The 144,179-nt window shown below is 38.5% G+C and overlaps 1 protein-coding gene across 1 annotated transcript; it reads left to right on the top strand.

Moving 5' to 3' along the window:
• Window positions 1-15,567: 15,567 nt before the first annotated feature.
• On the top strand, window positions 15,568-19,562 carry LOC140517812 (homeobox protein SIX1). Its single transcript, XM_072629388.1, has 2 exons — window positions 15,568-16,483; window positions 18,668-19,562. Exons 1-2 carry the CDS (start codon window positions 15,924-15,926, stop codon window positions 18,960-18,962), a joined length of 855 nt encoding a protein of 284 aa, XP_072485489.1. The 5' UTR covers window positions 15,568-15,923; the 3' UTR covers window positions 18,963-19,562.
• Window positions 19,563-144,179: the final 124,617 nt, after the last annotated feature.

Below are 144,179 nucleotides of genomic sequence, written 5' to 3'. Positions count from 1 at the left end.
TATTTACTTTTCCTATAGTGAACTCCAGCCGCCTACTAGGCAGTGGGCAAACAGTAGAACAGCCTAAAATGGAAACTTGAGAAGGCAGTTTAGCTAGTACAGTTTACTCTTAACTTTCTATTTGACCTACAAGTAATTAGAAGATCCCCTCACAGTTCTTCTCACTCTCTATCTGACTTGTACAGTATCATGTATTTCATCTGCCTTTCTACCTCGAGGAATAGTGACTTGGGCTCCCCATCCATGTCTGGGCCTTCTTATTTTAGAATCTGAGAAATATAAGGACCAGAAATCATCTAGTCTACTCCCTTGCTTCAAGAAAGCCTAATTAGATAAGTGTGGAGTTTATATTTTTAAACTTTGAAATATTGAGTGGTGGGGGATGAAAGAGAATAATGATAAAGTATATAGAGTTGTAAGGTTCACAGGGTACTTTTCTTGTAACAACTGTATGTGGTATGTGGTGACATTAAATGGACTTGCCCAGGGTCATAGAAGCAACAGGTGCTAGGGCCAGGATCCAAAACCAAGTCCTTTCACTCCAGATCATAGTATTTTTTAATTTATGGAATAAAACAAGCATTTCCATATCATAGCATAATAAAAAAAAAGATGATTGCACATGAAACTGCGAATCTATTATGTACAAATTGGTATTCTTTTCAAATATCTAATAAAGTTATGAAGTAAATTTCTTTTTTCTTTCCTCTTCCCTTCCACCCTACAGATGGCTACCATTAGACACAAATAGGTCTCTCTCTCTCTCTCGTATGTATATGTATGTATATATGTGTAAAATGTATGTATATATGTATATATGTGTAAAATTTTTCTATATATAATTCCATTTATCAGTTCTTTGTCTAAATGCAGATAGCATCTTTCTTCATTTGTCCTTTATAGTTAATCTGGATACATATACTAGACAAAATGACTTATTCACTCAAAGTCATTCTAAAAACAATACTGCCATTACCATAAACAATGTTCTCTTGATTCTACTCATTTTGGTCTTCATTATTTCATGCAAGTCTTTTTATGTTTTTCTAAGATTATTGAGTTCATCATTTCTTACAGAACAATAGTATTTCATCACAATCACATATCACAACTTGTTTAACCATTCCCAATGGATTGGCATCCCTACAATTGCACAGCATTTTAAAAACAGACCCCAACAGTAATCTTTTCTGGAATTCAACTACCTGTACAATCAAGAGGTTTTTTTTTATTCTTCTGTGCTATGGAGAAGTAGAAAATAGTTGGTTTTATCCTTATGACACTCATTGGTATTTAAAAAAAAAAAGTATTAATTCCTTTCCCTTCCCAGTCTAAATCCCATTTTCTATCCCTTAAATCATCTTGTTGCTCATCTGTCATTTCACAAATAATAAGCTTAATCTAAATTACATAATAAATCAAAAGAGGTCTAACCATTGGCAGGAGCAGGTAGGTAGCACAATAGATAAAGCACTGGGCTTGGAATCAGAAAGATTCATCTTCATGAGTTTAAATCCAACCTCACACACTTACAAGTTATGTGACCTTGGGCAAGTCACTTAACCCTCTTTGCCTTAGATTTTGCATTGGTAAAATGAGCTGGAGAAGGAAATGGCAAACCATTCCAGAATCACTGCCAAGAAAACCCCCAACGAGATCATGAAGAATCAGACGTGGCTGAACAACAATAAAAATTAATTGGCAAGTACAGTACAACGATGAATTTCTGCACATCCAGCAGTCAATGTCTTCTCTTCTTCTGCCTTTTCATGAATCATATCCAATCTGATCCATGGGATTTGCTTAATTCTTATAAGTGGTGTTCAAGTTCTCACCAACAATTTTTTTAAGTCTTGCTGCCACGAACATCTACATCTATGCACTTTGTTTAATCGGTAAAATCAGTTCAGATGCAATGATATTTTCATTAAATAAGATAATTTGTTGCTCACCTAATTTCTTCCTAGTTGAAAAATCCTGGATTCCCAGAGTTGTGCAGAAGTTCAGAGACTCTTTCCTACTTAAGAAACAAATATTAAAAGCATTTTCTTGAAAGTAATTGGAACAAAGGTAAATAATTTCAGAAATTAAACTTTATAATGAATACTATAATAAACTCTTCTTTTTTATGTGTCTGCCTAATAGATACAAACTCTAATGAGTATTCTCTTTTGTCACAACATACTACAAATATGGTATTTTGAAATCTTTCTTCTTGTTCCTTTGTTTCCTTATTCCTTTCCCTTCCTCCTTCTAATATTTTCTAAAGCGAAGAAGATTTTGAGCACATTCAGAAAGTTCACTGTACCTGAAAACTTGCATCATTATATTGTAATCATATTTATTAGAAGCTAATAGTTTCCTTATAGGGGAATTAAGCCATAATAATTACCCTGCAGCATTATGATCTGTAGCTTTCCCCCCCTCATGATGCTGTCTACCATCTGAACTATGGCTTGTTACTACACAGAATGGAGACTACACAAATACAGTACTAGATGAATTTATACCACACCATTTTACTCTCTCTGTTCCTTGATGATTTAAATACTAATAGCTCACATTTACATATGAGTTATCTCAACAGATGTTCCCAGCAACCTTTGAAAGCATGTCATGCAAAGGTTATTGTACCAGTTTTATAGATGAGAAAATTAAGGCTCAGAGAGAGGTTGATCAATTTGTCCAGTGTCATGCATTTAGAAAATTCTGGAACTTAGCTCACAGTCTAATGTACCCCTAAATCCGGGGCTCTTTCCACTATACCTTGGCAGCCTTTAAAGACATTTTTTGTGGTGTCACACATCTTCAATTTGAATTATAAATCGTGCCTAACTCAGAAAGGATGAGAAATTTATAAGGATTCACTAAATGCAAATGATTTTCCCCAAAGAACCCTATGTAAACAATTGATTTCTACTGTTTACAACAATTGCAAAGCAGTCAGGACTTCTAAGACCTCTACCCACCCTCTTGCTTCTACTGTTTATTTCCACAGGCAAACCACTATATAACTTGACTATGTATTTGTTATGAGGACAATACTACTTGCTACTTTAGTACTTTGCAGATGGATGAGTTCATGCCTATAAAAGTTCAAAGTTCATCTTTAAAGGTTGTTATAAGAAGAGCAAATTATTAGTATTCCTTTTATGAGTGCTTAATTAGTTACCAGGTTGTCAGTGATGAATTCAGTTTTCCCGAAATGCTATTTGTTCTTGCAGACTTATTTGTATGACTCTCCTTCTGGGCTGAGTCTTCTTTTAATCTGTTTGGAAATTTTAAAAAAGATTCAAAAGCTTTTTGTGTTTGTGAACTGTTTTTTTTTTTAATCATCAGCACCACTTCTTTCCCTTTTTTTTTCTATACCAGCTCATACATCTCAAGACTACAGAATCCATCCTTATTTAGTAAGATTCCTACCTATTAAACCTACTGGACATACTCTCCATTTGGATCATCAAAGTGTCAAGTACTTTGTGATGCCTGTAGTCCCACAAAGTCCACTAGCTCATTAGCAGCCAGTCTTAATGTAGGAAAAGTGTTTGAATATGAATTATTTAGGTAATGTCATCCTTGGTGGTGGAATCATTGTAGTCTGTCCCACTGGCCATTACACGCAGATGGCTCAGTTTGGTAGGCGTTGAATAAATGCTTAATGAATGGAATTAAATTAAAATATAGGATTCTGAAATTCTTGCTTGAAATGAAGGAAAAATGGACACTATCTAAAAACCACCTGCCACATGATAAATTTTTAAAAAACATATCTTGTTGGTTCAAGATGTGTTAGAAGACTATTATAATACTGAATCACTTATCATTAGTTTTAAATAAAAGAAAACAAATATTTTTCCATACCGTCTTTCCCACTTGATATTGTGTTTGTATATAATTTGACAGAATCTTATCTCATTTCTAAAGGTAAGCATCTTTTAAAAATTTTTTTGTATATAGGAAAATATGAATGAAATATATCCCTTTTTTGTAAAAGTAGTTAACAGTGAATAAAAATCAAAATTCGTATTATAACTAAAATAGATAAGTAGATTGATAGATATGAAGAAAATTACAGGAGGAAAGTATGAAATGCCTTAGCTGAAGCTACCCCTCTAGGACCCCCTATAAGGAGAAAAGCCCTCTATAACAAATGTGTGAGTAGCAAAAATTCAGTTTATGTGACCCTTTTTCTTGGGGTGTTTTAATTGAAATGTTTATTTTTTTGAATACAGAGTTCATAATAAAATATTTTTAAAAGAAACAATCCTCTAAAATTTAATAACTGACAATCAATGGTGAAAACTTTATTTTGGAGTTACATGAAAAAAATTATATTTATTAAGTTCCTAAGTGACTGTAAAGGAACCCAGAAATAATGTAGTTGCTTGGGCTTTGGTATGTTTTATTTCTTCAAAAACTTTGAAGACTAGGTATTCAAAATGTTCTTAATATTTCTAAGCAAGAAAGTACTTTATTAAACTAAAGAAAAAAGTATCTTTATGACCATCACATCTGTCAGTAATCCTCAACATTATACAATAGTAAACGTATTCTGATTTGGAGGTTTGTTCCACATGGAGAAAATAAGTTGTGAAATTTCAATAACCAGCATGAAATTCTGAGCACTGTCCAGGAAGTTTCAGACACAAGAACCTTTATTAAGCATGGAAGTATTAAGGTTTTGAAGGGCCAGTAAATGATGTAGTGTACAACAGTGAGGTCTAATTTACCCACTCAGAATGGAAACCCTATATCCTGCATGTCTGGTTCATGTATGCAGATAGACGGATAGACTTAATTTCTCCTGGGAAGCTGAGTTATAAAAAGGTATCATTCAGAACAGACAGTTTTATGATTGCATAAGAGGAAAAAAGATGATAAGAGTTGCTGGGGGTGGCGGTGGTAAGGATTGTCCCTTTCAGTGTTAGAATTTATCATTGAAGATAAATTCAAGAGGTGAAGTGCGCTAAGAAGCAAAAGCATTGCAAACTAAATGAAGAATAAAAGTTGTGCAGCAGTTCGAAGCATATGGACACCCACACAGTTTGCAACAAGAGCACTGGGAACCCCCAGACTTCAGCTTATTAAAGATGACCTTTACCCTCTCTAAAATTTCAAAGCTGACGTTTCAAGGGCTGAACAGACTGTGCGCCATATGTAACATGACCTCAGCTCCACTCTGCCAAAGCACTGATGGCATCACTAATGAGAGGTGAAAGGTCCTTTTCTTGCAGCTTTTTCAGAAACCCACCAACTCTGTGTAGTAAGGATCCTCCCCCCTTCACACACATACTTCTTTTTTTTCTAGGCTAATTGCATTTAATACACAGCTTCAAAACACTTTTATTACAGGTCATTTTCCTTATTGCTTCAGTCAAATGGCAGGATGTACAATCAAATGATAGAGGAGAACAAACTTATTCTAATTCAAAAGGCAAAAGGGATTAGCAGAATATTATATTAAACTTGTCTTTCATTTATGTCTGAAAGGAAGTTCTGCAGAGGCTCCATTCAACTTATTTCTTCCTGGTTTATAAAATATATCAAAGACTGAGTCAACCAGGTGTGTATTTCTTTCTGAAAGGGATAAAAAAAAAAAGCTTCATTTGGATAGAAAAGTGATCATGACAAAGCAATTCCTGGTAGTTTCAATACCTTTTACCTAACAGCTTGCAGTAGGACATGTGCTGGGGAAATATAATAAACGTCCTTTAAAGCAAATTCCTTGTTTCTTTTCATGTGTTTGAAATGGTATTCAGATAACTTTTGCAGTTATCTTCATAGCATGCACAATTTTCTTCCTAAAGAAATATTTAGAGTGATCCTTAAGAAATTAGAAAATTAGGTGAATTGAAACAGACTTTCTCACAAGAGAGTCTTTGTAAAAAAAGCCAGAGGGGCGGTCCTTGCAGCCAGAGCTGCAGAACACATTCCCTTCAAGGTGGAAGTGAGGGTCTTTACTGGAGAAAGTACTGAGGAATCAAGTTTTCAGGAAATGCAAATTTTAAAATGTGTGGGTAGCATGCACTAGTAGTAGTTATTGAGTATGGAGATATTCTGAGTTACTACTTACTATAAGTAATAAATCTTGAACTTTCTATTTATAGATCAAGTTGGATCACTCCAGAATTAAAGAAATAGGCACTTCGGTTTTTTTTTCTTCCTTTTGTTTTGATGAAATAGGGAATATTCTACTTTTGGGGGCGAAGAGGTCACGAGACGAGCTCATTTAATATGGGGAATAGTTTTCCCTATTTAAAACCAATCCTTTTAGGGGAAGGGATTAACGGGAAACATTATTTGCATGATACTAGGGTGTGTCTGTATGTACTTGTGTATGACTGAATCCGTGACCTTATACAAGTGTCTAAAAACCTTAACAATTCTTCCTGGGTGAGGCAATAACCAAACCAGATGAAGCTATTTCTTCTTCTAAGTCTTTCTGATGTGGATACACTGGGTGTGTTCAGGAGCTGTATAAATACGAGGCAGAAATTGCTTGCCTTTGCACCCCAGTGAACCTAGGAGGGTGCTGGGTGCCCTGCTTCTAAGTAGGGCAGTAAAAACAGGTGTTATGGGGACCCGCCTTTCACTCACCCCTCAGCTGCCACCTCCCCTCACCCTCGCCGGGGCAGATCACCAACAAGCAGAAATTTATGCTCCACATTCCTTTCTCCGAATTACATCCAAAAGTCTTCGCTTCTTACATGGAGGGAAACAGTACAGGAGAAGCAGAGTGGAGGACAGGGGGTGGGAGTGAAGGAGAAAGAGACTGTAGGGGGAGTTGAAAGGAAGAGAGGATCCTTCCCTATATCTTCTCGGCTGCAGGAGCCGGTGGTGAGTCGAGCTTCTGGGGTTCAAGGAGTGGGATCCTGTAGGCAGAAAATCTCTGGATCTTCAGCCTGTCAGATTTCCGGAGGCTGGAGGACAGTGAGTCCTAGCCGCATCCGCACCTCTCCCCTCCCCGCCACCACCTCCTTCTCTTCCCACCTCCCCACCCGCATTTGTGATCCAGGGCAAGATTTTCCAAGTTTTGATCTGACTGGCCTGACCTGGTTCTTTCTGCCAGTAAGAGAGCGCCCTCTCCCTCTCTCTCCTCTTCCCGCTTAGTTGTTCAGATTGCTGGCTTCTCTCGCACAGCTCCCTCTCCCCAGACCCGGCCCCCTCCTTCTCCCCGTATTACCTTCCAGCTTCTCAACCTCGTAGGATGGCCTACCTCCTCCACCTCCACTCCCCCTACCCCACCCTTGGATCCTGTTTCTGTCCCTCTGCCCCGTTGCTAACCATTCTTCTTACTTCGTAACCCAGACCAATCTCCCCAAAGGGGTAAGCAAGAAGTCCCTTCTCCTTTCCCACTTCCATCCCAGGTCTAGCTCCCGGCAGAGCCAACGGCCTCGTAGAGGCCAGGATGAGTATATAAAGCAATAACCCGGGAGGGACTGGAGAGATTGGGGCCACTGGCCATTAGCCCCTAAGATCAAGTTGGGGTCCTAGGTTTGCTCAGTGGTGAGGCCTCTTTCTAGGAGGCTGGAATTGGAGATCCCAGGCCTGAGCTGAGATTTTAAAAGGTCAGAGAGGAGCGACGGAGTGAACCGCTTTGCAAGGCGAAGGGGGCTGGAGTTTACATGGAGGATGGGGATGTTTTCCTCTACCAAATGGGAAGATAACTCTTGATGGCTGCCAATGATGTTTTCATTAGGCGAAGGGAAACTCTTTGCTACAGAACTCTGTAAATTATAGTCTGAGGTTCCGAGGCTGCTCTTTGTTAGTTCGCATTTAAAGGAGTCTCAAATCTTGTTTCAAACTCTACAGAGTCAACTGGGTGAAAGTGGATAGCAGTGGAGTGAGTGGGAGGAGTACCCCACCCCAACCTTTTCTCATCTAGGACCCAAGAAGTACCTGGTTGTAGACGTGGCCGTGCATTTTGCTGGGGATTTCCCGCAGATACCACGAGGGTGCATGAAACCCTGAAGCCAAAGCAAAGGGCCGCTGAAAATCCAATGTATTTGGAGTATGTTCAAATATTACACCTTTGGAGTGTAGAAAAGGTTCCAAATAAGGGGAAGGAATATGTATGACACACGTAGAAAACACTCGAGGTGTACTCACCACTCTCTCCAAACCCAGCCTCTCCCCAACCACCAAGGTTTCTATCTGCTTTAGCTGATACCACTCGATAGTGAAGGCCGGTCTCTCAAATGCACTAATTGAGTCACATAACGCTGAGAGCCCTCTATTTCAGCAACCCAGAGTCTGATTCGTCTGCAGCACTTTCTTCCGCAATTCAGTTACATTATCTCATTTGAAAAGTATTGAGGCAGAGACGCTGCCATTATCATTGTCTCCGGTTACGCTAAATGGCATTATGCTGAGAAATGAAAGAATACAAATGTTTTGAACGTGCTGATCTTCTTACTTGCTTGGCCTGGCCTGCATGCTGGGTACAGAAGCAGGCAGGCAGTGGATGCTCTCTCTGAGAGGAGGTTGAATCTGACACAGGATCCAGCCGCTAGCTGGGGAAACTCAGGAGAGCAGGCTCTTTCGGAGCCGAGGTTTTTTGGTCTTTGTTCCTGGCATTGAATCAGGGGTTCATAATGTGGTGTTCCATGAAAATATATATATATATATATATATATATATACACATATATACACACACACACATAGATAACAGTTTCAATATATTTTGTTTCTTTTTTAACCTATGTGGTTTTTTTAATGCATTTAAAAGCATTATTTTGAGAAGGGGTCTATAGAGAAGAATTCGCCAGAGGTGTCTCTGACACACAAAATAGTTAAGAATCTTTGCACGAAAGGTTTTGAAAGAAAAGTCAGTGGTCAGTGATATTTCATAGCCACGGGATTTCTGGGAAGGCATATCACATCCTCAGGTGAAATCTTCTCTTCTCTGGGATACTATTCGGGCGTTTTGATTTTTGGTTGAAGTGAAAGAAGAGAATGAAAATTACATCTTTAATTTGTGTATACCTACCTAGGAAAGTATAGTAAGGGTAGGTAGGGAAGAGAGATCACCATAGAAGTGTGTGTGTGTGTGGGGGGGGGGTAGTTCCCATCATTCTGGAGCTTTAAGCATGCCCTGTGGAAAAGGTTCTTTAAAGTGGATAGAAGAAAAGAAGTTCTATTTGCAAATAGAAGTACCTGACTTGCCAAAACTATAGATGTCCACCTATTGTTGCTTATGGGTCAACAGAAGCATCTTCGGAGGGTGAAATCAGACTGAGAAAATGCAATCCTGTCGAAGAGAAAAGGAGTGGGAATGGAAGAGAGGGATGGAGAAAGAAGGAAGAGAGAAAAAGAAAAAAAAAAGTTGTTAAAAGATGTCAGGGCCACAGTGTTTAAATGGCTACCTATTCTAGTCAATTTCTGATTGTACAGTGGCCGGCACGCAGTACTTATGCGCGTGTCTCTCTCCTTTTGCTCAAACTAGACCCCCACATCTTGAAGTAATCAGCAGCCGAGAAGGGACTCGTCCCCCTGGCATCTCAGGTTAAAGAAGGAGGTCCAGGAAAATGTGGTAGAGCCATTACAAGAAACCTGAGATGCATTCATCAGGGACTCCAATTGCCATCGCATTAGGATTGATTAGAGACCAGCAGTACCGTAATGACCCGGAAAGAGGGGCAGCCAGGGATTATTAATATCAGAACGTTGGGGGTTGGGGGAAGAGAAGTTTTATGTTACTAGGATTTATATATGAGTGCAGGTTTACCTAAGGAAACTGGATAGTCAGTGAATCACGCAAACAATAAATCTAATTGCATCTAAAATTTCATGAAGCCTTATTTAAAGGGAAAAAAGTGGGAGGGGTGGAGAGAATAAAAATTTAACTGTGATTAAAATACAGGTTACAAGGAAATCCAGCCCAGTATTTATCTCAGACTTTATAACCAAAGTTTGCTGTGGATAAAGATCGTAGAAAGTAAGGAAGAGACGGAGTGAATGACTGAATAATTTGGTTTCCCAGCGTTTAGGACCCAAAGAAGAATTTTCCCCTCAGTCACTACATTTTCACTTTAGGGTTCACTTTTCTAACTTTTTTTTCTTTACACTGTGCCTTAGGGGTAACAGGGTGTGAATTTTGGGGGTAGGCAGGGGCACTGAACATTCTGAAATCTAATTTTTATGGAAGAAGTGATACCCTGGTTAGAGCTTTTTTTTTTTTTTTTGGGCATCCTATAAAAAAAAGACATTAAAGATTGGGATCCCAAAGAGACGTGGAGGAGAGAGTGGTTCGTCTCCTTCCTCGGACTATGAGCCAAAACAAATCAGCCCCTGATGGTCTAGGTTTAAATGCAGCTCACTGGATAATTAACTCCATCTTTCCAGCCCAACTTAACTGTTTATTTAGTGTCACCCTGTATTATCATCACTAGCACTTTCCTCTGAGAAGGAGGAGCTGCAGGCTTTCACCTCCAAAAAGGAAATTCTTCTTAGCTTAGACAGATTCAGCGTGCAGGATGTATATTAGTTTAACTTTTTTTTTTTTATTGGAAACTGTGGAAGATAAAGACACGTGAAAAGTTTCATTTGGCAAACTTGCCAACCTGGGACTCGGCAGGAGCTGGGGGTGGGGGGAGAGGACTCGGGGAGGGAGAGAAGTGGAATAAAGTCCCACCCATAGTGTCCCTAATCCTTGGGAAATAATTCCGGTAAACTACCCAGAGAAAGGGTCCTTTGTATTTAAATGTGTAGAATGGTCAACCAGGTCAAAATCTAGCATTGGTTTTGGGTAGAATGGGTAAGACTATTTACTAATCTCCGTTAAACTTCATCCTTTCCTTCTCTTCACTTTCTTTCCCAGTTGGAGAACTTCAGTGAAACTCCACCTCTTTGCTTCCCTAGGCGGCGTAGTATAGTGGAAAGAGATCTGGCGATTTGGAGTCAAAGAGTGAAATCCCAGTTTGGTCACTAACTACCTGTATGACCTTGGGCGAGTCACATGACTTCTCTGGGCCTCAGTTTTCTCAGGACAGAGTCCCACACCTATGGGCTTTGGCACTGGGGTTATATTCACGATGAGAGGATTGAACTACGTGACCTCTAAGGTCCTTTCTCGCTCCAAATCTTTGATCCTATAGATCTTCCATCTCTAAAAAAGCCCATCCTACCTAATTGGAAGCAACATTCCCCAACTAGAATCCAATGCCAAAGCAACAGCCTTCATTTCAAACCTAGGAACTCAAACCTAGTACCACCATCCCCTGACTCCGCAGCGAAACACTTAGACACACGCACACATACACTTGGCCCATATATGGAAGACAGCAACCTAACATCAAAAAGGAAAGAAGACTTTTAAAAGCCAAGTTTAAAAAACCACCCGCACACAGACACCCTAAAGCCCCTTTATCTTCCAACTCTTAGAAATCTGTCTTTCCTTCAACTTCTTCTCTTCCCTGTTAAGTTTGTTTTTTCTGGTGCCTCGAAGTACATCCAAGACAAAGGGTAGAGACCATATTTTCAGAAGACAAGCCTAGCAGATTTAAAGAATCTCTCCGCCCCTCCTAGATGCTTCTCAAACCAGCTTTGTTTTCACAGGTGTGGGGGGAAAAGAAGGGGGAGCAATTCTTATGAGGAATTAAATGTCTCCAGGGGTCTTGGTTCCCGGAGGCTGTTTATTTGCACCTAGGAAGTAGGCTTGCTCCAGTCCCCCTTCCGGTTCCACGAGGTGGGGGAACTGGGTTATTTTAGAAGAAAATACAAATACAAATCCTTATTGTTTAGAAATAAACCGAGGAAGCTGGCCGGCTCCCCTATGCCCTGCAGTGGGAGGGAGAGAGCTGAGCAGATCCGGTGTCACGTTGCAGATTCCCACTAAAGATAACGAAATGTGATCTATTTTTTCAGAACAGCAAGTGGATGGGAAAGAACCTTTACAACACAAAACTCATTTACTAATGGACTGGTTTTGGGTTTCCCCACTCACTGTAAAAAAAAAAAAATCGCCTTGACTGAGGGTTTATCTTATTCATACCTCTGAGAGCTCCTTTCCAGAGAGAAGAAACTAAGTTTTGGACCTAACTTGTCTGTGGCAGTTTTGTCATGAGGGTTACTGCAGTTTTGGGTAGTGGTTTTATTCTAGGATGAAAGAATTGAGGAGACCCTGTATAGCTACACAAAGCAGACTAGAAAAGAAGCCTCTGACTTGGCTGCCTCTAACCTCACAATAATTTCATACGTAGGGTGCCTCCCTGAGGATCTCCAGCATGAAGTAGTTAGCCTGGATGGCGGAGACACGAAGAACCTAGTCCTTCAAAACCATATCAACATCTCTCCGTAGAGGAGATTCCAATTATTTAGTGCATAGTGAAAGGTTTTTATGTCAACATTTCAAAAATTTGTCGACATTTCCTTCCATTCCCGTGTCCCAGTATTCGTTTTTCACCTCTGCAAATAGTAAAGGACATGAGCAATTACCTGCATAGATGAGCTGAAACTGGAGTTAATGCACGATAACCGTATTAATCCATTTTGCTTGCGCCTCCCAGAAAATCTTTGCAGCGATAGAGGAGGAAGGGAGTCGGAAAGAAACAGTTTTTTTCCTTCTTTAAATGTAAAAACAAAAACCCAACCCAAAAAGTATCTATGTGTGATTTGCATTGACAGGAAAGGTTTTGTGTTACCAGAACAGAGAAAACCTTTCTCTGTGTGAGTTAAAATGGATAATTTGGTTTGCGTGGTTGGTAAATTCATGACATTTTACCTCTTTTAGTGGTTTAAAGTGAAAGGTTCCATTTTGGGAAACCTTATATATCCGGACCAATAATGAACATTGCTATAACAATTGGTTCCCTTTTCCGGGATCGAAATAGCAGGTATCCTTTCTGTTACAAAGCAAAACCATTTTTTTCTTTTCCATTTATGCAATTTTGTGTATTATACAGCAGAATAACAATTAGTTGGGACTGGGGCTTTGAAATGTTTAGGGATGAATACTAGATCTTTCTGGTAAGATTCGACGTCAATGGCATCAATCAATGCTGTCTTCTTTCTTCTAGACCACCTTCGGTATGCTCCACTTTGAAGAGATGGGAGTCGGAGGTGGAACGAGAAGCAGGGAGAAGGAATAAGAAACATGAGAAAAAGGTGGTAGCATTAATCTAAATGCTCACTTCCCTCTTAATCTGTATCTGCTTCTATGTATCACAGCTCTTCCTCATCTCCTCAAGTAAACTAGTTAGTTAACAAGCCTTCACAGTAAATGAGTATTCCAACACAAACATTCTTTTTAAGAGACCCTCCCCAGCGACTGAGACCCACTTTCTGTACCTCTAACCCCTATATTATAATTATGCGCACTTGCTCCAGACTTTAGGGTATTAGTTGATTTTTAGACCTGGGTTTAAGACTCCGTTCCGGTCCCCACACAGCTGCCTTGTCAATAAGGATCTGTTCCAAGTAGAGACATTCCTTCTGGCAGGACATTGCAGCTCTTTAAGACTTCATCTGAAACATCATAAGTACTAAAATAAAATGGCTAGGGAAAATTACCAGACACATGGTCATGAGATGCAAAAGTGCCAGGCATCCAGTTTAGAAAATAAGTCATTGTACAGACTATGCGGCAATGGCTTATTTTAAATAGCACATATTCATTAAAATACATTTTTAAAACCTAAAGGTAAGAAAATCTTAACATCTGTTCCCAGGATTTAATTGCATGTGTAAATGATACAGTGGAGTCTCAGGGATGCAAAATGGAGAGAGAGCTAGACTAGAAATTCCCAGAGAACTGAGAGATGCAACCATTTTTTACAAGCTGGATGATAATTCTTAGAGTATCTGAGATAGTAATTAGTGTGTTTATTGTTAGCTTATAAAGAAAATAAGAGAAATCCACACACATACAATTCCTCCTCAGTGGCTGTTATTTAAATTTAAACATTTAAACAGTTTAGTTCTGGTAGGTCATTTGCCTGAATGAAGACATATTTAATAAAGACAAACAGGTCCTAATGAACCTTGGGATCTCCTAAGAATGGACTAAGAGGCTTCACTTAAATCAAAAGCATTTTTGAAGTGTACTTAAAATTCTGTTTTGAACTTATCTAATCAAAGATAAGCATAGTCATAAAGTCGCTCCCATTCCACCATTCCGTTTCCCTTATCTCAACTTATTGTTCTTATCATTGGCCCTGTCCCAACTACTGACAATAGATTATCTTTGTTTAGGGAGGCTAATTGTTTTCAAAATCTTTTTAATAATTGCTTTAGCTCAAGGTGTGCAAATGAGGATTAAGATAATTATAGTTTCGTTTGGGCAATTTGTCCAAACATTCCCCACACCTACAAGAAAAAGCAAAGGATGGGACTTTAAATTGCAGAACGCCTTTCATTCCACTAGCAGTAAAACAAGCTTGCATTACAGTCTACAGACACACACACATACATACACCACTCCATATTTAATCTTCTTGGAGCCGCTACCGTTCTAGTTTTGAGAATAGTGTCCTTTGCATAGCTAGGCTAGGATTATATTACAACCGGTCGGTTATTGGAGATGGGTACAGTTTTATTTAATTTACACCCCTCTAGTGCCTTTCATCTGAGGTCGCCAAAGCATTTTTGTTAACATCAATTAAAGAAATTTCTCATCATTCCTTGGTAGGAAGGTATTATTAGTAAGACTAAATGAGCAAAAAGGGACATTGAGTCCCTAAGGGTCAACCTAAGCTACCTAGGGATAAGCCTAGTCAGAAATTAACCCCGGCTGCCCCACCCCCCATCTTGGACTAATTAACTCTTCTTCTCTGAACATAACATTTACCTATTCCAAAATTAAATTGCTTCTACCCTCTAAAGCAGAAGAGCTTCATGGCTGAAGTCTCTAGTGTTAGTAGTGGGGTTAGAGGGACAGGCTTAGCGCAGCGCATAGATGAAGGCCCAAGAGCGAAGCTGAGGCACCATCAGCAGCATGGACTTATGGTTCTCCTCTTGTATTATTTATCGCTCTCCATAAGCTATTCATCAAACCATTATTTATTCATCCCAGCGTTAAGGTAATTAAATATGAGCTCACCGGGAAAGAGCAGGTCTGGAAGGGACAGGGGAGATGGGGGGGATAGGCGGGGAGGGGGGGGAGGAGTTAAAAGGCCTGTAATAATTGATTTGTACAGAGATGAGCCTGGTTCCCCTTAGCTGACACTTGAGAAGGGGCTCAAGTTACAGGGTCCTGAAGTGTCTCCCCAATCCAGACCCCTGGGTCAGCGAGGCAGTCTCATTCTCGCGTCCCCCCTTCCCGTCTCTCTCTCCTAACCCTCCCTCTCCCTCCTCTCTCTTCTTTCTTCCCCCCTCTCTTCTTTTCTTCTTTCCCCTCTCTTCCTCCTCTTCCCTCCTCCTTCTTGTTCTCTACTTCCTCCTCCTCCCCCTCTTCTCTTTCCTACCCCCCACTCCCGGCCTCTCTCTCCCTGCAGAGGAGGCTCGGCCTCCCAGCACCCCTGCCTTGCCTGGCCGAGCTCTGAGGCTGGCTAGATTGGGATAGGCGCCACAGGCAGCCAATCAGCGCGCCCTGTCCGCTCCGCGCTTTAAGGCTGGTTGCAGGGAGAACAGAAAGCAAGTTCCCCAGCAACAATCAGCATCCACCCGGAGAGAGCCCGGGGAGGCTGCTCCGCGCCGGAGGCTTAGTGCCCGGCGCTCCCACCCATCCACCCCACCTTCTCTCCCTCCTCCTCCTTTTCCTTCTCCTTGCCCATCCTTCTTTCTATCCGCTCAAAACTCCTCAGCTGAGCTCCCCCTACACCCCATCGTCTGCAACTGAGAAAGAGAGAGGACTTCTAGAAGAGGGAGGGGGTCGGAAGCCTCCCCTCCACCCCCTGTCTCTAGCTCTGGTTGCCCCCCCCTCCCCCGTTTTCCGTCTCGCTCTCCACTGTGCCCCAGGTTGCTAACTCGGGCCAAGCGCCAGCCATGTCTATGCTGCCGTCTTTTGGTTTCACCCAGGAGCAAGTGGCCTGCGTTTGCGAGGTTCTCCAGCAAGGGGGGAACCTGGAGCGATTGGGGAGGTTTCTCTGGTCCCTTCCTGCCTGCGACCATCTGCACAAGAACGAGAGCGTCCTCAAGGCCAAGGCCGTGGTCGCCTTCCACCGGGGCAATTTCCGTGAGCTCTACAAAATTTTGGAGAGCCACCAGTTTTCGCCCCACAACCACCCGAAGTTGCAGCAGCTGTGGCTGAAGGCTCACTACGTGGAAGCGGAGAAGCTGCGGGGCCGACCCCTCGGGGCAGTGGGGAAGTACCGGGTCCGCCGAAAATTCCCTTTGCCGAGGACCATCTGGGACGGGGAAGAGACGAGCTACTGCTTCAAAGAAAAGTCTCGAGGTGTGCTGCGGGAGTGGTACGCACACAACCCTTATCCTTCACCCCGGGAGAAGCGCGAGCTTGCTGAGGCTACTGGGCTGACCACCACCCAGGTCAGCAACTGGTTTAAAAACCGGAGGCAAAGGGACAGAGCAGCGGAAGCCAAGGAAAGGTACACAGGGCGTTTCTCTTTGCTCTCTTAACCCTTCTGCCCTCTGTAACCCCCCACCCCCATCCCACCCCAGCCTACCCTTACACCTTTATCTCCTTTTGTCAGAGCATTGCTGTCAGGAACCTCATTCTCCAAGCTGAGATAGAAAAAATAAAGTTCATGAACTTGGATTTAGCCTGCTGGGCAGTCAAGAAGGAGAGAGACTAATTTTACTTGTTTTTCCTCTGCAACATTGTGTTCAGTGGGTGTGAGTCTCAGAAATTATTTGCGACCAGTTTGTTTCTCTCACCCCTGACCCACTCTCCTCTCACCCCTTTGCGAATGAGTGGCTGGAGTATGTCTGAGAGAGGAGGAAGACTCGAGAAGGGAAAGGACGGGAAATGAAAGGAAGGAACGGGACGAGAGGAGAAAGAAATGGGAGTATAGTGTATTTTTTTTTTTCAGTATCAGTAATAAGGAGAGAGCGCCAGAGATTCGGGAGGAGGGGGTGTCTTACTGAGTGGCAGAGATCTCTGGTACCACCTTTTCCTCTTTCCTTCCTTGATGAGTGGGGCTGACTTTTTGGGTCCCTATGTCTTCACTTTCACACAAACCCATTAAGACTATCCTCTTCAGTCTCCAGTAAGTTCTTTGGGGGAAAGGTCGGGCGGTTTCACATCACACTTGTAAATTTCTAGCTGTAGGAGGGTGGAGTTTTAAAACAAAGTCCAGAGAGAACTATGTGGAAAGACGGAGACGACTTTATGGACTTAATCGCAACCCCTGAAACAAAGCTGCATCCTTCCTTGCGCACTTCCCCAGCCAGGGAAGCTGTGTATCTGTCAGCACCGCCAGTCGGAGACTACGAGCTCAACAGCCTCACTCATTGCTTGCCCCAGAGATCAGAAACGCGTTTTTTATGGTTAATCCCCAACTGCCCCCCCGCAAATACCCCACACATCCTGACCTCCTTCCCCCACCCATTCTTTTTGCAGTTTCGAGCTGAGACTCAGAACTGGGAGGCGGCCGGAATAACTGCGATCAAAAGCAGAGTTTAGTGAATCGTCAGGAGTTTTTTAGGAAACCAGAACACTCCGGCTGGTTTTCTTTTGTTCACTTCCCTGTCTTGGTACCAACACTCTACCTATTTATTTTGGTCCGAGATAAAAGTGTCTAGGCAATATAAGTTCAGTTGAAAGAAGTCAGCAGGGCGAGAAGAGGGAGGAAAGGAAGGAACGAGAAAGGGAGGAAATAAAGTGGGGAGGGGGTACTTCAGGAAAGCGGAAGTAAGAGGAAGCAGTGAAATAGTGAACTTAAACAGGACTTAGGACAGGTCCACTCATCGCACTCCGAAGTCACGCAGGTCTTGATTCTTAGTGAGGACGTCTTGACATGACCTCTTTGGCTTTTATGAGGGATGAGGGAGGAGGAGGGATTGGGATTTCGAGTGGGGCGTGAGGGAGATGGCATGGGAACAAAAACTCTGCGATTCCAGTTAGGCTGAAGTTACAAAATCCTCCAAGTCAGGCCTCAAGGCCCACTCCCTGATGAAATCAGCAGTACTGGCTTGGGTCCCTGTGTTTACTCAGGTCACTGCACTGCCTTGGGCACTGCTTCCCCATGACCTGTCCCTTTTAATGACAATCGTCAGACAGAAATACTAAAAGTAGTTATTTAGTCATATACATCTCCCTTCTGCACTATGGAAAAGAGGTATCTGATTTGACCAACAAATCTTTCTTGGGTTATAGATTTTCTATTTTGTTTCTTTCTTTCCCTTCTAACTTTGAAGGGCTAGAATTTGTTTAGGTTAAGCATTATTTAAATGTGATACCTCAGAGTATTTATTTCAGAAGATCACTCTGTGATAGAATTTTTTTAAAGTTTTTTTTTAAAATCTCCATAAATATTTTCCTTCTGAAATCTGCAAGATTTGGGAAGCAAGGTCTATAGGGCCTTGTAGGGAACTCAAACTCTTCTTACATCTCTGATTCCACTATGTTCTTCCTCTTGTTTCTTTCATGACTTCTGCTAAGGGGTGGGTGAAGGAAGACTCCCTTTGTGCAATTATTCTTTTTCTTTTTCATATTCTCTTTCTGCATTCCCTTCCCTTCCCTTTTCTTGTTCCTTTCCTCCTTCCTTTTTCATTCTTTTCCTTTCTCCATCTTTCAATCTAACCGTATGCTCTTGTTTTCTATTTCTCAGGGAGAACACTGAAAACAATAACACATCCTCAAACAAGCAGAATCAGCTCTCTCCTCTGGATGGGGGTAAGCCACTCATGTCCAGCTCAGAAGAGGAATTCTCACCTCCCCAAAGTCCAGATCAGAACTCAGTCCTCCTACTCCAAGGCAATCTGAGCCATGCCAGAAGCTCAAACTATTCGTTGACCGGCTTAACTGCCTCTCAGACAGCCCACAGCCTCCAGGGGCACCAACATCAGCTCCAGGACTCCCTGCTCGGACCCCTCACCTCTAGCCTGGTGGATTTAGGCTCCTAAAGCAAAAGTACTTCTGGCCCATGGAGAACTAGTTGAAGCATCCACTGATCAGCAACTAGAGACGTTTGTAAATATAGAACAGGAACAATTTTGCAGCGCATATCTGGGGAACTTTATGCATCAAGGAAACATGGACTTTCACAAATACACTTTTTAAAAAGGGTAACAGAAACAACACTGCTCTCAAGAAATGATCTCTCCTCCCCAACTCTTATTACTTTTACCTTTACGCCCTTGTTCCTAAGTGTCGGTGCAAACCCCCAAACTAACAAAACTTCAATGACCTACCAGTTTATGCTACTGATTCCATCACCTTAAATGAAGTTTAAAAAACCCCACCAACACAGGAATTACAAACTAGTTGGATTTCAATTCTTTAATTTATTTATGATCCATTTTTAAAGGAGAGAGGAAAAAGAGAAATCTGATGCAAACAAGAGTCTCTACCATTGGGGGAATTTGGTTGAATTCTTAAGCTGAATAGAGGAAAAATGCTCAAAATCTTTTTTTTTTTGAGGGAGGAAATTAAGTTTACATTTTTCATATCTAGTGTTAAATGATTTCCATTTAGTTTAAAATAAAAAAGTATTAGAAAATCAAGTGCCTAAATGTCTTAATGCACATACATAAGGCAGTTAGAAATAGAAAGTGACCATTGCATTTTTGTTGGACTTTTAGGGATTTTTGGGCGGAGGTTGTTGATTTTCTTTCTTTCTTTCTTTCTTTCTTTCTTTTTTTTTTTGATGGACTTTTGAAATGCATCAATGTGAAGTGTCACAGTTTCCTGGATGTTTCTTCTTATGCCCTCAATGCTTTCATATCCTCTAGTATACTCTCGCTAAGTGTTTCTCCTATTCCTAGTTTTTAGCTTGCAAAAGTATTCCCATAAATCTGGTGACCTGGTATTTGTTACCCAAAATGGCATGTGTTTTTCAGGGTTCTTTTCTATTGTACCTAAAGCAGCCTAAATTAAAACATAGCAGAGCATCAGGAGTATGGTTCTCTTTTTCAAAGGTGAGTTTCTGTGTTGCTGTCATCCTAATTTTAAACATACAGTTTTTGACTTTTTTCACTCCTGATTGTTTGGAATGTAGAGCACTTTGAAGGTCATTATCTGAAGCAGTTGTAGGATCTGGTTTTGTCATATGAGAGAAAAAGGGTAAAAACATAGCTTTTTAGATAGTCTTTTAAAAACTATTTGGAAATAATGCTTTCTAGAGTGTCCTTCTCAAGACTATTGATACGTTAATGCACCCACTCTTTGTCAACAGAGCTGCTGACAAGACTGAAAGTAACAAAATTTATCAGGCAAAATTAGGAAATCAATCAGTATGAATAACATCATGAATCTATCTTTTAGGAACCGTATACAAGCTGACTGAATAGAAACCTCAGTGCACTTGCTTAAACTATGCCTTGAAAAATACCAGTAATTACTCTTGATTATTTTTATTTGGGGGAAAAGTGACACAGCCTTTATTTGAACCTGTAAATTTTAGTGAGTGGCATTATTTATTAAAATTATTGTCAAGATTACTGGATTGGCTGGTTCTTGATTTGTAAAATATTGTTCCCCAAGGACAGCCTATTGGTCTCTGACCTGAGTTTCATAATCTTGATTTTCCCCTTTTCCATAAGCAGCACCATTTACATATTCATTTAGTATGCTTTCTTCCCTGCCTTTGAGGGCAATCCAAGGGAGTAGCAGCATGGTGAATGGAAGGAGTGCTGGATTTGTAGTCAGAGAACCTGGGTTCAACTCCAGGCTCTACGTTTCTCTTATCTGTATTATTTGGGGCACTTGGCTTGACCTCCCTCAGGTCTTTCATCTCTAAAATGAAGGGATGCAAGTAGATGAACTTTAAGATTCCATTCAGCTCTAAATCTATAATCCTATGAATGTGGGGAAATGGAAAATGAAAGCTTCCTATGCTAACTAGTTCTTTGGAAGCTGAAAATGAATTATTTGTTGTTGAGGAAAAAGTCTTAATTGTTTCATGTTATCATCATAACATTTATATATGAAATCATTTCTCTATCACAGATCCATTATTTCTTCAGAGAGGTTCATTTGGGTTGGAAGCTCCTGGTCCCAATGTCCCTTATTAGCGTTTTGGATCATTAAGTTGCTGTTTATTTAAGTCACTAGGGTGTTTATTCTCCAGGTTTTGGGCCACGGAGAAATGCCACCCTCTGCAGGAGGGACTCTCACAAGGGAATCTCGGTACATTCTTTATATTCACCTTCCTCCCATCCCCCCTCCGCCTCAAACAAATAGCACAAAGATAGTTTTAAATGACCCAGACCAACTTCAAAGGACACCGCGGAAATCTCCCCCGAAAATAAGGAAGGGCTAATTACTTTAATTTTGTACATGCCCTTTCCTCCCCCTCTCTTCTCCCACTTCCTCCACTTTCTTCCAGCTTAGTTCGGTATAATTTTAGTAGCGGGGATGCTCCTTGTGACTTCTTGACAAACGGAGCTAAACGCTCGTCTTCTGCTCCCTCAGTTGGTGACTCTTGGAAATGCCAGGCAATTTGCAGAGCAGTCGAGCTGCCCTGGTACTGTAAAAAGGCCCCGTGATTACTGCTTGTAAAGTCGTTAAAAAGGCAATTTTCTGTCACAGTCATAAACTCTTTGTAAAAATCCTTGGCTTTCGGGTGCAGCGCAAGCATATTCCAGATGTTTAAAAAGAAATTGCACAGTCCCTCTCTCCTCCGCCTGGTGACAGGATGAGACGGAAGGTGAGAATTCTGGAGATGGCTTTTGTTTTTTCCTCAATCATTTTCAAAACCTCAGTCCCATTAGACAAAGTGTTTTTTTTCTTCAAGGGAAAAATCGGAGGGGAACCCTTAAAGACTTCGAGGAGTGATTCCATTCTCTCTTTCTTTGGGCCTGCTGCTTCAACTTATTTTCAAATTTCCTTTAGGTTCCATTTACAGACTTAATGATGATGGTGAAATTAATGAACAAAGCCTCATCATTAATAAAATATTCTTAGGGGGACAGTACCTTAGAGGCTCTGCTAAGTGAAATGAGAAACAAGGGAGAAGAGAGGGAAAACTTGGCCTTTTCCTGAAAGTTTTAAATAGTATCTAGTTCTCTGAACTCTCTGGCTTTAACCTTTGATTTAGAACTAAGGTTTCTGATGTTTGGGACATTTTCTCAATTTCCAGTGGATGTGTTTGAGATAACGTGGGTCCAGTCACAGCATCCCTACACAGGGTGGGGAGAATTCTGAGGGGCTGAGCACCACTGGCCTTGAGAGTAGTCTCCTCAAAGGGATCATTTCAGTTCATTTTTAAATTTCGAGTCGGAAGAAAACACACCTAGTGGCTGTAATGAGATGTTTGGGTATGAGGAGTCCTATGAAAAAAAAAATCCATGGCTAGACCCTTTCCCAAGGCTCCAGAAATTCGAGAGAGGAGCTGATAAGCTATAAGAGGCAGGCGAGCAAGCGCTTGATTGAATCCGATGCGCCCTGGGACTGGAGTGAAAGCGGCCGATCGCGACGACCTTGTCAAACTCTATGCGGCGGAGTTCGAGTTCGCTCCTACTAAGTTTTACTTCCCGGCTATGGGATCTTCGGTGCTGCCTGTGGCCTCCGACCAGAGGTTGGGGTTTCGGATGTATACCATCATTTTTAAGGATGTCAGGCCGGCAGGTCTTTGTACTTCCCCGACTCCTTCAAAGACGCAGCGCCTTAAGGAGGCCCTGGACTAGGTGAGGCGGCTGAACAAGTCGACTACTACCTGCCTTAAGCCCCTCTAACCCAACTCAGTCTCGGCTTCGGAATAGCGGCCTCCCTGGCGGGGAGAGGAGTTGGGGGAAATCCGGAGCACCATGGCTCCCCAGCTCCTGACTCCTGGTTTTCCCTGTCCCTGGTCCCTTGATGTCCCCAGCAGGCTTTCTGAAGTTAGGAGTCGAGGCAGGCTTCGACACATCAAAAACAACCAAATTCACTGAAAGAGCCTTGGAAATCATTGTCTAGGCTGGGGAACTGTGACTAGAGCCATTTTGTGTCGGTGGTTCTCCTACTCAGGTGATCAGCCTGGTGACAGTGTGGAGGTGTGGTTGGGTTCTTCCAGATGCCTTCAGCATCCATGATTTAGGGCCAGAAAGCCTCTTGATCTCTCCGTTATGGCAGGTGCTGGAAGACTGTGGCCGGGTGAGAGATGTATAGCGATTACACCTTCTGACCCGGCGGACAAGAAGGCTTCCCCGCTGGAACCCGCTCCCCCGGGGTGCCATCCCTGTTCCACTGGGTTTACAGGAGGCCAGCTGGGGCAACAGAGATCTGGGTGAGAGCAGGAGAGAGATAAGTTTTCTTTGTGAGAGCCTCTGTATTTAGTCCCCTGCCACCCACCTTCAGTAGTTCAGATAACTTCTTAGACTCGGAACCAAATTGCTGACAGGGGGGAAAGAGCTGCGAGGTGATTGAACTGTGTGGCCTTTGGCGCTTGACAAAGGGTCGTAGAAGGTTCACTTAAAGGGAACAGAGTTTATGTGGCCTGATCCGGCACCAAGGGCGCCCTCGGCAGCCTGAAGAAGACCCAGGAAAAGTCACTCTGGGCTCGGGAATGGCTACTTTCTCTAGGCCTGTCTGGGACCAGAGGCTTCAGCCCTTAAACTGAGGCCCGAAGGGGAGATTGGGATCTCTGGGATGGTAGTATTGAGCCTGGCCACTGCTGAATTCAGGGTATCAGAACCCAGAACAAAAGGTCGGCACCTCCCTGTTCACATCCTAACAAAACAAGCTGCTTTGCATCTTTGCTGTCCGTAGTTGACCTGGTTGTACTGGGGTTGTTGTCTGTGTGTGTGTGCGTGTGTGTGTGTGTACGCATGGGAAACCGCCAGCATTTTCTCACTAGTCTACTTGATCTTTTCCAAAACCGCGGCAAACTAGAGTGGCAATTGACCCACTACACAGTCTGTCACATGGGATAAAGAATCTTTACTTTTTTTTTATAATAATACAAAAGCAAAAACTGAAGCTACTAGGAGCTGGGGTCACTTCTTGGAGCAGATGACGGCTTCTTGTTGGTTCCCCTTGGATTCCCAACCCCTAGATTCACAGCTGCTCAAAATCCTTACTCAGGCCCCTCAAGGGCTCAACATAAAATCCTCGGGGTTCTGATGGGGATCGAGGATCTTGACTAGTATTGAAAGCAAAGAGTGGCCTCAATGTAGAAATATTTGCTAGTGTAAGCAGTTGTCCAGGTGGGAGGGAAAGTCATCTAGGAGCAAAACAAAGCCACTATCAGGAATAATTGCAGAACAAATTTTTATCCAGAAAAGTGCTGCTCTGAAAAGGCTAGTTTTATTCCTAATATTTTAAAACTGAGCACACATACTTGAGTACAGCTGATGAAATAAGAAACCTGTTCCCCTACTGAGGATGACATTCAGTGTTTTCGAGGCGCTGGTCCTTCCAAACAGCGAGAAACAACACTGCAGTAGCATTTAAAAACAAAGGAAACTAGACACAGAGAGGGGAGTGAACTGCCCTTCGCATCAGGGTTTTAACTTCCCTCTTTTTAACTTGTTAACGGAAAACTGAGAAGAGAGTTCCCAGTAGGTAGATTAGAACTACCTGAAGATTTGTTCTGTATTTTGGTTTTGCTACTTGAGTGTTTCTGATGATTTTCTCTCCCCTGAAATTGTTCAGTGCTGAAGTTTTTTACCTTTACTGAAAAGTTTAGACATTGTCAGAAGGTGTGCTCTTTTGTATCATTAATTAGATTATTGGGGTGGGGGAAGACCCCCTCCACAACCGAATTCTATTCTGAGAAAGGATAAGTTTAGATTTAAATATTGAAATGTATTTGAATTAGCTACTGAGTTGCTCTAGATTAAATTAAATGGTACTAGCTTTTCTCCCCCCCCCCAAGTAATGTCTTCATTAAAAAAAATTAAATTACCCACCTATTTTCCAACTATAAATAGGGAAGTAAAAATGAAGTATTTTTTTCCCTCACTGGTTGGCACCACCCCAACCTTAACAATATACAAAATATATTTTTACCTTCTTGAAACAGGCATATCTAAAATGAAGCACAAGTGATTTAGAAAGTTGGATTTTAATTTGCAGATTAAAATATTTTAATCCAGGGTTTTAAAATTAATTACTGCTTTAAAACCTCCATGGTCTCTTCTTATCTGAAGATATTTTGCTCAAGGAATTTGCAAGAATTTGGGGTTATGTATGGATCCCCTTAAAATAAAATAATTAAAAATTGTCCTAGACTACAATTTCTTATGATAATTAATTTCTACTGAGCCTAGTAAACAAAGACATCTTAAAATTCTTGGGGAAGGTCTGAAAGAAGAACATCACTAGGGGAGAGTGCTCTTTGTGCCAGTCTGTTACAACCTTAACTACCCATTTCTTTATATCCTCTGTTGTGTTTCTACTTTGCCTTTCCTTTCACTTTTTTAAGGTAGCCACATATTATAATAGCTACTTTGAAGAGGCTCTGCTCTAAGTAGGATTGACAATTGTGGACAATAAATTGATGGGGGTGCGGGGAAGAAAATAGTTTTCAGCCAACAATGCACTTTTGGTCATACTCATCCAAAAATTATATATATATGGTTTTTTTTTTTGCTGTAAATGTCTGTATGTCCTAATTTCCTCCCTTAACTGTTGGAGCTTATAAAAGGGAGAAACTTTCAGTGTTATCAGAATACAAACTTTCAGTCTGAGCCTAACGAAATCCATTTACAATCCAGAGAAAAACTTATGTGTCTGTGAACCATGGAAGTAGTACACTGAAGACAGCATTAAGATTGTATTCACATAGAATACACAGGACAGCACACAGATAGGAAATGGATGACAAGCAGGTCGAATGAAAATTAAGTTGTTTAGAAAAGTCAATATGCTTTAGTATTTATGTAATGAAAGGAACATTTAAACAAGGGAGCTCTTGTCTCTGTCTACAGATATATTCCATGAATACTTTCTATGCATTACAGATGCTATATAAACATAATATACTTCCTCCCAAAGTCAAGTTCTTGATTTTAATTGAAGAATAATATTGCTTAGGGCTCTACCTCTAAGTAAAAATAGTTTGTTTAAAAAAAATCCATTGTGGGAATCTGTAACCAGTGACTATTTTCAAAATAAACAGATGGATTTTTCATAAAGAAATCAAGGAAGATTACATATAGAATCTCTTGATTTCTGCTCACAAGAAAACCTTTATGGAAAAATCAAAATGCAAAGAATGACAATAAAGGTCCCTCTTCTCTTCATTCTTTAAAAAACAAACAAACAAACAAAACAATACAGAATGATTTGATTCCAGAGTTGTTGTGGTTAACTGTTTGTTTCCCAATATCATTCATACAAACTAATGTCAGTCATTTGCTTCCCTTCCTGACATTCTTTTTTTCTTTCTTTTTAATTGCAAGATCCAATAAATTATAAACAAAGCCCAGTTTTTAATAAGTTTTATAGAGTTTCACAAGGATTATCTAAGGAACCTTGAACAAATATACAAAACTCATTTATAGAACTTTCACTGTTTTCAGAAAAAAAAATCACCGGAGTTAATTTTGAATTGGAACATTAAAACAGATTTCATAATGTTTCTAATTCCCTTGACCAAACCTCAATGCCACTAAAGAGGGCTCTTCTGATCCCAAGCCCTTGATTTCAACTATTATTATCTCACTGGCTAAACCTCTGCATGCATACCTAGAAAACAGAGTGTTAGAATGTGTCTCATCTCTGGGATCTTGTCTCATCTAGATCAGGAGACCCTAATTGGTGACCCATTGCAGTGCTTCTAGTCCCTAGGCTGAAAAGTAAAATTCAACAAGGATAATAGAACCATAGCTATGAAGCTGGAGGGGTCCTTAGAAGTCATCTTGTCCAATTATTTTATAGATGAAGAAACTGAGGTTGGGGGAGAAATGGTTACGCAGATAAAAAATGCCAAAGGTGAGATTTGAACCCAGGTCCTCTGACTCAGAATCTAGAGCTTTTAACACTGTTCTTCCCTACTTTGCTTGGATAATATTATCTGTAAGGGATATAGGGTTTTAAGTTTAATTTTAAAAAATTTTGGGGAGAAGGGAGAAAGGGTTCAATTTTGATTTTAGTTCTTCTCTGAGGAAAGAAAGAGTTAATTTGTTTTCTGACAGGTTTCAGGCTCTGTGCAGGTCAGCCAAAAAAGGAGAGGAACAGGAGAACAACCCCATGATTAATTCTACCTGTTTTTCCCATGAGCGATCACCTGCTCCAGGGGTCATGAATAGCAGGTAGCTCTCCCCTCCCGAGCTCTGAGAGGTTCGTTTGTTTGGTGACAGCTGAGTGACAAGGCCTGAAACCAGAGCCCGCCGCCCGGCCTGATGTGGGGATAAAAACCCTGGATGTTCCCTCAAACATTTCAGGAAATGAAAGTTGTAATGTGATCCCTCCTGCGCCCACATCTCCCCCGGCCAACACAAAAGCTCAAAGGAGCCTTCTCGCATTGAATTCAGCCTGAAGTTAGTTGATGGAGGGAAAGCGGAGCCCAACCCAGAGGGAGAGGGAGGGAGGGAGGGAGGGAGGGAGGGAGGGACAGCAGACTGGCAGAGTCTGGGGCTGGCAGATGGAAGCAGGAGAAAAGGGCTGGTTCTCTCTGTCCCTCCCCACAAAGCTGTCTCTGCCTCCCCACCCCGCTACCCAGTCCCTCCTGAGAGCCCTAGTTCACCGCAGACGGCGTGGGCTGCTGGTGCCACCTCATTTCGTACTGTTTTGAGGGTCAGCCTGGGCTGCAATAAAGAAGCACCAACTCAGTCGACCCCTCTGCCAGTTTTGTAGCCCCAGATTAACTGCAGCTGGGTGCAGGTGCCCAGTGATTCGAATTGCTTCCCAGTGCTAGGAGAGGGAGGCCTCTATTTTGGTTGGAGTAACACAGTCAGGAATAGGGGCTTTTGGGAGGGGGGAGAAGGAAGAGTGTCTCTCAGTGGGATTAATGCAGTGACCTTGACCCTGGGTAGAAAGCAGAACTGGCTGCTATACTCTGTCCAGGCCTTTTGATTGGAGGGCTAGAGTACCCCAGCCAAGGTCTGTGGGTTGGGTGGATTTACTGTTCTGTCACCATCTTACACTCTCGCTGTTCCCTGTCCTTATGACCTTTTTCCAGTTTTGAGGATTCACCATCCATTGCTACACACAGAATAAGTATTGTGAGACAGAGCTGCAACTGTCAAGGGAGTTCTGGGGGGTAGGCCTGTCACACAGGTGAAGGAGCGAAGTCCTGAGGGCTGATGCCAGCAGGAACTCCCATTCAATCTCTGGTCTTTGGTCATTCTAAGATTCAGGATATTAGCTAGAGGGAGGGGGAAAGGGTACTGGAATTGTTGAAGTTTCTCCCAGGCTGTCATTATTCCTAGTTTATGGGTAGTCTGGACTCATTTTCAACAACAGAGAAGAAGGAAGGAAGAGGTCAAGGTCATCCTTGACCCCTCTTTCCTACCTAGCCACTCATTTCCTACATCATGTATTCTTTTTCTACTGTGATTTTCCTAAACAGCTCCCATTCACTCAGCCATTGCTCTAGACCCTCATCAGCTCTCATTAGGACTTTTTCAATAGCCTTCTAATTGGATTCCCTGCCTCAAGGCTCCCCACTCCAATCCATTCTCCACACTGTTGCCAAAGTGACTTTCCTCAAGTGAAGGTTGAATGTATCACTCCCTTACTTAGTGAAGTCTAATGGCTCCCTGACAACCCTACGTCTGAATCTAAGCTCTTCTGTTAAGCCTATAAAGCTCTTTACAACTTGACCCCTTCCCGTCTTTCTGGGTCTTTAAGACTCTGTTCCCCTCCTTGATCTCTATGGTCCAGCCATACTAGCCTATTTGCTGTTCCTCAAACAAGATACCCCATCTCCCAAATCCATGTATTTTCACTGGCTATCTTCCACACCTAGAATGATCTCTCTCCTCACCTCTGTCTTTTAGAATCCCTGACTTTCCTTTGAGACTCAGATCACGAGGCATTTCCTATAGGAAGCTGTTCCCTACTCAGCTGCTGGTACCTTTCATTTATCTTTTATGTATTGATTTGTGTACATGTTGTCTCCCTCATTAGAATACAAGTTCCCTGAGGACAGGGACCATTTCAGCTTTTTCTTTGTATCCCCAGAGCTTAGCGCAGTTCCTGGCACATAGTAAGCTGAAAGATTTTGTCCTTAATCAAGTTATTGTCCAGTACAGTTAAGGAGTAGAGGTGACTGAGTTTCTGAAGACGGAAATGCAGTGCAAAGTCACTATAGTTAAATATACACATGTTCAGCACCACTAGGATGGCCAGCAGGTAATGAATTCTTTGTCCTTGGAGCCCTAGGTAACTACAAATAGCATTACGTTACTCAGTTCTTAGAGAGACTCCCTTCCTCATTTTTTTCTTTCCCATGAGTTCATAAAGTTATTACAGACATTATTAAAACACTTCTCCCTGGTGAATAGGGAGCTTGAGAAGTAGTCATCCTGAGTTACACAGGAAAGACACCTCAGAGAGACAACTAAGCCTTACCTTGATGGGAGTTGGAAGATGTCTTGAGAAGTAGATTGAGAAAAGTCCCATTAATTTTCAAGTGTGTCAGGTTATGATCAACTCTTCAACTCTTTCCCTTACCCCCTGGAAAAGTGCAAAAGTGCAGGTTATTCCATAGGTACCTGATAAAGGTCTGATTATCCTCTGGGGATAGTCAACCCTGAAAAAGATTTAGTTGCAGATCTGGGACTATAATCCACAATGTTATAACTCTAGGGATTTAATTCTGAAATGGTGGATAAACTCAACATGCTCATTTTGCAATCTCCTGTCTTCAAGCTATTTTGGATACATCTTCCTTACCTGACATATGTTAGAAATATATATGTATGTATGTATATATGTACACATAGATACATATAAACACATTCTACAATATATGCTGTATGAATGGACTTAAAGGCAGAATAGTATAACAGAACATTCGACCACAAATCAGAAGTCTAGAGTTGGAGCTTTGACCTTGGTACTTACTAGCCTGGTAGTGCAGTGGCTAGAACACTGAGTTTGGAGATAAGAAACCTAGGTTTAAATCCTGACTTTATTACATGTGTGAATACCTTGGCTAAGTAACTTTATCTTTTTGGGTCTGAGTTTCCTTATATGTAAAAAACAGGGAGGGAGAAGAGGTTGGACTAGATGATTTCTAAGGTCCCTTCTAGCTCTCTCTCCATATATCTTTGATCCTACTTACCTGATATGATCAAGTCAATTAACCATGAATTATTTCCTTTGCAAAGTGGGTCTAATAGTAATACTATCCATTCACCTATTTCACAGGTTTGTTGTGAGGAAACTATATGAGTTACTTTACTGTTCAAAGGAAGACACTTATTTAAAAGGAACTTGAATCTGCTGGCTGGACAGTGTTTTTAGGACTGGTTTCAATAATCATAATCAGGAGGAACATTTAACATCTCAAAAATTAGAAACTGCTTTGAAGACTGGTGACTCACTAATATCAGGACAGCATCTTTTAGCTAGTGGGCACTCAATAAGTACTTATTAGTAGTGGATGAATAAATGGTCAGTTAAAACTATAGGAAGTTATTCAGGTAGAATGTAATTAGAAGAGGTGGAATTTAAATGAGGTCTCTTGGTTAACACCTCCGGTCTGGTGAAAATCCTTAATGACCTCCAGGGACAAATATCTCATTTAGATATGTTCCCACGTCTTCACTTATTTCAAGGGCATTTAAATTTGGGTTTAGTGTATGGGGAATTTGCTTGAGGCAATACAGTAGAGCTGAATTTCCATCTCCTTCCAAAAAGATCAAAGCAGTACTTGGAGTTATGTTGGGAAGTTTATTCAAGATTGATTCAGAAATAGAGGTGGAGTCAGACTACAGGAATTTAGAAGGTCCTCTTTAAGGGTAAATACAGGACCAGAGGAGTAGAATAGGATATGCTTGTGGTAGCAGCCGTTATAAATGAGTCAACATGGTGTATATCCCCTTCGTGGAGCTAAAAGGGAGAAGGGTTGATAGAAAAACTAAACAAAAGAAAACTAGACTGGGGGTTCAGAGACCAAGGCTCTAGCCTAAGTTCTGCCACTTGGTGAGTGACTTTGGGTGAGTCATTTAAATTTTCTGGTTTGTAGTGTCTTCCCAATGTGGAATGGAAGTGTCAGACTTAGGGGTTCTTAATATTTTTGTGTAATGGATCTCTGTGGCAGTTTATGGATCTCATTTCAGAATAATGTTTTTAAATGAATAAAATAAAACATACAGGGTTATAAAGGAAGCCAATTATATTGAAATATAGATATTAAAATATATGTGTGTGCTTCTATACACATATACATATACACACATATATGTTCATATAATATATATTCAATATATACATAAAATATATTATATATATTGAAGCAAAGTCATAATCTCACGTTAAGAATTCCTGTCTCATTTGTAAGGTCTGTCTCAGCCTTAATATTTGTTTAAAATACTGTGGACAGGATGGGGTTGTCTACATTCCAAAGAGCATTAAATATTCCATTTTTAACTCCACCGCTCCACCTTCAGCCCTGCCCCTCCCTCAGCATCTTCATTTCAATTCTGTTGAAAAATAGAAGATTTTAATCAATCACTGTGCAAGCACAGTCAAGACTCAAAACTATTACATATTAAACATCTTTTTCCATAAATAAATGATTTCTCTGCAAGTGCGCATGTACACACACAAACACATGCACAAACACACATGCACACATATACACACACATCATTGATTTCTAATATTGTTAGGAAGTGGTGGGATGTTTATTAAGATGTAACAGTTCTAGAGATGTACCAGAATTAAAAATAGGCTATCATATATGCACTGTTAAGACTGACAATTTGCTCATATTGAAAGTGTTCTTCTGTGTACTTTTTGTGAGTGTTCAGTTTTATTTCTTTTATTTAGGAAGACAAAAAGATTATTTTATATTTGGAACCAAAGTTCAATTCAGTTCAATACAATTCAACTCAATTCAAACAGATAAAAAGAAAAAAAGGACAGTAAAGACAGTGGGAAGGAGGTGGTTTGACTTTGGACTCACAGGTTTTATAAAAAGTCTCTTATTAGTCAGGGACCAGATGGGAAAATTTTGTAGGAGCTGCGACAGTATTGTTGTTTAATAATTTGCATATTCTTCATTGATTTGCATGCAACCAGGGCCAAGAAGTTCCAAAGCTGTTTCCCCTTTCCTTACTTTCATGACTTGAATAAAGAAATAGCACTTTTCCTTCTTGGTTATTCCATATGTGTATTAAAAAAATAAGAAGAAAGAAAAATAAGAAAGAGTTCTCTATTCATAGGAATAGTTTAATTTAAATTAGATGAAACTTTGTAGGTCTTTCAAGGTTTGGAGGTAGACCCCAAGATGTAGCATATCAGTTAGGATATGAAGTTTTAAGGGCATTCAAAGTACTCTCAATCACCTTTCCATTAATTTCAAATGAAAATTATATGCCTGGATCTGTGGATTTATGATGCTGTTATTAGTTCTAACATGCTTAGAAACCTGTTGGAGGGAGCATTGGTTTTGAAATCAGAAGACCTGGATTCAAATTCTGACTCTACCTCTTGGTACCAGTATCACCTTCATCTGTTTGAGACTCAGTATCCAAATAAGAAAAAAAAAGAGAGTTGGACTCTATGACCTCTAAAGTCCTTCTAGCTCTAAATCTATGATCCTGTGATCTATGTCTCTTAGCTTTAGGGATTTTATCAGAGAGGTCTAGTACTCAACAGTTGAGTTATGGACTTTAGCTAATTAATTCTACATCTATAAAACTTATATAACCAATTCCATATTCATGAGCCCAGAAACACACTAACTCACTTTCCTTGGAAAATTAGCTAAATACAAATACTTGGGAGATAAGGTTCTATATAGAGTAGAAATGATGACATTTTAATTGGAAGAATATTTCAGATGACTGGTAAGACAATTGCAAAACTTTTTTTTTTACTTGATAAAGCCAAAGCATAGTGCTGCAATAAAGTTTTGTTTTTAGAGGATTTTGGTTTTTCTAATACTATTGTATATTTTGCTAATTAAATTAATTCAATATGAGATAAAATGAAATATAATGAACTCCATCCTCACAAGGTCTTGTCTTCAGGATTGCAATCACATGCAAATTCTCTAAAAGTTATACTTGATGCATTTACACCACTTTAGCCCTAATTTTGACCTTACAAGTCTTTACGATAATGTAGGATTTGACTTGACTGTCATCTTCCATCCTGTTCATGTTCTGAGTGTTTGGCACTATAAACATGAAAAAAAATAGTTAAGGAACTTCCAGTCATTTTATTTTGTAGTATTGTTATATTCAAATAGACATTTTTGCTCATGTTTGAATTCTCATTTTCTGGTGCTTTCAGTAACATTTCTTCAGAGAACTAAAGAATTGGTACAGTCTGACATACACTCACAACATTGGGTGAACAAATTTCAAAGGGTTCAGAGAAAGAATAAATAGAATCACTAGCCTAGTTTATGGATGAATCTGAAATTTTATGACTGAAATTTCTATAGGAGAAGTCAGCCCAAAAAACCCTCCAAAATGAGATTCTGAAGACACAAAGAAACAATTTCAAGTTAAAGGGAAAGGAAGAGTTATCCACAGAGATGCCCAAGGGACTCATCAACTTAGATTTTAAAAAATATATATACACAGAAGATGACTGCAAGTGCAGAGGAAAACTATGAAAACTTGAGACGGTAGTATAAGAAGAGTTATGGTGGTTGTGGTGGGGGCTTGCAATATGGTAGTGAGAATGAGGAGAGTTGAACCCTCTTTCCCAGTGAATGAACTATGCATAGGATTATTTGCAAAGGTAGAGGCAAAATACTCATAAAAATCATATTTCAACTTGGATTTATCTGAAGTTATGTGGTACAAATCCAATGGTTTTATGCTGTTTCCCTGCTTTGGCTCTAGAGTTTGGCCAGAGTTTGTGGAAAAGAAGACAGGCTCATAAGATTAAGAGCTGTCATTGATAAAGCTCTTTAAGGTTTGCAAAGCACCTGAAAAATATTATCTCATTTTATCTTCAAAATAAATCTAGGAGGTAGGTCTTCTTATTATTCCAATTTTATGGATGAGGAAACTGAGGCAAGTAGAAACTGAGACTTGCCCAGTATCATATAGTCAATTCATTTCTGAGGCAGGGTTTGAACTCAGGTTTTCCTGATTTTAGACTCTTTATATCACTTTACATCTGAGACATTTTTTTCCTTTGCAGGAAGCCTCTATGGCCAGGGCTCTATCCACTGTACCACTGAGATAGAAGGGACCTTAGACACCATCTAGTCCAGTCCATCATTGTATGGATAAGGAAACAGGATCAGAGAGCACATGACTGACCCAAAGTAACAGGGTGGTGATAAATGGCAGAATTTTAATCTAGGTTCTTTGACTTCAAGTCTAACGTTCTTTCCATTGAATTATATAGATATCACATATGAATAAATCCTACCGGACTTACTAAGTGTCCATTTTTTTGAGTAATTGCTTATGCTACTGGGGAAGGTGGAAAGACCAGACAACTACAACACCTAGATAGGTAGGTTCCCTGTTCCCAGTTGCCTCCAGGATAAAATGCAAACTCCTCTGTTTAATATTTGAAACCATTCCTAATCTGGCTCCAATGTATTTTTGCATACTGAAGTCACATTACTCCTCCCTTGCAATCTACAGTTGAGACTAACCTGGCTTCCTTTGATGTTCCCATTATTATCATGTTCCATTTTCCAGTTCCCTGCCTTTGCACAGGTGGCCTGTCCCTTACTCCTGGGATGGTCTCCCTCCTCATCTTTGCCTCTTTTAATTCAATGATTCAACAAGTATTTATTAAACACCTTCTTTGTGCCAGGCACAGGGCTAGGTGCTGGGGTTACAAAAACAAAAATGAAAATTCCTGTGCCCAAAGACTTTATATCTTCCTTTCGGAATTCCTCATTCCCTTCAAACCTTGACTAAGGTGTGACCTCATACAAGATGATTTGAGTATTCCCTTCAAAATCCCTAGCATTTACTTTACGTGTATTTTGCATTGACTTAACTTGGGTTCAAGTTGTTTCCTCATTGATCCTGGAAGGCAGTGGTCATTTTTCAAAGTCTTTGCATCTCTAGCACCTAGTATAGTTCCTTTTGATTAGTAGGTGTCTAATAAGTGCTTGCTGCATTGAATTGAATGGAATTGAATTTCTCTCTACCCCACCTCTCTCCCTGTATCTATTTAGAAGGGTGGAATTGATACAGATTCACATTTGCAATTCCTGTCCAGACACAACCCCACTTTCAGCAAAGCAGTTTACTGGTTTCCTTATCAGGAACATAATGTTCCAAGATGCCTTATTTCTCAGCTAAGAAGTAAAATTGACATTCTGACTGCTCAGTTCACTTTGAGATTCTTTTGTCCTGTTGGATATGGTGTCAACAGCCCTGGTGCTCTGGCTGAAATCCAGTTCAAGTACCTCATAGGCAAACAGCACGTACACATTCTTGCCATAATTAAATGGAGTGTTTCTTTGCTTCCTGTCCTAGGCTGTGGTATGGGATTCCTACAGGCATTACTAAACTGATGAGTCAATCTCACCCAAGTTGGTTATATTTTAACAGTCAAAGAAATGGATCTAATCTTTCAGGGGATGCTCTGAAGGACTCTCAGTTATGTTCAGTTTTAAGTGATTTAAGATTTTGGAGTCAAATGAACTAACAGGAAGATTGAATTGTAAAACAAAATATAACAAAACAAAACCCTATGTTTGAATTTTGACTTTTCTTAATAACAATAGCCAAGCATTTATATAATGTTAGGTTTTCTTATTTGAATCTCATAATAACTGTGTGAGATAGGTGCTGTTTTTATTACACATTCATTCCCCCCTTTCCCCTTTCCAGATGAGGAAACTGAACTTGAGGAGGTCAAGTGACTCCAAAAGACAACTAACGAACTCACGGGACTTATTAGGCTTCATCAGCAATAAGAAATCTCTGGCCCATAGATACTGCTTTGGTTTTCTAATATTTTCTAATTTAGAAAATAATTTTCTAATATTTAGAAGGGCTAAGTAACAATAACATTTGAGTACCTTATAGAACACATTTTTGTTTATGATATTCAAAATGCTTAGCAATTTAAATCAATTTGTATGAAATATTTTTTTGCATTTTAAACACCTGTTTTCTCTTTTGTATTCTATTATGTGAGAAATTTGGGATACTAAAACTAAATGGTTCCTGATCTTATAAAAAGTTATATATCTAAAGTTATAAGAAGAAAGTGATATGATTTTATGTTGCAATATTTGATATGCAAATCTCATCTTCTGTATGCACAGCTATTCCCCTAAGAATAAGGACAATGGGGGAACCAAAACTCAGGAACTGCATAGGGTTGTGTGCAAAAAGTGATTACTAGCACTGTCTTGTATCTCTAATGCCTAAGAGAAATGACTGATGCAGGGAACTTTAGAATATAGCACATCATTTTGACATCTACAAGAGAGGGAGCTGAAATGGTATAGAGGGTACAAATAACAAATGCAGACAGACCAATTTTACTTTTGGGTCATCAGAACATGGATAGCTAGTATCTGAGGCAGGATTTGAACTCACATCTTCTGGACTTCAAATCCTGCTCTTTATTCTCTTCACTATTTACTTGCCTCAAAAGTATCATTTTATCACTCTGACCCTCAGTCTGTAAACAGGATAGAACTAGATGATTCCCCGAGATGTTTTCTAGCTTGAAATTCCAGGAATATATACATATAGGAGTGTGTGTGTGTGTGTGTGTGTGTGTGTATATATGTATATATATATATATATATATAATATATATATATATATATGTGTGTGTGTGTGTGTGTGTGTGTGTGTATGTGTATACATGTATATACATATATATTTGCCAGGCATATGTATTAGGACATGAGATTTCATAGGTATGGGGAACTCTAACATAAGCCTTTTCATTGATCACTCATGAATATCACAAGGCCATATATTCAGTGACAGAAGACATCTTAGAGGTCACCTAAGATCACCTAAGGCCAGATGGCCTCAAACACTAGCTGTATGACCATGAGCAAGTCACTTAACCCCATTTGCCTCAGTTTCTTCATCTGTAAAATGAACTAGAGAAGGAAATGGCAAACCCCTCCAGTATCTCTATCAAGAAAACCCCCAAATGGAGTCATGAGGAGTCAAACATGACTGAAAATGACTGAACAATCATGGGATCATAGATCTGAGGCCCAGAGAGATTAATTAACCTTTCCAATTTCATACTGGTAGTAAGCAACAAAGATAGGATTGACTACTATCTCATATCAGCAGCTCTAATTTATCATCTTGGAAAGGTGCCTGGGGACTGGGGATAGCAAGAGACTTACCCAAGGTCACACGAAATATTTTTTTTTACTTGAGACAATGTTTTAATTTTAGATGAATTCTTGAGACAATGGTAATAATAATGGTTTAGAAGCAGGCTGTTTCTCTATAGGACTACCTGATTTACTAGTCAATTTAATCAAACAACCTTTCAATTTGGTGGGGGGAAAGTCAATCTCGTTTCACATTTGACAGTGAACTGTAGCTGTAGAAATCTTACTTGGCTCTCACCTTGACTTCAAAGAAAGGTCTCAGCTTAGATCAGCCTTTTTTTTTTCTTTGAGACAGGAAACAAGACTGGCAGCGACACCCTAATGTCTGAGGTATTCAGTTACATAGTGTCAGTGAGTGATATCAGTGTAAACGGTATATCTGTCAGCATTTTGACAGACCTAGTTATTATCTTTCATGAAGTCACTGTTATATCTCCCTCTTTTCTACACCTATCCTCTCAGTCATTTTGGATAGATTCAAGGAAAACAAAGTTTCCTGCCCTTACAAATGGAAATTAAATACAAGGTCTATTTATTGATTGGTTCATAATGCCTATTTGTAATTAGCATTAAAAGGAGAAGAGCAGGAATTTATACAGGAGGATGCTATTTATTTCCTCTCTTGCTACCATAAAACTGTGCGTATAAGAAGACAAACATTTGAATGAAACTTGAAACATTCAACCAGCTTTTTGTAAATTTGGCACCACAGAAATTTAGAGTTGGAAGGGACCCCATTCAGGAATTTCCTCTCTACTATCCCTGGCAGGTGGTCTATATCAGAGAATTAAAGAGCTTGAAGGGGGTGAATGATTGATTTAGCTTTTCAGTTTTCATCTATGTATTTGGGTTTTTGGTTGGTGTTGTATGACCGCTATAGTTATTCACAGCAAGGAAGTGTCAGAGAGCCAGGGGTCATGACAGAGCAGCACAATAGCTTCCTCATAGACCTCCATGCATCATCATATGGTTCTACTCAGGAAATCATTGAATCTTATAGCTGGAAGGATTTTCAGGAGTCTTCTAGTTTCCTACCTGAAGAATGAATCTCTTTTACATCTTGGGTGGGTAGCCCTCCAGCCCTGAAGACCTACAGCGAGGGGGAATTCACTGCCCACTAAAATGGCCAATTTTTGATGGCTAACTATTGACCAATTTTTTCTTATGTTGAGCCAAAATCTTTTTTCTTGTAACTTCCTCTGTTCCTAGTTTTGCCCTCTGGGGTTAAGCAGAATAAGTTTTATTCTCACTGTTACATGTTATTGTTCAGTCGTTTTTCAGTCATGTCCAACTCTTTATGACCCCATTTTGGTTTCTTTTTGGCAAAGATTCTTGAGTGGTTTGCCATTTTCTTCTCCAACTAAGTTTACTGATGAGGGAACTAAGGCAAACAGGCTTGTGACTTGCCCAGGGTCACATAGCTAGGAAGTATCTGAGGTGAGATTTGAACTCAGATCCTCCTGAGTCCAGGCCTAGTGCTCTATCCACTGTGCCACCTAGCTGCACACTTTTATGTGACAAGTTGTTAAGTGTTGACGACATAGATATCATATCGCTACTAACTCCTTTATTCTTTAGATTATCTCTAGCTCTTTCACCTACTCCACATCTGCCATCACTCTGAGTTCCCTGGCCATCCTAATAGTCCTCCTCTGGCCTCAGTTTAGCTTTCCAGTTTCCCTACTAAAATGTACTGCCTAGAACTGAACACAATTCTCCCATTGTGTTCTAACACAGTAGGATTGAGGCAGATAGGTGTTGAAGTAGACACAGTGCAGGACCTATAGTCAGGAAGACTCATTTTCCAAAATTCAAAACTGGTCTCAAAGACTTACTAGCTGTGTGACCCTGGCCAAGTCACTTAATCCTGTTTGCCTGAGTTTCCTCATCTGTCAAATGAGCTGGAAAAGGCTTTGCTCCCCAACCCAAACTAAAATAACCCCTTCAAAAACACCCAAATAGGGTCACAGGGAGTTGAACATGACTGAAAAATGACCATATAGTGGGATTATCACTTTCCTTGCTCTGCACAATATATTTTTATTAAAGCAGCCTCGGATTACATTAGGTTTTATTTTTGAGTGTCTCATCATACTGTTGAGTACTTTGTAACAAAAGTGCAATCAATTCTCTGCAAAGATGGTATTTGTGGCTAAGCATCAAGCAATCATATTCAGTGGGTGGGCTTAAATCAGTAAACATCTGATAAAGTTTCAGACCCAATTTCTTTCTTCTGGGATTTTGTATCTTTGTTGCTGGGTCCAAGGGATGGGCTGGGAAAAATGTAGCCTTAGCTAGTAGAGGGCAAAAGGTGATTAGAGACTTCCTGCCCACCCCACTCCACCCCATCTGAAAATGTTGCCAGTAGGAAAGAAACCACCTTTATTAAAGGCTTTTCACCTTCCAGTAGCATGATTTAGAGTAGCTATCTCGTTAAGAATCTGCACAGGATTGCTTTGTTAAATCCACAGAGCTGAGGTCACGATTACTTTTAAGAGCTGACTAGTTACCTATAAAGAAAGCTCTGTCTCCATAACAATCACTGGAGAATTATAGTTTAAAATATTTTTCATAAACAATCTACAAAATGGTTCTTGGGTCAAACGCAGTCTTACCAGTGGGGGGCTGGCCATGGCCCACATTTGCCGCAGTACATAGGCTGTAGTCTTATCTTGCTACACAATCTCCCTGGATAAAATTGTGTTCATTGGAAACTAAAAACTGCTTTGATAGCTGAATGACTGCCCTAGAGACTGTCCTGGAGGAAAAAGAAATGTGGCTCCATGGAAAAGCACTGCAAGAATTTCAGAATCTTTATGAAATGCCATATTATCTCCCTCCTGCTCCTGTATTAGAGAAAATTCGGAGAAAACAAGGAGTAAATGAAATCTGTTATTCTGTTTCTACCCTTGGATTAGGATTGTGAGAGGCAAGGCAGATTTTTCCATTTTATAGATAGAGACACTGAAGCATTACTGAAATTAGACTCGAACTGAATAGGATTTAGTAACGAAATACAGTGCATTCACACTGGAGATTGATATGTTTCTCTTATGCAGATAAAAAAGGCATTTAGATTTTTAGAACATGATGTTTACTCAAAACCACCACACCAAATAATGTTAGAGCAACCCAGGAAGATGTCACCAACAAAGATATATGAAGTAACAAGTAAAAAAAATTTTTCTCAACAGATTCACTTCACTCACTTGTATTTGTGTATTAAGCCAGAGGGAAAAATCCAGTTATCAGTAGCTTTGCATTTGAAACAAGCTCTGATATGTTAGATAACAAGTATAAACTAGATTAAGCTTTGTTATTAAACCAGCTTCTTCCTTATGCCCAAGGCCATGTTTCTAGTTGCCAAAATTGCTAGTCCATTCAATCAAAAAACAATTAAACTCATTATTTGTCATCAAGTAGACCAAACCTTTGGGAGTGGATGTATCCACTTTTTAACCAGTTCTCTTAACACTGTTAATAGTTTCATTCATTCCTGAAAGGAAGCAAAGAGCCCTTGGAGGTAACTGATTGGTCTACTTATCTAAATAATAATAATGATAATAATAGTCGTCATTTAGGAACCCAAATCCAATTTTCTGAAAATAAGAGTGTGGCTTCATAGCACCCAATTTAATTCAAGAGTAATTTATTTACAGGGGAAAGTGTGGTTCATTTTACTTGCCAATATCTGAAGTTTTGACAGCCATGTTAAAACTAGAGAGTAGCCCATTAAAAATAAGTGACATTTAGATTTCTTTTTATTTAGATAACTAATAAGAATTATTACTTAGTTTGATCTTTAATTTGCAGTTTTCTCATTACAAACATTCTAGAGCTGCTTAATACAATATTATCACCATATATTCTTTGAGAAGAATATCGCACATTCATTATTTTATTTTATTTTATTTACATGTTACTTCTACATGGTTTTCTTTTGCTCTTCCCAAATCCCTTCTGGTTGTAAATTGTCCAAGTTAACTGACAAAATGATAAGAAGTGACTGGTTCAGTGGAGAAGTGGTCTAAGAGGTGAACAAAAGATTGGGTTCAACACACAAGGCAGCTAGAAGCTCTGTTTAGAGTAGAGCAAGATCTCATAGGTTCTCCACTCTTACAATGGAGTGGGATCAGGCAGAACTGGGTGAGGACTTGGCATATAAAAATGGTATTCTAGCTTTTTTCTTTCTTCTTGCCTTATGGTTAAAGGCTTTCATTGGCGATGGCCAATAAATAATCTGGAGATAACATTCCCTCTGAATATGTAACAAATGGCTCTCCATGGGTCTCAGAGTGTAAATTGTCGTAACAATAGAATCTACCTACTTTAGACCCTGTAATTCACCAATGGAAATTTCCCTATGGGGGAGGCACAGGGAAAATTTGTCCCTCTTTTTCTCTTTATTGTTCCTCTCTTTATTGTTTCCACACTTGTATGTTACTCACTAGCTGAACCAAATTTTCCATTTTTTCCCCATTCCCTTCCCAAAGAAAGTTTTTTTTTGGGGGGGGGGGGAGGGAAATAGAAGGGAAGGGGAGAGACAGCTAAGATACTGTGTGACAGTGAACAACCTTTCTCTTTTTCCTGTAAGGTTACCACAAAGGGATCAGGGAACAAACAGGCTTCTGTTGTAGCAGGAGAGATTTAGATTAACTACTGAGAATGACTTTCTGGCTATAAGATTTTTTGGACACTGAAATTCCTTACTAATAGGTATTGGGAAATCTTTTTCAGAAAAGGATAGATACATATTCATTTTTTAAAAAAGATACTTTATAATTTCAAATGAAATTCACACACAAAGAACTCTGGGTTCTGTAGTCAGGAAGACCAGAGTTCAATTTTTTCTTCAGATTTGTACTAGCTGTGTCACCCTGGGCAAGTCACTTTATCACTGTGTGCTTTAGGTTCCTCAGCTGTAAAGTAAAGATAATAATCGCACCTCCCTCAAAACGTTGTTATGAGGATCAAAGGAAATAACTTTTGCAACATGCTTGGTACATAGTAGGTGTTTAATAAATATTTGTTCCCCTGCCCTCTTCCTCCCCTTATAGATAGGTACATTTAATGCTGTGTTTGAAAAATGCCCAAATATCCATTGATCCTTTGGATGACAGAAATTTGGTTTGACTGAATTGACTCCATGTTGTACTTACTCGAGAAGCAACATGTTATAGTAGACAGAAACCTCCTACAAAACCAAGAGTTGGGTTCAGTTCTTGCCTTTAGCACATACTGGCTGTGCTACCCTGGGCATACCACCTCTGAGTGGTCTAGGCTTGTAGAGGGAATTTCCTCATCCAAACAAGCAAAGAAACAAAAAACCCACTGGACTAGTCTCTAACCAATTTGTATAAGCACCCTAAATCAATTAATTTTGCATGTGATATTTATTTGTGAAATTATCCCTTTTTCATATCTCTCTTTTGAGAAAATAAAGAAAAAAGGATTTCTTAAACAATTATCTTCTCCTCACCCTCACTTTTTTTTTCTTCCTGATTTCAAACAGAAAAGACTGTGATCAATCAGTTTCACAGCTGGAGGCAATGGCGATTTAGATAAGAGTACCAGATTGAGGTTGGAAGGAAGGCAGTAGAGAATAAATGCTGGGAGATCTAGAGGCATATTGCTTTTCAATTGATTGATATATAACATTTTGTATATCCCTGTTCTTTGTAAGTAGAGGTAATCTTATAAAGATTAATAGCTATTGCTTGAATGAAGGCAGTCCAGGAAGTTGGCAGGCAGATGCTTCTTTTGAATGTCTCCCTCCTGTTCCTACTTGCATGGGGGTGGGGGGGAATAGGGGTTGAGAATCAGAGGAAAAAAAAGAGGAGGAATCATAGGAATAAATGCAATCTGAGTATCTTGTTTCTATGCTAAGACTGATAGACAGGCAAGACAGGTGTTCCCATTTTATGGATGAAAACAATAAGGCATTAGAGAAATTAGGCTGTTGAATTGAATCAAATTCCGTATCCAAATATATATGCATATCCAAATATATCCAACCAGATAGCTAGGGGCCAAAATGGTACCAGAATTCAGGCTCCTCCAGAGACTGGCTGTCTTTTTGTTTGGATCTCATTGCCTTTCTGCAGCAGAATCAGACATAACACGACTGGTTGGACAATGGGGCACTGCACCCCCTGGAGTCAGAAAGCAACTAATTTAATTGAAACCAATTTCACATTATCCTGAAAAATCAGGAGTGGGTCTCCAGTGTATTATATTGATATTACTTTCTCCTAAACAAGACACGTCTAAATTCCAAGTCACTTAGGAGGTCTGCCACAGGCTCTGACAACTGAGTAGATTGACCTGGATAAAAAAACAAAACCCCAAAAACCTCTGCCCATGTTGCATCAGGCATATTTAAGTAACTGTTCTGACCTTGCCCCAGCAAGATTGATTATGTGAGGCACTACCATCACCTATAATATTTAAACTTTCAATATAGATTACTTCAAACCACATTAAAATACATTATTTAGGTAGGGACAAAGAACTGTATACAGTGGTAACACCAATTTAGCACATAGTGTGCTTGGTTATTCAGATTTTTACTAGTTCAGAGATCTCATTAAACTCATGATGCTTACCCATGGAAAGAGGAAGGGGAATGAGGCAATTTTGTACCTGTGAAGATGTGATATTTTGATCAAGTAAATGGGTGCTTAGATTTGATCTTAAAGATAATAGAAAATGCCTGTTCATCCTTGAGCAGGCTATAACAGTAGCCTACACTTACAGTTTATAAGCACTTTCCATATATTATCTCACTTGAGTGGAGATGTTGAATTAGGAAGATAACTTAATCTGGAGTTGGGAAAGTAGGTTCCAGTTTGAGGGCTCCTAGTCACTCCCTTAGTGCTTTAGGCTTGTCTTTTCCTTGGACATGTTTCCTCATCTACAAAATGAGTGAGTTGGACAGGATGGGCATTAAGGCCTATTTAGCTCTAAATCCTAGGATCCTATGAGAGATCATCTATGTCTAAAGGATGGGTGGTCATTTGACTTTATTAGTATATGTGTTGGGAACTGGGGGTGGGCTGTAGAGAATCTATAGTAGAGAGTCGCTTTTGATCATAATTTTATCACCCCTGTTTGACCCTTCCCACATAACCGCTAGATTTGTTCTATGGAACCTTGGTTTATCGTCTCTTTTTCTTTATCTTTTCTCTGATGGCATGGTCTTCTTCAGCAACGAAAGACGACCACACACACACACACATACATATAGTATAGGAGTTGAAATTCTTCCTCACCATTAAAGTTGATACATTCTTATTCAATCAATCAATGAATCAACAAACATTTATGAAGTACCTACTGTATATTAGACCCTTTACTAGGTGCTGGGGATACAAGTACAAAGAATGAAACAATCCCTATTCATAAAGAGCTTATGATCTGATGGGGAAGGCCACAAATACATATGTAAATAGGTACATCAAAAATATAAAGTGAATAAATACAAACATATACAAGGTAGTTAAATGCAAGGGATTTTGGGAGGGAAGACACTAGCAGTTGACCTGATTAGGTAAGACTTCAAGCAGAAGACAGTGTTTAAGGATGCTTGCAAGAGAGAAAATGTGAGCAGAGGTAAAGAGAGAATGCATTCCAGGTATGAGGGAGATCCAGTTTAAAGGTGTGGAGATGGAAGATAACAGGGACTTGTGGGACCCGTCAAGAGTTGAGGAGATCCGATTGTTAAGATTTCAGTGTGAGCATTTACATCTGGGAAATCAGTAAATGCTACAAATCAAGGGGTAGCTAAGTGGAACAGTGGATGGAGTGCCAGACCTTGAGTCAGGAAGACTCACCTCCCAAAGTTCAAGTCTTGCCTCAAACACTTCCTAGCTGTGTGACCCTGGGCAAGTCACTTAATCCTGTTTCTCTCAGTTTTTTCAATCTGTTAAATGAACTGCAGAAGGAAATGATAAACTCCTCCAGTATCTTTGCCAAGAAAATCCAAATAGGGTCATGAAGAGTTGGACATGACTGAAATACAAATAAATCAAGGCTTGATTTACTGTTTTGCTCATTATCTAGACTTAAGAAAGTAATGGAGAAAATGTTAATAATGCAGATTAAACTTGTGGGAACATTTCCCACTCCCTCCCTGAGCCACTTGTTAAATATTTTCATACACTTCTGAGAGATGGAGTACCATGTTGAGAAATTTATATTTCATCCTAGAGGCAATAGGGAACCCACTGGAATTGATTGAGTGGGGGAGCCATATGGTCTGATTTGAGTTTAATGAACATTAATTTGACTGCAGGTTGTAAGATGCTTTGGAGTGGTGAGATACTTGAGTTAGGGAGACTAATTAGGAAGTTGCTGCAACAATCAAGATAAGAAATCACAAAGGCCTAAACTAGGGTGGTAGCTGGTAATTCAATCCAATTGTACTTGAGTTTATTTCTGACAAATGGGATAATAATTCTTTTTTTGTTTGTTTTTTAAGGAGGAAGGGGGCTGGAGCTGTTTCTACAAAGTCATTCAACACTTCAAGGATCTATAAATTCATTGGTGTGGGAGGGCCCTCCACTGACACAAGTTTCAATCCCCTTTTGCTTAATAGATGGTTGGTTCCTTGTCAACTGCTGTAGCTGACACAAACTGTTGGGGAGGAGCCAAGTTTCTGATCCTGATCCTCTCTAAGCTTAGTTAGGCTGATTCTAAGATGGCAGATAGTCATTGATGGGTCCATACTCAGAGTCTTTCCGTCTTCATAGGAGCCTACCTAGCTTGAACTCTGTTGGAATAGTCTTTGGAAACCCTGGGGCACTTCCATTCTGATATAGCATCTGAGGAGGACTTCAGTGGAGGATTAATGTAGATAAACTATAGTAATTTAGAAATATGAAATACGGTATAGAAATACTTAGCATGTATTTTTACTTACCCTTTCCCTTTGTGCTGCAATTGAAGGGCCTCTGTGGACCATGGAGCAATAGCTGTAACTTCTATTGTCATCTTAGGTTGTTCCAATAGATTTTCAGCATGTTTTTTTAAATTTCCTGAATCTCTTCTTCATTTAAAAAACCCAGTTTTGTCTTATTTTAGATTTTCTTTTGCCCTGTCCAGTCTCTTGTTATCCAAAATAGACTTTGATTATCTTTTGCGTTCAAAAGATGTGTGTGTACTTGGGCCCATTAGATAATGTTGCAAGCAGTAAGGAGTTCTGTAAGTGTTCTCTTCAAGGGATTTTTTCTGCATGGTGCTTTCCAATCCTGGATTATTTTCTGCAGAATGACATAAACCGACTGCTTGCACCCCATTTAGAAGCCCCATTTCAGTAGGAACCACGAATGGAATTCACAGATTTTTTTTTCTCTGCTAAGTAAGGCATCTGTCCATTATTTGCTTAAGCGTATTGAATCAATTTTTTGTGAACAAATTTTCCCATGCTTGTGATAGTCTGCAACCTTGAGTGAGAGTGCCACCTGCTGGCTAACCTTTCTATTGTTTTTTTTTAAAAATATGTAGTTTATTTTTAATTTCCAACATTCACTTTTATAAGATTTTGAGTTCTAAATTTGCTCCTCCTCCCTCCCCTTCTTCCCAAGGTCGTATGCAAGCTGATGAGTAGCCTTTCTATTATTTAATTATTTTCCATTTTGCACACCCAAGGCTTCAGTTAGTAATTAGAGTGGACAGCTTGAAGTTCTTACAGGGGGCAAATACTCATGCATCTTTTAATTTCAGGCTATAAGCAAGAGTTTCCTGTTTGATTGTAGCATGATCTTTGTGAAAGTGCTCAAATGTAGGAGAAAAACATTCAGTATGATAAATCAAACTTGTGTTATTGTTTACAAAGCTTAGCAGGTTCAAGAATACAATAAATAGTCCTATGTTTATAGCGTTCACATATAAGTGGTTTGTACATAAGATGTGTAGGTAACTACACTAGGGCCTTGTATTTTATATCATATAAAGGGAGATAGTAGAAAACGAAATAAAGTTGTAGCAAAATGAAAGCAGAGCTCACAGGTTCTAATTGAAAAGGCAAATAAAGGAATTGGTTTTATTGTTGGTCCAAAAGTTACAAGAAACATCATTTCATGGAATATTTGGCCATCTAGCATTGCAATATTCATGATAAGGATTCATGATAAGTATGGAAATAACTGTACTTATGTGTCAACATCTTTTATAAAGGATGATATTGTAGGATGATATAAAGGATGAAATGCTATAGAGGGCACAAGACCTTCCAAATTAAGTCAGCTCATACTTTGACACTTGGTAGACTTTGATGCATATCTGAGAATAAGTGAAAATAGTGAAAAGTGTTAGAAAATATGGGTCAGTAACAAATGAGGATTAAAATTACATAGAAAACTCCTGTTTTAACATGAGGAACATCTTTGAGAAAAGAATCAGAAGCCTCTGGATGAGGTGAACACAAATAATAGTACAAAATTTGAAACTTAATGGAGAGAAAATGAATCATATGAGACTCATTCTAAATCAGTTATATGCATATGATCAGACAACAAACTTCTTGGAAAAGATAAAAAATTATTTTTTTCTTAGAAAAGATAAAAATGAACACAAGGATAGAGTTAAGAAAGAATAAAGCTGAGAGAAAATATATCATTAAAACTTGACTTTTAAAAATGAATTATTGACACTGAAGAATGGGAAGTGGATGGAGAAAAGGATGTTGATACTGATCATAGTAATTTCATATGGAAGTTCAAGTGATAAAAATAAATTGCCAACATTAAGAGACCAAAGAACCTAAAAATTTCCTTAGTGAACAAAAACTTGCTGGGCAGAGAGGTATAGAAACCAAGGACAATGCAGATTTAGAAGAAAAGTTTGTTTGTAAAACCTTACTAAGAAGGCTGGTGGAATATTATGAGTAGAATTGCTTCATAAATCAGTGAATAGCAGTGGAGGAGAAAATAGGTTTAAAGAAAGCTTGATGAGAGGTCCAACTTAATGAAATCATCCAAAAGGTATTTAAAGATAGACATGGAAGGAGAATGATGAAGAGATGAAAGACAGAAAAGATCTGCAAAGATTTTTTTTTAATAACAAACTGTTTTTTGACATCAAGGAGAGTGTAATCACCACATTTAGATTCTAAAATCATAGTCCCAAATATGTTCATAGAGGAAGCAGAAATGTTACTGAGAAAACAAAAATGGGAGAAGTACCAAGATTAAATCAACTATATCCAGAGGATGCCCTTTTGGAACTAAACTAGTTTTGAAGGAATTGAAGAATTGATTCTTAAAGTATATGAGGTCTAGTGAGTTTAAGTGCCTAAGGTCGTATAGGTAGTATGTATTATGAAGGAGGTCCAGTACAGAGTCCAACTTGAGAAGGGTTTCACTTTAGATAGGGAAGTACTCCATACATTTCAATTTATGGGTAATATTGTGTTGATTTCTTCTGGAACATAATACAATCTCAAGGATGAGTTCTTTAATTACTCCACACAGCAAAAACCAAGGGGGTGAAAAATGTCTATTGTTTTGACTATATTTAGTTGGATGAGAAGCCTATAAAAATCATCCCTCAATGTATGTATCTTGGAAAGACACTGCAAAGGGAGAGTGAGTTTGGCTTAGAATTTATCAGAAGGAGGAAAGCAGACAGGATTGTCTTGGGGAAATTGCAAAATTCTTTCAATTTCTTCAGGTTTCTCCCTGAAACAGAGGCCCACTTTTCAAATAATATTCTTTCAGAGCTGTAATTATTTAGAACTTTGGAATGCTAAAGTTTCTGAAGACTTAAAATTGAGACTTTTTCAAAGGTTAATGGAGATGTACATGGTAGGTATGAGTAAGCTGCATACATTATGGATCAGGAATTATGAACAACTATTCTAAATGCTGACATAAAAAATAACAAAACATTATGGGGTTGTGATATGGTGAGAGCCAATAGATGACTCATATGCTCTGTTTGTCACTTTTGTAGTGTCAAGAGAAGGCTCCCGTCATATTGGTCTATGGGAGTAGATAGACAACCGTAAAGTAAAATGGGTGGGCATGGATGGGTTTTGACCTGCATCGCTGGAGGTACAACTACCCTCACTGATGAGATCAGAGATCTATTTGGGTACTGAATATTGGAGAGGAAAAGGAAGTCCTGTATGGTTCCCTTGTGACTGAGGTCAGCAGTGGATGTATCTTGGCTCTGTACTTTGGTTCAGGATTTTAAATATATCTTCTAGACCTTGAATTTGGGTTTGGTATGAAACTTTTCCAAGGTGGTTTTTGGCTTGGGTCTGAATGATAGGACAGACGATTAATTCTTTGCTTCTGTTTAGTCACTAGGGCTTTATTTTACCAGTGGCACTGGAAAAAGCCTTCGACTGAGCGGATTGAGACTTACAGGGGACAGCAGTCATCTCTTTGTTTATAAGAAGTGAATGGAATGTAGCAAAAACTTCATAGCCATGAATAGTGAATGCAGTCTTCTAGCCAAGATAGCCTAACCTAAACAGAGATATCCCACCTAGCTCCCACATACGTACTTCAGCAAAATCTTAAAATTCATACCAAAATAAATAATGATCAAGAAATCCAATGAGAAGCTTTAATAAGGGGCATTCTCCACACCAGAAGTGTTCAGAATAAAAAGATGAAATTAATTAAAAATAGTAAATTTATATGGGATTTGATCCAATAATAGTTACAGAAAGTCTATACCATTTTAAAGTTTATGATAAATGGCTCTTGGAAATGATAAGAAAACAGATAAAGATTCTGCAGCATAATTCATGTGCTAAACACTCCGGAGTGATGGTGTGAGGTGGGCATATAAAAAAGTATAAAAGGAGAACACTGGTTAGCACCACTCCCCAGGAGAGTAACAATGGTAGGTATTAGGTGAGATATAAAATTTACAGGCAGTGTGATATTGTAGAAAGCTCTTGACATTGAATCAGGAAAGACTTGGATTAAATTCTGTTTTTATGATTTACTCTTTCTGTCTTTCTAGCTTCTCTTTCCCCATCTGTAAAAGAATAATAACAATTACTTTAGCTCAATATTTTGGCAACTTTTCAAGGCAGAGTCAGAATTAGTGCCTACCTGACCTGATGGGGTTATTGTGAGGCTACAGATCAGAAAATGATGTAAAATGTTTTGTAAGTTTGTTTTAAAGGTCAGGAAAGGTTTCATGCAAGTTGTAAAGTTCTGAGTCATTTCTCATTTCTTGCCTCATCACTATCAGTCAACCTGCAACCGGCATTTATTAAGCACCCATTATATGCCAGACATTGTGCCAAACACTGAGGGATACAGAGAAAGACAAACCCCGTTCCATGCTCTCAAGGATTTCACTGTCTAACAGGGGAGACAACATGCAAAGAACTATGTGCAAACACGATATGGGCAGGACAAATTGGAGATAATCTCAGATGGAAGACACTAACATTAAGAGGACTAGAAAAGGCTTCCTACAGCAGGTGGGCCTTCAGCTGAGATCCGAAGGTAGCCAGGGAAGCTGGGAGGTAGAGATAAGGAGAAAGAGTATTCTAGGCATGAGGGACAGTTAGTGCAAATGCCCAAAGGTGGGAGATAAAGTATCATGAGCAAAGAACAGCAAGGGGGCTGGTGTCACCAGATTGCTAAGCATGTAAAAGATTGTACGGTGTAAAAAGAATGGAAAGTCAGGAGGGGACCAAGTTATGAAGGACTTTACAAGCTAAACAGGAGTTTGAGGTGATAGTGTGTCAATGAGTTTACTGATTAGAGGAATAATATGGTCAGACCTATGCTGTAGGAAGATCATTTTTATAACTGAGTGGAAGATGGATAGGGAAAGACTTGAGGCAAGGAGACAAACTAGCAAACCATTGTGACAGGCCAGGTGAAAAAGACCTACACCAAGGTAGTGGCATTGTCAGAGGAGAGAAGGGGGCAGCTATGAGACGTTATGAAGACAGAAACAATAGAACTTGGGAATTGATTAGATATGGGGAGAGAGAAACAGAGAGTCAGAGAAACAGAGACAGAGACACAGAGAAAGAGAAACAGAGACATAGAGACAGAGACAAGTAGAGAAAGAAATACATAAAGAGACATAGAAAGACACAGAGAGATAGAGACAGAGACATACCCAGAGACAGAGAGAGAGAGACAGAGAGAGATCGAGGAATTGAGGATGACACTCAGGTTTAGACCTGGATAATTGAGAGGATGACGGTACTGTTAATAGTAAGTGAGAAGTTAGGAAGAGAGAGGGGTTTTGGGGGAAAGATAATGAGCTCAGTTTTAGAGATATTGTGTTTAAGATGTCCACGAGACATCCAGTTCAAGACATCTAAAAGGCCGTTGGAGATGTGAGACTGGAGTTCTGTCCCAGGGTTACCTTCAGTATGCCCTTGAAATGATAAAAATAATCTAGCTAATTCAGTTTTCTTATTTTAGTATTTTATAAAAGTTGATGGTATGTATTTCTCCTGACTCAGCTCCTTCTTTATGCATTTCCATCCCTTCGCAAATATACCATGGGTAATATACAAAAGGTTCCTTCCATCTTCATTACTTTCTTTTTTTTTTAAAGGTTAGTTAATGGACTCCTGTGGGCATATCTAAAAATATAAGCTTTATTCTGATTTTAGAAGTGGAGGTTGAGGGACAGGAAGGCATACAGAGCTTTCATCTTGAGCAATAGCTCATTAACATATAGGTCACAGCAACAGGTAGTAGAGCCTGCGGTTTCTGGTTAGAATGGTACAAAGCATTTCCAGGTGGGACAGTATCCGTTCTATAACAAATTCTATGATCCTTGGCATGAAATCTTTTCCAACAGAAAAGTCAAGGTCAGAATGTACAATAGTGAGCAAACTTCTCTCACACACGGTCACTTACATAGTTTCATAGTATTATTTGCATTTTCTGATTTTGAATTGACTTAAACTTCCTGGTTTGTCTCAGTCTTGTAAGTTAGAAAGATGGGAGGAGATTTGAAAAACCCTTCCACCTCACCACTGATCTCTTGAGCAATCTATAGTGGTAGTTCATGGGGGAAAGAAGTTTTCTTGGCAGATACTGGAATGATTTGCCGTTTCCTACTCCAGCTCGTTTTACATGATGAGGAAACTGGAGCTAACAGGTTTAAGTGACTTTCACAAGTTTCCACAGTGTCTGAGGCTGGATTTGAACTCTGGTGCTCCTAACTCCAGGTCTGGTGCTCTATCCATTGCACCATCTTGCTGCTGTAGTAACAGTACAATTCTTATATTTCTACTCTTGAACTTTTAGAACTTCTCTCCTGTCATTGTCACAACTACTTTATTTCCACATTGTTGCATTCCATGCAACTTCTTACAATACTACTATACTGTGTCCAGTGTGACCTCTTTTAGGTAAGGTGAGACCTCTTCTTGTTTTTGGGTAGTGTGGAATTGAATGACCTTATCTGTTTCAGAAACAGAGAAACAGAGAATATTACTGTGACTTTTGATTTTTAAACTCATGTGGAAAAGAAGGGAAAATTTCCTAGAAGAATGGACTGTGATAAAAAAAAATCTACCCCTACCCTATCTACTACTATCACTTCTGTGTTCTCATCCTAGTCCTCTCCTTCCCTTCTGTTGTGTTTTCTGTTCTTGTTAATAAACTTCCTTTAAAGGACTTATATGATCTGATGCTGAGTGAAAGGAGCAGAACCAGGAGAACTTTGTGCACAGCAATGACCACAATGTGCAAGAGTTTTTTCTGGTAGACCTGGAACTTCGTAATAACACAAGAACTTATTAAAAAAAAATCCCAATGGTGGTTTTCTTTTTTTTTTAAATTATTTTTTAATGTTTAACAATCACTGCCATACAATTGAAATTTTATCCCCCCCACACCTACCCCCCACTACCCCCCTCCCTCCCCACAACTGCATACAGTTCTGTATAGGTTCTACATATACTTTCCTATTGAGTACATTTTCACTATAGTCATGCTATGTAGTCGGACTAAAATAAATGGAAGAAATCATATAACAAATCAAAACATGATACACAAAAACATACACATACACAAACATGATCTGCTACATTCTGCGAATGACTTCCATATTTCTTTCTCTGAGTGTGGAAGGCATTTTGCCTTAGAAAACCACCGTTGGCTTCCACACTCAGAGAAAGAAATATGGAAGTCATTCGCAGAATGTAGCAGATCATGTTTGTGTGAGTGTGTTCTTGTGTATCAAGTTTTGATTTGTTGTATGATTTCTTCCATTTATTTTAGTCCGACTACATAGCATGACTATAGTGAAAATGTACTCAATAGGAAAGTATATGTAGAATCTATACAGAATTGTATGCTGTCGTGGGGAGGGAGGGGAGTAGTGGGGGGCAGGCATGGGGGGATAAAATCTTAATTTTATGGCAGTGATTATAAAACATTAAAAAATAATAAAATAAAATTTAAAAAATACTTTCTTTAATAATAAATCTCTTCCTCTCACATCCCTCCTTCCCTTTTTTGTAATTGTACTAGGAGATGAAGATATGGCTATTCCAGTATTCAATGTTTTCTGCTTTGTCCCTCCTATTTCCTTTTAGGATATTTAATAAGCCACACCCTGTTATAATAATTAGCTCTATTTTTAGCCTAAGGGAAATATAATAGCCACTTGTGACTATACTGCTGTTTTGTTGAGTTTATATCAGATGAAAGGTTAATATAATCACAATAACTCAGAGCCCCCAGTTAGGAAAATCCCTAATATTCAGAGGTTTAGCACTGTGCCTTAATTTTTGAAAGCACGTATTTCAAGGCCTGTTGGACAAGCATAGGAAGGAGAAGTTGGGGATTGAACAGATTTTTTTTGTTTTGTTTAGAATTTTCCTAAGTCCTTGAAGAGTTGGGCAAAATTGGTAGTTACCAAGAAGTCTTTGCTCCAAGCTGACAGTCCTTTCATTTTCTTCTTTTAGTACTTCCTTTCAGTTTTTCTTTTTACCTGTTGCCCTTATGCTGCCAATTCTTTTCAGTTCAGTTTGTTAAATTTTGGGTGAGGTGTAGGATCCAATTTTTCCATTGTTGTTGCCTCTCAGTTGTTGAAGTACATACTTTTTATTTTATTTTTTGGAGGCAATCAGGGTTAAGTGACTTGCTCAGGGTCACACAGTTAGTAAGTGTCTGAGACCGAATTTGAATTCAAGTTCTCCTGACTTCAGGACTGGTGCTTTATCTACTGTGCCACCTAGATGCCCTGAAGTACACACTTCCTTTCTCTTGTTGACTGTTGACTGACTTTAATTCCTACCTTGCAGAATCTCTCTCTCTCTCTCTCTCTCTCTCTCTCTCTCTCTCTCTCTCTCTCTTTCTCTCTCATCTTTTAGAACTCCTAGGCAGCTCAAAGATCATGATAGTCCTAAATTTTTCTCAATGCAGAGAACAGAGAATGACAGGCTTGTTGCTCTGAAATACAAGTCCCAGGATTCTGAGCAGTACTTGAAACCCTATTACGTAATAGTAGAAACTAGACTCCTCCTAAAAGACACTGCATTTCTGGCCATTATACACCCCTCATATCATGCCCCCTGACACATCTGGATAATATGAAGAAAAAACATATTCCTTACCCCTTGATGGTGTCTCTGCTGTAATTAAATAATCCCTTTGAAGGTTTCTACCATCACCTATGCCACTTTACAATGGTCATAGTGGGAGTTACCAATCTGTCCCCAGGTTATTTTCTGCATTTTCTGGTGGAACTCACTATCTGACTCACAGTCTTTCTGTCTACTTCAACTTTTTATTTATAGTTGTGGGGATACTGTTGGTGTTCCTCTGAATACCCTGGCTTCCTAGTTCATCATCTTCCTCAGCTTCAACTGCCTGTGTTTTCACTTCACTTTAACCACACACTGGGATGTATCTCTTTCTCTGTCTCTGTATTTCTTTCTCCTGAGCACCACTCCCACAACTGCTTTTTGGATATCCCCACCCATATGTTCTATAGATATCATGAAGGTAATATGTCTAAAATGAAACTTATTTCTTCCCATGAAACCCACTCCTCTTCCTAACTTCCCCTTTTATTTTAAGGAGATTGCCATCCTTCTAATTACCCAACTTCATAACCTCAGAATTATCTTCAATTATTTGCTGTCCCTCACTTCCCTTCCTCCACTCCTCTTCCAATCAGTTACTGAGGCTTGTTCATTTTCCTTCTATAACACCTCTCCACTTCTTTCCACATATGTGCCCATTACCCCAGGACCTCATATTCTCTTGTCTAGACTATTGCAATTGGTTTCTCTGCTTACAACATTGTCCCTTTCCAGTTTGCTTTTTGCACACCAGTCAAATCGATATTCCTAAAACACACACCTAACCATATCAATCTTCTGCTCAAGAAGTTTTAGTGACTTGTGATCTTCTGTAGGAAAATAAAGAAACTCTTTTTTTAGCATTTAAATCTCTCCATAATCTGCCTTTAATTTATCTTTGTAGATTGATTTCACATTAGCATCCCTCAGAAACTAAATTTTTAATTGCTAACTTTAATGACCCTTTCCCAGCTCCTATCTTTCTTGTTCTCTCTGTAATATTTGACATTATTGACCACCCCATCCTTCCTGATACTCTCTCTTTCCTAGGTTTGCATGATACTGTGTGCCCACATTTGGACATTCCAGCCAAACTGGCATACTTGCAGCTTCCCATACATGATATGCCACCTCCCTCTTCCATGACTTTGCACAGGCCATTTCCCCATGCCTGGAATGTGTTCTCCCTCTTTACCGCTGACTCTTAGAATCCTTATCTCCCTTAAAGAACTTGCTTAGCTGCTTCCTCCTACAAGAGACCTTCCTAATTCTTACAGTATTTTCTTTTCCCCCTAGATTGTGTATAGTCTGAAAAAATCTCAGAATAGCTGAATACCTCTGGAATATTTACCTTAGATGTCCTAAACAACCATCTATGTCCCTCCATAGACAGACCTGCTCTATTCAACCCAAACAAAAATAAGTCAAAAGTAAATGAAAAGTTGACAACACTGTTTGCTTGAAGCTTTACTTTTAGAAATCTCATTCTAAAGTATGACAATGAACTTTTAAAATAGAAATATTCTAAATTAACCTTGGACTACTCCTTACTCTAACAATAAAATAGAGAATTTATGATTATATATGTATGTAAATATATTTCCTATTTCCTTATTTGTGTATGTGTTGCTTTCCTCCCAGTAATTTTTTTGAGAACAAGCACTGTTTTGCTTTTGTCTTTGTAGCAACAGTGCCTGGTACACAGCAGATGATTAATAAATGTTTGTTAAATTGAATTGTTGAAGTAATATCAAAGATTCATCAGATTTTGAAAATGTTTGAACCAAGTCAGGAATGGAAGCGCAAACCTTAGTGGGTTCTTAGTATTTCATCACAAAGTTTTGTGGTAAAACAGAGATGAAACCACAAACTTCACTGCCGGCCAGTCAAGCAATGGGAGAACGATTGATTTCAAGGTTAGCCAAGGTCAGGCGGAAACTTGGCTTGTTTCAGCTCCCTCTTCAAACCCCAAATCTACTGAGTTTTGCATGGTTTGGGTTTTCCAAAACAGAAAACTTTTCCAAGACCTGGGCCAAAGTTGAGGCCTGGGGGATCAGGGGAAAGGGGAAGTTATGTTGCTTTGGTTTATGCATTAGTAATTGGGGGAGGGTGGGGGAGGGAAATGTCATTTTCCAGAGTTATCAATCAGACTTAGGCACTTTAAATATTTGTTTGAAATTGACAAGAGCTAAGTATAGAAATTCAAGCAGGATTTCTACCTAGTAAACAGCTCAGTTTGTTTCGTGGATCTTAATTCTTTAGTTTCTTGTCTCATCTCTTCATCATTCTGCTCCCCCATTCTCTCCGTAGTTATAGCTAATTTTATTTTTGAAGAATTTCATGGTGCTGCTCAGTGGGATTGTCAGGCTGTGTCCAATTGCTTCAGTTTAACATTTTGGCAACTTGTCAGGGCAGAGCCAGAGGTAGTCAGATTCTCTAGACTGAAGGAATTGGATCTGGCCCAATAGTCTAAAAGAATCATATAGCTGAAATGGTAAACCTATGCTTAGTTGGATTATTTTAAAGTGAAAATTTGAGGAAAGCAACAAAAAGAGTATACTAATCACTGAGTTCTGGATTCCATATGCAAGTGTCTTTAATTTATATCTCTTAAAATGCTTATTGAAGCCTTTTGTATTTATACCATAGTCATTTTCCAATATACTTCCATATACATCGAGCCTGAACTTGTATCATAGAAAACCAGCTAACCAAAATCCATTGCTATGACTGGGTCTGCAGCATTCCAGATTCTTGTGCCTCCTTCTTTCTCCCTCATCTCTCTGCAAAAAGTAGGGTAGTATTTCCTCATCTATCTTTTGGGACCAAGGTGATCTTTGTAATTAATCAGAATTTGGCTGCTTTTCAATGTTGTTTTTATTGACATTTCTGCAGTCATTTTAGACATAATTTTCCTGGTTCTACCTTTCTTTGCATCAGTTCATACAAATTTTCCCACGCTTCTCTGAATTCTTTATTGATGCTGTTTCTTATGATGCAAAAGTATTCCATTATATTCATATGCCCCAATTTATTCAGCCACTCCCAAGTTTATGGGCCCTTGTTGTATTTTCAGTTTTAGCAGCTAGGTGGCACAGAGGATAGAACAGTAGAACTGGAATCAGGAAGACCAGTTCAAATACAGACTCAGATACTATCAGCGTGACCCTGAGCAAGTCACTTAACCTCTGTATGCTTTAGTTTTCTTATCTGTAAAATGGGGATAGTAATAGCACCACCTACCAGGATTACTGTGAGGACCAAACAAAATAATGTTTTTAGTGTTGCAAATCTTAAAGTGCTATGTAAATGCTTGCTAGCTATTATCATTACTGTTCAAATGGGTACAATTTCTGAAGAACCCAAAAGAACTCATTTTATGTAGTTTCATTTATAAAAAAGAAGGAATAACTAGAGCAACTGGTCTCCTAGAGCATCTCCAGGACTTCTCTTTGTTGCTGTTTTTAGATTCTGAAGGAAATGATAACAGTATTCTAATATTAGACATCTTAGCATTAGGGAAAAGAGATTACATTCCTTCTCTTTGGCCCCAGACACCAGAACTAGAAGCAACAGGTGAAAGTTGCAGAGAGTCAGAGTATCTGTCACTATAAAGGAAAACTTCTTAATGATTGTTTTTGTTCAGTTGTGTTTGACTCTTTGTGACCCCATTTGGGTTGGGTTTTTTTTTTGGTGGGGGCAAAGATACTGGAGTGGTTTGCCATTTCCTTCCCCAGCTCATTTTACAGATGAGGAACTGAGGCTAATAGGATTGAGTGACTTGCCCAGGGTCACACAGCTAGTATCTAAATCTGGATTTGAACTCATGAAGATGAGTCTTCCTGATTTGGAGCCCAGTGCTCTATCTACTGTGTCATCTAGCTGTCCCTAAAATTACAACTGTTCAAACATGGAATGGACAGCTAGAACTGTCCAAAAGTAGAATGAATGCATTGGAACAGTATCCAAACACTTCCAGGTCTTTCAGAAAAGGCTAGCTGATTATTTTGGGGTGATGTTATAGAGGGGGTTCCTGCTTAGACATGGGCTGGACCAGGAACTCTTAGGAATCCAAATTCCTTCATGCCATACCTAAATATTCACCAATAATAAGAAGGAAAAAATCACCAGAATCGAAATTCATGAACACTTTCTTATTTACAAAATCAGTGACCTAGTCAGCATGTTTCATAGAAAGAATACTGGGATTTGAAACATGAGAAACTAATTATTTTTGAATACTAATTTTTAAAAAACTTACTAGCCATTTGAATTTGGACCTACTATTTTACCTCTCTAGGCCTCAGTCTCATCATCTGTGAAATGAGAGGATTGGAACAGGATAATTTCTAAGATCTTTTCCAGTTCTAAATCCTATGACCTAAAGGCAAGAAAATTTCAAATAAATTTTGAAAAATAAATTTTAGTTTTGCATAGGTGAATTTGGGAAAAAAGAGGTAAAAGAACAAACAAAACATTCTAGAGGTTGGTTGCTTTGATATATAGAAAAAGTACTGCCATTGAGTTCAGCTGATAAGAGCAAATGAGGGTGCAAGCTTGATTGCTTTTGTGTTTTATACCACCTTTATTTCTGAATGTATCCCTCCTCTCTCTTCCTGCCCAGTGTGCCATCCTTTGTTACAAAGAATTTAAAAAGGAAGAGGGGAAAAAGGAAGTCTGGTAGAATTTAACTAACACATCAATTGAATGCTGACAACATACACGATGTTCCATACTGACAGACCTCTGTTTCTACATCTTCTCATCAAATCTTCAGGGCCAATGCAAGCTTGATTTCCAAGAGTCATTAAAACCCAATGCATGAAGCAAAGGCTGTTGGGAAAAAAGCAGTAGAAAGTCATTACAAGCATTCCTTCCATGTGAGACTTTGCTATTCTTTGTACATCTGGTCTTTGCAATAAGGGCTGCTTTTTTGTTTGTTTGTTTGTTTTGTTTTCTGCCTTTCCACCACTTAGGAGTATTTTTTCCAATCACATGTGAAGATAGTTTTCAACATTCACTCTTATAAGATTTTGAATTCCAATTTTTTTCTCCTTTTCTCCCACCCTTCCATCCTCTCCAAGACAGCAAGCAATCTGATGTAGATTATACATGTACAATCATATTAAACATATTTGCATATTAGTTATATTGTAAAGAAGTATTAGAATAAAAGGGAAAAACCACAAGAAAGAAAAAACAAAAAAGTAAAAATAGTAGGCTTCAATCTGCATTTACTCCATAGTTCTTTCTCTGAATGGATAGCATTTTCCATCTTAAGTCTTTTGGGAATGGTCTTGGATCATTGCATTGCTGAGAAGAGCTGTCTATCATAGTTGACCGTCGCACAATGTTGCTGTTACTATGTACAATGTTCTGGCTTTGCTCACTTCACTTATCATCAGTTCATATAAATCTTTTTAGGTTTTCCTGAAATCTGCCTGTTCATAATTTCTTATAGAACAATTCCATTGCATTTATATACCACAGCTTCTCAGCCATCCCACAACTGATGGGTATCCCCTCAATTTCCAGTTCTTTGCCACCACAAAAATAGCTACTATAAATGTTTTTGTACATGTGAGTCCTTTTCACCTTTTTATGATCTCTTTGGGATACAGATCTAGCTGGATCAAAGGGTATACACAGTTTTACTGCACTTTGGGCATAGTTCCAAATTGTTCTCCAGAATGGTTGGATCAGTTCACCACTCCACCAGTGCATTAGGGTTCCAAATTTAAGGACCACTCTTTTAGCTGCTGCTTATTCTAGGACTGAAGAAGTAAAACTCAGCTCACACTTGAGTCAATGTTGACTGCCAGTCTCAGACACCCAAAGAGACTCATGAATGACACCTCCATTAAGGCCCCTCATCTACAAGAGTTGAGTAAAGATCAAGAATTGTGAGTAAGCAAATATACGCTGAAAACCATATAGCCAACTGTACCCATTCCCATCAAATCCCAGCCAAAAAAAAAAAAATCTTCTCTCAAGTAATTTGTGAAGGTAAAATACAAAAGGAGATGATTCAGAATCGAAGGTGAAAGATGAGATTAACAGTTCAAAATCAAATAGTTAGCTGGGTTGGGGGAAGAGGATTTCAGGGTTTGCCAGGGCAATAGACTGTACCTTTGTGTACCTCCTCTTCTTCCCTCTCCTGCTCCTGTTTCCCATGTAATATGATTACTGTAGCCTATTCCTCTACTACCTTGAAAACCAAGCCCCATTTGACCAGATGGGCACAGCTGTGTGAATTCTCATGTGTATCCCTTTGCATTTCATTCCAAAAGCTATTGCTTCCTTTGGGCAGACAGTCTGTTTGAAAGACAGGTGGGTGGCTTTTTTGATTTTCTCTTCCCTGGTGCCATCTCCTTTTCCACCCCCTCTCCCATCCCACCCTTCAGCATTCATATTTTCTTCTTTTTCACTTAGCCATCATCCTGCTGTTGCTTTGACCACTGCTATTTCAGTAAAGTCTCTGTTGCTCACAGGCTATGCATTCATTTATTGTCAGGTTATAAAGGAAAATATTTCTTCCCCAGTACTGATCCTTTTTGTCTCCTTTTTAAAAAAGCCAATGTATGTTTATTGTTGCATTTCTCTTGATTTTAGACATCTCCTTTACCTTTAATTAGATGAGTCTTTAATTAATTCGGTGGGGCTCCATTTGTGGGCAAGAGGATTCAATAACCATACTTTCTTGGCACTGAAAATTTTCAGCATGTGCCCAGCTCTTGTAAAATATCTTATTTTCTTCAAGGGATGGTTCTCTGTTAATACACTTAGTCTCTGTGTAGCAGTTGGGGATTTTATTTACTTTTGCCTCTTTCAAACTCAGAAGGATGTCTGAAGTATGATTAAAGCAGAGAGCAAGAGAATATCCTTTATCATCCAAAAGCAAATACACCTGCTTGGCAGATAAATCTCTGCTTGGCTTCCTGGACCAGGAAAACCAACGTTGTGTTTGGAGTTCAGCCAGTAAATCTGAGGGACCTGCAAAGTCATGTTGGAGAAGGGTATTATATGTTGAAAGTGAGGCCTACGGGTTGGCATTAGAAGTTAATGCTTGACTGCCATGTTGTCCACACAGACTAAGGAAAAGTGATTCACAAAGGCCTCTGTTTGGCATTTAAAGCCCTTCACGATCAGGCTCCAATCTTTCTTTCTGGATTGTATTCTTACTATTCTAATCAATTAGCTGACCAATAGACCGAACAACTGACTAGCAAACCCATAAACAATTATTCATTAAGTGGCTCCTAAGTATTAGGGCTACAGGTTGGGAAAACAGACACACATGAAATAATCTCTCCCCTCAAAGAGCTTCCATCAGGGGAAAATAATGTTTCTGCATATAAGTATAAACAAACACTATTTCTTAGTGGTGAGTATTGATGTCCCTGGTGATGACAAGATAGCACCCTATAGACACACACACACACACATATGCATGTGTCCGTGTGTGTGTGTGTGTGTGTGTGTGTGTGTGTGTTCAATCAAGGAAGGAGGCACTAGTAATTGGTAGGGGGAAGGGCAGAGGGAATTAAAAAAAAGCCTTATGTAAGAGGTGGTATTTGCTCTAAGCTTTGAAGAAAAGTAGGAATTTCCTTCCTAAGAGGCAGCGGTGAGGAAGGAGTGAATTTCAGGCATAGAGTATTTCCACAGTAAACACTTGGAGATGATGTGTCATTTGTGAAGACCAGTTTGGCTGGACCGTAGAATATATGCACGGGGAGGACAAGAACAGGACTGTGATTACACTGGTAAGGGGAGCTCCTGGATAAGGGAAATCTCTCTGTCAATGAAAGTTTGTGCCTTCTCTGTGACTTAGAATCTTAGGGAGCTGGATAGAGGACTGAGGGGTGAGTATATAAGAGAAGGAAGGTGGGAACCAAGGCCTCCCTGGCTAGCTCTCTATTCGTAACTCCATGCTACCTAGGGTAAAGTATAATAAACCTTGAGAAACAGGTTGGAGTTGGGCTCTGGAGGGCTTTACGTGCTAAACAGAGGCCTTTGTATTTACCTCAAATCATAGAGGAAATAGGGAGCCATTAGAATTTAGGAATATTACTTGAGCAGTTGTATGTGGCATGAATAGAGGAGATTGTATGTGTGTAGGATGGAGGAGAGACTTGAGGAAGAGACACCAATTAGGGGCCCATTGAAACAGTCCAGATGTAGAGTTCAGGGCTTGAACTAGGTAGTGGCTGTGTGAGTCAAGAGAAGGGAACAGATCTAGGAAGTGTGGTAAGAGCAGAATGGACAAGATTTAACAACTAGGTAGATATGTGGCGTGAGGGAGAGGGAGGGGTCAAGGATGATTCCAAGGTTGGAAACATATCTGGAGAGATGTTGGTGTCCTGGACACTCAGAAGAGTGGCGGGTCCTACTTGCTATTTCCTGCAGACATCTCTTGCCTCCATGCTTTTGCAGAGGCTGTCCATTTAGGCCTCTTGGTGTCTTCTTGCAGTCTCTTGCTGCCTTCAAGGGCCAGCAGAAGAGGTCTTTTGTTGACTGTCACCTCAGTGTTTAACACTCCTTCCTGTGCGCATATAGTTTCCCCCAGGAGAATATAAGCTCCATGAGACCAAGGATGGTTTCATTTTTATTTTTATATCCCCAGCAATTGACATATTACAAGGGCATATGATGTTTGTTGAATTCAGCTGAGTCAAGTCCTCTGTAGTGATGTACCAATCACTAATGCACACTTTCCTGCAGGGTGGAGGGTTACAGTCTCTGGGGAATGTGAATGCACTGAGAAGCCAGTAAGAGAAAAGCAAAGACCTCTCTCCTGTTCCTCCCTATTCCCTACATCACAACCCCCACAAATAGGCATCCTTGAAAAGCAGCAGCTCAGTGTATCAAAAAACAGAACAATGACGAATTGTCAGGCCCTACCTCTGACTGTCATGGGAGAATAGCAGTTGCCTAAAAAATATACTAGTCATGAGTATTCAAATCCCGTTTCAGCGTGGTAGAAGCATACACTGAAGGCTCTGTTTCAGAGAGGGTTGCTGCCCACGTTGACTGTTCTGATTTAACAAAAAAAAAAGTTCTTTGTGTGAAGTTTTCCTCTCTTTAGCAAGGTTGGTTGGTTCACTTTTTAGGAATGTAGGGTAGCTCCACCCCATGGTAAACCCAAATATATTCTCCAGAAACCATTCTCTTACAGGGAGTATTTTGTTTTCCAGATTTAAAGCACTGTAGTTCTGGTGACAAGGGGAAATCCTGAGAACCTTGGAGACTAAAGCTAGTCATGCGTCTGTTGGACTGTGCTGTCAGAGACAAATGAGGCCCTTGTCTGACTCCCCAGTGCTGAGCTGCACTGAGCAGCACTCCTTTCTGGACCCTAGGGTAGTTATGCCTCTGAGTTATGGCAACTATTCTGGATCTTTGATTAAGAAGGACAGACTGTGTGACATAATGAATAGAATGCTAGAACTAGGAGTTAGAAAGATTCAAGTTCAAATCCCATTTCTGATCATGAACAAATTACCCACTCCTCTTAAGCCTCAGTTTCCTCATCTATAAAATAGTCTCAATAATACCTTTAGCACCACCTTCTAGGTTTGTTGAGAGGTACCAGTGAAATAGTGCAAGTAAAGTATGTTGCAAACTTTTAAGCGCTCTCTGAATGCCAGTTATTATTGGAAAGAGATGAGGATATATGTCCTTCTGGTACTATCATGGGGGAGCCAGGAACATATGAGATGGTTATCATGTGGTCTCTGCCACTAATTTGCTTTTTAAATAGATAGGAAGATTCCTATATTCTCTCACTCCCATAAATTCACTTATTCTTTACTGTATCTCCTGAGACACTCCTTCATTACCCATGCCTTCAAATGACAATAAATACTTAGCATCATAGATCTAGAACTGGTCATCTAGTCCAATCCTCTCATATTAAAAGTGAGGAAACTGAGGTCCACAGAAGTGATATGACTTGCCCAAAGTTAGAAAGGTAACCAGTATCAAAGTAGGAGTTGAGCCCAGGTCCTCTAACTCCAGGTCCATACAATGGACTTACTTTCTTTCCTTTGTACAGAATATCCCAAAAATCTTAGTGCTATTTTACGTTTTAATAGCTTAAACTTACATAAAAACTTTGGGGATGCCCTGTATTTGGGGAGACCTGACATTTACCAGATTTCTAGTGACACATGAATGAGAAAATAATTTGTTAGTGCTTCCTACCTTTACTCACTTTCTCATTCATTCAGATACTTGTGTCTTTATATATTTGTAAGTGCCTATGATGTTCTGGATGTTGTACAGGGAATATAAGTCTATGCAAAAATTTCCCTTCCCTTCTGGACCTTACCATATATAGTAGTAACAATAATAATTGTCAAGTTGGCCTAGCCACTGCTGCTGGCTGGTGACAGGGCAGGCTCCGGAGGGTTCTGACTCATAGTCTTGGTCAGAGAATAAATCCATAATGAAAAGAAGGGGGATGTGATCAAGGAGCACTGAGAAAGATGACAAGAATAGCTCACTGACTCCAAACTAAAGTCTTTTAAGTCAGAGATCTCTCTTTAACCATCTAGAGAGGGATCATAGGTTAGGAATGTAGAGAAAGGAGCAAATCATTGATTAACCAAGTGAGGGTCCAGTTTACATAGGAATTCAGCAGGGCTGAATGGATGCATTCTGCAGAAATCACAGAAGAACAGGAATAACTTGTCTTTCAGTTCTGTTTTGCCTACATGGAGAAGAGCAGCAAATGACTATCCAGGGGGTACTGTCAATAATAGTGAACATTATATGATGGTCATAGAATCCTATTGTGCTATAAGAAATGGTGCACAGAATGGTTTCAGAACAACCTTGGAAAGACTTCCATGAACTGATGCAAAGTGAGGTGAGCAGAACCAGGAGAACATTGTATGCTGTAACAGAGATATTGCACCATGATGAGTTGTGAATGATTTAGCTCTTTTCCACAATTCAGTGATCCAAGACAGGTCCAAAGGACTCATGATGAAAAATGCTATCCATTTCCAGAGAAAGAACTGATGGAGTCTGAATGCAGATCAAAGCACACTTTTTCCTTTCTTTCTTTTTCTTTTTTTACTGTCTGTTTTCTTTTGCAACATGGAAAATGTGGAAGTACATTTAGTATGACTGCACGTATATAATCCATATCAAATTGTTAGCCTTCTCAAGGAGGGGATAGAAGAGGGAGAGAATTTGGAACTCAAAATTTTAAAAAAAGGATGTTAAAATTGCTTTTACATGTAATTGGAAAAAATAGTACATATATATATGTAAAATTAAAAGAAATTAATAGCTAACATTTATGTAGTATCTCCTAGGTGCCAGGAACTATGTTAAGAACTTTATAATTATTATCTTACTTGATTCTTAGAACAACTCTTGGAGGTACATGCTATTATTATCCCCACTTCACAGATGAGGAATCTGAGGCAAACAGGGTTAAGTGACTTACCCAGGGTCACATAGCTAGTGTCTGAGGTCAGATTTGAACCCACATTGTACTGACTCCAGGCCCCTGAACAGAGTCTTCTCTCTTAACAAATAAGTAGAACCAAACAAAATACCACATTGTCTCTGTCTAGAAATATATACCTCATTCCACACCTCCTCTCTGTCAAGATGTTTGAGGTGTGCTACACCCATTTTGATCAGAGTTCTGAAGCATTTCAATGTTTGTGTGTGTGTGTGTGTGTGTGTGTGTGTGTGTGTGTGTGTGTGTGAGTTCTTCCTTTCCATTATTTTGTCCATCATTTCTCTCCAGATTGCCCTCTGGACTTTAGTGTGCTGCAGAAACATCTTTCTTGGAAACTCACTTGAATGAGTGGAAGTACCACACACATGGAAGTACCCTCCACATCTGTGGAACTCTCCCTCTGATTGAATGGCTCCTCCCCAGAATCTCCATTTAAGGATGGCCCCCATGCCAGATCTGTCTGCATTTCTTTTCAGGCTTTACTCTGAACTTTCCCTGCCTTCTTCTCCGCCCTTCCCTTTTCAGATTCTTTTTATGTGTTATTTTCCTGTACGGGCAATCACCGTCTGCTTGTATTTGTATTTCCAGTGCTTAGCACCATGCTAAGTGCTTAATAAATATAAAGTGCTTAAAAATGCTTCTTGACAAACTGTCTGACTCATTATGTAAATTGTTCTCCTGGTTCTACTTTACTTTATATCACTTTATTCATGTTTTCCCAAGTTTCTCTAAATTATTCATATTCATTATTTCCGATGGCTTGATTATATCCCATTATATCCTCATCTCAATTTATTCAGCCATTCCTCAATTGATGAATTCCCATTTTTCATCTAGTTCTTTGGTGCTACAAAAGTATCATTTTTTTTTTGTATTATACAAAAGTTGTTTGCCTTCAAGAATATGCCTGGTAATAGTTATAGCTGGATTGAAGAGTATGTGTACATTGGTGACATATTTTAGTGGAATTCCAAACTGTTTTCCAGAATAGTTGCACTATTTTACAATTCCATCATTAGCGTTAGTGTGCCTGCCTCCCCACAATTTCTCTAATATGGTGAAAGTGTGTAATACTTGTTCTGTATTGGAACACCAATAGTTGTACCATGGGGCTCCTGTAATAATAAGAAATGGGACTGAAAGTATTAAGAGGAGACTTCCAGATGAGATAACTTCCTGATCCCCTAGTGTCCCTCTATGTGAGTCTGGTCAAGGAGAGTTTGGATTAGAATATTCCCCTTATGAGACTTATCCTACTCAGGTTCTCATTTGCCTAAAGGGCTTATCTACATTAGGTCTAGGTGGATATAAATTATGGTATAAGATTATAAGCTCTCCTGTTTATGGAAAACTTGTGTTTGCCTAGGGATAAGATTATAGTACATCTCTCATGCTTATGGGAAATCCCAATGAGATCAGCTTCCACTCTTCGCCTTAAATCTCGGCTCACATTGGAGCAGGGATAATATCTTTCTGTCTCTTTAAGGGGATCATAATGTGTTCTCAAATTTCTATCCACACTGACCTAAAACAAGGGTGTAGGCTGCTTCCAGAGTTTTCGGGTTATAATTGTACACAGGGACACATATAATAATTTGAGGAGGAGCCTGATGAGAGGTAAATAACATAAATGAGCACTGGTTGCTTTTGGCTGGAAGCTACAAAGGTTAGACCTCTGTGTCTCCTATCTTTTCCTCCCCTGAGAAGAAATTGGGGTGGAGTGGTGGTGAGAATTCCATTAACTTTGATATCTACTATTTTGCAATAGCAGGAATCCAGAATCAAGGACCAGGAGGAAGGAGAGCAGGCATCTAGAAATCAAATGTACAATCTGACCTTGTCACACTTCCACCAGGATGACTCATGATAAAATTGACCATCTCTTTCAGCTTCTCTTTCTCACAAGTCTCTAAATTGAAATTAAAAAAAAGATTGTCAGCAAATTGGTGAAGTCTGGGACTGCCCATTCCTTAGTTCCAGAATCTGACACCCCTATGGTAACCCTCTGGGTTACAGCCTAGAGTTGAGGGTTACATAGGTTTCTTTAGTGCCTAGAAATCAAAAGGAGGTGAGACAAATGGGAAGATTCAGAGTAGTAGATTAGTGTCTGATCAGGAGGCCAGAAATAAGAAGGGACAGGGTGCTGAGGGTTTGACCTCTCTCCCTGAAGCTTCTTTTTAGCAACTGCTTGCTTTTCCTATTCCTCTCCTAACCTCAAGTGCCCGAATGGACTCGACTAAGTTCAATGTAACCCCCCTCCTCCTTTCTCTCTCCCTTTACCCTTTCCCACATTCAGCTTTGCCAGCATATCTATGAGGGTTCAGATAATGATCATCCACACTGCATCCACTTTGTAACCCCCAAATTATGTGTCGCTACATTTTCCTCTAAGAAAACTACTTTAGAAGTGCTCAAATTGGTTCCATTTGAAGAACTTCAAAAGCTTTGTAGATCCTCTATGGTGTCAACTCCTATACCCGTACTATTTGAGTAATGGAGAAATGGTTGATCGTGTGCAAGAGTAGAAGGGTTGAGAGTTGGGGGATCAAGTTCTTGGGAGGCAGGATCCTTTTGAAGAAATGGTCCTCAGTTGAATGAATGTTTATTGTGGATGCTGCTCGAGTTTCAGAATTCAGAAGTCACCCTCTATAAACCTCAGGTTTGCAGGGGTACACTACATCTCTTACTTGAACTCCAACGATTATTCCAGTTTTTTATTTAGATTCATCCTTTCTCCTGTTCTTGGCTTTCCATTTTGATTTTGTTCTTATTTTTTCTGGCTAGGTCCAGACTTCTTGGTTTCTCTCTTCCTCCCCTGTGTGGATATTTGTTTTTCCACTGTGAACTTTCCTTGAGTTCTCTTCTCATTTGTCTTTTTGCAGGAATCTTTTTTTTTACCTGGGGGCTCTGGTCCTTTGTACATCATGTCAACACTGCCTGCTGACTTTGGACCCCTGTTAGAGAGAGGGAGGTGGAGGGTGTGAGAAAGAAGGCTTTCAAAGGCTCTAGACAGAGGTTATTGAGAGACTGAAGTGGTTGGTTGCTTGGCTATGCATTTTTGCAAACAGACATTTCAGTTTGTGGTCAGGAGTATGACACTTTCTTTCCCTCAGGTCCTGAGGGTTTTCTGAATCCCTCTGTTCTTTGCTTTTCTATTCTGCTTGGGGGAGCTCAGTCCCCCACCCCCTTCCCAACTCTCTGCAGTCTTGCTTTCTTTCCAGCATGCTTTACCTATTTTTACTTGTCTCCAGTGTCTTACTGATGTGAAATACCCACTTGGAAGGATGATTGTTTTTCAATGGAGGCAGTTATGACTGATAATAGTAATAAAAATAAGAATATTGATTACTTGTGTAGTGTCAATAAGCTCCAGCAGTGCCAAGAGAAAGGCAGCATGCAGGCATGACCCTGGTTTGTTGATCTATAGTGCCTATTTGGTTAGATCCCTTCTCTCCCCTATTCTCCATCCCCATTTCTTCCTCTTTCTCTCCCTTTCCTTTCTTTCCTCCTCTCTTTTACTGTCTAACCATACTTGCCTGGCCTTCTCATATTAATGACAATCATAATACTGGGTTGATCTAAAGAGAATCCAAAGAATCTGAAGGGTGGGAACAAACTCATAGAATTGTGAAATGTCAGAGCTGGGAGGGAACTTAAAAGAGTTGATCTAGTCCAGTTTAAAGTAGGAGTTGGTGAAAATAGGAAAATGAAGCCAGGGAAAATTTCTCTCACTATTTGCTTTTGTTGCTACTTTGTTGTTAATTTTATGCCTTTCCCAACCTCATGAAGCACTTTGTGTCTTGTGCATAATCGGTATTCAGCAAATATTGCTGATTTACTACCTGCTTAAATCTCTGAGGTTTTAAATGCAGCTTTGTTGGCTTTATGGTTAAAGAAATTCACCTTTGGAAGGTTATATTTTGGTATTTATTCATGAATTCAGCAGACCTACAAGGCTCAAATCATCAAATAAATCATCAGAATTGTTTTATATTTCACATTGATCTAGAAAGGGTCATTGAAACAGAAATTCAATTTAATTCAACAAATGTTCATTAAGCATCTACTATGTGCAAGTCACAGGAAGATAATCAATTTTAATGGAAGAGAGTCTCTCTCTCTCTCTCTCTCTCTCTCTCTCTCTCTCTCTCTCTCTCTCTCTCCTCCATTGACAATACTGTCAGAAAACCTGGACCAGTAGCAGACAATGCATCTAGAGGACATCCCAAAGACAAACAGAGATAAACAAAGACTTAGAATCTTTAAGGAGTGTAATTCCTTGCTCTAGAAAAGAATGCTGTTTATTGGACCATGTATTCTCTACCAATGTGCCTCACTATCATTGTTTTAAGCCGTCTTTTCTCCCAGACTTTGTATTTATTTGTGGTAGAGTTGATTTTAGACTTTTAGAGGGTTGCACTGTACCAACTGTTCTTACTATATTACTTTAGTAAATATACTATTCTAAAATCTAAGTGATGTGTGGCTGATGGGAAGTGCACCAGTGGAGGCTTGTGAGCAACAGTACCACAGTCTCCAGTCCCTCAGGGCTGCCCCTATAACTTCAAGGGGAGAAGTGGTCAGCTGTCCTCTGGGGATCTGTTTCGCCAATGTGAGTAGGAGTGTGGGAAATGGCCCCAGAGAGAATTGTACACACACACACACACACACACACACACACACACACGTACATTATTTAGTATGTGGTATTTGTAACTTTCCCTTAAAGGAACAACAAAGGGATTTTGATCCATTGGTACTTAAGAATGGTTCCTAAGGTGAAATTCCTAAAGGAACTTCAGGAATAATAGGAATAAAACTCTAAAATAGCATCTTCAATAACCCTGGTCAAAGATCTTAAAGAAAATTTCCTCTACCCTAATTCTCCCCCATCCCCCACCACATATCATTTAGGCAAAGTCCGAAATGTTTCCATACTTATTTGTTCTCCTTGGGATATAACTTATTCAGAGACTAAAAGAAACTCAAGTCAACCATTTTGGAAAAAAACCCCAAAAGGATGATTAGAAGTTTTAGGAATTGTTTATTGCTACCCGGGCACTTGATCTACAATGCTATAGACACTAGTTTGGTATGGAAGCTCATTCCAGCCCTGGACTTCTCTCTGCCACTATGGCTTCTCCTTCTTATTGACTGATTCCTCCCAGAACCTCCCTTTTAAGGAGGACTCAGGCCAAGCATTTCTTCATTCCTCTCTAGGATGCTCTCCTAACTGGCCAGAATTTCTCTGCCATGCCCCAGTGCTGGGTACCTTCATCACATCCTCCATTTTTTTCAACTTCCTTTTTATTTGTTGACTTTCCCTATTAGCATGTAAACTCTTTGAGGGCAGGGAATCTCTTTCTGTTTGGTTTTTGTATTCCCAGGGATTATTAATATTTTGTTGTTGTTGTTCAGTCATGCCTGACTCTTCATGACCCCATTTGGGGTTTTCTTGGAAAAGATACTAGAGTGGTTTGTCATTTTCTTCTTCAGCTCATTTTCTAAATGAGGAAACTGAGGTGAACAGGGTTAAGTGACTTGCCCAGGGTCACATAGCTAGTAAATATCTGAGGCCAGATTTGGACTTACATCCTCCTGACTCTAGGGTCAATACTATCCACTGTGCCTCCTAGCTGCTTGATACAGAGTAGGAGCTTAATAAATGCTGATTTGATTTCACATGAATAAAATAAGACATTTAATTCTTCAACTTTACTTGACTGTAACGACTCCAGGCCTGGATAAGTGGATAGAGTTATCCATTTAACTGTCTCAAGTAAAGGTGAGCATTCTTTTTTTCTGAGGCAGCTCAGTTGTCCTCTACATAATTTCTGTGAATTTTTCCTAGTTTTGATCTCAGAAGAGGGGGAGGTTGCCAAGGAAACCAAGTCTAATAATTTTTCTCCGTGACAGTTCTTTAGAGACTCAAGGGCAGCTATGATCTATTCATCCCCTAACTACTGCCTTCTCCTGGCTAGACATCTGAAGTTCTTCCAACTGATCTTCCTGTGTTCACCATCTTCATTGGGCTACTATTGAACACCCTCCAGCTTATCAATATCCTTCCAAAATTGAGACTTCCGAATCTGAACGTGAGACTTCAGGTCTACAGAATGGTCAACAGAGAACTTTTGTTTGTCTCCTGGCTTCTCTGAATGCAGCCTAAGGTTGTAATAATTTTTTTTGATTACCATATCATACAGTGGACTCTAATGAAGCATGTAATAAATACATTAAAACCCTGAGACCTTTTTCAGAAAAATTCTGCTACCTGGATGATGTCCAACACATGCTTACTTTTTTCCTCCTCTTCCGTACCCCATCTTTCTCCTATTCTCTAACTCCCTTTTTCTTCCTCTTTCCCTTTCTCTTCTCTTGCCTCTATTGTATTATCTAACCATACCTACCTGGCCTTCTCATATTAATGTCATAATATTTTTGATTTTTTCTATCACTTTTATTCTGCAGACTAAAAAGTACTTGCATATGTAGTATATCATTTGTCCTCAACATCTTTGTTAAGGATGTGTGGGCACTATTATTTTCATTTTATTGAAGAGTTACAGAGAAATCACTGACTTAGTCTCTCAAATCCAGGACCAGAACACAGGCCTCTTGATTCCAATCCTAGAGAGTGGGTTTTTTGGGGGGAGGTTGGTTGGATGATTTGTTGTTTTTGGTCTAGATTAAAAGAGTTACTAGTCCAACTAAATTCTTGCCAGCCCATCTCTCTGCCAGGCTCTGTGACCTGTTCTCCAAAGGGAGTAAACACAGCTGTGAAGTTTTATTTCTGCTCTGTTGGAAAACTTTCCTGGCCCTAAGTCTAGGGGCAAGTGGCAATTTTGGCAAGTCTGCTGAGCTTAGTTCCCACACATTTAGGTACTCAGAAGCACCAGGGAGCATGAATTAGGCAGTGCTCTTTATCTGGTCACTTGTCAGAGTTCTGACATTCTTTCCACTCTGGGTGCATGAGGAAGTTTTGCCTTTTGAGCTCTGCAGCCATGGAGTGACCTGTATTTTCATTCTCATTGATTTCTTTTGCAAAATGACCCCATCTGTCAGGTGTGGGGAGAAACTAGAGTATGCCTGCAAAATCAACTGTAGCGTCGCTAACAAAATGCACCTTTTCTTTCCCCCTACTTTCCATAATTGTCCAGGTGCATAAACAAATTTCCTTGCACTGTATGCATCACACCCAGGGATGTCATAATGTGTGTGTGTGTGTGTGTGTGTGTGTGTGTGTGTGTACCAGATTCCTTTTGTCTCTATCTCTGTCTCTCTCTGATACAAACCTGTTAAATTTAATATACAGTTAAACGCAAAATGAATCAATACAGTAATAATATTATTAATAAAACATTATATTAATATGATACTTGTATACAATATTAATGAATAGTAATAAAATAATATAATTAATTAAAATAATATACAATTAAATCCAAATTGCACATAATAGAAGTTCATAGCCATGCACACAACCTTCCCTTCTCTTTTCCTTCACATATTGAAATGTTCATGTTTGTTGATGTTCAAGCTGTTACAGTGAGGGTCTAGTTGATATTAGATAACATACATATATGTTAGTCACAGTCAGCCTGATCATTTGACTTCTTCCAGCTCTGCTCAGCAACATATGAGTAGACTCAGACAAGGCAGATGGTCAAAATAACCCAAGGTTGGGATTTGCCAAGGCATGAATGGCACTATGACAAAGGAGTAAGGGATTTAAGAGTAACAGGTAGTATAGAGTTGAACTTGTTCACTGAAAGTTTGAGACTGGAAAGGGAGGAGAGCGTTGCTAGGGCAAGGTTGATTGGCTGGCAAAACACTGAGGGGCAGAAGGAGTGTAGGTCATAGTGAGGCCACAGAATAGTTTTTAGGAAGATGGAATGATAGGAACTGTGATCTTGGTAATCCCGTCAGCTTCCATGGGCTCAGGTAGCGTCTCTGGAGATGACTGCCATACATAATATTAAGTGTCTCCTTCTCTATTTTTGTGTCCCTGTCTCTGCCTCTCTCTCTCTTTTCTGTGTCTCTGACTCTCTGTTTCTCCCTGTCTCAGTCTCTCTGTGTCTCTGTTTTTCCACGACCAGAACATGCCAGACCAATCTCATTTCCTATTTTGACAGGTTCCTATTTTGACTCAGAGGTCAGGGAATGCTATAGATTGTAGAGGACCACCTGACAAAGACTTTAATGTTGTTCTTGTGGATAAGATGCTGAAATGTGGACTAGATAATAATATAGTTAGGTGTATTCAGAACTGATTGAATAGTTGGATCTCCAAATCATGGTTAATGTTTGAGGTCAGCTTGAAAGGAGATCTCTAATGGAGTGCCCCTGAAGTATTGTGCTTGACCCTCCACTACTTAATATCTTATCAGTGACCTTAAGAAGGGCGTGGTTAGAGAGAAGTATGAAAAAGATCTGAATCTGATACTTGAAAAACCAAAAGCAACATTTTTTTACGGGACTTGTTTTCCAGCTCTAATAAAGATCTGCTTTTTAGATCTTATAAGCATCTACAAAGCTATCTTTCTTTTTGTGCTTTTCCACTTGGAAAATTGGAGGCTTTAAATAGATTTTTCCAGAAGTGTTTGTATTCTACTCTGCCTTGCTATTCATCACCATGTAATTCTTTAAACTTCTGTAGAATACAGTATTTTGCAGATTTGTTTTTAAAATTGGAGCATACTTTAAAATGGGAAAATAAATCAGCTAATCAAAGAACAAAAGTGATTTCTGATTCTGGGATGAACAATAATGAGGCACACTTTGGGAAATTATACAATACTTTTAACAACTCCAAGCATCTCTACAAAACAAAGACTTGTCTTGTTTTATTATGAATATAACAAACATGGACAATTTCTTATTGAAGGAATAGGAAAAAGATTGTATATGATATTGTAAATCTCTGTTTTATGTAGTTTGGTTAAGAAAATATATTAAATTTAACATGACAGTACTAATTCTGGCCTGCTTATCTTTCTTTGTCCCCTTCTGAACTCTTGTCCGTGTGTTTTTAAAATGTTTCATTGATGCCTGTAAAAGTAAGCACCCCTACATACATGGGGGCCTGCTACCACAAGTCCTTAGACCTGCTTTTCTAAAAGGAAAGGCAACTTTTGAGGGGTCAACAATCACTTTAATCACGCATATGTCATTCACTTAGTTTAGGGGAGAAAGTCAGCGCCCTGAACTTCAGAGAAAATACAGAGAAACAAAGATCAGCCAACAGACAGGGCTTCTAACTGTCTGACGTATCAACAGACAGATAACTCTCTGACCATACATACATAATTACCAGAGAGAGAAGCACCCACTTCTGGGTTTTCATAAACCAGAGGGTTTCTTAGTGGCTGCTGAGAGTCTTGTCTGGTCAAACAAACATTTCCAATGAGTAAGCCCCAAAATAAAACCTCACCTCAGAGTATTTATACATTTTTTAGAGCCAGAGGGCATCACAGCCCTTGAGAATCAGTGCCTCATTAGGAAATTAATCAAAGGTGTGGGCCTCCCCTAATCAAGTTCCCCTTAATGGACAGGCCCATTAACGGATGGAGAAGATCTTTAATTCTCATAGTTACCATTGCAATGTTCTTTTCTTTCTTTTTTAAAACCATGTTACTGTCACTGCCTACATGTTCTCCCCAATTCTACCCTGCTCCCCATGCCACAATCCTCCTTTAAAATAAATAAGTATAGCAAAATAGATTCACACATTGACTATACCTGAAAAAGTATATGTCATTTTGCATCTCTAGACTTTTTCCATTCTACCAGGAGGGGAAAACATGCTTCATTTTCAGCCTTTTCTAGTTATGACTAGTTTTTTTCCCCCATTGGTCAGAGTTCTCAAGATATTTACAGTTTTTTTTCCTTTACAGAATTGTGGTCATTATATAAGCTGACCATCTGGTTCTACTTGATTCATTTTGTGTCAGTTCATACAAGTCTTCCAAAATGTCTCTGAACCTGTGTCTTTTATAATTTCTTATGGTGTGATAACATTTATTACATCCATAAACTATATATATTTTAATCATTCTCCAATTGATGGGCATTCACTTTGTTTCCAATTCTTTGCTACAACCAAAATGTTGTTATAATTTTTTTGTACATCTTTTTTCTCTGTTTTTGACCTCTGTGGGGTATATTCCTAGTAAAGGTTCAAAAGTGTATATATGTTAAAGGAGTTGAAGGATGGTTACAGCTGGATGATCACTTCTTCAATATGTTAGTGGTCTTTTAGGTATAATTTCATATGGCCAGACTACTACATAGTTACACTAAAAGTGGATTAGTATGCTTGTTCTCTAGCCTACTGTGTTAATGGTGGGCAGCTAGGTGGTGCAGTGGATAGAGCACCAGTGCAGGAGTCAGGAGGACCTGAGTTCAAATCTCACCTCAGACACTTGACACTCACTAGCTGTGTGACCTTGGGCAAGTCATTTAGCCCCAGTTGCCTTATCCTGGGTTATCTCCAGTCATCCTGATGAATATCTGATCACTGGATCCAGATGGCTCTGGAGGAGAAATGAGGCTGGTGACCTGCACAGCCCTCCCTCACTCAAAACACAGTCAAGTGCAAGTCATGTCATCATTTCTCTGATGGCATGGTCTTCTTCGGCAATGAAGGATGAACACACTGTGTTATTGAGAGTTGGAGATATTCGCCTGCCTATTAACAGGCCTTAGGTGGAGCCCATTAAAGGAAGTTTGATTAAGGGAGGCTTGTTTTATAGGAAGGCCCACACATTTTGTTAATTTCTAATGAGACACTGAGTCAAGAGGGTTGTGATGCCCTCAGGCTCTGAAAAGTGTGTGTGTGTATATTTATACTCACATATATATGAAAGTGTATATATAAATATGTATATAAACATATAAGTTACATATTTATTATGTATGTATGTGTATACATACATACATACATGTATATGTGGTTGTGGATGTATATATACACTCACACACATTCTGAGGTGAGGTTTTGCTTTGGGGCTTACTCTTTGGAAGAAGGTTCGTGTGCCAGATGAGGCTCTGGGTAGCTGTTAAGGAGTCCTCCGGCTTTGAAAACCCAGATGTTGGTGCTTCTCTTTCTGGTAACTATGTATGTATGTAGTAGTCAGATCCAGCTGGATCTGTCTGTTGATCTGTGATGTACGTATTGCTTGTTGGTCACTATTTCTCTACTTGTATTTTCTCTATTGGTGTATGTAATTCAAGCAGATTGTTAACCCCTTTGAAGGTGCTTTCCTTAAAAAAAGCAAATCTAAGAACCTGGGCTAACAGGATATCCTGGATGTGCTAGAGTACTTGTTTTTATACCTAGTCACTCTGACAGTGAGACAGATCTTTAAAAAACAAACCGACCAATATTCTTCTAATGATGATTTATGGCTACAAAACATGAATACAACATTTTCAGAAGAACTAAATTTCAGATCACTCAAAGGGCCATGGAGATATTTCCAGCGAAGAATTGGTTGGGAAAAGTGGTATAAATGATACTAGCAATGAAATACATAACTGGGAAAGAAGGTGGCCTGATCATGTGGTGAGAGCAAAGGATAACTGATGGACAGCCCACATGCTCCATTAATACCCACTTATTGTCAAGAGTTCCAGAAGAAGACCCTTGGAATGTTGGTCAGCAAAAATAGAACCCAGCCAAAGGGACTGAGCTGTCTTTTATTATCACTGTAGGAACACCTGATGAATGCATTTGGGAGGATAATCCAGGACTAATTTGCCAGATCCTGAAGACCATTGCTCTAGTTTCAGCAAACAGAGATAAGATTGGAGTTGGAGGCCACTTAGGCTCTGATGACGGGAACAAAAGCCCTGACAACTGTGCCTGAGTCCCTTCCATGTATACCCAGGACTCTATGAAGCAGTGATAGCAATGTTTAGAGACTGAAATTTTGCCTCAGACTTTTACTAGTTGTGTGATCATAGGCAAGCCATTTAATTCCTGAGTATCAGTCTCCTCATATCCAAATTGGTGAGGAGTTGGACTCCATGGTCTCTGAGTTTCCTTTCGGCTATTAATTTAAAGTCCTACAATAGGGTGCCCTTCTGTGCTAGACAAGGAATCCCTAGTGATAATTATATTATTGTCATTCTCTGAAGAACATTTGTATCAAGCCCCTTGATAGTTCAGTATCTATATCTTTGTGGACTGAGTGAGGACTACTTATATTTGAGTTATTAATAGTGAATTAGGAGTTTTCCAAGTGGACCTTATGGCTTTTGCTTGTCCATACATGGCAAATATCCACTGTTTCAGCAGTAATTAGGGCCAACTCTAGCCTGTTCAGAGTACTGGTAGAACAATACCACAGGCAATAAGCTGAAGTCGAGCACTTCAACTTTGTGAACTTATCCATTCATCTGTTTATTTGTTCCATCATTCATTTATTTAATCATCTCTCTCTCTCTCCCTCTCTCTCTCTCTCTCTTTTTAGAGACACTTGCAGGAAGATTGATGCCAGTTCTGATCCAGAGCATTAATAAAGCCCCAAATTGCACAACTCAAAAGTGGATCTAAAGAAGTTTGTCTCTAAAGATTCTTCAGTTACTAGGGAAGAAATTTCTCAAGAACAGTTTTGGAATATTCTTCTGTCAGAGATGGAGAACCTCAAGAACCAACTAAAAACTCTTAATAAAAAGCACTTTCACAGAGTTCCAAAGCCATTATGCCTTACTCATACTTGAAGTATGAAAAAAGAGGAAAAAGCTGTAGGCATGTGTTCGGTTTTGGACTGAATAAAAGGGTTCAGGTAGATCAGAACACCATAAAATGACTCAAAATGTCCAGACCTGTCTGTTGGGCAGACTGGTTTTCAATTTTGGACCTTGCAGCATATTGTTCTAAAAGTTTTAGGATAGAGGAAGATATTAGTAGGAGGGATTTACACAGGCTACTACATTTTTTTTAAAGATTTGAAATTTATTTTAAGTGTTTTTTGTCTTTTTAATTTTTTTTTCAGTTATCAAGCATTTATTCCCTTCTTCCATCTACCTCTCCAACCTTCAACACTGATGGAAAAAAATAAAAACAAAACCCTTGTAAAAGATTAGTATCATCAAACAAAACAAATTCCTCATGGTAAAAATAAGTCTCATTTTGCATATTTGTCCATCACCTCTCATTCAGGAGGTGGGTATTCTTAATTATTGGTTCCCTGTGGTGGTCATTTTGGTCCTAGTACTTTTCTGTGACCTGTGGAAAAAAGTGGTTTGTGACATGAACTATTTGGAGATGCTATACTTTGTTTTTTTGGATGATACCTTATTTGGAAAATTGCTGAAAGAATATAAGGAAAAAAACCTTTTGAATGTCAGCGAGATGCTTTTTGGTTCCTGTCCAGAGAGGACGGTCTTATAGAATCTATTTACCGCAGAGGTTGTGGCCTCAGTCTTAAGTAAATTCCAATTTTATCCTCTTCTTCCTATTCTTCCTTTACTTTTCCATTTCTATGGTCTGGAAATTTCTCAGATCACCAAGAGTCTCATCTCCCTGCAAGTACACAGCATCACAGGAGTGTCCTTCAGATGGCTACCAAAACCTACTTGGAGTTGGGATTACATAGCAGAGGGTGTATGATGTCTTTCATGAGTGCTGACTTATCTCCAACTATTATATAATGGAAGATTTTTTTTGAAGAGGGAGAGAAAATTATACTTTAATTTTCACTTAGAGTTCATCAGTTCTCTCGCTGGGTGTGAATAGCAAATATATTTGTATCAGTCATGGTGCAAAAGGTAACGCAGACCAAAACCAACAACAAAATAAAGTAAAAAAAAGGTATGTTTCAAAATGCACTCAGATTCCATCGATTCAATATCAACTCAGATTCTTTCTCTGGAAGTGAATAGCATTTTTATCATGGGTCCTTTGGAATTGTCTTGCATCATTTCATTGATCACAGTAGCTAAATATTTCACAATTTATCATCATTACAATATTGTTGTTACTGTATACAATGATCTCTTGATTGTACTTTGCATCATTTCACATGGGTCTTCCCAGTTTTTTCTGAAACCGTCTCCCTTGTCATTTCTTATAGCACAATAGTCTTCCATCACAATCATACCACAACTTGTTCAGTCATTCCCCAGTTCCCAAAGGAGACTTTTGCCAAGTTTTTCCATTGGTCCTAAGCCCAAATTTGGGCAGAGGGATTTTAATTTTTCAGTCCCATTTTCTCCATGCCCCAGACCATTTTGTTAAACTCATGGATACCACCCTAAAATGAGTGTAGATGAAAATCTTATCCAGCTTCCTCAAGGTTCTTTAATGTACCAACTATATAGATTGCAGCTCATCCCACTGAAGGAACTGCCAATATTCCTATCATTTAAGGTGTCCTCAGTTACCTGATTGATGACCACAGGCTCCAGCTGTACCTACCTCTCTCACAGAAAGGAGAACTGTCAGTGAACCAGGCAAAAAAGAGGTCCTGAGGAGCCAGGTTCTCACAGGACCTCCTTGAGCCAGTTGAGAATGAAGAGTGTTAGAGTTCAGAATTGAGGTCTTTGACTCTGGCAGATGTTAACATTTTTATGAACAATGCCAGACACACTACTTACTGCCAGTGCCCATGAAACAGCCCTCTGTCCTGGAACCCAAACATGTGAAATAAAATTGTTTCTGGTCGATCTTAGAGGAATACAGAAAATGGTGTCATTAAGGTTGACAGCCCTTTACTAGAGGCCTAGGATACCTGGTCTACATTCTGATGAGGTCAGGAGTGTCCATAAAGATTGATGTGACAACTTTGTTTAGATCATTAGAGGCCAGTGTAATCTATATACCTTCTTCACTGGCCAGATAGGATTGTTGTAAGAGGTAGTATAGTGAAGTATTCTGGCCTCCTTCATCTCTATCACTAGGAATGAAGTAGCTTTCAGCCCTTCTAGAATCTAGTGTTGTTTGGTGTTAACTGCATGCAATGACTCAGGTGACTCCAGCAGTTTCCATTTGGCCCTACCGATAATAGCTGTCAGAGAGTTTGCATTAAATGCCAATACAAGTATTAACTCTTAGAAGTTCATGACACACTTTCCCTTGGTGGTGTGCTCTCAGAAAGACCTCATAGAAGCTGGGTGGTGCAAAGGATCCTTTGCGGGTGCCCTAGTATTTTGGTTGCCAGTATTTTGCCACCCTGTAGTTCCAAGTGTGTCATGTGCCTTAGGGGATACATTAAGCTTAGATGGGGCTGAGAAACCCTTCCTGTTCTGGTACTGGATGTCTAGGCATAGTTTTATTAGCACCCTTATAGTCGGGCTATTGATCTGCTCTTAATTAACTCTGTGTTTCAGGACCCATATCTGTAGTTTACAGGAAGGAAGGAAGGTAACAAGCATTTATTAAACACCTACTATGTGACAGGCACTGTGATAAGTGCTTTACAAATATTATCTCATTTGACCCTCATAACAATTCTTTAGGAAGGTGCTATTATTGTCCTATTTTACAGGTAAGGAAACTGAGGCAAACAGAAGTTAAGTGACTAGCCCAGTGTCACACAGCTAGTAAGTGTCTGAAGCCTGGCCTTCCTGATTCCAGTCTTAGCACTCTATCCACTGTATCACCTAGATGACAAATGTATTCAACTTCCTCCCCACCCAAAGGGAGTGCGAATACCATGTCTCCTTTTACTATCCTCAGAGCTCCCACTTGTGAGGTCAGCTGTATTTGCCCAGATACCACCGGGGTTATATTGACCTCCTAATCATAATTTACCAGTTTTTCTGCCCAGGTCTATATTATGGTGTTGTATGGCAAGTCTGTAGCTAAAACTTGATGCTACTCTAGTGAGACTTGGCTCGTAAGGAGGATTCTAACTGCTCCTAATGGTAACTGGTCATAAGGTATGGAATGCCATGGTGGAGTAGCGTAGATCCAGTCTTCTGAAACAACCTCTTCTTTCTAAAACTTTCTAGCTCTCCTCCTCCCTTGCTGACACCCACTGGGGAACCAGGAAAACTGAGAGAATTAGTTGCCCAGATGGAGCTAATTTTTGTGGGGTCAGGTAGGCTTAACTCCCCGTTTTATTTACTTAAAAAAGGACAAAGAACTGTCCTCATTTTGAATCTCTAATTGATTCAACTGAAATTAAGTCTTTTCTAACCTTTCCAGTTATGGAACTCTCTGCATTGGGCCTCACCAACCACTGTTCTAATGGCACATCTGGTAATTGTGTAAACCTAATCTATAGTCTCCTAACTTCCTTGGGAACTTTTTCTTGGAAAAAGTCTACTCACCTTTTGATTCACTTCCGCTACATTACACTTCCCCAAATTTAACAATGAGGTTAAATGAAAAGGCCATTCAGTTCAATTCTGGTGACTACAAATGCTCTGGGCCAGATCTACCTCATTCTGGTCCTGAGCTTTAGATACTGAATGGGTCATAACACTAACAAAAGGATGTTTACTTAATGGTATCATGGAAAGGACATTCAGCAAGGATATGGCATTGATTCATTTGGTGAAGTTGCCTTCTGCCTTAACTAAGGAAGGCAATACATCCAAGTCAGCGCTGGATACCAAGCCTGTGGAACCAGTAACTACTTGCAAGCTGGCCTTTTGTCCTTGGGTAGCTAACTTAATGGCTCAAAGTCAGTTCTCTGGATCAATTGTGTCTTGAGGATGACTTCATTACCTCTTAGGGAAAACCAAGACTACTCTATGAAGTCAGGGACCTTAGTAGATATTCCTATCATTCAAATCATCCCAAGTATACAGTCTATATTTGTCATTTCTTACAGTGCATTAGTATTCTTTTCCATTCATAGTCAACAATTTTTTAGTCATTCCTTAGCTGATAGGCAATCATCTTCTTCCCAGCTTCTTAATAATCCAGAAAGAGAAGGCACAGTCTAATACACCTTAGGGATAGTTAACTTATTTTCATCTTTGTTAATCAGCTGTATTGTTGGGCACTGCTGGCAAAGTTATACAAACTGTTGGTATTTATCTCCCCTAGGAGAGTGCAAGTTATTTGGAGAGAGGAGCCTCGGTTTATTCCTTTCTTTATTTCTTTTGGTGGCTTACACACTTCAAGTCTAACAGGTTGTACTGAATTAAGCTAAATGCAGGATTTCTAGGTTATAGATCTGCCTCCTACCCCCTCTCCTACCTGTATTAAATGGATTATGAGAAAAGTAAAGGTAGGCATAAAAGCAAAGAAGAAAACAGGACATTCTTTGTCTGGTCTTTAAAAGCTATAGACTCCCTTTAGAACTTTCTAAACTCAAGTTCTATTTTTCTTCATACTTGTGAGTATATGAATTAAAATTTTTTATAAGGTAGTTTCACAGGATTTTGTAGATCCTGGCCTGAGAAAGACTTTGGGGATCATGTAGTCCAATCCCACTCATTTTACAGAGAACACTTAACTCCAAAGAAATTAAGTGACTTGTCCAAGGCCACGTAGGTAGAAAATAATCAAAATCAGACCCTCTGATTCCAAAGTCAATCATGGCACACTGAGAGAGAGGGAGAGAGAGAGGGAGAGAGACAGAGAGAAAGAGAGAGAGAGAGAGAGAGAGAGAGAGAGAGAGAGAGAGAGAGAGAGAGAGAGAGAGAGAGAGCTGGTAATATGGTGAAGACTTGTCTGGGAGGATGTGGTATGTTTCTACTCTACATGGTGAATGCATTTGGGAAACAATTATCCCTTTATGAGAGCTAATTTTGGTTACTCTAATACTGACACAAGCTGGCTGTGTGACCTTGTGCAAATCAATTAACCCTTCAGTTCCTCTAGGCAACTCTGTAAGACTATAATTTGCAGAAGAGATACTTATCTGAATTGATGGAGCAAGTTTCCCTTTTGGGAGTTACCTACATAGAAAAAAAAATCACCAAGCCAGAACAACTAAAAAAAAGTACCACCAGGTCAAGCAACTGGTGATTGAAGACTTCCAAGGAGGAGGAATCCACTACCTCCAGAGACAGCCCATACCACTTTTGAATAGTATGTAATGTATACTTTATATCAAGACTACATTGTCTCTTTGCATTTCCCACTCATTGTTCTTGATTCTGTCTTATGGGGCCAAACAGAAAAAACTTAATCCTTTTCCATATTACAGTCCTTCAAATACTTGTTATCTCTTTAGTTCTCCATTTTTCCTTGCCCCTTAGTCTTCTCTTCTGTAGGTTAAATAACCCCAGTCCCATCAACCAATCTTCAATTAATTCTTCAACCTCATTGTTAAAGGGATGAACCTCCATTAAATCTGAATCTGTGGGTTATTCATGTGAAACCAAGACTATAGTGCATATGAACTGTTTTAGGCTAATTTAACAAATCAGATCAAATCAAATCAACAAATGTTTTCTGTGGTTAAATCATATGCAACATCATCATGTTTATGTTTATTTGCCAGATTTTCCAGAAGCCACATTTTGAATAGAAATATACATTGGAAATATGCAGCATTTAGAAATATTTATAGTAATTTTCCTTCTCTATGATGTAACTCCAAGTAAAACTACATATATATGTAAAATGCTAAAACAGCTCCTGGTCTTCACCAATAATAACTTTTCCATATTTCCATTGCTTGGGAGTACTCATAAAATTATTTTTCCAGACTTCAAATGCCCTGTTTTTCTTCCTAAGAATGGATAACAAAAAATTAATCTTGAGTAATTTTTCATATTAAAAAAATTTCTGGAAGACAAATATTGCCCTCCCCATGCATTCCAAGCATGATCTTTGTTGTAAGATTCACTTTTCACACATGATGCAGAGCATATGTGTGAAATTATGGTACCCTTCTTGGGACACTGAGTACTTGGCTTTTTTCTGTGTTTTTTGTTGCCAACTGTTGGATTAAGAAACTTGAAAAAGTTAATTTTAGGTTTTGGGGAATGCTGTAATATTTAATCAGAATTAAAAGAAGCTGGATAGAATAAATTGGAATTTACAATTGTATTTAATTAACAGTTTCTTTTAAACTCTCATCATAGTAAAAGCACATTGTATGGATTATCAAGGCAGCAATATTCCATTTCATATACTCCCTCGCCTACTCATATCCCCATAAGTCAGTAATGTGATTTTATTATAGTAAGCTTTCCTTTTTGAATCTTGTTTTTTTCTCGTTTCAGTTCAAAGAAAAACAATTTCTTAAGGTAAAAGTGTAAAAAGATCTATTAAGATATTTACTTCGTTGAAAATATCAGTGTCATATTAAAAATGAAAATGAGAAAGTTACAAGATAAATACGTTTCATCTTGCATTGACCAGACTTATAATATCTCTGTAGGAAGCTCCTACTAAGGAACTTACTTTGCTGGTGAACAGTAACCTCTTCTCTACAAGTTAGAGTTGCCTGAGAGCAGTGGAAGGTTAAGACATTCAACCAGTATATGGCAGAACTAAAATTTGAACCTAGGTTGTTGTGACTTTGAGGCAGGCTCTCCAATACCACATGTAAATAATAAAGAATTCTACATTAATTTGTTGTTGGATTTTAAGATGGTGCATGATGCTGTGAGGAGATGATAAACTGAGTTTTTATCATTTAATTTCCTCCTATGCAATTGGCTTTTATAAAAAGCACTCTTTAGGGAATCTCTTTAGAGACCAAACTAATTGTCAGAAACTCAGTCCTGGAGCATTACATGGATATAAACCACAGTGTTTTTAGAGCTAAACTACCGGTTCTTTTGCAATTTTTTTCTGTTATGCAAACAAGATATGAAAAGTCTTGGGTCTGCTTTTTGCAAAGCTCTTTTTGATGCAAGAACACTCTGATCTACTTTGCATTTAAGTGAAATATTTGCTTTTTATGAATGTAGAGACTTTCAAGAAGATAATTTGATTTTCAGTGTGCCCATGTGCAGTTTCTGGGGCCAACAGAATAAATAAGCTGAGAGAAGTCTGTCTTGAGTGAGTGGCAAGGGGATTTAGCAGCTATCCACAGATTATGCAACAGCACAGCTTCGGTTTCCAAAGAAAATATGAACAATCTGCAGCACATTTAAAACTGCTCTTTACAAGATACAGGAGGGACAACATAATTCTCTTGCTAATAACAAACCTAGAGTATTTGGAAAGGAATGGGTCATTGGTCTATATCTCCTCAAAGAAAATATTTGTAGTGCTCTTATCTTTATATATAGAATATATTCCAATTTAAAATAATCCACCCTTTCAAGGAACAGCATACTTAGGTATTACAATAGTATTTTCCTCTGGCCCTGTTAAGTTATTTTTAGTGAATTTATTTTGCAGTTAAATCTATTTTAAGAAATAATCGTTGGAATGGGAATAAAAATTCTGGGATCTAAATTAAATTGAGAAGTTATTTGATCTCCTTATGTTTTTATCTTTTACTTTATTTTATTTAAGTCTGTTGGACTCTGACAGGCCTCTAGGTTTTCTGGTGTTGGAGAAAGGACTGAAAAATGGCCCTTGGATGTTGTAGAGAAAAATAACGTGGTAGAGTTGGTTTTCTGTTTGTGTGTTTGTAACCATTAGGCAACCAGGTTTCTTAAACTGAAAGTCAGGACAATGATATACATTTAGCAAGAATTTGATCTCTGGATGAGAGATACTGTAGAAGGACAAATTAGTACTTTCATGTGAGTTTCTTTCCCAGTGAAACACAAGGACAAATCTGTCTCTAATTATATGTTGCTTGGCTATGGCACTTTTCATCAGAGGACCTCAAAGTATTTTGCAAACATTAATTAGGCTGCCCAGTATCCCCATGCAGCAGATGTGAGTCTTTCTACTGATTTACAGAACAACAAACTGAGACACAATGCAGTTCAGAAGCTACCTAAGATTGTGCTGTGAAAAACACACATGGACTGCTTGCTAATCACTTGCTGTAATCCTCCATTTACAGTTGCCTATCCTAAGCCCTCCCGAAATCATAGAACTTCAGAAAGCAAAACAGCCAGCACTTATGCATCAGACTGAAGTCCTACTATGTGAAAGACTATTTGTCTTCTCAGCAAAGACTGAGTCCAGCTTGACCCAAGAACAACCAAAAGACTTTTATAGGTTGGGCTTCCTCTGCCAAGCATGGTGGATAAATGCTAAACCTTTTGGTGGTGTTGCAAAAAACAACATTTCTGGGGATGTCAAGTGACATCACTGGAAATAGGGCTAATAGCAGGTTACAAGCTCCTCATATTTCAATTATAATCCAGTCCTTCAAGGCTCTGTGATTTTCTGTTGGTGAACAATTGGCTCTTTGGGAAACAAAATTTGCACAATAGGTTTTAAAATTTAATCTGAATTATTAACATTTTCTCCATCACTTTTTGAAGTCTAGACCAGGGGTAGGGAATCTTCAGCCTTGAGGCCACATGTGGCCTTCTAGGTTCTTAGGTACAGCCTTTTGACTGAGTCCTGGTTTTACAGAACAAATCCCTTTATTAAGGGTATTTGTTCTGTGAAGTTTGGATTCGGTCAAAGGACCTCACTTGAAGACCTAGAGGACCACATGTGGCCCTGAGGTTGCTGTCTAGATAATCAACAAAACAATAAACCAAGCCCTAATTTGTAGTTTTTGCTGATTTCTAGGGTATAAATAAGGGGCAGCTAAGTGGAACAGTGGATAAAATGTTCGATTTAGAATCAGTAAGAAAAGTCAAAAACCCTTTTTGCCTCCATTTCCTAATCTGTAAAATGAGAAGAGAAGGAAATACCGCTCCAGTATGTCTGCCAAGAAAACTTGAAGGTCTTAGAGTGTTGGACACAACTCAAATGACTGAACAAGAAGAAGAAGAAGGTATAAATGCTCACACTAAAATTTAAAAATTGACTCTTGTGAGCCAATTCAAGCTGGTTCCAAATCACCCTTGTTACATTTTCCTATTCCTGATGTAGATGCACACCAGAATATATCCAAAAGAGTGAGTATGGTTTGGGAAGACTTATATGAATTGATGCAGAATAACATAATCGAATGGGGAATATATTATACAAAATGATTTCAAAAATGGAAAGAATAAAAGATAAATATGAAACTGAAAGCTGGAAGTGTAACCCCAGAGGATTGAGAAGGTGTACTTCCTTCGTCTTCTTTGTAGAGGTAGAGCCCTATGGATATGGAATAGTATCTATACTCTCAGATTTGGTGGAGGTATGGTTGGTTTCATTGAATTGCTTTCTTATTTCTTACAAGTAGGGGAGAAGTGCGGGATATATTTGGAAAAGTAGGTGATTTTGGTGATGAGCTTTTTGGAACTGAGTTAGATTGATTCTCTGATAATAGGCATGTAGTCTATCCCTGAATCCCTCTCTACTTAAAATCTTCTCTACTTGGGAAGAAGTACAGTTTGTGTTTTGTTGGCATAGCCTTTTGGAATACAGGGTTACCTCCCTGTTCTCTAAAGCACTTCCAAGCTCTGAAATTCTATAATTCAACATGATGAATTGTAGCAGTGGTCTACTGACTAATGGGCAGGAAAGTATTGGTCACTACATGGGTTAACTTTTCCCCTATATTTCCTTATCACCTTATTGACAGACCACTACAACTGCATCCTAACTACCACCCTTGCCTCTAGTCTCTTCCCTCTCTTTCTTCCCCTCATCCTGTCCTATACACCATGGCTAGATGGATATTTCAAAATGCTTTCAGCACATTACTGTCCTATTCGGGAGTTTGTTCTGACTTCTCCCTTACCCATATCAGATTAAATTACTGTGCCTAGTGTTTCAGATCCTGCATAAAATGACCCTATCTTTTCTTTTTAGCCTTGTTTTTCACAACACTCTTAAAGGACCCTTCTTTATATTCAAGGCTTGTTGCCTTGCTTTTCTCTACACTCCCTCCCATATCACTGCTTAGGCTGTTCTCCCACTTTCGCAAGGCCTTTTCCCACCTATCCTACTCCAGTGTCTAGCTCAAGTCTCATCTCCAGCCTACACTGACCTCCCATTTGTAACTCTATTTGAACTATGATCTGCATTGTATAATTAATGTCTTGTCATATGCTCTCCTATTTTTTATTTTTATGCAGTCATCAGCATAATTAGACATTTACCAGTCTCTTACTATATGCAAGACACTTTTTAACCAGTATGCATTATTTAAAACTATCTATGTATGTTCCAGAACATGTGTAGATGACTTTTAAGGTACCTTCAAGCTCTGAGGTTCTGTGATTCAATATACATTTGTTTACCTATTTATTTATGGATATGTATGTTTATGTATTCATTTCTTTACCTTTGTATTTACCTATTTACCTATGTATTTATCATCTTTTCCTGAGATTTCTTATGTAAGGGTGTGGGTAAATCCAATTGAGTAAATCAATTAAGTCACCTCACCTCATCTGAAATACATGATAATATGCTAGGCCTCACATCTTAACTAAATGAGAATATGTTTCAATCAGTCACAGGCTAAATGTGAAAAAGTCTTTGATCAACTGGAGTGATGTCAACTCTAGAAGAGTATTAAGACTGGCTGAGGAAACTTGGCAATACACTCTGGGGCCTGAATAAAACCAGTGAGTTAGTTCAGAAGTGACGAAAGAACTAAGCACTCAGAGAGGAAATTGTAATTCAGCTAAAACCCTGAGAAGGAATTGATTGGGGTAGGGAAATGAGGAGGTGGGAGTGGGTGAGGAGCAGAGCCCCTGACCTTGGCTTCATCTTGTGTCCACACCTTAATAGCCCCAAAGAAAAGCTATGCTATATCTAAGGGCAATGCCTTGAAGACCTAGCAAAAAGACTTCCAGAATCATAGATTGTTCTTTGCCACAATGCTTCCTAGGCTTTCGACCATTTTCCTATAGGTTCTGCATATATATCAATCTGAGAATGTTACAGTTTTGGGGGAATGTATGTTCCAATTCTACTGCAGTAAAATATCCTTTTAAAAGAAACTAATTGGGTAACTGACAGTTTATGATAATCATGGTGGGAAATACACCTGTGGGGGCTCAAGACCTATAACATTAGATTTCCCCTCAAACCCCTAAGGGTAATACTTTATATATACACATGCATACATATACATATATATTTGTATTTATACATGCAGATCTATCAGAGTCACAGCTACATTAAATCACCTTGGGCTCTGGTGCAGAGAATTTTGTAAATGTGGACACAGAAAGAATGGATGGCCTATACCTCCAGGAAAAAAGACAAGGGAATTTGTAGCCTGGGCTACACATTCCTAGTTTCCTTCAAAGCTCAGCTGTACCAGAGCTGCCATTAGTGTCTCTCCACCCCTCCCTATGCCAAATTACCTTGTATTTATTTTGTGTACACAAACATATTACATATGTACGGCTGGGTCCCCATTAGTGATAACAATGAATCCTATGAAAGGGTTGCATGTCTTGCACTATTTGAAATTACAATTATATAAGCTATGGTAGTTCGTTGTAGTCCAATAGAAATATGCAAGACTAATTCAAATAATGTGATCACTTCACAGAATTCATATTTGCACTAATCGGGACCTGATAGAATATAATCTCCTCAATGTCAGGGACTGTTTGATTTTTGTCTTTGCATACCAAGCACTTAGTACAGCTCCTGGCACCTAGCAGATAATTTCTCGATTGTTTAATTGACTGATTATGTGAAGGTGCTCCTAGGATCCTGTAGGTGATAATAGTAGATCATAAACTTTCACAGATCCTTCCAGGCTGGAAAGGTTTCAAACATGTTTCCAAATGGATCACAGTAGGTAAATTTAGACAGTCTCCTCACCAGAATGTTTGTGAGCAGATAATGAGCTCTTTTGGCCAAAACAACCCTCAAAGTAACATCTACTAAGACTTAGATGGGGTTCCAATGTGCTTTGATGGAGAGAGCACCTTGATAAAATCACAGATATTCTGAAGAGCTAAAATAAAATAAAAACTTAGCTATTATGAATTACAATTTCACCTCTTTCTTGTGTCAGACTCAGATTTTCTGAATTCTCTTTCTTTGTTTTAGTCTGAAAAATGGAGATAGTCACATAAACTGACTTCTTGGGGTTGTTGTCAAGAATAACAAAATAAAAAAATTAACATAGCATTTTGACATCTAGAGATTGCCTTAAATTTGCCAACAAAATTCTAAGACAGACATTCAAAGAGATGCAAAGGTAGCCCAGAATTGGTGTTGGTGTGAAGAGCATTTTTTTTACATTATGTTTAAAAAGAAAGCTCTGTGTACACTGACAAATATAGCAGGTGGTGCCAAGTTCAGGGTTTCTTAATACAGCTTCTGTCATGTATAATTGTGGATGCTCTTTTAAAAAGCCAACAGTTCTGAATGCCTAACAACAAGGAGAATTAGACCTTGCAGACACAGCTGCATTCAAAGACTTAATGTTGTCCTTTTATTTTCCCCTTTTGAAATTCCAAAAAGAATCTAGTCTGCTCTGTAAGCTTTTAATTGGCACCTTTAAGGACAAAAATGATCATACATTATAGAAGCATAGAAGGCCATACAACTAAATCTGACTCAATGTTCAGTTGTAAGGTGAATGGAAATAAATAAAGTTCCTGATTATCTCGGAGGAGGAAATAAATGAATTATATTTCAGTTTCAGACTAGTTTTTACATTCTAAGAAATAATGAGCTCTTTAAGTGAAAGTGTCTAAATTCTGATCAACACCAGGAACACCACACAGGTAATTTTCAGCTTTTCTTGGCACTGCAGATAATTAGTATTTTCCAGGTAATTAATTATCAGTCACCACTCTGCACTACTCCAGAGAGTAGCACAGAAAACGACTAGGAGAAGTAATTACTAATAACAGAAACATTAATGTTAGCTTAACATTTATAGTAATGATGTACCAGGCACAGTACTAAATATTTTACATAGTTCATTTGATCCTCACAGCCATGCTGGGAGGTGGGTGCTATTAGTATTCCCTATTTTACAGATGAGGAAACTGAGGTAAACAGAGGTTAAGTTGACTCACTCAGATTCGCATCAGTGACTAAGGTCAGATTTGAACTCAGGTCTTCTTGACCTCAGGCCCAGAACTATAACCATTGTATTACATAGCTACATAGGGACACTGGGCCTTCAGATAAGCTTCCATTATCTTTCCCCCCTCTTCCTATGTCTTCATTATTTTCTTTCCTCCTCATTTTTTCTTTACTCAAATAAGAAAAAAGCCCCAAATTTATATTTTCCACCCTCTCTTTTCTCTTTTGACATACTCTCTTGGTGATCGCATCAGTTCATATAGATTTAATTATCAATCTTATTTTCATAACTCCCAGAACTGTATTTACATTCCTGCTCTCTATCCCAAGCTGTAATACCATATCACCAAATCCTATTGGACATTTTGAAATGGATCTTCCATAGATAAGACATGTCACCAACTGAACTCATTATATTTTCCTGCAAACTCACCCCTGTACCAAATTTCCTTATTTCTATCAAGCATACTACCATCTTTTGTCCTTTAGATTTGCACCCTTGGAGTCACTGTTGATCCTTCTCTTTCATTTACCCCATACATCCAATCTATTGCCAAATCTCCATTTTTACCTTCTTCCGCAGCATCCCTCTTATCTGTCCTCTAAATGCTTATGTAGCTATCAATGTAATTCAGTCCCTTGTTACTTCTTGGCTAAATTGTTGAAATAACCTATTATTTTTTTGTCTCACCTCCTCAAGCCTCTCTCCTATCTGATTGACCCTTGTTAAAGTGATTTTTTCTAAAACACAGGATTGATCATCTCACCTCATTACTTGATAAGTGACAGTCTTCCTTTTACTGCTAGTATCAAATTTGATATTTTATTGGCTTTTGGTTGTTGAAACCCTTTGCAACTTGGCCCCAATTTACCTCTTACCCTTACTCCTTACTCCCAAGTACACTGTGGTCCAGCCAAAATGGCCTTCCATACCTGGCACTCCACATTCCACTTTCATGCTGTGGCATTGATCTTCCTTAATTCTCTTTCAGAATTTCTAGTTTTCTTTAAGACTTATCTCAAGTGTCATCTTCTCTATGAGTCCATTACTAATCAACTCAGCTGCTGGTCTCTCCCCTGTCCCTATGCCATCATCATCTATCTATCTATCTATCTATCTATCTATCTATCTATCTATCTATCTATCTATCATCCATCCATCCATCCATCCATCCATCCATCCATCCATCCATCCATCCATCCACCTACCTACCTACCTATCTATCTATCTATCTATCTATCTATCTATCTATCTATCTATCTATCTATCTATCTATCTATCTCACACACACACACACACACACACACACACACACACACACACACAACATTGACTCTAGCCTCACTCTCTCAAATCCAGGCACATTCTATTTGGATTCTGTAGGACCTTGAAGGGGTCCTCTTTTCTGCCAAACAACTTGAACCCCCACCAGCCATGTCCCGACTCTCACCAGTTCCATTTAGTCATTTAACGTTTAACTTCTTCTAAGAAATATTTACTTCAAAAATAGAAGGAGAACAAATATACAAATATACAAACATTTCCCCCAATACCTTGAGGCATAATCCCCTCAATACCCTCTGAGTCTCTGGGTAGGGAGGAAGAAGAGGTTTACAACTTCCCTCTGTTCCTACATAGCATTGGTTCCATGAAGTTCATGCTCAGAGTTGGCATTGCTACCAGCTTCTGTTAGGCTGGAGTCTTGGAATTGTGTTCTCATTGTTCCTAGGTGTGTCTTGCTGGGTAGACTCCCAAGTATTTTATACTATCTTCAGTTATTTTAAATGGAATTTCTTTCAGGTTGGAGTCTTGGGATCTTAGCTTCTCAGGGCCTTGCTGCTGGACTGGTTACAACACCTAGCTTGGTTTCTTTGAATCCCAGGTATCTGGGGCTTGAGCCTCTAGGTTTGATTGGAGACATTACTCCCTGCAGCTAGAATGGAAAAGAATGAACTAAAAGGTCAAAGAGCAGGCCTGCTTCTCACATGGCCTCAGGTGGGGAATAAGGACACCTAAATCTTTCCCTAACCCTTCACCACATTGAATGGTGAAGGAGTCATCTGCTTCAGTCTTGTATCCTGCAAAAACTAGCTAGTGCTGTCACACTGTTTGGAAGACTACAATAATTCTGGCTATGCAGTCACTGGAAAAAATAGTTCCTTCCAACTAAATGGGAGGCCAAGTCAGACCGTCCATTCATGCTCTAGTCTTCTAGTCTACTAGAAGCAAATCCCTTGCATCTTCTACTTGGATGGACACCAACTTAAGATGGTGAACCTGACCCTCATCGTACCTATAGAAATGCTCATTGTTTCCCACAGCTAGATTATAAGCTTCTTCAAAGCTGAGATTGTTTTAAATTTTGTTTTTGTATGCCAGGTGCCTAGTACAGTGTCTGGCACATAGTAGGTGCTTAGAAAAGGTTGGATGATGGATTTTTATTCACGTTCATTATTACTTTGCTTTATTCAACTGGACTTAGAGCTAGAATTAGTTATACTATTTTCAGTCCTTGGAATTAGTAAAAATTTTGTATGAAGAGAATCTTTCTTGGAAGTTGAGGCCTGTGTAATCTTATTAAAATATATTGGCTCTATGATCTCACTGCTGCTCAGTTACTGCCAAATTAAGGGTGTATGTAAGTTTACTATAATTTCTTTGTTAGATGAGGCAAAGCTCCATATGAGGTGGCTTTTATTAAAGAGTTTATTATTTGTTGTAGAATTGCTTTGGGCTCCTGAAAAGAGGTTAGTTTTATATGAGCAATAAAAGCCTATTTCCTTGGGTAGTTAGTATTTCATTACACAATCATTAAGACCATCTAAGCACAAGTGATATTCTATTTGAAATCCAAGAAGAGTTTCTGAATGACCTGCTTGGTAATTTATAGTTGGTAGATTGCCTTAATTCTTAACCACACTACTGTGTTTAAGCCCTACGAGTGTTTACAGCATGATTTCTTGAAAATCACAGTAATTTTATTTTATTTGGGGATAGTGTTGGTGGTTGGAGTTTAACCATGGCATTTAAGTAATTTATGAAAGGACTCTTAGAACTTGAAGATACTGAGATATTCTCCAGTCCAAATTACCTAGAAGAAAAACCAGTCTTGGTTAGGTGAAATTATTTGCTCAAGGTCACACAAAAATTTAGTGGCTCAGCCAAGATTCAAACTCAGGCTTGCTTGATGCTTAGTCGATGATCTTTCACTGTGTCATGTGTCTTTCAGTAAAGCTAATTATGCACTTTAGGAATCTCTTTCCCCTTTCAAGATATAACATTGGAACCAATTTTATTGCTAACTCTAAATCACAGGACGAGAAACCTTTACCAAGGTTATAACTCTCAATCCTGTCAATGATTTAAACATTATTACAGTGATTTAGAACAATGACTTAGAATATCTATTACAAGGTGATTTGATTTATTGAATCTGATCAAGTCCTAAGTTTGCAGGTTTTCCAGGTAAGAGGTCATTTCTTATTCCACATATTTCTGATAAACATGGTTTCCATGTTTATGCAAATGAAAAATTTCAGGAAGTATTTCTGAGATTAATTTTTCTCAGTTTTCTTTTCAGTACTGGAGGAGAATTAAACAGACGTACTTGAACGTTTGGAAATAGGTAGCCATGGAATTGGGAAAATGTAGTTTTATCTTTCACTAACCCATCACAGGAGACTAAGCCACAAGATGGCGCTATTGTTCTGTGATTGGAATAAGGTCTCAGGACACAACTAGAACCTGTTTTTCATTGTGATGAAAAACAATCCACAGGCGTCTCCTTATTCATTTATAGATCTGTTCATTCATAAGTTCATTTGACTTCTCACTGAAAAGAATACTTAGATTTCCATGTGGGGCTGAGCTTCCCTCTCACAAATGACTTCTTTCTCCTCTCTTTCCTTTCACTCTTTGTTGTGAAGTATTTTACTGGTAGAAAAACAAAGTATGAATAAGAAATACGGCATTTGCCAACCAAATGCACCGTTAATGAGAAATGCGGTATTGGCCAACTGAATACACCGTTAATGAGAAATGCGGTATTGGCCAACTGAATACACCGTTAATGAGAAATGCGGTATTGGCCAACTGAATACACCGTCTGTTTTTGAAAACAGAGCCAGAAAATCTTGGCAGCCGATGATTTTGATTGACTTGACACACTTTCTGGAATGACCCCAGCTGTTAAAGAGCTTTGTGGGGAGTTAGGGTGTAGGGGAGAAAGAAGACCTGAGTGCGGAATTGTGTTAGAGCTGTTTTACGATGGCTGCAGTATTTCTGGTAAGAAAAGTTATTAGGTGTTTATGAGCATTTCAAAAGACCCAGCAAAAAAACCCCAGATTCCATGTAAAAATATCCACTTTGGGACTCTTAACACTAAGAACAGAACTTCAGTTGGGGAGGTAGAGGGGTGTGATTACTGTGAAGCAGTGGTTGTTCATAGCAGAAAGGCTTTATTGGGGGAATTCCAAGAGGATGAAGGGGCTGCCAGGTTTGGTAAAGAAGCGAGGGCAAGTTGTTGTGGCTGGGTAGAGGAGGAGGACTGGGCTTCCTCATGCTGCTGTGGCTTTTGGATCACATCTCTCCCATATCCAAATAAAGGAAGTTCATTATGAATTAATGGAGGGATCTTTCTTTATCAAATTCCTCTATAACGGTTCTTAAGCTGGGATCTAGAAATCTGTGGATAGATTTCAGATGATCTATGAACTTGATTGGGAAAAAAATTATATCTTTATTTCAACATGATTGGTTTCCTATGTATGCAATTTCATGTCTTTAAAAATGTTATTCTGAAAGGTGTCTGAATTCATCTGATAGCCAAAGGGGTCCATGACACAAAAATGGTTAAGAACCCTTCCTCTAGGAAATGTAAAGACCGGCAAAGGGGACAGTCATGAGCACTTACTGAACTTCCAATGAATTAGATAGTGTCAAAAGAAGTAATAATTTGAATATCATTTCAAGGTCCAGTATCATCTTTCTGCTACTATTATATAAAACAATTTTCCTTTGTAGGTGATGCCATGCACTTACTATTAGAAAGACACATACTTTAAGTGGTTTTCCCATTACTGTTGATTCATCTCCCTAGATCAACAGTAAGTTTTTTACCTAGACCTCTTTGTGATTAATAACATATTTATGTGAATGAGAGCTGAGATTTGAGGTTCAAATTCTGATCCTGAAATGAAGTGAAAGTACATCTTGGATTAAAACTTTAAATTTTAATACTATGATTCCATATTATGTAGGAAAATATTAGCAGTGCTTTTTCAAAAGAATACAAAACAATCTCTGTATTTTTGTGTTATTTTTAAAAATGTAAACTCTTCTGTGAAATGGAACCTTAGAAAGAAGTAACCAGTGAGAGGGTTAGACTTTACAGAGAGATAGTCCAGGTTGAGAAAGACATATATCTATATACATGTATATGTGTATGTAAATGTATATGCCTATTTGAGGGCAAGTGGTTCCCAGGTACTGAAGGAAGTTCCAGGAGGAGATGGCAGAGAGACTGTTTTAGAGTCTAGAAGCCAAGAATAGTGTTGAGAGGGAAATAGAAACCCTTGATTATCATTTAGTCCCTTTCAATTCTTCAAATGTATTGATCTTTCTAGGTTCCTTCAAAGTTCTAGATTCCATCTTTTCCTTATTTGTGTTTCAAAGATTCTCCCTAGTTCTGGTCCTTTTTTTTTTAATCAAGAACTCATGAAAATCCTCTATTCTCTTAAAGATCCATTTTTTCCCCTTATAGGATTATGCTTAGTTTGATAGGATAAATTATTCTTGTTTGTAACTTTTACTTTTGCCTTCCAAGGTTCTCTTCTTCACAGCAATCACAGCATTGTCTTGTCTAATCAGGACTATTGGTTCCTTGGCACTTGAACTCTTTGGTAACTTCCAACATTTTAAAATTTGATTTAGAAGCTCTGAATTTTGCCTATAACATTCTGGTGATGAGTAGATTCTATTTTTACTTTGTTCTCTGCCTGTGATAGATAGATCTAGTCAGGTATTTTATGATTTCTTGAAATATAGTATCCAAGTTTTTGTTTGTTCATGGCTTTCAGGAAATCAGAGGATCCCAAATTATATCTCCTTGACCTCCCTCCCTCTCCCATCAGCTTTTTTCATAGTAGAAAGCTCACGTGTTCTTCTAATTTTTCACTCTTTTGAGTTTGTTCTAATATTTTTTGGTTGTCTCATTGAGTTCTCCATTCAAATTTTCAAAAAGTCAACTGTCCTAGAGTATTAATTGGCCTTCCAATATTTTTCCTCAAGAGCACTAATTTTATGCTTATAATATCTTACTTCATTTCTTCTCTGCATTCTTGAAGTCCTTGTGGTCAAACTCCTCCTCCTCCTCCTTTTACATTAAATATAATTAAATATAATTCTAGCTTTACCTTGTAAAGGCTTGTCTTAATCTGAAGTATTTCATCTGTCCCCCCATCCCTTTATATTACAACAATGCTAGACTATGAGTGTGGTATACTGCATAAAACATCAGACTTAACTAATGTAATCGTTAATTTTACTGATCTATTCCCCACCCCCAACTCTTTTTTATTCTTTGTTATAAGGGATGATTCTGTGGGAGGAGGAGGGAAAATGTAAAACAAAAGATATTTTTAAAAATGATGATATCCATAGCTCTTCATTGTATTATGAGTATTCTTTTATCTTTAGCCTCAGCTCTCAGACTGGAGCTTCGTACCAGGGCAGGACTCTGCTCCATTTTCCTTTCTTGAATGGGGTGACTAGGCCCTGATCCTGTCCCCATTGCTCTCTGAAGGCTGCTGTTGTTGTCCTTTCATGATTCTGAATGAGGTGGCTGGGTCTTGTTCCCTTCCCCTCCTCCCTATAATCCCTGCTCAGGGAGCTGGGTTGTGAGTTGGGCTCAGGCTCTACTCTCTGCCTCAGTCCTTCATTTGTACTTCTATTTATGGTGGTTCAGTGGTCAGCCTCAGCCTCTTTCATGTCATCTTCTTCTTGAATAGACACCATCTGGGAGTAGGATTTGTTCTTCCCTGTGGCCCTAACAGCTTCCAATCAAATATAGGTAATGATGCTGGCCCAAGGCCTGGCAGAGGGCCCTGGCACAGATTGCTGTCGAGGTGTCTCTATACTATCTCCTTCAAACTCTGGTGTATCCGCTGGAGATCATGATGGTTTCAGGTTTCTTGCTCCCTCAACCCCAGTAGAGAGCTTGGTTAATGTAATTATAAATTTTGCTGAACTCTTTCCTCCCTCTTTTTTATTCTTTGTAATAAGGGATGGCTGGGAATAAAGTGACACAAAACATGGGGAAATATAAAAACAAAAGATATCAATAAAATGAAAAATTTCTTTGTATTAGGAATTTTCTTATGTTTATTCATGTCTTTAGTCTCAGTTCCTGGACTGAGGCTTTCTAGGTTCCTTCTAAGTTCTAGGTTCTAGGTTCCACCTTTTCTTTATTTGTCTTTCAAAGACTGGCCAGGGCCAGTCTTTGCCCTATCTTGCATTCTTGAATGGGGTGTCTAGACCCTGGTCTTGCCCTTATTGCTTTCTGGATGACATTACTGTCATCCCAATATAATTCTGAATGAAGTAGCTGGGTCTTGGTTTCCCTCCCTGACCTCTTCTACAATCCTAGTCCATCACAGGGAGATAGGCTTGGGTACCTCTACCGTATTACTATCTCCTTGAATATCACCTTGACTCCTACCAAGAGTTGGCTTGCACTCTACTAATGCTCTGGCAGGTCAGTTGAGGTTGGATATAACTTTTTACATCTTTGCTGGAATTCCAATTCCTTCATTTTGCAGATAAAGAAACTGAGAACCAAAGATGTTATTTACCCATAGCCAAGCAGGAACCAGTACCTTTGACTCTAAATTCAGTTGGTTTTTTATTATTATACAATTCTGACCTTCCCAACCACCCAAACCATCATCAGAAAACTCGTTCCTTCAAGAAACAGCTCTCAGATATTAAGAGAAAGGAATCTGACTAAATATTTTTCAATTTTTAACCACAGAAGTTTTTAAGCTAGTTGCTCGCTAGCCCAAATAAACATTTTAATAGATAGGATATCAGTGTTATAATAGACCAAAGTGTGAGAAAGATCAATCAATCAATTATCAATAAGCATTTATGAAGCACTTATTATATGCTAAGAGCTAGGGAAATAGACAGAAGTGAATAGTTCCTGCCTTCAAGGGCCTTACTTACATTCTAGTGGAGAAGAAAACATAAACATGTGTAAGTATAATGTATATACATCCATACACATGCATGTGGGTATATATGAATATACAAGTGGTTTGGGGTGGGAACTCACTAGCAGCTGGGAGGATCAGAAAATATATCAGCAAGTGTAGAGGCACAGGAATTGGAGAGAGGACACCACATATATGAAAGAGGAAGTATGCCAATATGGCTGGATCTTAATACACATAGAGGAGAATAATATGTGAAAAATAATATGTAAAATAATATAATATGTGAAATAATATAATATAATATGTGAAATAAAAAATAATATGTAAAAAAACCTGGGAAGATAGGAAAGGGCTTTAAATACCAAACACAGCATTTTATGCTTGATTCTAGAGAAAATGGGGAGTGACTGGAGTTTTTGAGTAGAGGGATTAACATTTTGGGAAAATCATTTTGGCAGCTGAGTGAGAGATGGACTTAGGTTGGGAGAGTCTTGGTGTAGAGAGCCCAAATAGAACAGCGTTGCTATAGTTCAGTATATATATATGATAAGGACATGGATGAGGTCAGTGACTTGAGGTATGTGAATGGAAAGGAAAGTACATATACAACATATAGCATAAAAGGATTTTTTGGGAATGAAGGCAATCTTGCTTAGGAATATGTTCCCTTCGGTCAAATTTCCTTAAGTTATTCATTGTTTCTACAATATCTTCCCTTCCTTTAGAATCAAATGAAGTATTATTTGTAAAGCACTTAGCATGGTGCCTGATACAGAGTAGGAGCTTAGTAAATGCTTATTTCCTTCCTTTCTCTTCCCTTCCTCTAGGTTTGAATCCTTGAGGTAAAAAGAACAATTAGGAAGCCATTACTATAAGGTAATGAGCACCTGAACTAAAGTGATGATTGTGTGAGTAGAACAAAATGAGAGAGATAGTGGAGGTAGAAATAACGCATCGACAACTATGGTGGGTGAGGGAGATTAAAGAGGGGAGAATAATTATAAGATTAAGAACCTGAGAGAAATGTTGTACTTCTGACAGAAAGAAGAAAGCTTGGAAAAGGGGAGCATTTGGGGTAAAAGATAGTAGATCCTGTTTTGGAAGTGTTGAGCTTGAGATATCTCTGAGTCATCCATGTTAAAATGTCAAATAGGCAATTAGTGACACAGGCCTGAAGTTGAGGGAGGGAGACATAGAGCTGGGGCTGAATAAATAGATCTATGAGCCACTCCATAGAAATGATTACTAAATTCCTGGGAAGGAGATGGTGAGTGGAAAGGGGAGGGAGGAGGAGAGAGAGAGACAGAGACAGAGAGAGACACAGAGAGAGACAAGAGAGAGAGACAGAAAGAGAGAGAAAGAGAGACAGAGAGAAAGAGACAGAGACAGAGATGGACAGAGAGAGAGAAATTGAGTTTGAGTTTGAATCCCAATTCTGTAATGTACTTCCCATGAGACTTCAGGCAAATTGCTTAGCTTCTCTAGGCCCAAATTTCTTCATCTATAACGCAAAAAGAGTTGGACTAGATAGTCTTTAGGGTTCCATTCAGCTCCATATCTATGATCCAGTGATTTCTTTAGAATCTGTTCATTTTATATGTTACTTTCTGGCCAATTTAGATGCTTTACTTTGACCACCAGAGGGCTCCCATATATGTAATATTGTAAAACCTAAAATTCCTGAATGAGAAAGTAAAGAAAAATGCAATCAATTTGTAATCTGAATAGAGCCAAAAGTTGAGCATCTGAAAACATCTTCAATGGAGGGAATTTCTTCACATTCAAGGCAATGCAAGACATTTCCATATCTATGATAAATTTACCATAATTATTCATTTGCATCTACTATCCATTTTTATTAATAATTTGTGTTCATATCACATCTAATTAGATAAGATAAATTATAATGATTGACTGTTTATTGGAAATGTAGAAGTATAGTTTGTCAAATGAGTGGAGATTTGAAAATATAAATCCTCACTACTGTTTTTGAGAGTAAATCTGGTAGCTTGACAATTGTGGGATGTGTGGGAGTAAGGATATGGAAATTAACGAGAATCTATCAGAGACCTACTAGGAAGTACTGATTTAGTCATTTTCACTTTCCATAGCAAGAAACAAAGAAGGAAAACTTCCCAGGAATCTTAAGATTCAAAACAAAAAAACAAAAGCAAAATCAGTGGTGCTATAGACCATGGCATATATTCATGGCAACATTCTTTGTTGTAGGAAAAAGCTTGAAACAAAGTAGGTGCCCATCATTTGGAGACTTCTTAAGTAAATTGTACTCTGTGAATGTCATAGAAACATGGGAAGACAGATGAACTGATGGCGAGTGAAAAAATGAACCAAGAGATCATTTTTTATGACTACAATAATATAAGGGAAAAGATCCCTAAAAGGAAGATGAATTCTGCGTAACTGAAAAATCAATAGCGGTTTTGCCGTCATTGACAGGTAATAGATAGTTAATAGGTAATTAACACTAACAGATCAATGAAACATACCCTCATTCCCTCAGCAGAAAGATTTTGGACCACTAGGGAAGAAAGATGTATGTATTGTTGCTTGGAGTCACTGTCTAGGGTCTTTTTGCTTGTTTCTTTACACGAGAGAAGTTTCAATTTCTGGGATTTGAGTTAACATCCCCCCAGCCTCCCAAATAAAAAACTTCTACTTCACAAATGAGGAAACTAAGGCACAGAAAGTTTAAGTTAGTTTATGAGGTCCTTGAGGACAGGGTCTATCTTTGTTTCCCCCGTGCTTAGCACATAGTAGGTGCTTAATAAATGCTCACTGACTGAAAGCTGGGATTTGAATCCAGGTTATTTGACTGCAGATCTAGTATTTTTTTTCTATGACATTATACTGCTTCCTGAATTGTGGATGGGGAGCAAAAAGTAAACTTTCTATAACCTTCTAAATCTAAAACCTTGGATTTAAATTTCACTGTAATGAGGAATTTTTCTTTTAGCAATAACGTGAGAGTGAGGAAGGATATGGAATATAAAGATATTCTTTTGCATGTAATAGCTAAGTAAAGTCAACCCACCAACACACACACACACACACACACACACACACACACACTATATTGGGTAAGGATTTGTCTATTGTCAAGAGACACAGTGAGGAACAGATTGGGTTGGAATGAATGAATATTAAGCAAAGGATGAAATGGAACATTGGCTCTATAATTATGGGTGACCTTACCTTTAGAGGCTGAGGCTCTTTCCTTTGAATAGTCTTGAACCACTTTCCTGTCTTTATTCTGTCTCTATAGTGTTAGAAGAATGTTAGGTGGGGATTTCATTTTATAAAAGTTGAGGTCTAAAGATGCAATGTATTTTATTATTGTTTCTGTCATTATTTTGAACTAGGAAAGACAGGATGAAAACTATCTTTCTTAAATTTGAATCTAATCACCCTTTCCTTTTTTTCCTCTTTAAAATGACAAATTAACCTACTTTGAAAAAAACAAATCCTCAGCCCTCCAGTGGGATCCAAGACTGAAGAGGGAGAATGAGCAGATTTTCCCCTTCTTTGCCTTTTGCTGAGTATTTGCTGCTCTCTACCCTCCTGTCCCCCACTGACTGGGCCTGCATTAGGTTTCATTGAGCTGCCCTTTTCTGTCTAATGGTGACTCAGACACTAATTGTTTTTTCCCCACTAGTCACCTGTGGGCTCTGGCAGTAATCTAGAAGCATCTGTTCTAAATCCTTCTGGATTACAGGAATTAAAGGCCCCAATTAGAGACCTGGGGTCCTGTAAGTGTAAATCCATTTAACCTTAATTCACTGGGGGCCCTTGTCCAGAAAAAAGGCTGTTTTTCTGCCCTCCACCTTCCCTGCTTCCTAGAAATGTGGTGTACAGAAATATGATTTCCTGTCCTTAAGCCTCTCTCCTAAATTTTTTATATATGTGCACATATATAATGTATACATGTATATGTGTACATATGTACAGTTACACATGTATGAACATATACTGGCACATGTGATTTAAAAAAAATTAATTCCAGCCTGGGGTAGTTTAATGTAAAAAAGGTCATTAAATCACTTTCTAGTCTTTACAATAAAATAACCCTAATAATAATTTGTAAAATGAGCTGGAGAAAGAAATGGCAAGCCACTCCAGTATCTTTGCCAAGAAAATTCCAATGGGACCATGAAGAGTCAGACGTAACTGAAAATGACTCAACAACAACAACAATAAAATACTCAAATTTATATAATTTTAATTATATAATTTTAATATATGCTAAGTCCTCAAAATAATTCTATGAGGTAATTATTGCAAGTGTTGTTCACAATTAACAGATGAAGAAACTGAAGAAATTAAGTGACTTGCCCCAAATATATTTGAGATGAATATTAAAAGAGTTATTATCCCTGTTTTACATATAAAAATGAATTTTAGAAATTTTAAGCTACTAAAGTATGTAACCTGCTTTAAAACATTTCTGATCATAAATCCAAGGGAATTGAATTACATGGAATTTGGATCTTGGGACCAAGGAATGTAGAATCAATTTAGACTGGAATTTCTAAAAATCCTTTTTACAGACTGATAATATGAATGCAACTAGCAGATCTACTGTGTTGTTTAAAAACATTTTTTAAAATGGTGTTTGCTATAACTATCATGAACAAATAAATTTTATTATGATATGTAACAGAAAGTTTGAAAAGATTTCAGGACCTGTATGCCAACAGGGGGGAAGGGAAAAGCACTTCTATAGTATGTACCATGTGCCAGGTACCATGCTAAGAGCTTTACATACATCTCATATGATCCTTATAATAATGTTACAAAGGAGGTACTGTTATTATCCCCATTTTACAGCAGAAGAAACTGAGTCAAACAGGTTAAGTGACTTTCCCAGGGCCATACAGCTAGCAAGAATCTGAGACCAGATTTGAACTAAGGTCTTCCTGATTCTAGGCCTAGCACTTCACCCACTGTGACACCTTCTCTGTCCATTGCTATGATAGGAACCATACTAGAAAATGTGGCACTATCAAGGAATACTCCTCAGGATAGGTGCCAAGCACCACCACGTCAGGAGCAGAGAAATTTACTGCAAAAAAAATTTCCCCAGCTAACTGTTTCTCTTCTGATTTTAATTGCATTAATTTTGTACATGCAAAGTTTCAATTTTATGTAATCAAAGCTATTTTATCTTCTACAACTCCCCTATGCCTTATCTGGCCATGAATTCTTCTTCTATATATAACTATAAAAGATATTTTCTTTCTTGCTCCTTTAATTCCTTATTCATGATGTAACCTTTCATTCATCCATTTGGAGATTATTGTGGTAGAGGATGTGAGATATTGATATAAAGCTAATTTCTCCCAGAAGGCTATCTACTTTTCTTAGCACTTTTTGTTCAATAGGGAGACCTTATCCCAGTAGTTTCTATCTTTGGGTTTAAGAATATGCTACTATTTTATTTTACCTTGTGTATCTAGCCTATTCCACTGATTGACCTTTCTATTTCCATTCAATCAGTATTAAAAATACTTTTGATGATGACTTTTTGTAGCATAAGTGGAGATGTGGTATTGCTAGACCCCCTTCCTTTCTACTTTTTTTCATTCTTTTCTTTGAGAATCTTTTGTTCCTCTAGTTGAATTTTGTTACTTTTTCTAGCTCAGCAAGGTAATTTGGTGGTAGTTTGTTTGCTATGACATTGAATAAATATATTAATTCAGGTAGTACTGTCATTTTTATCATCTTGGCATAGCCTAACCATGAACAATTACTATTTCTTCAATTACTTAGGGATATTTCTCTAAAGAGTGTTTTGTAGTTGTATTCGTATAGTTCTTGTGTGTGTCTTGGCAGGTAGACAATCAAATATTTACTAGCTGAAGTGTCTAGGGGACTGGGCCTGGAGACAGTAAGATATGAATTCAAGTAATGCCTCAGATGTTTATTATTTGTGTAAGCCTAGAGAAATAACTTAGTTTCTGTATCTTTCAGTTTTTTCATCTGCAAAACAAGGATAACAATGGCATTTACTTTTCGGTGTTGTAAGGATCAAATGAATACTTGTAAAAGTGCTTTGTAAATCATAAAAGTGCTATGTTGGTTAATATTATAATGATAATAATTGTTATATTTTGAAATTATTTTAATGGAATATTTCTTTTAATTTCTACTGGGTTTAAATAGCAATACAGAGAAGGACTGATGATTTATGTGGGTTTATTTTATATCCTGATACTTTGCTGAAGTTAATTACTTTAATTAACTTTTAGTTCACTCCACTGTTCTCTAGATAGATAGATCATTATATTATCTGCAGAAAGTGATGATTTTCCCTCTTTGTCTATGCTTATTCTTTTATTTTTGTCTTATTGTTAAAGTTAGTATGTATAGTTCTATTTAAAATAATTGTATTGATAATAGACATCCTTGATTGATCTATGGTCTTAATGGTAAGATCTCTACTTTTCTCCATTACTTATATTATTGCTTGTGGGTTTTAGATAGACTACTCAATATGTTAATGACATGTCCTATGCTTTCTATTATGGTTTTTAAACAGAAACAGGTGTTGAATTTTGGGGGGAAAAGCCTTTTCAGCATCTATTGATATGTCATTATTTTTGTTATTAATACAGTCTTTTTCTTATATTAAACTTTTTCTTATATTAAACCAAATTGACATTCCTGATATAAATTCAAACTGTCTATAGTGTATAGTATACTATGAAAAAAAAGTTGTCAGTCAGGGAATGTTTGTCTGTAAAGAATGTTTTACCTAGAATTCAGCTATCTTTTTCTTATCTCAATATAGGGAAGCTCCCATTTTCTAATCATTTATTGTCTAAATTAGAGAAAGATTATCTATCTTAAGTACTAATATTAATTATCCCCATTTTAAAAAATAGTTCTATTCATGTGCATACTTAGGATAATAAGAAAGAATCAGCAGATAGCTTTCTCTCTGGCTAAATTCAAATAAGAGAAGGAATAGGATGAAGCTAGAAGCTGGCTCAAGAAGTGATAACTGAAAAGCAACCAAGACCAGCTAATAGATTTTAGGAGTTTGCATATTGTTTTCTCCATTAAGGGGTATTTGATGATGTTTATTGCCTCAGCAATGATAATTATACCTGTTAGTTCCAGCCCCAAACTGAAGTGTCCAAATGGAACTGAGCTAACCAGGCTGATCATGGCTAGAATCCTTGGGGATTGCCTGTTGGGTCAGGAACAGTCAGAAAGTACTAATGATGGTAGTTAAGGTGAGTGTTGCAGAATATTGGGCCAGAAGAATAGGTGTGGGGGCAGTGGTTGATGGTGGTAGAGGTTGGATGGGTGAAAAATCTATACACTTTGTTTAGAGTAAGGAGCTGTGGTATGAATCTGGACCAAGGAAGGGAGAAGCATAGAAAGTCCTGGAAAAAAGATGAAACAGAATTATGTTCTTCACAACAATGCATGAGCTTGGGGAAGAGTTGGAACATGGAGAGAAAACATGGTCATGGTCATAAATTAAAACCCATACCAAGTTAAAAAGTGCCCATGCTCACAACAACTAGGAACTATATGAAGATATGTGAATTAAGCTAATACAATTTTTTCAAAGCATGGTCATTGAACATTTGATAGGCTAACTAGACCCCTGTCAACTAAGCCTCCCTGTAGCATGAGTGATTTTTTCCAATCTAACAGGGAAGTTTTGGTAGAGCCAAGATGGCATATTAGGGGCAGTTACCTAGTTGAACTCTTCCAACATTCCCACCCAAACAACTTTAAAATAATGTCTCAAATCAAATTTTTGGAATGGCAGAGCCAACAAAAGCTCAGGGTGAGACATTTTTCCAATCTAAGAAAACCTAATAGGTCATCAGGAGAAGTTTATAATACCAGGGTGGAGGCCTGTCTGGAGCCCACACACATGGTGGTAGCAACAGTGGCTGCCATAGTTCTCAGCCCACAGAAGGTAAGGGGGAGTTCAGACAGCTGGTCAGAACTCTTTGCTGGGAATACAAACTGGTACTGGTTAGCAACTCTTTTGCCCATATACAGTCCTGAATTGCAGCTCCAGGGCAGAGAGGAACACTGGTGATTAGTCAAAAGGGAGCAAGGGCCCTGGACATAGTACCAAAGCAAAGAGGAGTACTAGCCCTTGTGGCTACAAAGAATCAGAAACACTTCTTGGGTAAAAACCAGAGCATGGATCAGGAGAGAAATGACCATTCCTCTTCCAGGATCACATCCTCTTGGAAACACCAAAAATTTGCAGATGCCTAGAAAACAGTAGCACAAAAAAATCTGAAGCTTGGGACAGTGCTTCCCCACTCCCAGGTGAGCAAAGTCCAACTTTAACATAAAGTTCAAAGTTTAAAAAGCATAGACTGTAAAAATGAGCAAATTAAAAAAGAAATTTGACTATTAAAAGCTACTATGCTGGTAAGGAAGACCAAGATAAACTCAGGAGACAGCAAAATGAAAATAGCTACAAGCAAGTCCTCAAAGAAAAATGCCAATTGGACCCTAACATAAGAAGAATTCCTGGAACAATTAAAGACAGAGATTAGAGTAGTAGAGAAAAAATTAGAGGAAAATGAGAAGTTGAATGCAAATGAAAAGAGAATGAACAGCTCGGTAAAAGAGGCACCAAAATACTGAAGAAAATAATACCTTAAAAACAGAATTAGCCAAATGGTAAAAGGGGCACAAAAATCCACTGAAGAAAACTGCTTGAAAAGTACAATTGGCCAAATAGAAAAGGAGGTACAAAAATTCACTGAAGAAAAGAACTCCTTAAAAAGCAGAATTGGCCACATGGGAAAAGACGTACAAAATTTCACTAAAGAAAATAATTCCTTAAAAAGTACAGTTGGGCAAATGGAAGCTAATGACTCTACAAGATATCAAGAAACACTAAAACAAAGTCAAAAGAATGAAGAAAAAGAAGAATATGTGAAATATTTCATCAGAAAAACGTCTGACCTGGAAAATAGACAGAGGAGGATAATTTAAGAATTGTTGGACCGCCTGAAAGTTATGATCAAAGAAAGAGTCTAGATATCATATTTCAAGAAATTATCAAGAAAAACTGCCCCAATATATTGGCTCTAGAAGGTAAAATAGGAATTAAAAGAATCCACTTCTCACCTCCTGAAAAAGATCCCAAAACGAAAACTCCTAGGAATATTGTATCCAAATTTCAGAGCTCCCAGGTTAAAGAGAAAATACTTCAAGCAATCAGAAAAAAACAATTCAAATGTTGTGGATCCTCAACTAGGATCACATAAGATTTAGCAGCTTCTACATTAAAGGTGCTGAGGGCTTAGAATATGATATTTTAGAAGGTAAAGGAGCTAAGATTACAACCAAGAATATCCTACTCAGCAAAACAGTATAATCCTTCAGGTGAGAAAAAAAGGATATATAATGAAATAGAGGACCTACAAGCATTCCTGATGAAAATACCAGAGCTCAATGAAAAATTTGACTTTCAAATATTAGACTCAAGAGAAGCATAAAAAGGCAAACATGATTCAATAAAGTTAAAGTGTTTACATTCTTATATGAGAAGATGCCTGTAACACCTAAGAACTTTATCATTATTAAGGCAGTTAAAAGAAATTTACATAGACAGATGGTATGGATGTAAGTTGATTATGTTGGAATGATCCCTCCAAAAAATAAAAGAGGGGGAAAGAGGGATGCACTGGGGGAAGGGGAAAAAGAGAGATAGAATGGGGAAATTTTTCATATAACTTAGAAACATAAGGAAGAGATTTTATAATGGGAGGAAATGCAGGGGCAATGCTTTAACTTACTCTTATCAGAACAGGTTCAAAGAGAGAAGACTACATATACACACTTACTTGTGTGAGTGTTTATACTCTATACTTGTGTGTAGAGATGTAACTTACCCAACAGAGAAATAGGAGAGGAAGGGGATGAGAGAATCCAAGATACTTCAGCTGAAGTAAAAAAGGCAGGGTTAGCAACCACAATCTCAGACAAAGCAAAAGCAAAAATAGACCTAATTAAAGAGATCATCTGGGAATTATGCTAGAAGGTACCATAGACAATGAAGTAATAATATAAAAAAATTGTCCAGGAAGTTTCTCTGATAGAGCTCTCATTTTTCAAATATATACTGAATATATATTTCAAATATATACTGAATTCTATATTCAAAACCTAGTCAAACTTATAAAAATAAAAGCCATTCTCCAACTGGTGAATGGTCAAAGGATATAAACAGGCAGTTTTCAGAAGAAATCAAAACCGTCTATAATCAAATTAAAAAATGCTTGAAAGCACTATTGATTAGTGAAAAGCAAATTAAGACCACTCTGCAATTCTGTTTCATACCTATCAGAATGAAAAATGCTGGAAAGGATGAGGAAAAAATAAGTACACTGATGCATTGTTGGTGGAGTTGTGAACTCATCCCACCATTCTGGAGAGCAATTTGAAACAATACCCAAAGGGCTATAAAACTGTGCATACCCCTTTGAACCAGTAATACCACTACTTTGTATGTATCTCAAAGAGATCAAATTTCTTAAAAGTACCTATATGTACAGAAATATTTATAGCAATTTTTTGTGGTAGCAAAGAATTGGAAACTGATGAGATACCCTTCAGTTGGGGAATGGCTGAACAAGTTGTGCCATAAGCTTTTATTTATGTTGTAGTTACAATTATATAACTCCAGTTTAGCTCCTCCCCTTAGAATTCTAGTTACACAAAAATCCATCACAAATAGTGAATAGCTAGTAAACAGAGGAAAAAAATAGCAGTGACTTAAGTCATTGAGGATCTCTCTTATCTAATGTCTGTGAATTTGGTCAAGTCATTTAACCTCTTTGGGCATTAATGTACTGATCTGCAAAATGAGAGGACTGAACTAGATGGTCTCTGAGTTCCTTTCAATTCTAAATCTATGATTATATTTAGTCCTCACAACGAGGAAGGAAGGACATAAGCATTTATTATCACTTACTATGTGCTAGGCACTGTGTTAAGCACTGGGGATAGAAGTACAAACAAAAGAAAAATAGTTCCTGGGCTTAAGAAGTTGATATTCTAATGGGGTCTTAACTTAGAAAAGAGCTGAAAAACTGGGAGTGGAGGGGGAACAGGGGAAGAAGAAAAAGGGTATGAGTTTGAAGTCTAGAAAGTCAGGAACAGGGCCAGGAGGGGAATGAAGGCAGGCCAGCCTGATCCCTTCTCAAATGGAAGCTCCATTTCAAAATGAGATTGTCTTTTCCTGCAAAGAATTTTCATTCTACTGGAGTGAGGTACAACATATACATGGTTCACATATCAGAAAATGCCAGTTTATATCATGTAGGTCTACTCAGTGGGAAAAGAGCAAGGTAGGACTAGTAGAAGGCTATTGTGGGGTAAGTGTACCATAGGGTTGCTAGGATATTCTAGGGTGAGGAGACTCTAGGTGCTGAGTTGAAGCAGTAGAAGAAGCATGATTTTAAAGTCTAAAAAGTCAGGAACAGGACCAGGAGAGGAAGGCTGAGATATAGTAAGGGTAGAGAGTCCATTTTATAAAAGACAATTTAGTGTAGTGTATAGAACCCTACACATGATGTAGGACATAGAGTCCTGGAAGCAGACTTGAGTTAACTTCTTGCCTCAGACACTTACTAGCCATGTGACATGGACAAATCACTGGACATCTCAGCCTCAGAACTCACCTGTAAAAGTAGTCTACTATTAAACTTTAATATTGGGTTGCATAAACTCATAGGAAGTTTGAGTGTTCAATCTTGTACTAGCCATCCTTTTAGGGGCAGCTGGGTGGTGCAGTGGATAGAATACCACTGCAGGAGTCAGGAGGACCTGAGTTCAAATCTCACCTCAGACACTTGACACTCACTAGCCGTGTGACCTTGGGCAAGTCACTTAATTCCAATTGCCTCATCCTGGATCATCTCCAGTCATCCTGATGAATATCTGGTCACTGGATTCAGATGGCTCTGGAGGAAAAGTGAGACTGGTGACCTGCACAGCCCTCTGTCACTCAAAACAGTTAAGTGCAAGTCATGTCATCATTTCTCTGATGGCATGGTCTTCCTTGGCAATGAAGTACAAACACATACACACATGTATACAGCCATCCTTTTATTAGAATATTTCTACTTGGGATCAGGTAGGTGATACAGTGGGTAGAGCACCAAATCTGGAGTCAAGAGGAACTGAGTTCAAATCTAGCCTTAGACACTTTCTAGCTGTGTGACCCTGGGCAAGTCATTTAACTATGCCTCAAAAAATAAAAGAAAAAAGAATATTTCTGTGTGATGCATGGATTTGGATTTGAAAGAGTAGGAAATGTAAGAAATTGGGACATCCCAAATCAGGGGAACATTTTTTAAGTTGACCAGGAAATTTAAGCTAAAGTGATGTACCTGCCTTTCTAAGACTTTTCATTGTAGAATTGTTGTTGATCTGTTTTTGTGGAATTATTTCCTTACTGGAAGTTCTCTGTGCCAGGTAGATAAGAAGTCCAGTCATCTCCTTTCCCTCTCTTTCCCACAGAAGTGTAAGATATTGTTAGGTTTTGATGATTCAGTGACAAAAAATAATGCATCTTTGCCTTCAAGGAGGTTCCATTCTATTGGAGTGGGGCACAGCATGCATGTTGTTTATGTATCAGAATGCCAGTTTGTATCACGGAGGTCTACTAATCAACAATACAAAAGAAAAGAAAATATTAGAATAGAGGCCATTACAAAAAAAAGCAGATAATAATTCTGATTGCATGAAACTTAAAATCTTCTGCATAAACAAAATTATTACACCTAGATTAAAAAGGAAAATGGTCTAATGGAGAAAAAAGACTTTGTATCAAATTTCTCTGAAAAGGATTTGGCATCCAAGATGTGTAAACAATTCACCAACACACAGATATGCATATATACATGTATATATGATTATCTATCTGTGCATATACATATATATGAATACCTATCTATGATATATATGACCAAAAGCTGTTCTCCAATAGATAAATGCTCAAAGGATATGATCAGACATATGAAGAATAGAATTGCAAACTATTGACAACCATGGGAAAGAATGTTCCAACTCACTGACAGTAAGAAATGCAAATCAATACAGTTATGAAGTTTTATCTTATACGCAGCAAATTGGCAAAGAAGAAAAAGATGAGATAGCCAATGTTGGTGCAGTTGTGGGAAAAACACAGTAAGGTCTTATCAGTGGAGGTGTGAATCAGAACAACCATTTTGGAAAGTAATTTGGAAATATGCAAGTAAAGTGACTAAAATGTCCATATCCCTTGACCCAGAGACTCCATTACTAGGTTTAGACCCTAAAGGCCAGAAAGAAAGTTCTCATAAATACCAATATATTTATTAAAAGATTTTTGTAATAGTGGTGAATAGCTGAACAAATGACTAAAAAACCCCACTAGAATATGATATACTAAAAATCAAAGCAAAATAGCTGTAACATAGCTTATATGTTCAATACATATTCAACATATATTCATTAAAGGGGAGTATAGTCTTACATGAACAAATCATTCCTTTCTAATATAAGGATGCTTTCCTTAAATTTTAAAAATTTACTTAGTTAAATATGGACATATCTATATGCAAAGAAAAACAGAAAAAGAGGATTGTATATGAATCTATGAAGCTCTATCATTCACAGCTTTTTAAAAAAGTTATATAATAAATTCAACACCTTCAGTTCAAAGCTATTCTGTTTGTATCTCCCTCTGAACTTCTTTCTGTTCTTTCCTGAGCATTTAAAAATGTTTCATTAAAGCTGTTGGTTCTCCTCCTCCTCCTCCTCCTCCTCCTCCTCCTCCTCCTCCTTCTCCTCCTCCTCCTCCTTCTCTTCCTCCTCCTCCTCCTTCTCTTCCTCCTCCTCCTCCTTCTCTTCCTCCTCCTCCTCCTTCTCTTCCTCCTCCTCCTCCTTCTCTTCTTCCTCCTCCTCCTTTTGCATCACTATCACTATTTTCTGTTTCCTCCCCTTCTATTCTCCTCTCCTGGAGAAAAAGTCCTTCCTTTTAACAAATAAGCATAATAAAGCAAAAAACAAATAAACAAAGAACATAAATAAATTCCCAAAGCCATACATTAGATATACAGAAAATGTGCATCACAGTCCATACCATTACCTCTCTATAAAGAGGCAGGAAGCATATTTCATTACCAGTCTTCTGGAATTTTGGTTTGTCACTAGGTTGATCATTTTTAAATGATTTTAATATTTTATTTCCCCCAATTACATGCAAAAACAATTTTTAACCTTTGTCTAAAAAAATTTTGAGTTTCAAATTCTCTTCCCCTCTCCCTCCCCTCTTCTCCCCCCCTCACTGAGAAGGCAAACAATTTGATATGGATTATACATGTGTAGTCATACAAAACACATTTCCATTGATTATAGTTTTTTCCCCATTTTTATCATGAACTTGATAGACATTGACAAATATGATGATTTCTATATCTAAATAAAAACAAAGAGAATTGCATATGAAACTTTGAATCTCAATATGAAAAACTTGTTTTTAAGTATGTGTAATAAGTTTAATAATGCTAATTCCAATACTGTCTTGATTATCCATGTTTCTTTTTGATCTTCTTCTTGCTCTTTTCAATGTCTTTTGTAAATAATATAGTAACACTCTTCTTTTGTTTTCTTTTATTTTTAGTATCACTATTATTCTTCCTTCTCTCCGTCACTCTTCTCCCCAAAAAAGAACAAAGAAAATAACCAATAAATTTTGTCAAGTAAAACATATCTACCCTTTGGCTCCATCAGAAAATGTATATTTCATCCTGCCTTTCTAATTCCTTACCTTTCTGCCCAGAGATAGGAAGTTTGATTCATCATTGGTCTTTTGGAGCTGCAATTGATTATTGCATTGATCACATTCCCTAAGTCTTTCAAAGTTACTTTCCTTTACAACGTTGTTGTTGTTGTATATTTTTTCTTGATTCTTCACTGTATGTCAGTTCCTAAAGTTTTTCCAAATTTCTCTGAATCCATCAGTTTTATGATTTCTTATGGCCCATGTTCATGTAACATAATTTGTTCATTCATTTCTGAATTGACAGATACACTTCTTTGTTTTCAGTTCCTTGGTACAACAAAAAGTACTGCTATGAATATTTTTGCACAAACAGGTCTTTCCTTTGGTTCTTTCTTCTATTTTCTTCCAATGAGATATTTCACATTATCTTCCATTTTTTCATTCTTTTGGTTTTGTTTTGTGATTTCTTGGTTTCTCATAAAGTCATTACCCTCCATCTGTTCCATTCTAATTTTTAAAGAACTCTTTTCTTCAGTGAGCTTTTGAATCTCCTTTTCCATTTGGCTAATTCTGCTTTTGAAAGCATTCTTCTCCTCATTGGCTTTTTGAACCTCTTTTGCCAATTGAGTTAGCCTATTTTTCAAGGTGTTATTTTCTTCAGCATTTTTTTGGGTCTCCTTTAGCAGGGTGTGGACCTGTTCTTCATGCTTTTCTTTCATCTCTCTCATTTCTCTTCCCAGTTTTTCCTTCACCTCTCTAACTTGATTTCAAAATCCTTTTTGAGCTCTTCCATGGCCTGAGCCCATTGGGTGGGCTGGGATACAGAAGCCTTGACTGCTGTGTCTTTCCCTGATGGTAAGCATGGTTCTTCCTCATCAGAAAGGAAGGGAGGAAATACCTGTTCACCAAGAAAGTAACCTTCTATAGTCTTATTTTTTTCCCCTTTTCTGGGCATTTTCCCAGCCAGTGACTTGACTTCTGAGTATTCTCTTCACACCCACTTTGCCTCCAGATCCTCCCAGCCAGTGCTTGGAGTCTGAGATTCAAATGCTTCTTCCCAGCCTCAGGGCTTTTGGCGGGGGCAGGGCTGCTATTCAGTGTAAGATTAAGTTCAGGTGCTCAGGTGGGGGCAGGGCCACCTCACGGGCTCAGTTCCCTCAGGGGGTTTATGCAGAGACCTTCAACAATGTATCCAGGCTCTTGCCTGCTTGGGGAGCCCCGGTATGCTGCCGCCTCCACTGCTGCCTCCCGAGGGGGCCTGAGTTATGGGGGCACCCCACTCCCCTCTCGACCCGCCAAAGAGACCCTCTCACTGACCCTTGTCACCTGCGGGTGGGGGGACCCGCACGGCTGCTGGAGATTCCATCCCTGAAGCCTGCTCAGATCCACTCCTTTCGGTGCCGCGCTGCCGAGGCAGGGTTGGGCTCTGCTCCGGGTCCGGGGTGTGAGGGACCTTTTGTGAGAGGTTTTCAGGCTCTCTGGAGCAGAAATCTCCTCCACTAAGTTGTTCTGTGGCTTCTGCTGCTCCAGAATTCGCTGGTGGTTCTTTTTTTACAGATATTTTATGGGCAGTGGGTTCGGAGCTAGCATATGTACATCTTTCTACTCTGCCATCTTGGCTCCGCCCCCCTCTTCTATTTTCTTCATAGTGGTATCATAGAGACAAAGTTTGTGCAAAGTGGAATGTTTTTGGTTTTTTTTTAATATTGTTTTCCTGATGGGTGGGCCAATTTATAGCTATACAAACAATGGATGAATTTATCTCTTCTTTCACAGTGTCTCCTACACTTGCAGTTTTCTGCTTTTTATCAAGATTCTGAACTAGGGCTGACTCAAGTCTGAACCTTGGTAGTTTAGCTTCAATACTATAACAAAATGAATCAGAAGTAAGTTATTTGAAAGTTAAAAACAACAACAATTGAAAAACAGATTTAGTTAGCCAGATCAGGAGAAGGATATTCAACAGGGATAGGTGTTGAGGACACCTCAAATTGTTTTAGCCAAATGTAGCTCATCTTGCTTAAGTTGCTTATTTTGAAACTCTAGACAAGCATCAGAGCCAGTACCTGGTGTCCTTTGTGGCAATTTTGTACTTAGGTAACCAGGAAGTGATGTCAACAGCCTGAGCCTTTAGTCTTCTGAGTCAATATTTTTAAGGAATAACTAACCTAACTTGCACAGGGACAGGGGTTAGGATATCACTCTTACCACAATCATCTCTGCCAGTTTGATAGTTGTGAAATAGTACCTCAGTGTTGTTTTAGTTTTAATTTGTCTTATTGTTAGTAATTTGGAGCATTTTATTATGGTCATCGATCACTAGCATTTTTTTTAGAATCACTTATTAGTATACTTTTAGCATTTATCTACTGGGGAATGGTTGTTCTTTTATGTTTGAATTAATTATGCACATATATATGCATATATGTGGAATTTTACATATACATACATACATATATATATTTATATGGATATCTATCTACAGCCTTCATCAGAGAAGTTTGCTGAAAAGATTTCCCCCAGTTATTTCCCTTATAATTTTAACTACATTGATTTTTATTTATGATAAAAGTTAACTTTTATATAGCAAAATGGTCCATTTTATCTCTTATCATCCTTTCTATCTCCTGTTTGACCAAGAACTATTCCTTTATCTGTAATTGTGAAAGGTATTTCCTTCTCTAGTCCTCTAATTTGTTTGTGATTATTAACTTTTTTGTGCATAAATCCTGTATCTATTTGGAGCTTACTGTGATGTATTGTGTAAGTTATTGGTATGAAATGAATTTCTGTCAGTCTGCTTTTCAATCTCCCAGGCATTTTTTTTTGTTGAATAGTGAGTTTTATTATAATAGTTGGGATTTATCAAACACTATAATTCTGTGCTCATTTGCTTTTGTATCTTGGGTGCCTAGTGCATAATGAGGGTTCCACTAATCAACTTTTCTATTTGTAAACCAGTATTGCATAGTTGTTTTTTAAATGATTACTGTTTTGTAGTATTAAATAACCAGAGGATAACACGGTCCCTCTCTCCTAAAACTGTTTCCTATTACACAACTCTGGTATGCATAAGGCTTAAACTGCACTCAATGCTAGTTTAGAACTGGCTGCTGGAAAACTGGGAAAGAATTTTTGCAACTAGTGTCTGTGATAAAGGCCTCATTTTTAAAATATATAGGGGACTGAGTCAAATGTACAATAATGCAAGTCATTCCCCAATTTATAAATGGTCAAAGGATAAGAACAGAGAGTTTTCAGAGGAAGAAATTAAAGCTATCTATAATCATATGAAAAAAATGCTCTAAATCACTATTGATTAGAGAGAAGCAAATCTAAACAACTTTGAGGTACCACATCACACCCATCAGATTGGCTTACATGACAAAATAGAAAGATGATAAATGTTGGAGAAGATATGGGAGAGTTGGAACACTAATTCATTGGTGATGGAGTTGTGAGCTGATCCAACCATTCTGGAGAGGCATTTGGAGCTATGGCCAAAGGGCTACAAAAATGTGCATACCCTTTAACCCAGCAATATCCCTTCTGGGAATCTATCCCAAAGAGATCACAGAAATGGGAAAGGGTCCCACATGAACAAAAATATTTATAGCAGCACTTTTTGTGGTGACCAAAAACCAGAAATCAAAGGGATGCCCAGCAATTGAGGAATGGCTGAACAAGCTGTGGATATATGAATGTAATGGAATACTATTGTGCTATAAGAAATGATGAAGACTTCAGGAAGACTTCAGAGAAGCCTGGAAAGACTTATATGAATTGATGCTAAGTGAAAGGAGCAGAATCAGGGGAACTTTGTACACAGCAACAACCACTGTGTGCAAGGAATTGTTCTGGTAGACTTAGTACTTCATTGAAATGCATGGACTTAAATAATTTCCAATGGACTTGAGGCAAAATGCCTTCCACTTTCAGAGAAAGAACTATGGAATTGAATCGCAGATAGAAACAGACCATTTTCTTTTGCATTATGTTTTGTTTTGTTTTATGGTTTCTCCCATTCGTTTTAATTCTTCTATGCAACATGTATTTAATAGGAAAGTATGTGTAGAAACTATATAAGATTGTAAGCCATCTCAGAGAGGGAGTGGGGAGGTAGGGGAAAAAAATCTAAGATATATGGAAGTGATTGTCAAATACTGAAAACAAATAAAATAATTTAATTAAAAAAAGAATTGGTTGCTGAAGCTCTTTAGCAAACTTATTAATTTAGCACAATTATAATTCTGTCTTCCTCATCCTGAGTAGGCCTTTCTGGTTAATTTTTAGAAACCCTCTTTTTGCCACTGGTTCATGCTTCCTGACCCCATTGTTCTATGGTTACCATTGTGCATGTGTGTGCTCAGACATGTGCATGTGCATGCACACATACATACATACACACCAGTATTGAAGCATGCTATTCATCCAAACTCTGCCTTACATTTGTAGAAGTATAATTTGAGATCTGGTACCTCTAGGCCCCCTTATTTTCCTTCCTCTCCAATTATTTTCTTTGAGACTCTTGAACTTTTCTTCTTCCAGATGAATTTTGTCATTACTTTTTCTAGTTGTGGAAAGTAACTTTTTTAGGAGTTTGAATGGTCTGGCACTGAAAGTATAAATTAATTTAGGTAATATTATCATTTTTTATATTGTGACAGCTCAACCCACAAGTAATTAATATACCTCCAATTATTTTTCTGTCTTTATTTCTGCAAATCATGTTCTATAGTTATATCGATATAGCTTATTTGCATATCTTGCTAGAAAAATTACAATCCATTTTATTATTCTGTAATTCATTCTAATGGAATTTCTACTGGGTTTGTACTGGTAATATTCAGAAAGGTTAATGATTTGAGGACTTACTACGTATACTGTTAGTTTGATAAAAGTATTTATTGTTTCAATTAATTTTCGTCAAATCTCTAGGGTTCTCTAAGTAAACTATCTTGTTATTTGCAAAAAGAAAGAAATTTGTTTCTTCTTTGTCTATACTTATACAAACAAGGAAACAACCTTATGCTGAAAGATACCAAAGATAATGACACAATGTCACTATTAGATATGTTTGTACTAAATTACATAGTATTTAAGTACTTAAAGAAAAAGAGGCCTGAAATATAAAACCACTTAAATAGTAACATTGTACTTGTAGGTAATTTTAACACTTTCCAAATTTGGCAAACTTAACAGAAATTCTCTGTGAGGAAACGGTGACCAATTCTGCAATTTATAGTCTTAGAGAGATTCCACAGCGCATATTAGAAGTGGGACTTGACCCAAGAACTTCCTCAGTCTGAGGGCAGCTATCTCTTATGGAGATCATTGAATGGAAATCTAAAAGAATATAGTTACTTTTCAGCCTTTATAAAAATTGATCATGGACTGGGAAAGAAAGCATGCATAAACAAACATAGAAAGGAAGAAATATTAACCATATCTTTTACCAATCATAACACTGAACAAATTGTATTCAAATAGAGGAACATATAAAAAAGTACAACTACATGACATAGTAAAAAGAAAATGAGATTTGTAGTCATAGAACCCAGATTAAAATTTTAACTCCATCTCTTACTACCTATGTGACCTTGGGCAAGTCCTTTCATTTTCCTTGGTAACTTGGTAAAAAATTGATTCAACCATTCTATAGAGCAATTTGGAACTATGCTCGGAGGGCTATAAGACCTTTTGACTTAGTAATACTACTACTAGATCTGTATCCCAAAAGAGATAAAAAAGGAAAGGACTTATATGTACAAAAATATTTATAGCAACTCATTTCTGTGAACAAAGAATTAGAAACTGAGGGGATTCCCATCAATTGGGGAATGGCTGAACAAGTTATGTGATGGAATGCTATTGCAATATAAGAAATGATGAGCAGGATGCTCTCAGAAAAAACCTAGAAAGATTTGCATGTGTTGATGCAAAGTGAGAGGTACTGTGTATAAAGTAATAGAATTTATTTTAAGATGATCAGCTGTGAATAAATTAGCTATGCTCAGCAATATAATAATCCAAGACAAGTCTTAAAGGACTTAAGATGAAAAAATGCTATCCATACCCAGAGAGAGAACTAATAGTGTCTGAATACAGATTGAAGCATACTTTAAAAAATTTTGTTTTTCTTTAGTTTTTTTTTTTGTTTCATGTTTCACAACATGACTGTTATGGAAATGTTTTGCATGACTATACATGTATAACCTATAACCTTAATAGGGGAAGGTGGAGAGGGAGGAAGGGAGAGAATTTAGAACTAAAAGTTTTAAAAATGAATGTTAAAAATTGTTTTTACATGTAACTGGAGAAAATTAAAAATAAATATTAAATATATATAAAAAATACAGATTAAACACAGAGTAGATGTATTGAGAGTGGAGAGTTAGCAACAAATGAAGAAGAAATGAAGAAAACAATTAAAAATGACTTACTGTACCCAAGTAGAACAGAATACCAGAATCATGGAATATCAAAATTGACAAGACCTTCTAGTACCATGGAGTACAACCCTTAAGTGAAAAATAATAGTCCCTACAATAAAATTGAAAAGTAATATTGCAACCTTTTTTTTGAGAAGCTCCAGTGGTGAAAGACTCATTACTTTCCAAGATGACTCATTCCATTTTGAAATAATTTTAATGAGTAAGTTTTTCCTTACATTAAGCCTACACTTATTTCTTTTTTATTTCTTTATTTTGTTTTCAACATTCATTTCCACAAAATTTTGAGTTCCAAATTTTCTCCCCATCTCTCTCCTCCCCCAACCCCAAAATACTTTGCATTCTGATTGCCCCTTCCACCAATGTGCCCTCCCTACTAACACCCCTCCCTCCCCTTATCCCCATTTTCTCTCTTGTCCTGCAGGGCAAGATAAATTTCTATACCCCCTTACTTGTATTTCTTATTTCCCAGTTGTACGCAAAAACAGTTCTCAACGTTTGTTCCTAAAACTTTGAGTTCTAGCTTCTTTTCTTTCCTTCCTCCCCTCCCCTCCCCACTGAGAAGGCAAGTAATTCAATATAGGCTATATACATATAGTTTTGCAAATGACTTCCATAATAGTCATGTTTAAGACTAACTATATTTCCCTCCATCATATTCTGTCCTCCCATTTCTTCTATTCTCTCTTTTGACCTTGTCCCTCCCCAAGAATGTTTCCTTCTAATTGCTCCCTCCTCCCTTCCATTGCCCCCCTCCCGCTTATCCAGGTCTCCCCTACTTTCCTGTAGTAAGATAGATTTTCATACCAAATTGAGTGTGCATGTTATTCCTTCCTTGAGTCAAATATGATGAGAGTAAGCTTAATTTTTTCCCTCCTTCCTCCCTTCTTTTCCCCTTCCATTGGAAAAGCTTTTTCTTGCCTCTTCTATGAGAGATAATTTGCCCCATTACATTTCTCCCTTTCTCCTCCCAATATATTCCTCTCTTACCTCTTGATTTTATTTTTTTAGATATGATCCCTTCATATTCAAATCACCCTGTGCTCTCTGTCTCTGTCTCTGTGTGTGTGTGTGTGTGTGTGTATAATCCCTCCAACTACCCAGATACTGAGAAAAATTTCAAGAGTTACAAATATTATCTTTCCATATAGAAATGTAAACAGTTCAATTTTAGTAAGTCCCTTGTGATTTCTCTTTCCTGTTTCCCTTTTCATGCTTCTCTTGATTCTTGTGTTTGAAAGTCAAATTTTCTTTTCAGCTCTGGTGTTTTCATCAAGATTGCTTGAAAGTCCTCTATTTAATGGAATGACCATTTCCCCCCTGAAGCATTATACTCAGTTTTTCTGGGTAAGTGATTCTTGGTTTTAATCCCAGTTCCTTTGACTTCTGGAATATCATATTCCAAGCCCTTCAATCCCTTAATGGAGAAGCTGCTAGATCCTGTGTTATCCTGATTGTATTTCCACAATACTTGAATTGTTTCTTTCTAGTTGCTTGCAGTGTTTTCTCCTTCACCTGGGAACTCTGGAATTTGGCTACAATATTCCTAGGAGTTTCTCTTTTCAGATCTCTTTCAGGAAGTGATCAGTGGATTCTCTCAATATTTATTTAGCCCACTGGTTCTAGAATATCAGGGCAGTTTTCCTTGATAATTTCATGAAAGGTAATGTCTAAGCTCTTTATTTGATCACGGCTTTCAGGTAGTCCCATAATTTTTAAATGGCCTCTCCTGGATCTTTTTTCCAGGTCAGTTCTTTTTCCAATGAGATATTTCACATTCTCTTCCATTTTTTCATTTGTTTGGTTTCGTTTTGTGATTTCTTGGTTTCTCATAAAGTCATTAGCCTCCATCTGTTCCATTCTAATTTTGAAAGAACTATTTTCTTCAGTGAGCTTTTGAACCTCCTTTTCCATTTGGTTAATTCTGCTTTTTAAAGCATTCTTCTCCTCATTGACTTTTTGGACCTCTTTTGCCAGTTGAGTTTGCCTATTTTTAAAGGTGTTATTTTCTTCAGCATTTTTTTTGGATCTCCTTTAGCACGGTGATGATTCACTTTTCATGATTTTCTTGCATTCCTCTCATTCTTCTTCCCAATTTTTCCTCCACCTCTCTTACTTGATTTTCAAAGTCCTTTGTGAGCTCTTCCATGACCTGGGACCACTGCATATTTATTTTTGAGGTCTTTGGATGCAGAAGTCTTGACTTTTATGTCTACCTCTGATGGTAAGCATTGTTCTTCCTCATCTGAAAGGATGGGAAAGAATACCTGTTCACAAAGAAAGTACCCTTCTATAGTCTTATTTTTTTTCTCCTTTTTTGGGCATTTTTCCAACCAGTTACTTGATTTTTGGGTCCTTTGTCAAGAGCAGGATATACTCTGGGGACCTGTAAGTTCTTAGTTCCTCCAGGATGGCACAATCAAGGGAGAGGAGTTTACTCCCTGGCTGAGCTCCAGGCTGAGATCAACTGCTCAGTTCCACCAGAGGCTTCAGGCAGGGCCAGGGCTACCACTCAGGGCTGAGATTTAGATCAGCTGCTCAATTCCCTCAGGGGTTTTATTCTGAGGCTCCAACAATGCCTTCTATGGCCACTGCCACCTCAGCCACCCTTGCCTGCTGCTACTGCTGCCATCTTTGAAGCTGCCTCTGGGATTTGTGGATTAGGGGGTCTGGGAGCCTCCACTGCTGCTGCTGGGAATTTGGCCCCCAAGGCCTGCGGTCCTGCTTCTTCTGGCATCACGTGACCAAGGTGGGGCTGTGGTCCACTCTGCTTCTGGTGTGACAAACCTTTCCCATTGGCCTTCCAGGTCACCCTGGGCTGGAAATCTCCTCCACTCCCTTGTTCTGTGACTTCTGCTGCTCTAGAATTTGCTGAGAGTCTTTTTTTTACAGGTATTTTATGGGCTGTGGGGGAAAAGCTAGATTATGCGGGTCTTTCTACTCTGCCATCTTCACTCCACCCTCCCCAAACTTATTTCTTTGAAGCTTCTACATGTTGCTCCTACTTCTACCCTCTGGCACCAAATAGAACAACCCTGAAACCCCTTCCACATAATAGTCTTTCAAATAAAGGAAGGAAATAAGCATTTATTAAATGCCTATTCTATGTTAAGCACTGTGCTAAGTGCTTTACAAATGTTGTCTAATTTGATCTTTACAAAAACCGTACAAATGCATAAAGACATGTATACTATTCCCTGTTAGTCTTCTCCAGGACAAACATTCCCAGTTCCTAAAAATCAATCAGTCAGTCAATAAGCATTTATTAAGTGCCAGGCACTGTGTTAAGGACTGTAGATGTAAAGAAAGGAAACAGATGCATTGGAGGAGCTAACAGTCTAATGGGATAGATAGTTCAAATAACTGTACAAACAAGCTATACAGGATAAATGGGAAATAATCAGCAGAGGGAAGGTATTAATTAACATTAAGGAGTATCAAGAAAGTTTTTTTGTAGAAGGTGAGATTTTAGCTGGGATTTGAAGAGAGCCATAGAAATCAGGATGCAAAGATGAGGAGGGAGAGCATTCAAGGCATGGAGGACAATCAGTGAAAATGCCCATAGTGCAGAGATGGTGTGCTTTGTTGAAGGAACAACAAAGAGACCAGAGTCACTGGATTGCATGGTATGGGGAGGGGGAGAAGATGTAAGGTTTTTTTTTTTTTTTTAACTTTTAACATTTATTTTCACACAATTTTGGGTTACAAATTTTCTCCCCTTTTCTCCCCTCCCCCCCCCCCCAAACCCGAGCTTTCTAATTGCCCCTGTGACCTATCTGCTCTCTCCTCTATCCTCCCTCCCTGCCCTTGTCTCCATCTTCTCTTTTGTCCTGTAGGGCCAGATAGCTTTCTTGACCCCTTAACCTGTATTTTTTGTTACCCAGTGGTAAGAACATTACATTTGGTCCTAACACTTTGAGTTCCAACTTCTTTAGCTCCCTCCCTCTCCACCCCTTCCCCTTGGAAGACAGGCAATTCAATATAAGCCATATCTGTTTAGTTTTGCAAATGATTTCCATACTAGTTGTGTTGTATAGGACTAACTATATTTCCCTCCATCCTATCCTGTCCCCCATTACTTCTATTTTCTTATGGTCCTTTCCCTCCCCATGCCCTCCCCTCCATCCTCCTCCCCACCCTGCTTGTGCCCCTGTCCCCCACTCTCCTGTATTATGAGATAGGTTTTCCTATCAAAATGAGTGTGCATTATATTCTTTCCTTTAGTGGAATGTGATGAGAGTAAACCTCATGTTTTTCTCTTGCCTCCCCTCTTTATCCCACCACTAATAAGTCTTTTGCTTGCCTCTTTTATGAGAGATAATTTGCCCCATATAACTTCTCCCTTTCTCCTCCCAATATTTCTCTCTCACTGCTTGATTTCATTTTTTTTTTTAAGATATGATCCCATCCTCTTCAATTCACTCTGTGCACTCTGTCTCTATGTATGTGTGTGTGTGCATGTGTGTGTGTGTGTGTACTCCCACCCAGTACCCAGATACTGAAATGTTTCAAGAGTTACAAATATTGTCTTTCCATGTAGGAATGTAAACAGTTCAACTTTAGTAAGTCCCTTATGACTTCTCTTTGCTGTTCACCTTTTCATGGTTCTCTTCATTCTTGTGTTAGAAAGTCAAATTTTCTTTCCAGCTCTGGTCTTTTCATCAGGAAAATTTGAAAGTCCTCTATTTCATTGAAAGACCATTTTTTCTCCTGAAGTATTATACTCAGTTTTGCTGGGTAGGTGATTCTTGGCTTCAGTCCTAGTTCCTTTGACTTCTGGAATATCCTATTCCATTCCCTTCTATCCCTCAATGTAGAGGGTGCCAGATCTTGTGCTATCCTGATTGTATTTCCACAATACTTGAATTGTTTCTTTCTAGCTGCTTGCAATATTTTCTCTTTCACCTGGGAATTCTGAAATTTGGCCACAATGTTCCTAGGAGTTTCTCTTTTTGGATCTCTTTCATGCGGTGTTCTGCGGATTCCTTGAATATTTATTTTGCCTTCTGGTTCTAGAATCTCAGGGCAGTTTTCCTTGATAATTTCATGGAAGATGATGTCTAGGCTCTTCTTTTGATCATGGTTTTCAGGTAGTCCCAGAATTTTTACATTGTCTCTCCTGATTCTATTTTCCAGGTCAGTTGTTTTTCCAATAAGATATTTCACATTATCTTCCATTTTTCGAATCTGGGCGGTATGTTCTGAGATATCTGTCTTTCTCATAAAGTCCTTAGCGTCCATCCGTACCATTCCAGTTTTGAAAGATCTATTTTCTTCAGTGAGCTTTTGAATCTCCTTTTCCATTTGGTTAATTCTGCTTTTGAAAGCATTCTTCTCCTCATTGGCCCCTTGCACCTCCCTTGCCAGCTGAGTTAGGCTAGTTCTCAAGGTGCCAATTTCCTCAAGATTTTTTTGGTTCTCCTTTAGCAGGGAGCTGATCTGCTTTTCATGCTTCTCCCTCATCCCTCTCATTTCCCTTCCCAGTCTTTCCTCCACCTCTCTAACTTGATTTTCAAAATTCCTCTTGAGCTCTTCCATGGCCTGAGCCCATTGGGTGGGCTGGGACACAGAATCCTCGATTTCTGTGTCTTTGCTTGATGGCAAGCATTGTTCCTCCCCATCAGAAAGGAAGGGAGGAAATGTCTGTTCTCCAAGAAAGTAGCCATCAATAGTTTTATTTCTTTTCCTTTTTCTGGGCATTCTCCCCAGCCAGTGACTTGACCTCTGAATATTCTCCTCACACCCACCTCGCCTTCTGGTCCTCCCAGCCAGCGTTTGGGGACTGAGATTCAAATGCTGCTTCCTGCCTTAGGGTTTTTGGCAGGGGCAGGGCTGCTAATCAGTGTGAGAATTAAGTTCAGGTGGTCAGGGGCAGGGCTGCCTCTCTGGCTCAGTTCCCTCAGGGGGTTTATGCACAGACCTTCCACAATGGATCCAAGCTCCCGCCCGTTTGGGGAGCCCCTGTCTGTAGCCACCTCTCAGCTTCTATCTCCTGGGGGGGCCCGAGCCATGGGGGCACCCCACTCCCCTCTCAACCCGCCAAAGAGACTCTCTCACCTACCCCCATCACCTGTGGGTGGGGGGGCTTGTGCCGCCGCTGAAGATCCCGTCTCTGGAGCCTTCTCAGATCTGTGCCTCTCGGAGCCGCGGTCGCCGCCGCTGCCGCAGGTCTGGGCTGGACTCCGCGTCTGCAGCACGAAGGACCTTTTGCAAGAGGTTTGCAGGTCCCTCTGTGGGTGGGGGAACCCGCGTGGCCGCTGGAGATCCCGTCCCCGTAGCCCTCTCGGATCTTTTCCTCTCGGTGTCGTGACCGCGGCAGGGCTGCACTCTGCTCCCTGTCCCGGCACCCGGTCCACGGAGCGAAGGACCCCCCGCGAGAGGTTTGCAGGTCTCTCCAGAGCAGAAATCTCCCTCGCTCCAATATTCCATGGTCTCTGGGTGCAGAATTCGCCCTGGCTTGGTCCCCTCTAGCCGTTCTGTGGTTTGTGGGTTCGGAGCTATGTGTATGTGCGTCTTTCTACTTCGCCATCTTGGCTCTGCCCCCCAAGAAGATGTAAGGTTTAAGAAAACTGGAAAGGTGAGGTGGGGCAGGTTATGAAAGACTTTGAATGCCAGAGGATTGTATATTTGATTCTGGAATTTATAGGGAGCAACTGGAACTTATTGAGCATTGAGAGCAACATGGTCAGTTTTAAACTTAAGAAAAATCATTTTGACAGCTGAGTGAGGAATGAATTGGAGAGAGGAGGAATTATGGTAAGTAAGCCAACCATCAGGCTATTGTAATAACCTATGTATGAGGTGATGAGGGCTTGCACCAGAGTTATAGCAGTATAAGAGGAAAGAAGGAAGCATATTCTATAAATGTCACAAAGGTAAAAATCTACAGGTCTTAGCAACTGATTGGATTAGGGGGGTAAGAAAGTGTGAATAGTCTAGGATGACACCTAATTTGGGTGCCTGGGTGATTAGGAAGTTGGTGGTATTCCTTGACAGCAATAGGGACATTAGGGAGCAAGATAATTGAGTTCAATTTAGGACATGTGGTTAAGATGTTTATAGAACTTGTAGTCTGAGATGTTTAATAGGCGGTTGGAGATTTGAGACTAGAGATGAGCAGAGAGGTTAGGAATGGATAAGTAGACTTGAGAATAATAAGTATAAAGTGGATAATTAAATGTACAGGAGCTAATGATATTATGAAGTGAAACAGTATAAAGTGAGGAGAGAAGAGGATAGAACCCTGGGGGACATCATGACATCTTTAATAGGAATTAGCTATCTGGTAGTCACTGTGCTAAGCTACAGGGATATAAGTTCTTGCCTTCAAAGCCCTTAAATTCTAAGGAGAAGCACAACATATACACATTTAGCTATATACGAAGGACATATATTATATACAAAAACATAATAAGCAATCACAAAGTATCCTTGGAAGGGAAAGCATTAGCAACAGAGGGAAGGTATTAATTAGCATTAAGGAGTATCAAAAAAGGATTCTTGTAGAAGGTGAGATTTTAGCTGGGATTTGAAGGGAGTCATAGAAATCAGGATGCAAAGAAGAGGAGAGAGAGCATTCAAGGCATGGAGGACAAGGAGAAGACTAGGAGGGACTTTGGGAAGACTAGGAAAGAAAGGCTATGTGCAAAAGGAATGCTCCAGGTTAAAGCAAAAGTGCCCAGTGTGTCTACTACTATTTTACACAGTACTAGAAATTCTGACTGTAGAAATAAGACAAGAAAAAAAGAAACTAGGGAACAAGAATACTTATTTGTTTGCAGATAAGAAGATAGTTTGTTTAAAAAGTCAACCAAAAAGGGTACTGACAATTAAGTCCTTGCAATATATAAAGACACATAATAAATTCACAAACACAAATCAACATTTTTGCATATAATCAACAAAGTCAGAAAGAAGAGATAGGAAAATAAATTCCACTTAATGACAAAATGCACTAAATATCTGAAAATTAAACTAGTAAGTCTCATATAGGACTTCTATAAATATAACTATAAAAACAATTTTCATAGAAATTTAGTTCAGTCATTTTTAGGCATATCTGACTCTTTGTGACCCCATTTGGGGTTTTCTTGGCAATGATAGTGGAAGGGTTTGCCATTTCCTTCTCCAACTCATTTTACAGATTAGGAAACTCATCTGAGGCAAACAGGGTTAAGTGACTTGTAGAGGGTCTGAGGTCAGATTTGAACTCAGGAAGATGAATCTTTCTTACTCCAGGCTTTGCACTCTATACATTGCCCTACCTAACTGCCCCATTTCATAGAAATAAGGGGAAACAACTCATTGGGATGATAGTCAATGTTCATGTCTAGACGATAGTAATATAATAAAAAAAAATACTATTCAAATTTCTCCACAGATTGGTGTTATTCCAATTAGGTTACTATAGCAGGTAGGCCCAAGAGGAACTTGGTAAGGTCCTCTTGAATTCCTTTTTGTGTCTGTGACAAGATTAATTATTTAATAAGGTATGAAATTGCCTAAACTGAGGCACTTAGCTTGCTACTTTGACACTATTTGGAGAATGATTGATTCACAGTCATACCCTTGTGTTACAGCCTTGGATGTGGCTTTTAAAAAGAAGAGCACAGGAAATAACTAGGGCTAGGAGGCTGGACAGAGGGAAGTTGGTTAGTCACATACAGATTCTAGTTCTCTTGAGGAGGTCTGTAGACTAAAGTCAGCCACTAAGAGCAGTGACCATCACCTCTGAAGACACTTCCTAAGACTGTTATAAAAAGCTTCACTGCCAGAGTACACAGCCTGAGAAACAACCACTGCTGAGATAATAACTTCAGTCCAAGGTTGTTGAATGTGTGTCAACTGGGAGCAGCCCAAATGACCAGCCATGAATGAGACCTTGCATATTATACATTATAAATGAAACTGCCCACATGAATTACAGAGGAGCTGAATTACAAGTTGTACTTCCTTCCTGCTCTTTGCAAGGGGTGGGAGAAGATAGTTGTTGCAGAGATGTGATGCATCATCTGCAATCTAGAAGAAATGTTAGAGGTAGTGTTATTTTGGGGTTAGAGGTGCAAGCTTCCCTTTTGATTCATGTGGAGAGTCTGTTATATTTCACAATTCAAAATTGCACCGGGATATTCATGACCGCCATAGGAGCTGTGAATATTGCATTGGTGCTATAAGCCCTTGCATAGGCTGGGCTTGACTGGGGCTCAAACATCTACCAGTAGGAGAGTGTATAGGAGGAAAATGAAACAAATGTAGATGAAGAGACTTCTAGGAATGTGTGTGCATGTCCAATACCATGAGGGAAGCAGGAGAATTGGGGGGCCACACAGTATTTGGGGAGGTAATTTAGGATTTTAATTAGCCGGAATTCACAGATATTTTCAATCAGTTCCCCCACAGATGGGAGAATCTTTGGTATCTTGAAAGGTGAGAATCAGTGAAAAAGATAAATTTCCTCAAGAGAGAAGAATAAATAGCCAGCGGATTCAAAGTCAGAATAGATTGATAAGAAAAGAATTGTTTACTGCTCTGTTGAGAGCAGGGGTAGATTTTGGAAGAATAGATGGCATTCCAATTAATGAACTATATAAAATGTATCAAAAAAAGGGGTTTGATATTAGACTGAGCAGGGAAATAAGAACTGCCCCTACAGATGTTTGTCACACCTACAGGGAGAATAGGAAATTGGCCAGGCCCCAACTCAGATTAAAGAAAGTATACCTCTAGCCAGAATGTAACCATCAAAACTACAAATTAGAAAACAGTAAACAAGAGTGAATGAGACTATGTCTATGGACTCCAGAATCATGGTTGACCCTGTATCTACCCTGCTTCTGATTATTGTCTCCTTGTTTCTTTTTGGCTTTTTGTCTGTTCACCCTGTTTGTCAGATTTGTTTTCTGTAGGCTTAATATCCTCCACCTACAGATGCCTTATTGCTTAAGCCAGATGTCACCCCCTGTCTACAACTCTGATGTGTCAACCCTGGACCTGGCATTGACCAAACTCTGGATTCCAGCTAAAGAACTGACCTCTCAAATGGGACCTCTTGGGCATAGAGACAGCTCTACATCCAATTTCAGCAGGAAGTAGCTGTGGAAGAAGAGACCTTCACCCCTTACCCCAAGATTTTGGACCCCATTCATTAGAGGGGGGAATGATGGGGTGCTTGTGCCCAAGCCCTACCCCAAGATATTGTTTTATGTGCCTATTTTATGTTATCTCTATTATATTTTTGTAAAGTTCTATTGATACCAGTTGCCCCATTGACTTATATAATGGATAAAAAAGATCTTGGTGCTGAATGTATTGTTTATGTATTTTTTGCTTAATTTGAAGATCTTTCCCATCCATTAATAGGCCGTAGTGACCTTCTTAAATCATATGGAAGACTAAGTCACATGTGGGAGGAGGAGCTTCCTGGAAGGATGGAACAGGAAGGGGTGGAGCAGGAAGAGCAGGAGCTGGAGCAGAGCTGAGGAGAAGTTAGATTAGTCAGAGATGGGAAGGAGGCAGGCAAGCAGGATATGAGTGAGGAAAGGGCACTTTGCTTAGGGGAGCTTGTTTGTGGGAAGGCCTGATAATGTATATAGATTTCTTGGTTACTATGATGGATTTCTTTGTTGCTATGATGGATCTGGCTTTCTGGTGTCTGAATAAATGTTTTGGTTTTGTCTTCTATGTGAAGAGTCTGTTGTATTTCATGATTCAGAATTATGCTGGCATATTCATAGCCGCCATAGGTGCTGTGAATATTGTGTTGGCATTACACCTGTCCCCCACCCCCAATGAAATGATGAAGGTCCACACTAAGGTGGTGGCTGTATGAGTGGAGAGAAGAGGACACAATGTCTGGCATACAGTAGGTATTTAACAAATGCTGATTGATTGGTTGACTGAAGGTGGAAACCACAAAACTTTTCAACATATTAGATATGAGTGAGTTAAAGCAAAGGGTCAAGCTTTAAGGCCTGAGAACATGGGAGGATATTGTTGCCTTTTGCAATATTAAGAAAATCTGGAAGAGGAAAATGTTGGGGAATAAGATAATGAGTTCAGTTTTGGATGTGTTGAGAATGAGATCAGGGTGTGATTGGGATATTACTAAAAAGAAGAATAGAAGTTATCATAGACAAAGCAAAAAATGGAGGCCAATCCTTTGGTTGAGTAAGCTGGACAAGATTGGGGGTAGGGAAATGAGTGTTTTGTTCAACATTTCACCATTTTTTCAAAAGTGTTATATTATGCTGAAGTACAACCTGCTAACATTTTAGTTACTCTGCATCTGGAATGTGTCTTGTTTTAAGATAGCAGGGATTAGGAATTATGCTTAGAACCCCATCATTTTGCTTTGCATCTTGGATGGTACAGATCACAATCACCCAATTCCTTCTAATCCTATATTGAATTTTGTCCACATTTTCTTATAGATTCTTCATAAAAGATTCATAAAAGTAAGATACTACTGGAAACCTTCCTTTTGTATTTGTACTTCTTTTTGTAATATATTGCTTAGATTATGCATTTGTTGTCTCACTTTATGGAAAATACTAAAACTGTTTTTTTTCTGTAAAAAGGTTATCTCTAGAGATAGCATTATACTAACAACCTATTTTAGGCACCAAAATACCTTGGAAGAATCACTTTCCTCTTGCACTCTTCAGAGTCAAATCTACTGATAAAAATGGCATACATTAATTAATTAGGATGTTTTGTAAGCCTTAAAACATTGTATTTCTTACTCTTAAATCTCTTTCATAAGAGGTATGTGAAGATGCCTCTGAATTGCTTCTTGACCTGGATCTTATTTCTTAGGGAAATGAGCCTTGTGTTTCCATGGTAAACATCTGTGCAAATCTCTTTGTTTCCTGAAACCCTGTTACTTCCCCCACCTTCCCATTTTCTGAAACCATTGTCTGGTAGCTACATCCAATAAAGGGAAAAATTCCTGTTTTATAACTTGAATTAAATTTAACCATGGGCAACAATTTTCTCCTTTAAACAGCTTCATCAGCTTATTAATAGGAAGATCTCAAGTTCTTTAGGCTTTCCTATATAGTACTGTCAGAGCAAATATAATCATAGAATGTTAGAAAGCATCTTAGAAACTTTGTAGTCAAAACTCGTTATTTTACAGATGAGCAAACTGAGGCCCAGAGAATGAAGTGATTTGCCCGTGGTCACACAGTTGGTGAATGGCACAAGTTGAGCTAGCATTTCAAACTCCTGCCTCCTACTCCAGTTCTCTTCACATTATATCATGCTGACGGAGAGACCAAAAGGTAACCAATCGTTATTCACAGCCACTGAGGCCTGGTTGTGTTATTCACTGGAGAAGAGGGAAGAGAACGACAAAAGTAAGGATGCATCTTTTAAAGCAACAGATTAATTAAAGAAGAAATGAGAATCTTGAAGTGCCCCTTCCTTTTCATCTAATTTCCACCAACCTAGTGATACCACAAAACTATTACAATATTCTCCTAGTAAGTCTTTATGCCTGCTCTAGCTCCAATCCATTGCTTTTTAATGGATTAAAATTTAAATAGTCCATTCTTATATTTTGAATTTTTAAAATTTTAGTTTTTATATTGAAAGGTCATTACAAGATATAAACTGACCCAGGCTCCAGCAGTGAAAAATAGCTGCATGAAAATAACAGATTCATTGATTGTTAGCTGAGAGTATATGCAATATTCTCTGCTGAGTTATATTTCATTATCTGTTCTCTGGAACCAAAACTGGTCAGCACCATCACTTGGAGTTCAACTTCAAATCAACCAACAAATATTGATTAAGTACCAAGTTCTAAGTGCTGGAGATATAAAGACAAAAATGAAACAGTTCCTGCCCTCAAGGAATTTATTTTTAATTGATATTTGTATTTCATATATGTTACTATATGATGTATGTCAATATATATAAAATGTATACATACATAATGCAATACATCTATAAATTACAAATGAATATATGCAAAATATTTGTTTTGTATCATATATGTATCTAAACTGTGTATACATGTATATATGCATAAACATACATACACACATACATATGCACATACATGCATATATACACACTCACATACATACATACTTTTTTAAAACATAAACTAATTTGGAGGGTGGAGGTACCAGAAATTGGGGTTCAGGAATCAAAGAAGTTTTCATGGAGAAGCTAGAACTTAGTTTTTTAAAAAAAGCAACAACAACTAGAAATTCTAAGAGCCAGAAGGAAGGAGTGCATCCTAAAAATGGGTGAGGCATGGAAATAGGAGAGGAAGTATTGTACAAAGAACCAAATAGGTCAACTTGGCTGAAGCATAGAGACCCTGGAGGGGAAAATGCACAATAAAGCTTGAAAGGTTGGTTGGAACCAGGTTATGAAGAGCTTTAAGTTCCAAACAAAGGAGTGTATATTTGGTCCTAAAGTCAATAGGGAACCCCTGGAGTTTATTGAGTAAGGGAGTGACGTGGTCAGAAAAATCACTTTGACAGCTGTATGAAAAATGTATCAGACAGCTTCCTTTTACTGCTCTTTTTTTTAAAGTACCTGGTGACATACAAAAACTCTCAGGGTAATTCCCCCAGGAAATGGCTACTCTGTGGGTATGTAGCCCCTAAAACCATAGCTCACAAGCACCCACTGATGTATTTATCTTTAACAATCATCCTCAGAACAGAATTAGTTCAAAGCAATAGCAGAGTCTGAAAAGTAGTAACAAAACATTTCCCCTATACCTGGAGTGCACTGTGCCACAAATACACTCATCAATGGGAAGATGGACAAACAAAGGGAAAACACTTAGAGGGATACACGTGGATGAGGGAATATGTGTGACCAGGGGACATATGTGGAGAGGCACACTCATAGGGAACACATGTGGCCATAGTGCATTTGTAGAGAGGGATCTCATGTCTGTGATATTACCAGGTCATTAAAATCATCTAGCGATGTCTTCCAATTGCTTCTACTGGGTCTATTTCTCACTGATCCTGTAGTCTCCACTGGCTGGTCTCAGCATCGCCACTGAATGCTGCTTGGTAATTGTAGTCCGTGCTGCTGCTGCTGCTGCTGCTGCTGCAACTAGCAATTTATATCACACTTTAAGATTTGAAAAGTGCTTTACATATGTTATCTCATAAGATTCTTACAACAACCCTGTGAAGCAGCTATAGTCTGAAGAGCGTACTGATAAATGTTTAACAACAGACTCTGAGGGGGGAAAAGTACACAGGACATTTTAAAGTTTAATATGTATTATTAATGCTTTGTCAATCATTTCCTGAAGCCTAGATAGCTAACAAAATAATCCAGCAAACCCTTGTTTATAGTTTGCTGATTTCTGAGGTACAAATGCTCACACTGAAAATTTAACAATGGGAAAAAATGGAGCTGATTCTAGCACTTCCCTGAGGTAGTCTCTGTTGGATGCTGCTCTGACAGATGACTCTCTCCCTTTGACTTCTGACTCAGATGAAATCCTTGGCTATCTTTTCCTTGAGAGAAATTGCCAGATTGAAGTTTATAGACTTCCCAGCTCTTTTAGAAAAGGCAGAAACATTTGCCTGGCATGAGCAATGAACCTCCCCTTAGATTCTCCTGTACTTATCTTCTGTTGTGAACCTAGAGGTAAAAGGTATCCACTGGCACTCATTGTTTGGGGTGGAGTTGTGGGGGTGAACATGGTTAGATTTGTGTATTAGGAATGTCATTTTATTTTCTGTGAGAAGGATGGACTGGAGTGGGGAGAAATTTGAGACAGGGAGACCAAAAGAAGCAATAGGTGAGAGATGATCAGATCCTGAACTATTGTGTCTGTGTGAGTGGATACTCAGAGGTGTATCTCAATCATATTATGGATATAGAAGTGACAAGATTATAGAGTTGATTGGGTATGTGGACCAAATGGGAGCAAGGAGTTAAGAATGACAACAAAGTTGTAAAACCAGATGATTAGGAGAATCATAGTACCCTTGACAGTAATAGGGAATTTCAGAAGAAAAGTGAACTTTAGTGGGGGGCAGGGAAAATAACAAATTCAAAATTACCTCACAGAATAGCTGCCTGAATGGATATGGGTAGCCTTGCAGACATATTTACTCCAGCAAAAATTTGAAATTCATGCCAGAAAGAAGAATAAAAAATGCAATAAGAATCTATAGTAAGTGACTACTTCCATTCTAAGAACTGCACAAAGATTCAGCCTTTGTATTGACTTTGTGCACTAGGAAGGGAGACTTCCAGAAAAGTCAGTGCCAGTTCAAGCAAACAAACCTATAACCTCCCAGTATGAGCAGAGACAGACAGAAATATATGAAACCTGCAAGGCTGTATCTGATGGTAACAAGAACTGAGAGCTCCTTTAAGAAACGTCCAGAGTGGCCAGAAACCCACAAGCAGGATGTTGGAAACCCTGGGTATCAACAGCTAAAATTGTGGTGTAGTAGCACTCAGAGTAAGATGGTCCAGGTGCATAAGGGCTTATAGATCTCTAGCACTCTGTCCTGAGATGCCTGAAGACTAACCATTCTGAACCTCAAAGATGAGGGTACTGACCTGAACCCAGAGAGGAGGGATATACAGTAAGATGAAGCAGAGCTGACCACCCTATCTGGCAGAACAGCAGGGAGAAGAACCTGGCCCTTGTGCAGAGACCCAATTCAGGAACTAACGGTGATGAAATGAAAAAATCAGTGAAGATATTGACTAGCACAAAAATTATAGATCTAGAGGTGCCCAAAATTTTACGTCAGAAGAAAGTAACTGTTACAGTTTTAAGCAGACTCAAAGTTTAAAAAAATAGATTTTCCAAAAGGACTATATGAATAAATGAAGTAAGAGATTAAAAAATGAAACAAAAGTTCTTGAGTAAGGAATTAGAAAAAGGAATAAGTAGCTTAGAAAAGAAGGTTGTAAACTTCACCCCAAAATAAAATTCCTGAATACTAGAAAAGAGCAGAGATCAATGACTCCATGAGACAGCAAAAACTATTAAAACAAAATAAAAGATTTGAAAAACATGGAAGAGAAAGCAAGGTATTTAGTTTTAAAAAAGATTGTCTGGTAAACAAATTAAAGAGAGATAATTTAAGAGTCACTGGACTCTATAAACCATGATAACAAAAAAGGGCCAGGCACTATTTTAAGAATCAGATGTGAAACTTCCCAGATCTATTAGGACCAGGCAGCAAAATGAAGATAGAATCCACTGACCACTTTGGGAAAGAAACCTCAAAGAAAAAGTTCTAGGAAGGTCAGCCAAAATCAGAGCTTCCATATTAAAAAATACCATAAGCATTTGTAGCACCAACATGATATTCACAGTGCCTATGGCAGTCATGAATATGCTGGTGTGATTCTGAATCATGAAATACAATAGACTCTCCACATGGAAGAACCAAAACATTTATTCAGACACCAGAAAGTCAAATCCTAACACCAGGAAGAAAAATCCATCATAGCCACAAAGAAATCTATACACAATAACAATTCAGGTGTCCCTACCATCCCCAAGCCTTCCCCCTGGGCCTTCCCACAAACCATCTCCCTTAAGCAAAACAAAGTCACAAACAAGCTCTCCCACTAACACTAGCCAACTGCCTGCTTTCTCTCTCTCCCCCAGTTCTGAGTGCTGTGACCAATTTCCTCTCAGTTCTGCTCCACCCTTCAGGCTCCACCCAGTCAGCAAACTCCTCCCATTACAGGCTTCATGTGACTCAAACTTCCATGTGACCCAGGCAGGTCACATGGGCCTATTAATGAATGGGAAAGATCTTCCCATTTAAATTACCATTGCATTCTTTAAATTACCATTACAGCATTTAAAAAAAAAATTTTAAAAATCAAGGATCCACAGTCAACAGTCAGAATCAATATCTATCACCTCTATTTAAAAGGAGAGGTGATGTTGGAATACAACATTCCGAAAAGCAAAATACACAAGGTTGTAACCAAGAACAGCTTGCAAAGCTGAGCAAAATCTTACAGGTAAAAAAAATAAGTCTTTAATTGGACAGAGGACTTTAAAGCATCTGAAAAAAAAAAAAACTAGATCTGAGAGAATCCTAAAATACAAAAATGAGGGTTAAGGGAAACCTAGAGATGTTAATTTATTTAAGCAGTTGGAAGGAGGGATAAGATGAAGTAATGGTAACATTCTAATGGGGGAAAAGAAATTAGTGTCCTTTTAAAACTCCAATGCCTTCAAAGGGTATTGAAGGAGTTCAATAAGAAAAACAGAGTGACCTGGTGTTGTATTGGTTCTTTTTGAGAGTTTTAAGAAGGGAAAAATGGAGCATAAAAGGAGCAAGACACTACTATAAAAAAGAGGAGGAAGGGAGTAGAATTGAGTATTTTTCATATTTGGGGTGAATGAGAGGAAGAGTATATAAACATGAATAAGAATTAAGGGAAGTGGACATCAGATAAACCTCATTCTGAAGTGAGCAAAAGAGTATTGAAACACACACTCAGCTTGATGTAGAAATACATCAACTAAATAAGAAAACAAATGAGTTTGAAAGTGAGAGTTGAGAGACATGGAGTATAACAAATAAAATAAATTATCTAATCCTGAAGGTTCAATAAAAGAAAAAAAAGCAGGAAACTAGAACTTAGGGGGAACACGTATCAGTTGGGGAATGGATGAACTTACTGTGGTAGGTGAATATAATTTAGTATTACTGTTAGAAATTACATGATTTCATTGAATCTTAGATAATATGAATGGGAGAAGAATGACAATTTATAAGGATGTGCTGGATAACAACTGGTGCTCTGAAAGGCAGCACACTTTTCAAAGTTTAATCTGCATTATGAACATTTTCTCCATCATTTTCTTAAGTCTAGACAATCAACAAAGTAATAATCAAGCCCTGGTTTGTAGTGATTACAGATTTCTGGGATGTAAATGATCTGGCTTGAGCATAGCTCTCTATGGGTGATGACATTATAAAGAAAAACAACTTTCCAAGACTTAAGGACTGTCATCAAGGCCAGCCATGTCACCAGAGGACCTATGAGGAATCATTTTACCTACCTCCTGACAGATGTGATGGACTCAAGTTGTAGAAAGAAATATATATTTTTGGATACATGCACTGTGTAGATTTATTTTGTTCTATTATGCTTATTTCTTTCAGGGGTCATGTTCCCCTCCCCTAAAGTTTAATTGGGGAGGGAAGGAGGAGGGAGACAGCTAGCAATATTGATGTCAATAAAAAGAGGCCACTGAAGCATTTTTTTTAAATGCATAGAAGAGAACAGAAGGAAGATCAGAAGGAAACAAACAGGAAAATTTTGAAAATAATGTATGTAATTCATTGAATACTTTTTTTTAAAGCAAGTTATATGAAATGGAGATTCATGGTTTCAGATAGAATCTTCCTTTTGTACTTTGCTGTATATATGGAAATGCTTATTTTAGGGTGTTTAAATTTAGAATAAAAATTAATTTATAAAGAGAAGAAGTTTTAAAGATATAAAAGATTATCAGGGCAACTTTGAAAATAACATTGAATTTATTATGTACTTTAAGGAACACAATAGAGATGGGCAGTTTGACCTATCTTTTTCTATTATTCTTTGAATGTGGAAATGTTCTTTTTAATGTTCATTAAAAGAAGAATAAAAATAAATTTAAAAAGTAAGAGAATTAGTTCTGTATTGGATTGATTGAGTTTGAGATATCTAGGGAATATTCAATTTGAAATGTTCAATAAGCAATTGATAATGTAGTATGGGATTTCAATAGAGAGATTTAAGACTGGATATACAAATTTTTGAGTCATATGCAGAGAGATGAAAATTGAACCTATGGTAAAACTGAAATGGAAAAGCTAAACACATAGGAGCTCAAAATGAATAAAATTCAATCACGATGCCATCAAGTTTCATGAAGAGGCATGTGTAACCTCTTTTTGACATATGGTTTGTGGATTATTTGACATATGGCTGGTGGAGGCAGTACCCACATTTATGAAATCATGAATATAGCAAATATATTAATAGAACTTGTCCACATTTTATCTCAGATTTTTGCTACATGACATCTCAATTCCTTTTTCTAGTCCTACACACCCACAGTAATTTTTGTAATAGCACTTAAAAAAACCCAAACAAACATATGTCAGTTGAGCTCCTAACCTGGAGGACATGGATAGATTTTTTTTCTCAAAATATTTCCTCCACCCAGGAAACCTCTGAGACTATCATCATCAGACTGATTATTCTCTTTTCTAGAAGGTCCTTAGTTCTTCTACAAGTATTCAAGCTAACACAGTACTTAGTGTAGGCAGATTATTTTTAACTGGAAAGAAATGAGAATGAGCTTGTGATAGAGTCTCCTGAACATCAAGAAAACTCTGTTTTTTTGGAGTCAAGTGACTCTCCCATTTGGTGAAATCTCTTCCCTCAGAACCTCAAAGGATTTTAATTTTTCCATCCTATAGGAAAGACCAAATCAATGAAGAATGTCTATTGTGCTGATTTCAACATTCCTTTGAATGCACACCTTACAGAGCTTATCTGACATATGTATATGTGAGACAGAAAATAAAAACAGTAAGCAGGATCTAGAGGTAAAAAAGGAGGAGAGCAATCTGGATTGCTCTTAGAATTGCATAGTTTTGTTACTGATACTTTTCATAACAACAAATGTCTATCTTTTCTTTTCTTTTAAAAATTATTTATTTCATTATTTTCCAATTATATTAACATTTTAACATTCATTTTTTAAAATTTGGAATTCCAAATTCTCTCCCCCCATTCCAACCCCTTCTCAACTATTGAAAGAACAAGAAATATGGAATCAATTATATATGTGAAGTTATGAAAAGCATATTTCCATATTAGCCATATCTCAAACACACACACACACACACACACACACACACACCCAAGAAAAACAAAAAAGTGAAAAAAGTCAGTCTTTTCAGAATTCATCAATTCTCTCTCTGGAGGTAGATAGCACTTTTTAAAAAATCATGGGTCCTTTGGAAGTGTCTTGGATTATTGTCCTGATCAGAGTAGCTAAGTTTTTCACATTTGATGATCATTATAATATAGCTGTTACTGAGTACAATGTTCTCCTAGTTCTGCTCACTTTACTTTGCAACAGTTCATAGAAGACTTTCCAGATTTTTCTGAAACCATTCTCCTCATCATTTTTTATTACATAGTAGGATTCCACCAAAATCATATAGCACAACTTGTTCAACCATTCCTCAATTGAGGGGCATCCCCTCAATTTCCAATTTTTTGCCATCACAAAAAGAACTTCTGTAAGTACTTTTGTACAAATAGGTCCTTTATTCTTTTCTTTGATGTCTTTGGGATACAGACGTAGTAGTGTTATTGCTGGATCAGAGAATATGTACAGTTTTATATCCCTTTGGGCATAGTTTCCAATTGTTCTCCAGAATGGTTGGAGTGCAATCATAATGCAGCCAACAGTACATTAGCGTCTCTGTTTTCCACATCCATTCCAGCACTGATCATTTTCCTTTTCTGTCATGTTACCCAATCTGATAGAGGTGAGGCAATATCTCAGGATTGTTTTAATTTGTATTTCTCAACTAAATAGTGATTCAGAACATTTTTTCATGTGATAGATTTAATTTCTTTAATTTAATTTCTTTAATTTTTCCCTCTGAAAATAGTCAGTTCATAACTTTTGCTCATTTATCAATTGGGGAATTTCATAAATTTGACTCAATTCTCTATATACTTGAGAAATGAGGTTTTTATTGGAGAAACTTGCTGTAAATTCTTCCCTTCCATCCCCCCTCCCAGTTTCCTGCTTTTAATTTTTGCTGCATTAGTTTTGTTCATGTATAACCTTTTTAATTTCACATAATCAAAAATTTCCATTTTATTTCCTGTGATCCTCTCTATCTCCATTTGGTCATAAACTCTTCCCTTATCCAGAGATCTGACAGGTAAATTTTTCCATACTTCCATACTAATTTGTTTGATATCACACTTTATATCTAAATCATGTATCTATTTGGACCTTATTTTGGTATATGTTAAATGTCCCTCTTTTCAATACAAACATTTTGCCAACATTTTTACATGGCCTCAGGGTGTGGACCATCATGATGTCAGGGTCTCTGAACAATTAAGATTAGTATCATACAGACAACAACATGCATCACATAAACAAAATGGATTCTGAAGAACAGGAATAAAAGAAGTCACCAAAGAACTGTGTGACAAAAAGAGAAGATGGACAGGTAATAGAGTAAAATTGAAGGACAACAGATGGATGGTCAGAATGAATGATGATGTTAAGAAAGAGCAAAGAAGAACTCCAGCACTGTGGGTGAATTTATAGTGGCAAACTTTTAGGAGGATATGGATGAGAGGTGCACAGGGAAGACATCATTGCATCATTGGAGAGCACTCCAGAATCAATGAAATTACAACTCTATTATTATTATTACTAATAGCTAGTATTTATATATAGTGTCTTAAGATTTTACATGTTAACTCATTTGATCCTCACAATAACCTTATGAAGTAGATACTCTTAACCCCATTTTACAGATAGGGAAAATGAATTTGAGAGAGGTTAAGTGACTTGCCCAGTGATACATCTAGTAAATTTCTGAGGCAGGATTAGAACTTAGGTCTCTCTGATTCTAAGTTCTGTAGTGTATCTACTGTGCCACCTAGCTGCCTGGAGTATTTGGGTGACTTTTTGTACCCACTTCATAGAAATTCTCTTGTTGATGGCCCAAAGGCAAAAGGGAATACAATATAGAATCTTTTCATTTTTATATTTTTATTTCTGGTGCCTACTAAAATTCCTCGCACATAATTAACTCAATAAATCGTTGCTGAGTGAATGAATAAGACCATGAAGACAAAGGAAATTATCTCATCTCAGAGTTGAGGCTAGCTTTGTATGACTTGTGATTGACTCCAAGATGGCTCTTAGAGATCATTGCTTCACTTTCTCAGTGCTCAGACTATCAATCTAATATTCAGTTCTAGATTTTTTCTACGGATGAATGTCAAGTTCAGTTTGTAAAATTCTTCTTCCTTCTTTTGAAAATTGAAACTGTGGTTGCCAGTCACTTGTCCTAAATTACCTCTCTATTTCTCCACAGTTCTTCAAAGACCACTGACTGGTTCAACAATCATATGTCTTCAAGTTCTTGCAGGATATAACATTCAGCAAACTGACTTGAATTCTCTTGGGTCAGCTAGATGCTCTCTTACTGTCCTCTCACTTGGGTTTCAAGTCCTTTTTAGCTTTTTTTTGGTTTATCTTCTGCAAACTGAAGATTTTCAAATGGAAGATTTTCTTTGATAAAAGAAATGGAAACAAAATAGCAATTGAAGAGTTCATCCTTCTCTGTTT

Source organism: Notamacropus eugenii, chromosome 1, assembly GCF_028372415.1.
Source record: "Notamacropus eugenii isolate mMacEug1 chromosome 1, mMacEug1.pri_v2, whole genome shotgun sequence".
In the NCBI taxonomy this organism is placed as follows: domain Eukaryota; kingdom Metazoa; phylum Chordata; class Mammalia; order Diprotodontia; family Macropodidae; genus Notamacropus; species Notamacropus eugenii.
Note: the sequence above shows the minus strand (reverse complement) of the source record. Positions and strands in the feature narration are given on the sequence as shown.

Bases quoted from the DNA above. Each gene is read 5' to 3' on its own strand.
- LOC140517812 (XM_072629388.1), top strand. From the start codon at position 15,924: ATGTCTATGCTGCCGTCTTTTGGTTTCACCCAGGAGCAAGTGGCCTGC. The intron at 16,484-18,667 runs GTACACAGGGCG...TCTATTTCTCAG, and splicing joins GCAGCGGAAGCCAAGGAAAG to GGAGAACACTGAAAACAATA.